The sequence below is a fragment of the Notechis scutatus genome, chromosome 1, assembly GCF_049901735.1.
Source record: "Notechis scutatus isolate UNSWTSFEM ecotype Mainland chromosome 1, rNotScu1.2, whole genome shotgun sequence".
Taxonomy (NCBI): domain Eukaryota; kingdom Metazoa; phylum Chordata; class Lepidosauria; order Squamata; family Elapidae; genus Notechis; species Notechis scutatus.
Window position 1 is genome coordinate 241,869,175 of NC_142009.1, and position 144,179 is coordinate 242,013,353.

General features: G+C 40.2%; 3 protein-coding genes and 1 long non-coding RNA gene across 7 annotated transcripts in view; 3 read left to right on the forward strand and 1 right to left on the reverse strand.

Annotated features, from left to right (window-relative positions):
• The first annotated feature begins 6,158 nt into the window (after window positions 1-6,158).
• IGSF22 (immunoglobulin superfamily member 22) lies at window positions 6,159-62,533 on the forward strand. Of its 2 annotated transcripts, none has more exons than XM_087951012.1 (23): window positions 6,159-6,733; window positions 9,140-9,293; window positions 10,534-10,650; window positions 11,907-12,043; window positions 12,292-12,391; window positions 12,920-12,959; window positions 18,271-18,442; window positions 20,180-20,293; window positions 23,094-23,256; window positions 24,594-24,866; window positions 30,342-30,626; window positions 32,019-32,143; window positions 32,666-32,807; window positions 35,790-36,086; window positions 38,402-38,704; window positions 41,215-41,388; window positions 45,954-46,082; window positions 47,448-47,744; window positions 48,836-48,924; window positions 57,234-57,426; window positions 58,670-58,969; window positions 60,734-61,060; window positions 62,208-62,533. In XM_087951012.1, the coding sequence occupies exons 2-23, from the start codon at window positions 9,182-9,184 to the stop codon at window positions 62,273-62,275; spliced, it is 3,957 nt and encodes a 1,318-aa protein (XP_087807138.1). In that variant the 5' UTR covers window positions 6,159-6,733; window positions 9,140-9,181; the 3' UTR covers window positions 62,276-62,533. The 2 variants fall into 2 exon arrangements, with proteins under 2 accessions (XP_087807138.1, XP_087807146.1); XM_087951020.1 differs by having other exon boundaries at window positions 6,630-6,810.
• Window positions 62,534-75,562: 13,029 nt separating this feature from the next.
• TMEM86A (transmembrane protein 86A) lies at window positions 75,563-113,492 on the reverse strand. 2 transcript variants are annotated; one of them, XR_015746670.1, is made up of 4 exons: window positions 113,296-113,492; window positions 81,397-81,661; window positions 77,979-79,442; window positions 75,563-75,602 (listed from the first exon to the last, which is right to left on the reverse strand). XR_015746670.1 is itself a non-coding variant. In XM_026668304.2 (3 exons), exons 1-3 carry the CDS (start codon window positions 113,314-113,316, stop codon window positions 79,015-79,017), a joined length of 714 nt encoding a protein of 237 aa, XP_026524089.1. In that variant the 5' UTR covers window positions 113,317-113,492; the 3' UTR covers window positions 75,563-79,014. The 2 variants fall into 2 exon arrangements, 1 of the variants encoding a protein (XP_026524089.1); XM_026668304.2 differs by having other exon boundaries at window positions 75,563-79,442.
• Window positions 113,463-120,495, forward strand: LOC148133296 (uncharacterized). The gene is made up of 3 exons (XR_015746672.1): window positions 113,463-113,575; window positions 119,423-119,522; window positions 120,304-120,495. It is a non-coding gene; the product is annotated as an uncharacterized LOC148133296 (long non-coding RNA).
• A 14,572-nt stretch (window positions 120,496-135,067) lies between these two features.
• Window positions 135,068-144,179, forward strand: part of SPTY2D1 (SPT2 chromatin protein domain containing 1) — a 19,886-nt gene continuing 10,774 nt past the window's right edge. For both annotated transcript variants that reach the window (XR_003370947.2, XM_026668305.2), the window contains exons 1-2: window positions 135,068-135,226; window positions 142,146-142,260. Coding sequence is in view for 1 of the 2 variants with exons in the window: in XM_026668305.2 (XP_026524090.2) it covers window positions 135,167-135,226; window positions 142,146-142,260 (175 nt within the window). In the remaining variant the exon portion in view is untranslated. The remainder of the gene's footprint in view (window positions 135,227-142,145; window positions 142,261-144,179) is intronic.

Here is a 144,179-nt window from a genome sequence, read left to right on the forward strand (position 1 = left end):
AAATCGCCGCTTAATCACTTCTGTCAAAACTTTTACAGATTCTTTCTTTTCCTTAGGGTGTCCTTTCAAATCTTAAAGTAAAGAAAAAGTTCTCACCAAACCGGCACACTTTCTTTTTCCATTCTCTTTCGTTTCGGAGCTGTCCCAACTTCAGCAGCTTTAATGGCTGCCTCTTTGCCGCTGGCAAAAAGAGCTTCTCCTGGATCTACCAGGGACTTTGCGGTATCCCTGGGATCGACAGGATGCATTCTTTACATTCACTGTCTCTTCGGGATGGTTTAGATCCGATTGGACTGTCCAGGAGCAAAGATATTGGCAGCAATCTCAGACCTCTAAGATTGCATGCCGTATCATCGCGATACCAGCTCCGCCCGCACCGATAAAACAGAATTATTTTGAACACACGAATAAGCCAGGAAGGTGGCTAGCCTATAGACTTAAGAAAGAAAAAGAAAAAAGAGCAATCCAACAATTGAAGGATGCTGATGGTATGCTACAACATCAAACTGAAAAGAAAAAACATATTGTTAAAGTTTTTTTGAGGAATTATATAGTAGGAAACACGTACTAGAGGGAAAAATTCAACATTACTTAGAAGGAAAAGGGCTACCTGTGATTCCGGAAGAGGATAAAGAAGAGATAAACAGGGAAATAACATTAAGAGAACTGCAAGAGGCAATCCTGAAACAGAAAAACAATAAGACACCGGGACCGGATGGTCTCCCAGGGGAACTGTATAAAACGCTCCAAGAAAAATTAGAAATGCAATTATTAGAACTCTATAATGAGTACTGACGACAGCAAAATTACCTAAGTCATGGGGGGAGACATACATAACATTGATCCCAAAAGAAGATTCGGACCATCAATTAATTCAAAATTATAGGCCCATATCCCTTTTAAATGTTGATTATAAAATATTTATGTTCATAATGACAGAAAGATTGAAAAAAACCCTTAATCAGATCATTCATAGCGACCAAAAGGGATTCTTACCGAATAGACAAATTAAAAATAATACCAGAATGGTATTGAATATAATAGAATATTATGAAGCAAACCCAGGAAAACAATTGGCAATGGTCTTCCTAGATGCGCAAAAGGCATTTGACAATGTTAAATGGGCAGTTCATAATACAATGATTCAAAAGCATGCAATTTGGCAATAAATTGATTAAATTGATTTCGACAATTTATACGACACAGACGGCCAGTGTAATAATGAACGGTGACAGAACGGAAACATTTAAGATCAACAAGGGAATAAGGCAGGGATGCCCACTGTCACCCCTTTTCTTTATTCTTACCTTCGAAAACTTATTGGAAAAGGTTAGGAAAAATGTAGAAATCAAAGGGGCTTTAATTAAAAAGGAGGATTATAAGGTACAGGCATTTGCCGATGATATAGTATTTTTTCTGAAAGATCCAGAGGATACGGGAGTAAAATTAATAAAGGAAATAGAGGAATTTGGCAAGGTCGCAGGCCTTAAGATTAATAAAAACAAAACAAAATTATTGACTAAAAACTTAAAAGATAAGCAAAAAAAGAATTAGATGGAAAATTGGAAATGCAAAGTGTGAAAAAGGTAAAATATTTAGGCATTTGGTTAACAGCAAGATGCTCTTCAATCAAAAAAGATAATTATGACAAATTAATAATACAAATAAAAAAAGAATTGGAAATGTGGAGGAAATTACAGCTATCACTACTGGGGAAAATTGCGGCAATTAAAATGTCTACCCTACCAAAAATACTATATCTTTTTCAAACTGTACCAATAAGATTGGATAAAACCTTTTTTAGAGAATTAGATTGAATAATAAGTAAATTTGTTTGGGATGGGAAAAAAGCCAGGATAAAAATGAAATTGTTACAGGACAAAAGAGAAAGGGGTGGCTTTGGACTCTCTGACTGGGAAATGTATTATCAGGCTGCGGCTATGGTATGGATTAAAGATTGGATCAACCTGAAAAATAGAAGAGTATTGTCGATAGAGGGTCATGACTTGCAGAGAGGGTGGCATAGTTTCCTATGGGATGGGAAATGTAAACAGCATGCATATTTTCAGAGACACATGTAGAGATTCATTTATTCGGACATGAAACAAAATTAAAAAGAATCATTATACTAAAATACCAAACTGGTTGTCAACTATGGAAGCACAAATCTACTCAAATGCAACGGATCTTGGAAAAAAGAGGAATTACAAAGACCTATTAGACACACAAGGAAGATTAAAAACGAGACAAGAATTACAGCAACAAAATATAGATTGGTAGCCATACATGCAAATTCAGGCGAGATATCAGAAGGACAAAGAACAATTTGGTTTCTGCATGGAAAAGCATCAATTAGATAAAATTCTACAAGAAATGGAAAAGAAAATGATTTCAAGAACATATAACTTTCTACTAGATTTTAAAATGGAAGAGGAGGTGGTCAAAGAGACGATGGTGCTATGGGCGAAAAATGTTGGCCACAATATAGACCTGGAAAATTGGAAGAGAATGTGGGGATCAAATTACAAACTAATTACATCCACAGCATACAAGGAAAATCAATACAAAATGTTCTACAGATGGCACCTTCCCCCCGCTAGACTGGCAAAATTGTTTAACTCAGACCCAAATTGTTGGAAATGTGGAAAAGAAAAAGGCACTTATTTTCATACCTGGTGGACATGCCAGGAAGTGAAATAATATTGGAATACAATTAGACAATGGATAGAAGAAATCACAAATCAGAAAATTGAATTTAATCTGGAAACTTTTTTATTAGGTATAATAACACAAAAATGCAATAAAACAGATAGATATTTTATGTTACATATATTAACAGCTGCAAGGATTTCGTACACACAACTCTGGAAGGAAAAAAGGGTTCCACCAGAAAGCATGGTTATAAAAAAAATAATAGATTATATAGAGATGGACAGGCTAATGATGAAAATAAAAGACAGAAAAGATTCAATTTATTACAGGGCTTGGTATGCCTGGTATGAGTGGTTTAGAAATAAAAATAAAATAAAATGGCAATTAGGAAAAGAATGAAGGAATATGTAAATACGTAAATATACCATGGAGAAGATTGAGATGTAAGGATAAAAGATATTGATTTATAGTAAGAGTAAGATGTAATGGTAAAGGAATAAGTAAATACATATACCGAAAAATGTGAGGAGATGCAAAAGATGTCTTGATGTTGATAACAATGTGTTGTGACTCGGAGGTTTGAGCCTGCTCTGTCAGAAGACACAGGCTCGAGTGATGAGGAAGATTTGGCATTGAGGTTTGAGCCTGCTTTATTGGGAGACACAGACGTGAGCCAGGAGGAAGAGGAGGATTTGGCTCTGAGGTTTGAGCCTGCTTTGCTGGAAGTTTCGGAATCATCTTCCTCCCCAGAATCTCCCTCCCTGGTTGTGCCTCAGGTGTCGGCAGATAATCAGGAGAGCGTGCCGGAGTCCTTGGCTGAGGATCAAGCCGAGAAATGCTGGTCTGATGCAAGGCAAAGACGCAGGCAGAAACGTGAAATACAACGTAAAAGGAAATGTCAAATCAGGGACTGAGAAAAGAGACTGACACGCCCCTCAGGGAATATAAGGGGGCATGTTAGCTCTGAATCCCCATTCGGGTCAACTTGTTTATTTGAGTTAGCAGTTTGGACAAATTATCTGTGTGGCGTTTGCCTCTGATTTATGGTTCTGCTCGTTATCGGACTTGGCAGGCAGCTCCTGGAAGACTGCCAAGGACTGCTTCAGCCAAAGGAAGTTAACTCTGTCGTTCCTGGTCCTGTCTGTTTGTGTATTTTCCTTTGGAAATTTGGACTCTCACCTCGTGGCCACAGGTGAGACAGAACAACAATGTATAAAGTTTTATTTTATGTTTTTAAAATTTGGAAACTTAATAAAATTTATTTTTTAAAAAAGATCTCCTTTGCTCATCAGAGTTTGCTGGTCAGAAGGTTGCGAAAGGAACTGTCATAGTAAATATGAGTTAGTTGCCAAGTGTGTGGATTTTGATCATGTGACCATGGGGATACTACAATGGTCATAAATGTGAAAAACAGTCATAAGTCACTTTTTTCAGTGCTGTTGTAATTTCGACTGGTCACTGAACAAATGGTTGTAAATCGAGGACTATGTGTATATTAGCATAGAATAGTATAGCATAGAACAGGGGTGGGCAAACTACGGCCCGCGGGCCACATCCGGCCCATTGGTCTGTCTAATCCGGCCCGCCCCTGAAAAAAAATCGCTGGGTGTGGCATATTGCCCTGCGCCGCGTGGCCCCCAAAGTTGCAAAACAGTGCGGAGCGCTCTCGGGGTAGGAAAGAAAAGAAGAACTTTGCAAAGGCCTCGGCTAGGAGTTCGAAATCACCTTCGAGTGCGACTTCTCCGAAGGTGAGTCCCCGCCGATCCCCCTTTTTTTTCCGGGGCTTCCAGGCTTAAACTTTGCAAAGGCAAAGTTTGCAGGCGGGAGCGTCTTCCGGCCAAGGAGCGGGAAGGGTTCCGCCCGGCGGGCGGGCGGGCTGCTTGGAGCGGGCTGCTTGGAGCCACCTAAAGCTAGGCCGCTGCTGGTGGAGCCTTGCCCTGCCTTGGTGCCCCGTTTCCCGGCTCGGCGATCCTGCTCAGGTGGCACTTTAAAAGCCTGCTCCCAGCACCCGAGCAACTTCCCAGCAACTTGCGGCTTCCTTTTTCCTCGCGGGCGCTCTTCAATTTCCTTCTTCTTTCATCTCTTTCCTTATTTTTCTTTCCTTTCTCTTTTCCCATCTTTCCTTCTTCTTTGTCTTTTCTCTTTCCTTTTCCCCTTTCCCGTCCCTTCTTGCCTTGAGTTTGACATCCCTGTTCTAATCCAACCTTCTGCTCAGACAGGAGATCCTATACCATTGTGGACAAATGGCTGTCCAATCTCCTCTTAAAAACCTCCAGTAATGGAGCATCCACAACTTCTGAAGGCAAGACATTCCTCTGATTGACTGTTCTCACATGCCATTTTCCTGTTCTTGGCACAAAATCTTCCTAGACCGGGGGTCGGCAACACGCGGCTCCAGAGCTGCATGAGGCTCTTTGGGCCCTCTCCTGTGGTTCCCTGTCAGATGATCTCACCATTGTCTGGTTCCTCCCCTCAGCCTCTCGTCCCACTCACTCCTCGCCTGCTGTCAGAGGAGAAGGGCGATGGCAGTGGATGGAGACTCACTCTGTATTCCAGAGTGGGAGCGAAGTGCTCCTCTACTTGCCTCTTCTTCCGGCCCTCCTTGGTGCTGCGTGCACCAGGGAGATGCATGACTTTCTCTCTGCCACTAGACACTGGTCAGGCCACTGCAGCCAATGCTCCACATCATAATGGGCTCCAGGAGGAGGAGGGGGGATGCTGTCTCCATTGTGAAGCGTGCTAAGTTTAAATGTGGTGCGTGAGGCGCTGCAAGCAAGCCATGGAGGCAGCGAGAGCAGCGGCGTCAACTGCAGCCAGCCCAGCTGGTGTCTTGGGGCGGAGAGAAAGTTGCGCATCTCCCCATATTCCTCTCGCTGCCTCCATGGCCTGCTCGCTGCTCTTGCAGTGCCTTGCCTAGAACACTTAAACTTGGCCCGCCCACCCAGGTTTTGTGGCTTCTGGTGTTTTCTTTTCTGTGGGAAATGGGTCCAAATGGCTCTTTGAGTGTTTAAGGTTGCAGACCTCTGTCCTAGACCGTAGTTCTAATTTAAGAACAATGAGAAAAGAGGAAAAGGAACATTGCTTTTTTCATGCATGAATAGTGTGCATGCATGAGGGAAGGAGAGTGTGGCCTGATTCTACCTTTAACATGGCAGAATTTGAGGGAGAGGCAATTCCTGTTACATCATATGCCTTATATAAAAGATTTCTCCTCTGGGAAATTGTAATAGTTGTCTGCGTCAATGTTTTATTATTAAGTTTGAATTAAGCTCAAGTCCCAGTGGCAACTTCAAGACTTCTCCATTACTCTTATAAGGTAACGTCTTTTGATGGTAAGCCATCCCCAGGGATCTGACAGAGAGAAGGCATGAGGAGTTCATCCTGCTTTGCATAGTGATCGAGGCTTCCTGCTAAAATCAGCACGAGGAAAATATGCTCTGGGAGCTAAAAACATCCAGAAGCATAAAGGATGTGCAATAAATATCCACTGAGCAAAGTCAGAAGTAAACATTTGATTTCTTCATGCTAGAGAAGGTAGAGATCATTTAAGGCTTCAACTTTAAAAACAAGGTACTTGACAATAATAATAATTAAACCATGAGAGTTTTAAGTGCTATCAACCAGTCCTTGAGCTGGCAGAAAATGTTACTACAATAGAATTCATTTGCACATTTGTTTTTTATGAACTTTGGAAGCTGCCCAGAGTCACTTGAGTGGCATGTAAATTTAATAAATAAATAAACACACACACACACACACCAAACTTAAACATTAAGACTGCTGTCTAAGAACATGCTGAATGTAATTTTTAATTACTGTCGTGTCCTTGATTTGTGCCTCTGTAATACTGTCTCTAAATAAGTGAAATTGTTGAAGCTGCAAAATGCATGTAACCACATCGCCCACAAGGGGCCAGTGTCTATTTAAAGTTTCAGCTATGCAGAGCCATATTTGAGATATGCTGAAGGATCCAGCTCAGGCTGTGTAAAGGCACTTTAGCCAGAAGAGCTCACGGATGCTTCACAAAGATCTGTTTCACAACAACGTCTGTCAGTGGTCTTTTCAGCCAGAAAAAGGAAAGGTATTATATGCGTATCATTTTATTTGCCTGTTGTATTTGCGATATAATACAGATGTTTCTTCTCTAATTGCTTTCAGGTGTGTTTTTCTTTCTTTCTTTCTTTCTTTCTTTCTTTTGAATATGTAACCTAATCTGATGTAATCTTGGAAATGTCACATTGTCTTAAAGTAAATGGATAGAGACTAAGAATAAATAAGTCACTTACAGCATCTAAACAACAGGTTGCAAAATGTAATTGTTATTGTCAGTTCCAAACAAGACTTAAATATATCCTTGATAGCATCCAGGATCCTGAACTGTCCAGACTGACTTTTATCACAATAAGAGAGGTATTTGTTGAGTTGGATAAGACAGCGCAAGCCATTAGATTCAATCACCTGCACCATCCAAATCCCATATAGATGGCTATCTATTCTCCACTTGAACTAGGGTCACTTCTCAGGGTCATTGGTCCCACTGTTGAACTGCTCTTACTGTAGGAAAATTTTCCTTATCTTCATCCAAAATCTGCCTTCCTGTAGCTGGAATCTATGATTCCACATCCGAAACTCTGAAAATATAGAATACTTTTTTCCTGGGTTTCTTTCAGGTATTTTGAGAATCCATTGTATTTGTCCATGTTCTTCTTAAGGCTAAATATTCCCAATTCCTTCCATCGCTTTACATAGCATTTAGTTTCTAGTCTCATAATAATCCTTATCATTACCGAATCTATTTCAGTCTGGCTGAGCCTTTTGTGGGTTGTATAGTAATTAATACAATATTAGATGTGGGATTTGACGAGGGCAGAGAATAAGGGAACTACTACATTTTGTGATTATGAAATTATATTTATTTTTCTGCAATTAAAATAGCTTTTTAACCTTTTTTTGCAGACATGTGGCATTATTGATTTATTTTACTTGTAATCAAATACCACTACATCATGTTTTTCATTATTATCAAGCCAAGTATTCCTCAGGCTATATTTGAGCATTTAATTTCTGTTTTCTAATGAAGAGCTTTCCTCTGATTGATTTTATACCATTATGTTTGGCTTATTACTCTAATTTATCAAAGTCTGACAGAATTATGTTAAATCCACTGAATGTTATGTCATCTTGAAAATTTTGAGAAACATTTCCTCTACTTCTTCATTCAGGATATAAATTGATACATTGAATAGAATTTTCCAGAATTGAATTTTCTGACATCCTTTCTTCCCGCTTGATAACCCTCAGTATGATTTTCATACCAGTTATGTATCCATGTCACTGTAGTATTACCCAGTCTATAATGAACTTCATACCAGAATGGTATGAATACTTTGCCAAATGATATTTTTTTTAGGTGGGGGGGCGGGGGAGACAATCTATTTTAATGGAATATGCACCATTCCATTAATCTACTAAGGCAGTACAAGAAAACTGTCTTTGTTTCATATCCTGGGGCTAGGGGGAAGATGCCAGTTATGCTACCTGAAAGTTTAACACCAGGACCTCCATGTTGGCATCACAAAGTGGGAGGTGGGGAACTGATGGAAAGTCCTGGGAGCAGAGATTTGAGATCCGTGGCCTATGATACTATGAGCGTTAGCCATTTCTCCACACCGCTTCTTTTATGAATTGCTCTAGAATCTTTATAGATATTAATGCCCTGCATATTGGACTGCATTTCCTTGGATCATCTTTTTCTAAAGACAAAGACCACATTTGCCCATTTGCAGATTTTTGATATTTCACAAGCTCATCAAGATTTCTTAAAATTACACATCCATATTAAGCCAAACGTGTTTTTTTTTCTTTTCCCCTGTGTTCTGGGCAGTCCAATCTTTTTCAGATATGTGTCCCTTCCTTACATGTAGTAATCTGAATTATGATTTTTTTTGGGGGGGGGACTTTGCCTATGTTATTCTGTTAACTGACTAGTATTGTTTTTATTCCTTTGTTATCCATCCCAGGAACATTCAGGCTGAAGGTATGGGATACACTTCCCAATGTCAGTGCCCTCCAGATGCTAGGGTTTCAACTCCCTGAACTTCCTTTCTCAAACTCAATTGCTTGAAGATATATGGACATGAGGGCTGGCTGGGTAATTCTGGGAGTTGAAGTTCACACATTTTCAGGTTGCTGAGGCTGCGAAATATAGGCTTAGGTCAGTGGTTCTCAACCTTTTCTTTACCACTGGCCCCCTTTTTTTTGTGGCCAAGGACCATGGCCATGGACCCCCAAGACTTCACTCAAAATTTACATCATAACATTTCTTCAAGCCTTCACAGATACCCTGTGATGACATTGTGGCCCCCCCCCCCAGGGGTCCACGGACCACAGGTTGAGAACCACTGGTTTGGATCAAGACCAAGTGAAACAGAAACGGTGCTTACTCATTAAATGAGTAAAATGACTTTTTTTTTTCCCCCTTCCACAGCGATTATAAATTCTGTAACCTGTAAAAAATATCAAAGTAATTATGGAAACCTCAACCATGCAGATGAAAACTCAAGTCCAGCAACATTACTCTTCTGAGGTTTCTACCTCCAGCTCAGTGGAGCATATGACTCAGGCAACCAAAATCACAGAAGGCAAGTAGTTGGATAATTATTTCCAGGAAGTCAGAATATTAAAAAAAATGCTATAGCTGTTTTTAAAGAAGGAACTAAATACAGTTATATTAATTAATTCTGAGTTAGCTAATGTCGACAAGTTGGTGATATCAACTTGGAGAATGGGGGTGGAACCTCTTTTTCACAACCACCCATCAATATCACTATAATCAGTACTTTTGCTTGCTTCAGGCTTAGCGCATGGGAACTGTTCAATCATAATTCACAATTATGTTTAACTTGGCCTTCCCTAATCTAATGTTTTCCAAATGCGATGGTCTGTTATTCACAGTGCGGTCCTAACAAACTGGCATTGCAGATTGCTAATTGCAAAAGCCAATTGCCTTTCTTATTTTGCCATCCAAAGCCAAAGGAAAGTCTCTTGGTGTCTTTATCCCTAGATGATACCAATGATATGGATATTTCTTGATTAAAACTTAAAACCCGATTAAAGGTTAAAGAGATACCTAAAATAAAACCTGGAAATGTCTTTCTCCACATTCATCACATGACTGATGTAAAGTTGCTATTGAGTTCATTTGTTTTATGAAAGTTCACTTGAAATGGAAAAAGCTGATTCTTACCCAATTCTTACCTAAGAACTAAACATTCTTCATCTCAATCCATTATTTGCCATGGTGGCAGAGTGGTTAGAATGTAGCATTGTAGGCTAACACTGCCCACTGCTTGGAGTTCGATCCTGACTGGCTCAAGATTGACTCAGCCTTCTATCCTTCCGAGGTCAGTAAAATGAGGACTGAGATTGTTGAGGTGGAGGAGTCAATATGCTGACTCTGTAAACCGCTTACAGAGGACTGTAAAGCACCATGAAGCAGTATATAAGCGCTATTGCAAAGCACGCGCGCTCACTGAACCGGTTGTTAAACCGGTAGAATCCCACCACTGGATGAAGGTTATGGGAAGGTTATGACATAATAATAACTTCAAAGGAAAGGAGGCTGGGGAAGCTGGGATCCTTTTTCACTATTAAACAGAATTTGTGGTGAATATTGAACTGTGAGATCTGTTCTAAAGTTTATTGGAATCATGATACACATATTTCTTTTAGTACTTTGGTATTTAGTCATCCATTGCTGGAAAAAACACAAGCCATTTTTCTTCTAATTATTGCTTTCTAGAGATATTTGTGGACCTAATTCTCAAACAGATTAATGAAAAAATATTATTTTGTATGACACATGCCTGCTTTTACCTGCAGAGAAATCCTCTTCTTCTGTAGAGTCCTTCAGCATGGTTTCTCATTCTGTGGAAATCCCTGCTGGAGAGAGCATTCCTGAATTTATGGTGAAGCCTCAGCCACTGACAACTTCCGAAGGTAACCTCTTATTCACCCTCCATATTAGCCTTCTCCAATATAATATTTTCAGATGTATTACACCATAATTGCCCAGTTCTCTGCCCTGTTTATGTTCAAGAGGAAAGAATAAGTAGTCTTATTTTTAAGTAGAATACCGCCCACATGGCCCGTGGGAGCCCTCCCCGCTCACTCACTCCTTTCCTGGCAACTTGCCTGCTAAGCTGCTATTTTTCCTTTATTTTTCTCAACCATCAGCTGTTCTGTTGTGCTGGGAGATTTAGATTAGCTAGAAAGCAGGAAATTGTTGGATTTCTTGCTTTCTAGCTAATCTAAAAACAGAGCTGAACCTTCCTTAGGACTGAAGCTTATTATTCAGTGCAGACTCAGGTAGCTGATGGCGGATAGATAGATAGTGTATCTGTGATTCTGTAAACAACTCAATCTGCCTGCCTGCTTTGCCTGATTTTGGGTAAAAGTTGCTCTTTTTTAATAAAAAAATTCAATATTTACATAAATATTGATAATATTTACATACAAGCCATGCCCAGCCAGTCATATGACCACCAAGCCATACCCACAAATTAGCTACATCCACAGAACTGGTTGTTAAGAAATTTGAATCCCACCCCTACCTCTGTGTGTTTGTGTGTGTGTGTATGAGAGAGAGAGAGAGAGAGAGAGAGAGAGAGAGAGAGAGAGAGAGAGAGAGAGAAATGGGATAACAAAGGCAAGAGTCTTATAAAGAGGTCTTCTTAATTTAGGAATGTGCATAAAGGATGTACAAGTTGAAGGTATGCAAAGGCCTTCCTGGCCATGGTTTCCACTCCTTCTCAAGCAGGAGCTGAGAGTTCAGGAAGACCCCAGAATGCTCCCCAGTCCTGAGTAAAGATAGAAGGTCCCCAAAACTTGGTCATCCCCAGAACTGGAAGAATCAAGCACCCACAGGCACTTAGTCTTGCTCAGGTTGAACTTGACCCTGTTCTTCCCCATCCAGGCAATTGAGATAAGACCATGCCTGCATCACTTGGACAATCAGAAGTCAAGATGTACTACTGAGTATATAGATCTTTGGGCAGATATTATCATCAATGTGCTGGTGATACTCAAATCCAAACAGATGGCTAATCTGTCTTGTTGATCTCATTTAGTTGTTGAAGAAAGAGGCTCGGAGCATCACGCCTTGAGGCAGCCTGAAAATTGTCCCCAAATGAGCAAATCTAGTACATTCAAACTCATTTGTTATTCAAAACTCATTCTTTGTTGCTTGTCAACAGGAGATAAGGCTATATTCCGAGCCAAGGTGACAGGTAACCCCAAGCCCAATGTTACATGGAAAAGAGAAAGTGGGTTGCCACTCAAAGAGGGATCAAAGGTATTTTTCGACAGCATCAATAAAGAGTACGTCCTCAAGGTAAAAATGTGCAGCTTTTTTAAAGTAGCTTCTCTCTTTTGCTTCCTTCTCTGCCTTGCAAAATAACATTTACTTTTTTAATTTTCAAGGGTGTTTCTATCATCTTATTAAAACTTTCTTTAAATTCTCCTTTGTTGAAGTGAAATACATCTACTCTCCAAGTACTATAGACTATGCCCCATTTGACCTCCAGAGCATTAAGGGTACTTTCATTTTGATCTGTGGTTCTTGTTTTTTTTCTATTGCAGTTAGAAAACCTCACAGGTGGTGACGCTGATCTTTATAAGTGTATCGTTTCCAACAGGCATGCTGACATTATCTATACAGTATCCCTGGTTATAGCTGAAGGTAAACAAGAAGCATAAATTCAAAGCTGGAAAGAAAAATAGCATCCCATTTTCAAAATAGAACAATCCCTGTAGCTTTTCCTCGAATAAAAGAACTGGATGCTCTGGGGCAATGTGTAATAAGGACCACAGATCTCTAGCCCACAATTATGCAACAACTCCTCTTTCTACAATTAAACCAATTCTTGATATGTTGGAATTGATACTCCCTTTAGTTTGGCTGAACATTTTGGAAGTAGTAATCTAAATGTATCTGGGAGGCGTTGGGTAATGAAAGACTGCCATGAGAGATCCAAAGCATCTACATCTTGCTTCCTTTACACCAGAGTTTCTTGGCAACTTTAAGATGTTGTAGACTTTGACTCCCAGAATTCCCCAGCTAGATGATTCACTCAGTTTGCTGGCTGGGGAATTCTGGGAGTTGAGGTCCACATACAATAAAGATGGTAAGATTGAGAAACCCTGCCTTATAATTTTGGCTGCTTGGACTAATCCTCTTCTCTTTTTTTTCATTGTTTTTTTTTTTAAGGTCAAGAAAAGATGGATTTCAAAAAAATGCTGAAAAAAAGGTGAGATGCTTTCCATCTTTTATACTTTGCCCAAAAAACACACCAAAAAACAGTCATACCTGACAAGATCACAGAAACTCTTCAGTCCCAATGGGTGGGTGGGTGGGAAACATGTCTATAAGACTTTACAAAAAGCCGATAAGGTTGGGGCCATCTGCCTCTCTTTCTCTTTCCTATATTCAGCTACTTACTAAACCTGAACATCCAGATTTGTAGCATCCAACATATTCCCTTGCCTCTCCTGGAAAACTCCTGTCAGTTTTCAACAGTTTTCCCATTTCCCCGGGTGTAATGGGATTGAGAGTAACCTTGGGAGAATCATAGCCTTGACAACAGTCAGAAAAGAGATATCTCGGCCCACAGAAGGAATGGGAATAAAGAAAACATATCAGAAGGGACTTTCCCTAGTTCTCTTGGAGAGTAACGACATCAATCCCCTAGATACTACAATCCCCTGGGTCCAGAGGTGGTGTTCAGCCAATTCAGACTGGTTCTGGTGTACCGGTAGCAGAGATTTTGAGTAGCTCAGAGAACCGGCAAATACTACCTCTGGCTGGCTCCGCCCACTTGCCCCACCTTATCCTGTCCTACATTCCGTTGTTTTTTTACCTCAGCTGATTTGCACGGCAGAGCGGATTGCCGTGCCTCAACTGAGCTAAAAAACAGCTCACCTCACCAGCGCTGACAGAAGGCGGTTGCACGAAGCACGCTCTCATAGAACCAGTGGGGGAAAAATTTGGAATCCCACTGCTGCCCGGTTCTCAAAGAGAATGGGCGAAGTTGGGCTGTTCCCCAAAAGCTAATTATGTATTGAGCCTCCTTTCATCCTAAATAGTAAAACATATATAAAATAAAGAGGTAACTAAGGGAAAGAAAGCCAGTTTGGTGTACTGGTTAAGGCTACAGGCTAGAAATCAGCTGGGCCAGTCACTCGCTCTCAGCTCCAGGAAGCAAGCAAGAGAAAATCATTTCCAAAATCTTTTCAAGAAAACAGCAGGAATACCTAACAAACAAACAAACAAACAAACACCTGAACTCTGGTAAAAATGTAAGCAAAGGTAATCAACTCAACTTAGATTGCTTGGGCAATCTAGGTATTCCTTGACTTACAACAGTTCTCGGGAGTAAGGCTGGAAGATGATGGCCCCTCCCATAAGGGATAAAAGCCAGCCTTTGGGGCTGGCTTCTTTACAGGAAGCCAAGGAGTTCTTTCTATTCAGAGTCTTCATTGAAGCCCTGCTTACTCCGGTTTGTTTTTTGCAACTTCTGGCTTTGGATAGTTATCTGCAATTAGTCTTTTGTCCTTGGCAGCCTTTCGCAACCTTGAAAGGGCTTGCTCTTATCTGGGACAATTCATTTTGAATGACTCTTGGTTGTGAATGAACAGAATTCACAGCGCTGCATTAAAAAGGTTTGCTTTTGTGTTTGTTTGATTTGAACAAGGCTTGGGTCAGAACAGTTACTAACTTAACAACTGCATTGATTCACTTATCCACTGTGGCAAGAAATGTTGTAAAATGAGGGGAAAGTCACTTAGTAAATGTCTCACTTAGCAACAGAAACTTTGGACTCAATTGTGGCTGTAAGTCGAGGACCACCTGTAACTAAGCCTTGAAAATGCTATCGGGACCCCATTGAATTTCTTCAGGACAGTTTCCAAAGTCAGAGTAGCAGTGCAGGAAAGGCTTTTTTGCCCAAATTAGTCTGGTGCGGTTCATTCCTATTACTGTCTCACCCGAAGTGGTATTCAGCTGGTTCTGACCAGTTCTGGAGAACCAGTAGCGGAAATTTTGAGTAGTTTGGAGAACTGGCAAATACCACCTCTGACTGGCCACGCCCAGATCTATTCTCTGCCTCCTGAGTCCCAGCTGATCGGCTGGGTCTTCTTTTGTTGCCCTGCACAGGAGAACAGAGCTGGAAAGCAGGTTAGTGGGAAGCGGAGGGAATGGGATTTTGCAGTAACCTTCCCCCAGGAGTGGAGTGGGAATGGAGATTTTACAGTATCCTTCCGCTGCCACGCCCACCAAGCCACGTCCATCAAGCCACACCATGCCCACCAAGCCATGCCCACAGAACCGGTAGTAAATATTTTTGAATCCCACCACCAGATGGAACCCATCTATCTCGTTCTGAATACAGTCAGGGAAAAGGAAACTGACTGGAATTGTGTAAAACGGCAGGAAGAATCTCTTTGCAGTGGAAAATGACTTCTAATGTCATCTATAGTCCTGAGATCTTAGTAATCTCCCATTCAGCTACTAACCCATCCTATCATGTTTTGTTTTTTGAGTCCAGCCAAGTGCTAACACATACCGTGTTTCTCACAAAATAAGGCCGGGCCTTATTTTTTTTTGACCCCCCCAAAAATGGCTAGGCCGTCTTTTTGGGGGTGACTTAATTCCCCCCCCTTGCATCCTCGGGTGGGCGGGCAGCGACAGCTTGGATGTTGACCTTGGCGTTGGTGGGGCACTTCATATCGGGAGACCTTCCGCCACTGTTGCTTTCCCTTCTCCCTTGCTGCCGTGGCATTTAGAGCAACGCCGTGGCGTTTGGCACAGCCACGTGTGGCCAGCCAGGGCTCCTCCCTGCAACCAGAGCCTGGTGGAGACACTCAGCTTCAGGCGCTCCTGTCGCCGCCTTCCCTTTGCCTTCGAAGGTAAAGCCAATTATTTAAAAACGACGCCCTACTACAACAAAGACTCCCCTGCCCAAGAGGGCAGCCCAACCCCATGTGGGGAGGTGAATCTCCCAGGGCTACAGCGCAGGATCGGCCCACCTCAGGAGAAGTGCCCAGCCGCCATCCCTGCCTGGCACCGGGCAGAGTGCGAAGAGCTTCGCCTGGGGCTCCCAGCGCAGCTGACAGGCGGGCCCTCCTTCCTGGCAGCAGAGCTCTCACCAAGGCAAGGAGCGCCTCCCCGCCAGACCCTCCGCTCATCCCACCAGGGCCGCACCAGAGCCGTGCGGGCTGGGCATAGCCAGGAAAGTGAGCTGCGAGTGCACACCCGTGTGCCAAGCAAAAGAGCCGGGCCCACCTGAGCTTGGCTTCCTTCCCAAGTCCCTCCAGCATGAACCCAAAGGGGCCACCGGGAGAGGGAGGGGCCAAAGGGGCCTCCGCGGACAGGGAGGTGAGGTGATGGCAGCGCTGCTTCCCTGGCCAACGGAGACAGCCCGAAGCCGCCCGTCCTTTCCACGCCTCACCCAGCCCGTCCCCGTTCCCACGCATCTCCAAATGCACCGGCAGCTCCAAACGCTGCAGCGGAATGGGCATCAGGCAGAGGCGCTGACTCGGCGGGGCTCAGCTCAGAGGAGGACGCGGCGCAGGCCGTCGCCTTGCCTCCCTGTCCATGGATGGGTGGGCGCTATCACTGCCTTGGGCGGCCTCTCCCAGTGGCCCCTTCGGGTTCGGGCTGGAGGGAAGGAAGCCAAGCTTGGGTCGGCCCGGCTCTTTTGCTTGGCAGGTGGGCGCGCACCCACGGCTTGCTTTCCTGGCTCTGCCCAGCCCACACAGCTCTGGCACGGCCCTGACAGATTGAGCAGAGGGTCCAGCGGGAGGCGCTCACTGCCTTGGCGAGAGCTCCACTGCCGGGCAGGAGGGCTTGCCTGTTAGCTGCGCTGGGCGCCCCAGGCGAAGCTCTTTGCACTCTGCCCGGCACCAGGCAGAGATGGCAACTGGGTGCTTCTCCTGGGGTGGGCCGATCCTGCACTGTGGCCCTGGGAGATTCGCCTCCCCACGTGGGGTTGGGCTGCCCTCTCGGGCAGGGGAGGCTTTGTCGTACCGGTAGTAGGGTGTCGTTTTTAAAAGAATTGGCTTTGCCCTTGAAGGCGAAGGGAAGGCGGCGACAGTAGCACCTGAAGCCAAGTGTCTCCGCCGGGCTCCGGTTGCAGGGAGGAGCCCTGGCTGGCTGTGCATGGCTGCGCCAAACGCCGCGACGTTGCTCTAAACGCCGCAGCAGCAAGAGCGAAGGGAAAGCAACAGTGGAGGAAGGTCTCCTGATACAAAGTGCCCCACCAATGCCAAAGTCAACGCAGGCAGCACCCTATCCGGGTATGCAACAAAAGTTCTTCCTAACGGCAAGCCCCCCCCGCCATCCCCCCCCATTTCGCATGTTTAATATAGGCCTTAATTTGGGGGGAGGGGCTTAATTTGATTTTATGCCGATAAAACATGCTGGGCCTTCCTATTGGTGGAGGCCGTATTGTTGGAGAAACACAGTAGCTGGGTAATACATAAGAGCTTTTCACCTAACTTCATAACCAGGTTGCTTCAAGAGGCTTTTTCATGATATTTTAATGGGTAGTATCAAGATAATATAGAGAATAATATTGCAACTGGGTAGCTGTTTGGGATCAAAATACCTGATGAAATTGTTAATGGCTTTCCATTCTCTCCTCCTATAGTTAAAGATGGAATTGTAACTCTGACTGGGAGTTAAGGGAGAAGGGGTTCCACATAAGAATTTCTGTGGTTTTATAACAAGCTCATAAATGTTGGAATTGTCATCAGACACCTGGCTCATATTACCATATGTGGTGGACTTGTGCAGATGCTAAAAAATATTGGACTAAAATCCACATGTGATTGGAAAAATGACAAAAAACCGTATAGACTTGAAACCAGAGATATTTTTATTGGGAATTTTACCTGAAATATATAGTAAAGACTTGAAATACCTGATTGTAAATGTATTAACAGCGGCTAGGATTGTATTTGCTAAAAACTGGAAAAATGAGAAAATACCATCACAGGAGGAAATCATTAAGAAAATATTGGAATGTGCTGAAATGAGTAGATTGACATTTGAAATTGGAGAACAAGAGGATAAACAATTTTATAAGACTTGGGATCTTTTCTATCAATGGTTAGATAATAAAATACAGTAATGAAATATGTAGACTTTTAGAAAATAATAAATATATAAAGATGTACTTCTTTCTTATTATGTCTACAAAATGATTTTAGGATAGATTTGGGATGATAATATGAACTGTTATAAAATAAACTAAGTAAATTATGATTATCTTGTAAAACATGAATGAATAAAAGTATAGTCAAATGATTGATTAATAATGATACTAAGGTATTTAATTTTTGATTGAAAATATGAGATTATATGCAATGTAATTGTAATTGAAGACTACGAAATGGAAGCACAAAACAATTTGTAAACCAACCGGCATACTGTATGTACACATATGGAAGATGGCTTGATGTTTTTATGTTTTGTTTGTTTGTGTTTTTTTTAAAAAACCAATAAAAAAATTTTTTAAAAAATAACAAGCTCATAAATGGATTTTGTCTGTCTGTATGTAGGGGGCTTCCTACTCCAAAGAAGGAGAAAAAGGTGACTGATGAAAAGGAAATGCTGGAGATCCTCTCTCATGTGCCTAAGAAAGACTTTGAGAAGGTCTGCATGGAGTATGGTTTCACCGATTTTCGAGGACTTCTAAAAAAGCTGAAGCAGATGAAGAAAAAAGAAGTTGAGGTCAGTGATGGATTCACCTAGACCTTGGATTCTTGAGTTGTCTTACATGTGCATTATAATTTAAATATAAGGCAACAATTTTCCTTGAAAATGATATGTATGCTATCTGTCTGCTATGGGAAAATGATTTTTTTTTTTTTGACCCTAGAATCCCTTCATCGAGGTGGAATCAGGGCAACTGAATGGAGCTGAGCATTTACTGGCTGGATGCCCTTCTCGATGCCTAGGGCAAATGGCAAACTGCTCTTAGTATAGTTCTGTTGGATAAAAAGTATAAGTCCAGCCAAGCAATTGGTGGACACACATTCATCTTATCTGAACTAAATTTATTTAAAAATACATAGGAAAGGAAAGCCTGGGTTCCTCCCGCACAAACTTCCTCTTGAAGAGAAAGTCAAGAAACAATGAAAGGAATTTCTGTTTTATTCAGGAATTGTAGGAATAGTTAAAAAAAAAAAGTCAAGAGAGGTGCTGTGACAATGTAATCTTAGCCCTTTTTTAATTTGCAGTTTGAGAAAAAAAAAAAACTTCAATGACACAGTTGTAGCCTCCATATTGACTGTTTAAAACCACTCCCTGTAGACATCCCTGATTTTATCTCTTAAACACAGGGGTGGGATTCTACCCATTTGGACCAGTTCGGGTGAACCCCTTGCTCCGAAGATCAGCCGGCAGAGAATTGGTTCGCTGTGATGAGCATGTGGGCCGGCCCCCCACCCGCCCCTGGTCTTTCCTCTGCTTTATTTCGTTTTTTTAGAGCACAGCTGATTCACGCGGCAGAGGGGTTTGCCGTGCCTCAGCTGTTTTATTCACAGGGACTGCAATAGAAGGTACATATCAGAGCTTTTTAAAACGTGGAGCTCGTGTTTGGCACATGCGATCATCGAACCGGTTGTTGTACCGGTGGAATATCACCCCTGCTTAAATGTAGAGTATTGTTTAAGTAACAGCAGGTTAGGTTGAAAGATCCTTCTCCAACACTCAGCATTTGCCCCAGGGGTCAAAGCTTTATTTTTGACAAAGACTAGCGTTATATAACAAAAATAAAAACCCACCAACAGAGACGCAAGTAAAATAGTGATTCTACAATTAAGCTATCGCTTGTATCCATACGATTTATACTGATTGTTTCCTAGTATGATTTGATTGCTTATTGTACCCTACGACTATGATTAAGTGTTGTACCTTATGATTCTTGACTCTTGACGAATGTATCTTTTCTTATATGTACACTGAGAGCATTTGCACCAAGACAAATTCCTTGTGTGTCCAATCACACTTGGCCAATAAGGAATTCTATTCTATTCTATCACATTAATCTAGTGGGTGTTATAAAGGCAATGGATTAGTAGAACTTGACACTCCAAAACCAGTCTAAAGACTGCTTTGTTGCGCCACAAATAGTGTAACAGTACAAAAGAGATGTATAAAACGTCTACCAGGACATATTTGTTGGCTTGAAGATGCCGAAAGATTATTAGCTACTGATTCTCTCTTATATATTCAACAAAATATAAACATACTAAGTTCAGCTGTCCCTGTTTTGGTCAGAGGCTTAACAATGCAGCATCATTACAAGTAATAGATTAAAAGAAAAATATTGGATTACAGGCTCAAGAGATTTATGGTCAAATTCATGAGCATTACACAAGTTGCAATAAGTAAATGTAACAATAAATAAGGCTAAAAATAAATATTTAAAAAGTATCTAAAGACTGCTCTTTTTTTATATTTCAGGCGATAAAGATTCTAAAACCTTTGGAAGATGTTTCTGCTAAAGCGGACTCTACAGCAATATTTGATTGTATTCTGGAACTCAGGGATGCCAATATGAAGATGATGTGGTTAAAAGTAACTGTATTTTTATTTATTGTAACTGAAATGAAAGTGGGTAGGTGAGAGAGAGCAAAGGGCTCTGTATGTTTTGTCTACAGCAAGATGAGCAATCTCTTCCATTCTGGGAACTGATCTGGTGCTTTGATTGAGGGTTAGAAGTTGCATCTATGTTGATAAGCAGCATAATATTCCAGCCATCATTCATACACGTGCATAAGCACACAATTGTGCCTACTGTCCCTGTCCTATTGTCCCCAATTATTAGTTCCTATTTCTTGTATTTAAACTTATGCTTATTCTTGTTTCTGTTATATTGTAAGCTTTTGACAAAAATAAATAAATAAATAGATAATAAAATAAATAGTTACTGCAGGTCAGAAAGATTTATCCCATTGTATCTCAGCATTTCTTTCCAGGTTTCTGTGAGTCTGTTGGGAAGACCAGTGGACAACAGTCAGCTTAAGCAAATTTGCTAAGATGGAAAAACAAAACCTCATTTTTGAAGATAAGAGATAAAGCTTTCTGGCCTAGCAACAATGCTATCAATCACTGCTTTCTCCACAACTAATTGTTGTTAAGGAGCAACAATACCAGAAGTGGTATTCAGTAGATTCTGACCAGTTCTGGAGAACCAATAGCAGAAATTTTGAGTAGTTCGGAGAACCGGCAAATCCCACCTCTGACTGGCCCCGCCCCCATCTATTCTCTGCCTCCTGAGTCCCAGCTGATCGGCTGGGTCTTCTTTGGTTGTCCTGTACAGGAGAACAGAGCTGGAAAGCAGGTTAGTGAGGTGGTGTTGTGGTTCGCCGGCAGCCGGTGCAGATGGCAGTGGAATCGGACAGTGGGGAAGAAAGGGGACCAGTCAGGGAGTCTGGAGAGGACTTGGACGAGAGTCCTGTATCTGATGCAGGGATGGGGCCAGGACCATCAGGGAGTGGGATGCTACCTTCAGAGCCTTTGGAGTCTGGCAGCAGCGAAGCAGTGCAGAGATGCTAGAAGGCAAGAGCAGCTGAAACAAAGGGGGTGATTCGGGAGTAAGGCTGAGATAATAAGAGATAAAAGTTTGCAGGAAGTTTGCAGACGAAACCTTTGCAGGAAGCCAAGTAGTTCGATCGGTTCCAAGTCATCTTTGAAGCTCTGTATACTTTGGTTCGTTTTTTTTCTTGTACTTTGGTTGGTTTCTTTTATAGTTAATTGGATACTTCTGTTTTTGGCAGCATTCCACAAAACTGAACAGTGTGTGCTTATCTTGGGAGACTGTTTAAGATTAGCTCTGTCTGGGAATGAAAGCTTTGCAATAAAATAGGTTTTGCTTTTAAAACAAGTTTGTGATTAATTACGAGTTACAAAGCCTGGGTCAGAACAAGTGGGGAGGGAATGGGATTTTGCAGTATCCTTCCCCTATCATGCCCACCAAGCCACGCCCACCAAGCCACGCCCACAGAACCAGTAGTAAAAAAAATGAATCCCACCACTGAACAATACTGAGTGAGATCAATGGAGGGAACTGAGTAAAATATCTCCCCCACTACACTTAGTCTCGCCCTACCTTCTGAGTCTGTTAGCCTTTCATAAGGCCCCGAAGACATGGCATTTGACCAAGCAAATCTTGGTGAGGGTGATGTAGTTTTATCCAGGAGGTATTGTTTAATTGGAACATCATGAGTTTGTACTTTAGTGATGTTTTTAATTGTTGTAAACTACCCACAGTCACTGCTATGAGATGGGTGACTCTGGCAATAATTTGTATAAACAAACTTTTAGCCTGATCAGATAAATATGCAGCAAAGAGCTGCATCATAGGTTGTAGGTGATACAACGAAAGGCCAAATATGGGTTTTGGATTGTCCAATTTGTGGCTTAAAGCCACCTTGATGAGGAAATACTTCAGTTAAGGCAGTTAAAGTCAAGAGCAAGAAAATTAATACTCCATGGAAAAAGTGAGGCAGGAGGATTAGTTGCATTGTAATGCATAAGAAAAAAGATAAAGGAGTCCCTGCAGATTTTACTCAGCTAGTCGTTGCCCACTATAAGGGAGCAGTGCTCATCTCCACTTAAAGGCCATTGAGCCAATGCTGTCTGAAGACACTTCTGTGGTCACGTGACCAGCATGACATCACGGAGCACGTTACCTTCCCATCATAGTGGTACCTATTTATCTACTCACATTTGCATGCTTTCGAATTGATAGGAGGAGCTAGGGCGAGCAGGAACTGGAGTGAGGACAGGAGCTGATCCTATCACTTGGTGCTTGGGTCTCGAACCTGGGCTTGAGGCTTTTCAGCCGACAAGTCCAGCATCTTAACCACTGAGCCACCGTACTGCCTTTTCAGTAATGCATGCCAAGAGGAAAATGCTCTGGATTTCATTTCATTTTGTTCGTTTTATCTGCTTTACAGAATGTATTAGCCACAATATACGTCTAAAGTAATGATTGCTTCATGAAATGTCCAGATGAATCCATGCATTAATTTCATAATAAATATTCACTGTTTGGAAATTTGAATTTTACTTACCTTGGAGCCAGTTATTGAATGTGCATTTTTACCTGAAGGTTGTCATTGCTCAATGAGACATGACACCTTAATAAGACAGAACATTCATGATAAGAGCTCCAACAGGTACTGTGCTATGAATTTATTTCATATTTGAGGGTGCCAGTCATAAAAGATGATTAACCAGGCAGGGGAGCGGTTATAGGGATAGATAGAGATAGGTGTGGCTATCTTACAAAGCCCTCTTTCTTATTTTAATAACCCATGTGTGCCATGTGTTTACTCAACCTTTCAAAAACATCACATTTTCTTCTTTCTAGGGTGATGAACCGCTGCGTCTTCAATATTCTTTAGGGAAATATGACGCAAAACAGATGGGCACTAAGTTTATGCTGTACATCGCTAACGTCAACAAAGCTGACTTAGGTGCCTACTCTTTTGTCATTGGTGATAAAGTTCTGTCTGCAAATTTGCATGTAATAGGTAAGTTTGATTTCTTTCATTTACTATGAGGATGATGAAAGGTCATGTCTTCCACTTGTATGAATCATATTATTTACCCTTTCTTTAGAGTCAGGGAGTTGGGAGCTGCATTGAAAGGTTTGGGGTTTGTCATCAAGGACATCACAAATCTACTAGAACTGTGACGGCAAACCTACGGCACGCGTGCCACAGGTTGCACGCAGAGCCATTTATGCTGGCATGTGAGCTGCAGGCAAACTTACCTCACTGCTTATGCGCATGCCTCACAGCTGATTTTTTTTTGGCTGGTTTGAGGCCTTTTTCGGCTTCCCGGAGGCTTGAGGATAGCTTCTGCAGCCTTTGCAGGCTGAAAAATAGGCCTGTTTCGTCACTTCCTGAAATACCAGAAGTGACGAAACGGGCCTATTTTTCGGCCTGCAAAGGCTGCAGAATTTATCCTCAAGCCTCTGGGAGGCCGAAAAAGGCCTCAAACCAACCAAAAAAAACAGCTGTGAGATGCAGTGCAGGTAAGGAGGCGGCGACTGGGGGAATTGCACGTGCATGTGCAGGGGGCGGGGGGCATGCGCATTGCCTTCTGGGTGCTGGCACGTGAGCATGAGTGTGCAAGTGAGCACACCATTTTTGGCACAGGAGCCCAAAAAGGTTAGCCACCATTGTACTAGAAAGTTGATTTTTTTTTTCTTATAAAGAAAACATGTTACACTGAACATCGCAAGCTTCTGAATTTTGACAGTACGGAAACTCTTGAGGAACTCTAGGAGGAGCAAAAAATGTCAGGGTTTTTTGGGGTAGGGGTACATGCAGTTCCCAGGCCAGGCACTTATCCAGTTCTGCTCCAGAAATACAGAAAGTGGTCAACTTACAATAATTCATTTAGTGATCGTTCGAAGTTACGGTGGCACTGAAAAAAGTGACTTATGACCATTTTTCACACTCACAACCATCGCAAGCATCCCCATTCTCATGTGATCAAAATTCGGACACTTAATTCATTTTTATGATGCTTGTAGTGTCTTGGGGTCCTGTGATTGTCTTTTGTGACCTTGTGACAATCAAAGTCGATGGGGAAGCCAGGCTCACTTAACAACCATGCTACTAACTTAGAAACTGCAGTTATTCACTTAACAACTGTGGCAAGAAAGGTTGTAAAATGGGGCAAAATTCACTTAACATCTTTCTTGCTTAGCAACATACATTTGGGGCTCAACTGTGGTCGTACACCGAGGTCTACCTCTATGTAGAACTGAGATGTGGAAACTGTATTTTTGAAAGTTCTCCATCGACCAAATTCAACATAACTAGCGGCATTCATTCTGAGTGTTATCTTCTTTTGACAGACGAGCCTCTGCAGTTTTTGTCAGATCTAACACCCATGAAAGTAAACGAAAGGCAAACTGCTGTACTTGAGGTCCGCCTTTCCAAAAAGGTCTCCAACTTTGTTTGGAAACTGAATGGAAAAGAGTTGAAGCGGGATGAGAAGTACGAGATCATCACCTCCGAAGATGGCTTGACACACACGCTGAAAATTAAAGATGCCCGCCTGAGTGACATGGGGAAGGTCAGCTTTGAAGGTGGAGGCCTGTTGACAGAAACTGAGCTTTTCATTCAGAGTAAGAGATGCTGGGATTAACTGTTGCCTATTGTCCAAGTTTCAGGCAAGCAGCTGGTGATGCTATTTAGTACTGAATTGAAGGTGAAAATAGGATGCTTTGTTTTCTTTTTCCAATAACTCACTTGTTCCTTTTGTTACCTGTTGTTTGGTACTAAATAGCAGATGAATCTTTGGCTTTACCAACTATTATTATTATTATTATTATTATTATTATTATTATTATTATTATTATTATTATTATTATTATTATTATTATTATGACAGTGAGAATGGAATACTGAATATGTGAAATAATTCGTAGTGTAAAACAAAGTATTTAGAATTAGAATTAGAATTTTTTATTGGCCAAGTGTGATTGGACACACAAGGAATTTATCTTAGTGCAAGTGCTCTCCGTATACATAAAAGAAAAGATAAATTTGTCAAGAGTCAAGAATCATAAGGTACAACACTTAATGATAGTCATAGGGTACAATAAGCAATCAAAACATATTAGGAAACAGTCAATATAAATTGTAATGATACAAGCAACCACATTACAGTCCTACAATCACAAGTGGGAGGGGATGGGTGATAAGGAGTGATGAGAAGATTAACAGTAATAGTAATGCAGACTTTGTAAATAGTTAGACAGTGTTGAGGGAATTATTTGTTTAGCAGAGTGATGGCTTCCTGGAAAAAACTGTTCTTGTGTCTAGTTGTTCTGGTGTGCAGTGCTCTATAGAGTTTTGAGGGAAGGAGTTGAAACAGTTCATGTCCGGGATGTGAAGGGTCTGTAAACATTTTCACAGCCCTCTTTTTGACTCGAGCATTATACAGGTCCTCGATTGAAGGCAGGTTGGTAGTAATTTTATTTTCTGCAGTCCTAATTATCCTCTTAAGTCTGTGTCTGTCCTGTTGGGTTGCAGAACCAAACCAGACAGTTATAGAGTTATGGAGGTATGGCTTAACAGAGAAACAAAAACATGGTAGGAGATGTGAAGATAAAATAACTTTTGTAAACCCTATTTTATGAAGTTCAATGGGCGATAGAAGTACTTTTCGCCTGATGCCTCTCCATTTCAATGCTATAAAATGCAGCATTCATCGAAAGGCTGATGTTGAGATGATCCTTTTTTTAAAAAAAAAAGTTTGTTTCATTTCCCACAATTCCACTGAATAAGGGGGTATATGGAGTTCAGAGAAAAACATTATCATTGGAGAACTTTTTGTTTAGCCTTTCCTGGCTCACTCTCTTGGCGGGAAATTTGCCTTTTTCCTTGGATCCAGAGAACGTTTCCACTGGAAAGTTACTTCTATGGCATTTCTTGTTTTATTCTTTGACTAGAAAATGATCAGAGGCTAGATACAACAAGACTGTGGGGCACAGATTGCCATCTTCCTATAGCACAGGATCATGCAAGTTCTACCGTCCCAAGCATGTAGAGCAGGGGTCCCTAACCCGCCTCCCCCGGCCTGGGATACAGTGCTGGGCTGCAGCCCATTTGGAACCAAGCCACAGAAGGACAAGTGTGCATGCACGTGAAGCTGCATTTTTGAAAACGGTGTGCATGTGCGTGCATGTGCATAACCATCCCCTCTACCAACAACGCCACCATCGCTACCTCCACCGATCCACCAGAAGGTTGGGGATCATTGATCTAGAGAAGGGATATGTTGCTCTAATCTACAAGAAAGAGGGAACGATGACATCTTAGCACTTCCCTGATCAACACAGCATCTCACAAACTGGACACTGCTTGAGCTCTGTGTCATAGACATATCTTAGTTATTTAAAAAAAAACTTTCTAGATTTTTTTTTGTTCCATCAGCATTCTCAATATTGCCTCAAATCCCATTCACAATTTGACTGCCTTACCCTTCCATTATCTGCTACCTCAGTGCTGTAAGAAGCCTTGTCGCTGTCCAAGACACCGCAACTGGAGCACGTCTTAGTGGTACCATTGCAAATGTCACTCTATTTTGAGTGCCCTACTGCCATTTTCTCACAAGGTTGCCTCTGGACTGAGAACAAGCCTGACAATTACTAAATCCCTTCCATTCTCTAGTTTTTGGCAACTTCGCAACATTTCTTTCCCTGTTTGGTGTGCTTGACGCAGCCTAGCCATTTGTAGTTCATAAGCATCAGAACTGAGCTGAGGTATTTATTCATCACAGGAAAGATTAGAAGCATCCATTCTGCCTTGGATGGATGATATTCTCTTTCAAATCAGTTCCATTCAGGATTCAGCTCCATCTGAAACACAGTCCTAATTCCATATTGCTAATTCATGTGGATCCAAGCAATATGCCATACAAAGGTGACAGGTTTTATTTTTCACAAAGAAAATTTCTGTTTTCCAAGAGATTCCAGAATTCTTTATTGCTATCCACCAGAGTTTTCAAAGAGACTCCAGGGGCAGTGCTAAACAAATATATGCTCAGCATTCTAGTGCCAGAAATGTTCTAAGGCTTGTCCCAAAGGTGATTTTTTACTTTATTGCTTGTTTGAATTTTTAAGATGTTTCACTTCTCATTCGTAGTGTAAAACAAAGTATTTAGAATTAGAATTAGAATTTTTTGTTGACCAAGTGTGATTGGACACACAAGGAATTTATCTTAGTGCAAGTGCTCTCCGTATACATCAAAGAAAAGATAAATTTGTCAATAGTCAAGAATCATAAGGTACAACACTTAATGATAGTCATAGGGTACAATAAGCAATCAAAACATATTAGGAAACAGTCAATATAAATTGTAATGATACAAGCAACCACGTTACAGTCCTACAATCACAAGTGGGAGGGGATGGGTGATAAGGATTGATGAGAAGATTAACAGTAATAGTAATACAGGCTTTGTAAATAGTTAGACAGTGTTGAGGGAATTATTTGTTTAGCAGAGTGATGGCTTTCTGGAAAAAACTGTTCTTGTGTCTAGTTGTTCTGGTGTGCAGTGCTCTATAGAGTCGTTTTGAGGGAAGGAGTTGAAACAGTTTATGTCCGGGATGTGAAGGGTCTGTAAACATTTTCACAGCCCTCTTTTTGACTCGAGCATTATACAGGTCCTCGATTGAAGGCAGGTTGGTAGTAATGTTATTTTCTGCAGTCCTAATTATCCTCTTAAGTCTGTGTCTGTCCTGTTGGGTTGCAGAACCAAACCAGACAGTTATAGAGTTATGGAGGTATGGCTTAACAGAGAAACAAAAACATGGTAGGAGATGTGAAGATAAAATAACTTTTGTAAACCCTATTTTATGAAGTTCAATGGGCAATAGAAGTACTTTTCGCCTGATGCCTCTCCATTTCAATGCTATAAAATGCAGCATTCATCGAAAGGCTGATGTTGAGATGATCCATTTTTTTTAAAAAAAAAGTTTGTTTCATTTCCCACAATTCCACTGAATAAGGGGGTATATGGAGTTCAGAGAAAAACATTATCACTGGAGAACTTTTTGTTTAGCCTTTCCTGACTCACTCTCTTGGCGGGAAATTTGCCTTTTTCCTTGGATCCAGAGAACATTTCCACTAGAAAGTTACTTCTATGGCATTTCTTGTTTTATTCTTTGACTAGAAAATGATCAGAGGCTAAATACAACAAGACTGTGGGGCACAGATTGCCATCTTCCTATAGCACAGGATCATGCAAGTTCTACCGTCCCAAGCATGTAGAGCAGGGGTCCCTAACCCGCCTCCCCTGGCCTGGGATACAGTGCTGGGCTGCAGCCCATTTGGAACCAAGCCACAGAAGGACAAGTGTGCATGCACGTGAAGCTGCATTTTTGAAAACGGTGTGCATGTGCGTGCATGTGCATAACCATCCCCTCTACCAACAACGCCACCATCGCTACCTCCACCGATCCACCAAAAGGTTGGGGATCATTGATCTAGAGAAGGGATATGTTGCTCTAATTTACAAGAAGAGGGAACTATGACATCTTAGCACTTCCCTGATCAACACAGCATCTCACAAACTGGACACTGCTTGAGCTCTGTGTCATAGACATATCTTAGTTATTTAAAAAAAAAAACTTTCTAGATTTTTTTTTGTTCCATCAGCATTCTCAATATTGCCTCAAATCCCATTCACAATTTGACCGCCTTACCCTTCCATTATCTGCTACCTCAGTGCTGTCCAAGACACTGCAACTGAAGCACGTCTTAGTGGTACCATTGCAAATGTCACTCTATTTTGAGTGCCCTACTGCCATTTTCTCACAAGGTTGCCTCTGGACTGAGAACAAGCCTGACAATTACTAAATCCCTTCCATTCTCTAGTTTTTGGCAACTTCGCAACATTTCTTTCCCTGTTTGGTGTGCTTGACGCAGCCTAGCCATTTGTAGTTCATAAGCATCAGAACTGAGCTGAGGTATTTATTCATCACAGGAAAGATTAGAAGCATCCATTCTGCCTTGGATGGATGATATTCTCTTTCAAATCAGTTCGATTCAGGATTCAGCTCCATCTGAAACACAGTCCTAATTCCATATTGCTAATTCATGTGGATCCAAGCAATATGCCATACAAAGGTGACAGGTTTTATTTTTCACAAAGAAAATTTCTGTTTTCCAAGAGATTCCAGAATTCTTTATTGCTATCCACCAGAGTTTTCAAAGAGACTCCAGGGGCAGTGCTAAACAAATATATGCTCAGCATTCTAGTGCCAGAAATGTTCTAAGGCTTGTCCCAAAGGTGATTTTTTACTTTATTGCTTGTTTGTTTTTTAAGATGTTTCACTTCTCATTCAAGAAGCTTTTTTAGCTCTGACTGGATGGTAGGGAAAGATTTCGGACAACCATGACCTGGATGACTGAAAATCTCCACAGACATTTGTTCTAAAGCTTGTTCTAAGGAGTATTTTCTCACAGCAACACATACACTCTAGACACACACATGCAGCCACAAACGTAGAGTACGGTTAGGGAAACCTTATTAGCTACTACATTGATATATACCTATATATATATATACCTATGATATATATATATATACTATATATATATATATATATACTATATATATATATATATATATATTAATATATATTAATATATATAATTTTATATATAATATATATATATATATATAAATTGTTTCTGAGGTTCCGGTTTGTATGGATCTTGTTTCGGTTTTCCCCGAAGATTCGTTCGCACGTTGTAGTCCATTCATCTCTTCAGCTTCTGTTTCAGCTTTGCTCAAGGAGGAACAAAACCACCAGTGTTTTCTGAATGAATATGGAGGTGCCCTAAGGGGATCTGTTAAAAAAGAGTACAAGTATCCTTTGATTTTATAGCGAAAGCAAAAGTATTTATGGACAATAAGACTATTTTAAGATTCCACATTCATAGTTTTATAAATTGCCTTGGGCACCTTTCCATTTCCTTACTATTCTGTACATCAACATGTTGCTTGTGGCTACCAATCTTTGATTCCCATGGATGATTTGCATAACATTGAACCAAATGCAACCAACACCTGTCTTCTCTCTCTTAAGGAACACCAATTAAGTTTGTTAGAAACCTGAAGAACGTCCGAGTCAAGGAGAAAAGCAAAGCTTGCCTGGAATGTGAGCTGACCAGTAAAGATGTGGTGTTGAAATGGATGAAGAACGGGAAGGTGATTGGGAAATCTCAGAAATTTACCATGACCCGTGAAGGGAAGACGGCAGAATTGATAATAGATGATACCGAGCTAAGTGACTCGGGAGAATATATGGTAGTTGCCACACAAGAAGGTGACCCTACAGAATACTACAGCAGTTGTAATGTAACTGTGGAAGGTAAGAGCTCAAGATGATGCTATGTGTATTGCCTTTGTTTATGAGTGATAACGTTTTGGGTGGGAGAAGAAGGCTGGTAAGGCATTGTGTGACTTCCAATCTCAAATTCCAGATGACTCTAGTTCAGTGGTCACCAACCAGTGGGTGGGTGGTCCATGAGAAAATGTTGGTGGTCCACAGAGAAATTTCACCCCCAGAGCACCCCCCAGTGCCAGCACAACAAGTCTCACAAAGACTCATTTCTGGAGGAGTTTGGAGGAGAGAAAGAAAGACTTCTGCTGCTTTTGCTGCTTTCCTTGCATGAAGCCAAAAGTCTCTCTGTCTCTCTCTCTCCCACTGAGAATGGAGCTGGAGACGGTATCCTGCGATCCCAAATAAAGAATGATCGATTGGTAGGAAAACGGGCTGGGGAATTTTTCTGCAGACTTTTTTTTGGGATTTTCCCAGGGTCTCTGGTCCACGGGATTTAAAATTATGAGTTTGGTGGTCCCTGAGGTCCAAAAGGTTGGCGACCCCTGCTCTACTTGTTTCACAAGTACCCAACTATGTCCCATGTTCTTTTCTGAATAAAAATTGCAACTTTTAGTGGTAAAGGTGAAGGTGAAAGGTACATCCAGTGCATTCTCTTTTTCCAAGTAAACCTGAAAATTTAGCCAATTTGCTCATGGAAGGATACAATGCAGCTTTGGGTAGAGAAACCAAGACAGAAAACTAGTGTCTACTGGTTATATAAACTCATCACTCTATCCACAATAACGGTTGTTCGTGGCATCTCAGCTGTCTGAAATAAAAAAGGAAAGATGTTTTTTTCCAGTCAACAACATCTCTCTTGGTTAGTCAGCTAGAGGCAGTTCTTCTTCTTCAAGGGTTAAGTGGCAGATGTAGTTCTCCTATCCCCACCCTCCCCGTTCATATGCACCAGGTAAAACTGGGACAAGCTTTTTCCCCAGAGAACTTTATGTCTGAATGGGCTTTGAATCTGGCCTCCCTCCCTGGTTCTGACCAAAGGACTTCTGCATCATAATTTCTGGATTCTAGTTGCAGCATCAGTCCTTGATTTGTTGCATGCTTCCTTTTGTCTGGCTTGGGGAGTGACAGCAAAGCTGTTGGTTTTCTTATGGTGATTCCATGTAGACAAAAAGCTGGTGCCAGTAGCAAACCAACTCTGGCTTCTGTAAGCTCATTCACACTGAATTCATTCACACCGAAGCTGCTATGTACTCTAACATCCTGGAAGAAATCAGAAATGGTATGGAGATACACCAAGACCGATAGTGTTCTCTCAATTAATTCGCACTAGCTTAATGAGAGTTATTCTTTCCCATACTTATCTCATTCATAAATGCATCTTTGGCCTTCCCTGTTCTGGTTTCTTTCCTCCTCCATCCTTAGAGAGATTTGCTACAGTCAAGAGTGGCTTATCAGATGTCCAAGCAGCTACAGGAGACCCAGCAGAGCTTTGTGTTGTCCTGAATGATGAGAAAGTGGAAGGTGTGTGGCTGAAGGATGGCAAAGAGGTAAGTGGTGAAGAAACCTGGGCCTCCTAGAATCATAATGGCCATATCTCAGGGCTCAGCTAAGGACTCTCATGGGAAAATTGGCATCATGCTAAATTAGGATACTTGAATAGGTCCCAGGGAGACCTGAGCAGAGACGGTATTCAGCAGGTTCTGACCAGTTCTGGAGAACCAATAGTGGAAATTTTGAGTAGTTCGGAGAACCTGCAAATACCACCTCTAACTGGCCCCGCCTCCATCTATTTTCTGCCTCCCAAGTCCCAGCTGATTGGCTGGGTCTCCTTTTGTTGCCCTGTACACGAGAACGGAGCTGGAAAGCAGGTTAATGGGGTGGGGTGGAAATGGGAATTTTGCAGTATCCTGCCCCTGCCACACCCACCAAACCATGCCATGCCCACCAAAACCTATAGTAAAAATTTTTGAATCTCACCACTGGACCTGAGCTTAATAGTCATGCATAGGCTTCTTGTTTCTGATTAGAACATTTTGAGACATGTATTTAAAAAAAAAAAAATTCTGCAGATCACAGATATGAGAGGAATCCAGATTGTCAAGCAAGGAGCTGTGCACAAATTGATCATTGACAAGATGGGTGAGGAATATGAAGGGAAGTATACTTTCAGAGCAAAAGGAGCAGAAACTGAGGCCACCGTCAGCATCGCAGGTACGGGATTCTCACTGCTCTGGGATTGTAGTTCTGGTTTTACTCTAGACTTCAGCTAGTTCTCTTCTTCAACCACTTCTTTCTCCATGTCTTCCTGGGCTTCCGTTACAAAAGCATGGTAGATATCCACCTGGTATGTAGTAGTTACCAAAATGTTATTCGATGCAGAATGATGCAAAATGGAATTCATGTGTCCTGAGTAGCATGCGTTTTGCTTAGCTTGAAGTATGAAGCCAACTAGCAACTGTAGCTTATTTAACAGACCACAAATAAACAAGTCTTGGCTCACCACTATGCATTAACCAGATTGAGAGAAACTCCACATTGTATGAAGTTTTACTAGGAAATCTTTTGCTAAGAACAGTTATTATGATATGGAATACAGAAAATAATTTGACTGTTAAATATGTAAGTTTAGATTCTCAAAATGGGAGCAATTCAATCAAGCAGAACAATTCTGCTTGAGATGCTGAGTCCGGGCCTAGTTGATCTTCATACAATTTCTGCTTGAACATGGTATCATTCAACAATGAGTCATACAACAGGCTAACCCATGTTTTAAGCATTGTTGAATAAATCAGAACAGTTGGGTTTGTATAAGATGTAAAATGGCAAGCCTTACTGACCTCTAAAATTACAGAACACCAAAGTCAAATAAAGCTGTTATGCTTAATGTAATGTAAAAACTCAGTTGATAAAATATGTAGCTCTTTTGTCACATTAAAACAGTGGTTCCCAAACTTTTTCAGTCCACCGCCCCCTTGGTGCTACAAACTCATCCTCAATGCCACCCACCCACAGGTGGGATTCAAATTTCTGTGGACATGGCCTAATTTGAGGGTGTGGTTTGCTGGTCACCTGGTTGGTGGTGTGGCTTGCTGGTCACGTGACTGGGTGAGTGTGGTTTGGTGGCTGGTAAACCCAATACAAGTGGTCCTCACTTAATGGCCGGTTGCTTAGCAAGTGTTCTAATTTATGACTGGCCTCCCCAGAACTACTTGACCTGTTTTTGGAATTTTGACAGCCATGCACACACATGCACACACACTCCCTTCTAACCCTGCTGGAGCAGGTCATTGGACTGGAATCGGCAAAGCATCTCTGATTAGATTCTAGTAGTGAATAAAATCTAATCAGAGATGCTTTGCCGATTCTTGTTGATTTGTTTTAGTTGCATGTCTTTATTTTATGTTGCTGAATTGCATTGACATGTGTGTCCCTTCTTGTGCACAACCCAGAAGCTTTTGTGATTCTTTGCAGCAAAAATTACCGACCTCTGGCTTTGCTCTACTTTTCAAACTGCCTGCACTGCTGCGTTCTAGGTGCCGGTCCCGCAGGTCCACCCCATTGAGCCCACTGCACTGGAGGGACCTGCCCAAGCAAGTCCGAGAGGAGCGGTGCACCAAGTCAATGGGGTGAGCCTGGGAGAGGGAAGGAGAGAGAGAGAAAAGAGAGAAAGAGAGAAGGAAGAAAAGAAAGAGAAAAGGGAAAGAAAGAAAAAGGGACAAAGAAAGGGGGGATGGAGGGATGAAGGGGAGAGAGAGCGAGAGCGAGAGAGCGCTGATGCATCATATTGAAATGAGGCCTAGTTTAGAGGCCCTTTTCCACATTGAAACATCTTTGCCGGCATCTTTGCCAGCACATTGAAACATCTTTGGCTTCTATTAATTAAAGATTTTGTGGACGAAACATGGCCAAGACTATCAGGAAGCCCTCACATTTTGTTGAGGCTTTAAACAGGATCCATTGGACCAGATCTCCACCCTAAAAAATTACTTTTCCCCAATGTATTACAGTGACAATTCTGAAAAAGGCAAAACCAAAATGTACTGGTAAATTGCAAGGAGAACACACACACACACACACACTCCCTTCTAACCCTGCTGGAGCAGATGATTGGACTAGAATAGATATCTCATTATCTTTCTCCTCCCTCCCTCCTTCTTTATTTCTTTTTCTTTCTGTCCCGTCCTTCCATCCCCCCTCTTTCTTTGTCCCTTTTTCTTTCTTTCCCTTTTCTCTTTCTCTTCTTCCTTCTCTCTTTCTCTCTCTCTTTCTTTCCTCTCTCTTTCCCTCTCTCAGGCTCACTCCATTGACTTTGTGCACCACTCCGTTCGGACTTGCTTGGGCAGGTGCCTCCGGTGCAAGGGGCTCAATGGGGTGGAACACGGCGGCGGCGGTATGTTTGAAAAGGAGAGCAAAGCCACTCTGAATTGTGCCCTGCCGCTCACCTCCAGCACCCCCCTGCTGCCTCTTAGCACCCCCCTGCCAGCCCCCTTGCCTCTCAGCACCCCCCTTGCCTCTCAGCACCCCCAAGGGGCGGTACCAAGTGACTTTGGGAATCACTGCATTAAAAGGTCTTTTAATAAGTGAAAAGATCTCCACAACTCATTTGACGCGCTGTATGTGAAGTATAAAGCAGTTGAAATCACTCAGACCTTTTTTTTGTATGTATTGTAACTTTTTTTCCCAGAAAGATCTTAATTTTACCTCAGGAATTCTATTACAGGTAGTCCTTGACATACAACCATTTGTTTTGTGAGCTTTTAACATTAAAACGGCATTGAAAAAGTGACTTATGACCACTTTTCATAACTTATGACCATTTTTCATAATTTATGACCGTTGCAACATCCCCATGGTCATGTGATCAAAATTTGAACACCTGGCAACTAGCATACTGTATATTTATGCCCCCAGGATCATGTGATCAGCTTTTGAGAGCTCCTGACATGCAAAGTCAATGAGGAAGCCAGATTCACTTAACCAGCATTTTACCAACTTAACAACTGTGGTGATCCACTTAACAACTGCGGCAAGAAAAGTCATAAAATGGGGCAAACTCACTTAACAAACGTCTCATTTACCAACAGAAATTTTGGGCTCAATTATGGTCATAAGTCAAGGACTACCTGTACTGCAAAGTCTATCATTGTCACTGGTGAAGACTGAACCTATTTTCCCATTGTTTCTTCTCTTAAGACCCTCCATTTATTGACCCTTCTTTCCTGGAAGCTTCGGCTGCCCATCCAATAACTGTGAAGGCGGGACAGACGGCTTTAATTAAAGTACCCTTCAAGGCCAAGCCTTTGCCCAAGGTCACCTGGTTTAAAGATGGCGTTGAGGTGACTGAAGAAGAGAGGGTCACTCTGGAGAGGTCCCATGACCAGGCCATGCTCACCATAACAAAATGCGTGAGAGAAGACACTGGAAGCATCATGTTGAGGCTGAAAAGTGATTGTGGATCAGCCACTGCTCAATTATTCCTAAATGTTATTGGTAAGTTCGGGGTGATAATTCTGGGCAGCCCTATATAAAGTAGTGAACGAACTAACTATCTATCTATCTATCTATCTATCTATCTATCTATCTATCTATCTATCTATCTCTGCACACGCTCACTCACACACATGTATATACGTGTGTGTGTGTATGTGTGTGTATATGTATATGTGTGTATATATATATATATAAGAAAACAAATATATATATATATATGGATCTTTGGTTATTCGGGTTTTCTCCTGCGTAAGATTGGAAGTATCTAGGCACGTTTGATGAAGTCTCATTCATCATCTTCAGGCTGAAGACACATGCCTGAAGATGATGAATGAGACTTCATTGAAACGTTGCCTAGATACTTCAATCTAGTGCTGGAGGCTCACAAAGATCACATACAATACTGCAGAGCCTCAGAAAATATATATATATATATTTTCTGAGGCTCTCGCGGGTATTTGTATGTGGATCTTTGGTTATTCGGGTTTTCTCCCGCGTAAGATATATATATATTCTTAAGTTTTCGCGGGTACTTACATGTATGGCATTCAGCTTTGTTCGGGTATTTTCCCACATCATTGTAGTTGTGCTTTTAAAGTTGTAGCAACGTTTCGGCAGAATCTCATCTGCCATCATCAGGCTTCTGTATAGTGTTCATCCGTGAGTCAGACTTTTATAGTGGTTTCAGATTTAAATTTGGGGCAGCCTATTGCTGTGCCAGAATGGTTTTTTCTTCATCCTGATTGGTTGTACCTAGAAGATGAACAGACCTATGGAACAGCTGTCCTGCCCTACATAAGAGGTACTACAGACAAAATCAGTAAGATACTACACAGACATCACATCAAGACTGCCTTCAAAACAGACAGAAAAATAGCAGCCATCCTTAGAAACCCCAAAGATAAAATTGACCTGGAAAACCAAGGCATATACGAAGTCCCCTGTGCATCATGCCCGGCCACATACATAGCTTTGTTCGAGCTAACAATGGGCGCCAGGGGGAGGGGACTGTTGTTGCCGCCACCCGCCATGTGTGGGAGCTGGTTGGTATGTGCACCTCAGGGACCTGACTCTGGGGTCCCTCGAAGAGCTGGGAGGCACGAGAACGGCGCTGCCCAGATTAATTGCTTTCAGGAACCATTTCTTCTGCAGCCCACCAAAAAGTTTCCATGGCCCACCAGTGGGCCGCAGCCCACTGGTTGCCGACTGCTGCTCTAGACTACAGATACCCAATTCCAAAATATATTGCAAATGTAAAAGGGGCAGGACTTGGATGATGGCACTGCTTCTGCCATCTTGCCAGCAGTCACCCCTGCCAGGAAAACCAGGTGGTCTCTATGGGAAAGAAATAGGTGATTCTATGCTATTCTTTTTGGAAGTAATAGTGACTGTGGCTGAGAATTATAGTTGCTGACTATAACGCATTTGAATGCAATTGTTTTGAGGAAAACGGAATGTTGAGAAATAGAAGAGGACCAAACCCAAAAGAACAATGACTTCTTAATGCTGTAAAATTAATTTCAGAAGGAGAATGTTAGCATATGAAATTCAGAGCAAGTATTAGCAGCAGATTCTGGGGGAGATCAAGTGCTCAGTGTTACACTATTAAGCTCTTTGATGTTCTGATGGTCTAGAGCAGGGCTGTCAAATTCCCGTCCCGTGGACAAGATGTGTCACGCACTGGCCATGCCCACGCCTGATTTAGCGAAGGGGGGGAAAAAAAAGTCCTGATACATCACGTGATGTCGCTGTGACAACTCGAGTTTGACACTTCTGGTCTAGGAACTTGCTGATGTGCAATCAAAAGTTTAAGACCAACCTGTGATCAAATGAGGAGCTTCTATATGTTGAAGTTAAGGCAGATTAGGCAAGCCTCATCATCAAGGGGAGTGCCCAAACGCTAGGCTGAGCTATTCCAACAGTGGTAGGATTAAAAAAAAAATTATTACTGGTTCTGTGGATGTGGCTTGGTGGGCGAGTCATGGTTTGGTGGGCGTGGCAGGGGAAGGATACTGCAAAATCTCCGTTCCCACCCCACTCCAGGGGAAAGGTTATTGCAAAATCCCATTCCCTTCCCACCCCACTAATTTTCAGCTCCGTTCTCCTGTGCAGGGCAACAAAAGAAGATCCAGCCTATCAGCTGGGGCTTGGGAGGCAGAGAATAGATGGGGGCAGGGCCAGTCAGAGGTAGTATTTCCGAACTACCCAAAATCTCCGCTACCAGTTCTCCAGAACTGGTCAGAACCTGCTGAATACCACCTCTGTATTCCAAATGATCATTTCATTTCATGACCACCAATGTCCTTGTGCTTCAGACAAACCGAAACCACCCCAAGGAAAAGTGGAATTCTTGGAGACATCAGGGAAGTGTATCAAAATGAAATGGAAGGCCCCAAAAGACAATGGGGGCAAACAAGTGACCCACTTTATTATCGAACGGCGAATAGTTGGGAAAAAATCCTGGATCAAAGTTGGGGAAATTGAAAGCAAGCACACCACATTTGCCACGGATAAGGTGGAAGAAGGGAAAGCCTACCAGTTCCGAATCCTGGCTGTGAATTCGGAAGGTGCAAGTGAACCGCTAGAAACAGAGGAAGTTTTTGCTGGGAATCCAATTGGTAAGCATCTCAATACATTTTTATTTTTTTATTTAGTTTAGTTTGTCAATCATGTATGAGAAAACAAGTGTAAGTATGAAGATAACATATAAACATATAAGTATATACATAATAAATGGGTATGAATAAATGGGAACAGTAGGACAGGGACAGTAGGTGCGCTTGTGCATGCCCCCTTACAGACCTCTTAGGAATGGAGTGAGGTCCACGGTAGACAGTTTAAGGTTGAAGCTGTGAGGGGTTGAGGATGTAACAACGGAGTCTGGTGGGGCATTCCAGGCGTTGACCACTCTGTTGCTGAAGTCATATTTCCTGCAATCGAGTTTTGTGTGATTTACCCTGAGTTTGTATCTATTGTTTGCCCATGTGTTATTGTGGTTGAAGCTGAAGTAGTCATTGACAGGTAGGACGTTGTAGCAGACAATTTTGTGTACTAAGCTTAGGTTAGACTGTAGGCGGCATAGTTCTAAGTTGTCTAGGTCCAAAATTTCAAGCCTGGTGGCATAAGATAATCTATTGCGAGCTGAGGAGTGTATTACTCTTCTCGTGAAATACCTCTGGACTCATTCAACTGTATTAATGTCCGTTATACAGTGTGGATTCCAGGCAGATGGGCTGTATTCGAGAATTGATGTTTTTGATGGAATTGCTGAGCCCAAGCATTCCTAGGAAGTGAAGAATGGCATTTAAATTTCCTCAAAATTTCACTTTAATTAGGGTCATTTATTTGTGATTAGGGCCAGGTGGGGACACTCAAAAAGGAATTCAGTGATACACTTGTCTTTAATAGTCTAATCACCACATTTCTTGAGAAAGAATCTCTAACTCTCCTATGCTGAAAAGCTGGTCCCTGCATCAGTGGGGACACAGCATGATGTGATTACATTTCACTGTATTGCAATATTTACTAGTGTCCACAATGAATTACTAACCTCTTTTCTTAACCCATTTTCAGTTCAGGCTGAAAAATTCTAGATGCATCTTCTTTTGTTAGCTAAAGATCCCAAGATAACATTTGCTGTTGCCAAGCATACCTTGGTAGCCTACAGAATTCTTATGTTGCTGACAGCAAAGTAGACGATGCAGAATATAGGCCTTTTCATCAGGCCTTGTTTGTTGTTCTATGGTGGGCTCCTCTTCACAAGACACCCATCCAGGGGTGGGATTCTACCAATTCACACCTATTCGGTAGAACCGGTTGTTAACATTCTAAGCAGTTCGGAGAACCAGTTGTTAGAATTACTGCCCTAATCCTGTCAGGAAGGCAGGAAGGAAACATTCTGGTGTTGCTTACAGAAACTGCCTCTCTGTTAACCCTTATTACATTCTTGGCAGGAATAGACTTCCTGTCTCAGGAACTTCTTTGGAGTTTTTTTCCCCTCCTTTGCTGGTACTTTGCTTGTGTGGAGTGACCATTCAAAGTTACAATGGCACTGAAAAAAGTGACTTATGACCATTTTTCACACTTACAACTGTTGCAGCATCCCCACAGTCATGAGAGGCCAAGCGACGAGATGCATGCCTCAATGTGAGAGATATTGAGCTGGCCACACCCAGCCAATAACATGACCACCAAGCCACGCCCACCAACTAAGCCACGCCCACAGAACTGGTTGTTAAAAAATTTGAATCCCACCCCTGCACCCATCTGTATGGGATGCTTTAATTTGAGCAGAAGATTGGGATCAGTTGTTCTAATGATCCTTTCTGGATCTGGAATCCTATGATTCTATGGTGCTATAGTTCCTCTAGGGCAGGGGTCAAACTTGCAGCATCATGGCGGCATCACGTGACGTATCAGGACTTTCCCCCCCTTCGCTAAACCAGGCGGGGGCAGGGCCATCATGTGACACATCCGGCCTGCAGGCCACGAGTTTGACACCCCTGCTCTAGGACATTATGGCTATCTCAGGAGGCATTTTTGCAAGTTTCTATTTATATACATTTCTATTTATATACATTTCTATTTAGATACATTTAAAGGGTTATCTAAGTTTATATAAATTATATAAGTTTCTATTTATATACATTTAAGGGACATGGTGGCTCAGTGGCTAAGATGCTGAGCTTGTCAATCAGAAAGGTCAGCAGTTCGGTGGCTCGAATCTCTAGCACCGCATAAAAGAGTGAACTCCCGTTACTTCTCCCAGCTTCTGCCAACCTAACAGTTCAAAAGCATGTAAAAATGCAAGTAGAAAAATAGGGACCACTCTGGTGGGAAGGTAACAGCGTTCCGTGCACTTTCGGCATTTAGTCATGCTGGCCACATGACCACGGAGACGTCTACGGACAGCGCTGGCTCTTCAGCTTTGTAACGGAGATGAGCACCGCCCCCTAGAGTCGGAAATGACTAACATGTATGTGCGAGGGGAACCTTTATCTTTACCATTGGAATGTTGCTTCTATATCAGGCATCTATGTAAAAAGATCTATGTAGAAAAGCAATTAGGAATGGAAGAATCTCCTTCTATTTGTGTTCTGCTTCATCACGCTTAAACTTTTTTTTTCAGATCCTCCAGGACAAGCGTCTCAACCTCAAGTTACTGATGTTTCGAAAGAGGCAATTACCATTACTTGGAATCCTCCAGCTAACGATGGTGGGTCTCCAGTTACAGGTTACATTGTGGAAAGAAGGAAGAAAGGTAGCAACCTCTGGGTGCCTATATCCAAGGAACCAATTCAAGGTCAGCAATTTCCACTGTGTAACATGGGACCTAGTTTGGTTTAGGTTGGTTAAGGCATCAGGCTAGAAACAGGGAGACTGTAAGTTCTAGTACCATTGGCACAAAGCCAGCTGGGTGACTTTGGGCCAGTCCCTTTTTTCTCAATTCTAGGAAGATAACAAGAGCAAGCCACTTCTGAAATCTTGCTCAGAAAACTACAGGGACCAGTCCAGGCACTTGCCAGGAGTCAAAAACTGACTTGAGGACACAGGGTCAGCCTATTGCCCCCAACAATCTGGGTCCTCATTTTACCCACCTAGGAAGGATGGAAGGCTGAGTCAACCTTGAGCTTGGTGGGATTCGATCTGCCAAATTGCAGTTGGAGTAGCTTGCAGTACTGCACTCTAACCACTGCGCCACTGAGGCTCCTAAATGTGTGTTTATGAGGGGTCCTTGGTGTTCTCTGAGCTTCCTTGTTTTCTTGTAGACATTTCATTACCCAAATGAGGTGATGTTACCTATTTAGAAAATGAAATGTCTGTAAGAAAACAAGAAAGCTCAGAGAGCACCACTCATTTCAACTCTGAGCTACAAATATTCTATTTTATGTGTGTTTATGCTCAGCAGGTGGCAGCAAAATGTCACAATGTGATACCATTTAGGGATTCTAGGTAGAAGATAGATGAGAGAGAGGGGGGATATATAGATAAATAGATTAGATAGATAGATAAATAGATGATAGATAGATAGATAGATAGATAGAGATAGATAGATAGATAGATAGATAGATAGATAGATAGATAGATAGATAGATAGATAGATAGATAGATAGATGATAGGTAGATAGATAGATGATAGGTAGATGATAGGTAGATAGATATAGGTAGATAGATAGATAGATGACAGGTAGATAGATGATAGATAGATATGATATAAATAGATGATAGATAGACAGACAGACAGACACAGACAGACAGATATACAAACAGATATAACCAGACCCTCAAAACCATGTCAACTCCCAGGTATATCCCCTCAACCCTGCTACAGCGAAGTAGCAATGTAGGACAATGCTGGAAGTGGGTGATCCCTTGAATGACCATGGCAAAGGGACCATTACATCTTGCATGGGAGAAGGCAAACGAAGGCTATCCCTGTATTTTATTAAGAAAACCACATAGATAGCCAATTTTAGACACCATCTAAATAGAACATGGCAAAACAAACTGGTTCTAGGTCACCCAAGGAGTGAGACGAAGCTGCATGCTCTCGCATTGCTTGTTCCACCTATATGCTGAATATACAATATATTGAGGAAAGCTGGGTTGGAAGAAAGAAGAGGAGCATGGATTTAAAATTGGGGGGAATAAGCCTAAATAATCCACTCTGTGCCAATGACACTACTCTGATAGCTAAAAAGGCAAACAATCTACTAGCAATGAAAATCAAACATCTCAGTATGAAACAGTGATGAAGATTAAGTATAAAGAAGACCAAACTAATTACAGTAGCAAACAACTGTAAAATTAGAATATTAGGTTATTAGATTTAATAATAGAATATTAAAGTGGGGAATAGATATGCTTTATAGCAGGGGTGTAAACTCACGTTATCATGGCTGTGTCACGTAACCTGTCAGAACTTTTTTTTCCCCCTTCGCTAAACCGGGCGTGGGCGTGTCCAGCGTGTGACGCATCTGGCCTGCCGGCCAGGAGTTTTGACAGCCCTGCTTTATAGGATCAACTATCAAACAGTAAAAGAACTAGCAGTTAGGAAATATATTGTAAATATACAGACTAGTCCAGGTAGTTCTCAACTTACAATAGTTTGCTTAGTGACCATTCGAAGTTACAACTGAAAAAAATGACTTATTTATTTATTTATTTATTTTATTTATTTGATTTGCCAATTGTTTACAAGATAATAAGTATAAGTGTATACATAGTTGTGAATACATGAAATGGGTACATATAAGAAAAATAAAAGAAGAATAAGAGAAACAATAGGACAGGGACGGTAGGCACGTTGGTGAGCTTATGCACGCCCCCTACAGACCTCTTAGGAAAGGGGTGAGGTCAATAGTAGACAGTCTAAGGTTAAAGTTTTTGGGGTTTGGGGAAGAAACTACAGAGTCGGGTAGAGTATTCCAGACATTGACCACTCTATTGCTGAAGTCGTATTTCCTGCAATCAAGTTTGGTGCGGTTTACTTTGAGTTTGTATCTACTGTGTGCTCTTGTGTTGTTATGGTTGAAGCTGAAGTATTCATTGACAGGTAGGACATTGCAATGTATGATTTTATATACCATGCTTAAGTCAGACCGAAGACGGCGTAATTCAAGGTTTTCTAGTTCTAGAATTTCAAGTCTGGTGGCATAAGGTATTCTACAACGAGTAGAGGAGTGGAGAACTCTTCTTGTGAAATATTTCTGGACTTTCTCAATTGTGCTAATATCAGATACGTAATGTGGGTTCCAGACTGATGAACTGTATTCGAGTATTGGTCTAGCAAATGTTTTGTATGCTCTGGTTAGTAGTGTGATATTACCAGAGAAAAAGCTACGTAGGATTAGGTTAACAACTCTTAATGCCTTTTTGGCTATTATAGTTGCAGTGGGCTCTAGCACTTAGATCATTAGAGGTGAGTATTCCAAGGTCCTTTACAGAGCTTGGGTCATCAACAAGATCTTGACTATTCAGCTTGTATTTTATTTTCTGATTTTTTTTTGCCAATATGTAAGACAGAGCATTTATTTGTTGAGATTTGAAGTTGCCATTTGTTTGACCATTCTGATACATAGTCAAGGTCTTTTTGTAGGGTAGCAGTATTGTCTGTGGTATTGAACAGCTTTACATCATCAGCGAAGAGAACGCAATTGCTCTTAACATGATCACAGAGGTCGTTTATGTAGAGTATGAAGAGAGTTGGTCCTAGAACACTGCCTTGGGGAACACCACTATTGACAGGTACTGGATTTGATAGGACGCTCCCGATTTTGACCATTAGTTGTCTGTTTGACAGGAATGCTTCTATTAAGTTATTCAGTTGTCCAGAGATACCATAGGATTTTATTTTTAGGAGTAGTTTGTCGTGTACCACTGAATCAAAGGCTTTACAGAAGTCTATGTAGATTGCGTCTATTGCTTTGCCCTGGTCGAGTTGTGTCATCCATATGTTTTTGCAGTGTAAGAGTTGCAGATTATGACCATTTTTCACACTTACGATTGTTGCAGCATCTGCAACGGAAATCATGGTCACACGATTTACATTCAGATGCTTCTTAACTGGCTTGCAGTGTCCTGGGTTCACATGATCACCTTTTGCGACTTTCTGATAAGCAATGTCAATGGGAAAGCCACTTAACAACCGGGTTACTAATTTAACAATTGCAGTGATTCACTTAACTAATGTGGCAAGAAAAGTCGTAAAATGGGACAAAATTAACTTAACACATTTCTCATTTAGCAGCATAAATTTTGGGGTCAATTGTGGTGGTAAATTGAGGACTACCTGTACTTGGTAGAGTAGCAATGAAAGCCATGGAAAAGATATTCAGATGCCTGAACAGGTGAGTGCCAGAAAATATCTCTATTTACAAAGATCAGAAAAGTGCAAGAAATTGTTTTTCCCTATGATGATACGTGAAGGTAAAATCTGGGGGCTTTGCAGAAGCTCAATAGAGAAACTATTGTCTCTTTAGAAGTTTGTGATAATGGCCAGGAAAATAAGAAAAAATGCATCATAAAATAATTCTCAGTTGAGGACACAAATAATATGTCCAAAATATGGTAAACACCTAACTTCTCTTTGGAAGTCTATAATTCTGGGGAAAATGAAAAGGAGATGACCAGCAGCAAATTGAATAGACTTACTTACAGCAGAACTTGGAGTCTTCCAATTGGCAAGAGATCTATTTTGGGGTCATTAAAAGCTGATGGTACATAATCTATATCTTTCTATCATCTATCTATCTATCTATCTATCTATCTATCTATCTATCTATCTATCTATCTATCTATCATCTGTCTATCTATCTATCTATCTATCATCTATCTATCTATCATCTATCTATCTATCATCTATCTATCTAACACTATCATGTCTATCATCTATTGATCGATCAATCAATCTCTATCATGTCTATCATCTATCAATATCTATCTATATCTCTCTATCCTATCTATCATTTCTTTCTTTCTATTTATCTGTCATCTATCTATATCTCTCTATCATCTATCTGTATCATATCTTTCTATCAATATCTATCTATCTATCTATCTATCTATCTATCTATCTATCTATCTCTATCATCTATCTATCTTCCATCATCTCTTTCTGTCTATCATCTATCTGTATCTCTCAATCATCTATCATCTCTTTCTATCTTTCGTCTATCTCTATCTAACTAGTTATCTCTACCTATCACCGTCATTTATCATCCATCTATATTTGCATATAGATACTACTTTGTTATGGCCAGTTTTTTAAGTGGGATGTTTATTTGATTTTTTAAAAAAATTCAGAATCTCTTCTGTTTATTTATTTTGAAAGCTGAATTATTTCAAAAATGTTGTTTTTATTGCCAGATACTAAGTGCACAGTGGATGGTTTACTGGAAGGTGCGGAATATGAGTTCCACGTCATAGCAGTGAACCGAGCAGGGCCAGGAGCTCCCAGCAGTGCTTCCAGCTCAGTTGTAGCAAAAGATCCCATCAGTATGGTTCTACTTTTCATTTATTTCTAGTGTCCAATATGTACCATATATGTATGGTGTGTTTGTGTGAGGGGTGTGTGGGGGAGGGTGCAATTCAGTTTATGAGGTTCATTATACAAGCAAAATATAATGGGATAATCAGGGAACTTGATTGTGGCAGCTTATTGTTACTTGCTGCTGATTGCTTCATTTCCATTTTGTAATGTCACAATCATTTAAATTTCAGCATGTGACTAGGTGATCTTCTTTCAAATAATATTGAGCTGGCCTAAGGGTGGTGTTGGCCCAATTATACAGCAACACCTATCAATCAATCTTTATTACAGTTACTGCAACATCTATGTATTGTGAGTCTGTGATTTTGTAATAACAATAAACTAACAATACAAGCCAAGTGATGGCAAAATATTCCAGGATCCTGAAATAAATATTTCCTAAAGCATTTTACCTGACTTCTGAAGTATCTACCAAGTTCAGACTAATGGTGCCAAGATCATTCTGTCCCCTAATGATAGCAATTATCCTGGTTTAAGGCACAATAGATGACTGAGTTGTTCAGCAATCATTAAAACAGCTGTCATTCATCACTGCAGGCTGCAGGCTGGGGCTGAGGGTTATTGTAGTTCAGCAATACTTGGTGGGCCATCAGAAGTGATGATTGGAACATGACGCAAGAGGTATAGGATATTTGGTTATAAACTAAATTAAGAGGTGAATACTATAGTCCTGATGGTGATTTCCAAGGACACTGTGTGGTTCATGTATGCTAGTTTTCCAAAATTCCTGCTAGGGAGAGCCTGCAGATACTAGCATCTAAGAGTAACGTTTCCATTTTGGAAATTTCCAGGAGACGAAAGATCCTGTCACCTGCTAAAACGTGCCAACTTTCCCATGGAATCTGACTAAAGAATGTCTGTTAATATAGCAACATTGGCATCTATTTTACGTTTCCATCTAAAAATGAAGATGTAGGCCATCATTGATTTATAAGCCATTCTTGGGTTCTTTTCCACTATCTTTTTAAAAGTAATTTTTCAAATAGTTTTTAGATTCACAGAGCTTTATTGGTGTGGGATAATACTGAATTTCTGTCTGATAATATATTCTTTTAACATATCAAGTCAAGAATATGCCTATATAAACTGACCCCCATTTACTAGCATAGCTCAGTAAGTTTTAACTGTAAATTTACCAATTCTTCACACGCTTGGACTGGATGACTCTTATGAATTTGAGAGGAAGAAACCTTGCCAACTCTACTGGATTTGAAAGCTTGAATGGTCCATTCATTCAAATAACATGTTCTTTTTTTCCCAATAAGTTACAACACTGTGTATTAATTACTGAATGTTTGCTGTTGATCCAGAGCCTCCTGGGCAGGTGAAGGGATTGCACGTGGCTGATTCTTCCCAATCCAGCATTTCATTGGCATGGCAAGAACCTGATGAGGGTGATCCACCTTCAGGGTACATACTGGAGATGCGACCTGAGGGCACCAAGGAATGGTCCAAGTGTACCAAGATCCCAATTTCTGGCAAGAGTTACACCGTGGGAGGTCTGCAGGAGAGGCAGAAGTATTTCTTCCGTATCCGAGCTGTCAATGAAGCTGGAGTGGGAGAACCGATTGAGCTGAAAGAAGGGGTTCTGGCCATGCCCCCTCCAGGTAAAACTTACCCAATCCAGCCTTCATACAATCATGCCTTGACTGCTGGTATGTTAACTCTTTTGCAAAAAGTGAGAGATACGGAATTTGATCTAGATCAGGGATCTCCAACCTTGGCAACTTTAAGACTTGTGGACTTCAACTCCCAGAATTGAAGTCCACAATTCTGGGAGTTTGAAGTCCACAAGCCTTAAAGTTGCCAAGGTTGGAGACCCCTGATCTAGAAGATGATATAGCATATGAATGGAATTTACAAATCCAGAAAACATTCTGTCAACAAATCTAAGAGATTGGACAACCATTTGTATGAAATGGTATAGGGTCTCTCCTAGAGCAGGAGATTGAACTAGAAGCCCTCCCAGATCCCTTCTAACCCTGTTATTCTGTTCATTTTTTTCCTTCTCATGTTAGGTTCATCCAAATAAATGATGTTCCAAATCGTAAAGAAACATTCATATTTTTCAAGGAAAATATTCTTTATCAATAAGAAGGATTGCTCATTATTTCTTCTCTCTCTCTCTCAAAGTTGTTCCGGTTTCTCAAATAGAAAATTAAGCTCGGTATAGTTTTGCCTCTCCACATGGAAAGGAAATTTCTATCCTGTCAAACAAGCAAATTCTAATTAAATTCAGGTCAGGCCAGGAATACGTAAAAATACACACAGAAAATCTAGGGGAAAATACTTGTAATGCCTGCAGCAACTTTATTTAGTTTGCCCCTTAGCTACCTGTGCTGCATTGAGGACCAGTTGTGATAACCCTTGAATATATAGTCTAAAGGTTCTTCCTGAATTAATTTGACAATTTTGCCATGGGAACGGAAGGAATATAATAGGTAGTAACAGTACAAATAGACCCTACTGTTTATTCAGGCATCTTTTTGAGGAATATCTCACTACTAGGCTATTTGCTGTGCATACAGAAAGTCCTAAATTTTACTTGGAAGACCAAACTACTATCCAAATACTGGCAATACTGCCCTAAATGAATGAATAATCTTATATATTCTCTCTCTCCCTCCCCCTCCCCTCCCTCCTCCTCTCCCCCTCTCTCCCTCCCCTCCCTCCCTTCCTCCCCCTCTCTGTTGTATAGCTGCTCCAAAGTTTGATCTGAGTGTCAGACTAAAGAGTCATATGGTGGTTCGTGCTGGGACTGCCCTCTGCATTCATGCTTCCTTTATTGTAAGTTGTCTTTTTTTCAACTGGAATATTACATTTAAAAAATTTGCATATACATTATCTTTGGAAATTGTTCAAATTGAGACTAGTGAGGTTTTGAGCCTGGAATGTTGGTCTAGCAAATGTTGGTCTAGCAAATGTTGGTCTAGCAAATAATTTTACATGGAAAAGAGCCAGGATTCAATTTCTGACATCTCTGGTTAGAAGGAGTCCTTGTTTATTGATTGCCCCATTTAGAAACCATTTGCAATTATAGTAGTGATGAAAATTAGGTTTGAGGCCAATCCTTGCATTTACAACCTTCGTAGGCCTGTAAAAAAAAACAACCTGAAATAAGATCATAAGCACAGTCAGTTTCACTTAGTGACCACTTTACCTACTGACCAAGTTGCTGATCCCAATTATAGTTGCTAAATGAGGACTACCTGTGGTAGAAAATGATGGGAGGAGGTACTTGAAGTTATTTGACCTGAGACACTCAAGTGCCATTGTCAGATGTAGATAACTTATATAGATATAGGATATAGATATATCCTATATAGATACATCTATCTATATCTATATATCTATATCTATATATGCATCTACATCTGTATATCTGTATCTATCCTATATCCTATGGCTGTACAACGGCTCAATGGTTAAAGATGCTGAGCTTGTCAACTGGAAAGCTGACAGCCTGTGTTTGAGACCTGAGCATCGCATGATAGAGAGCTCCCATCCTCGCCCCAGCTCCTGCCCATCCAGCAGTTCAAAAGCACGAAAATGCAAGTAGATAAATAGGTACCACTTTGGTGGGAAGGTAACAGTGTTCCATATTTTCATGATGGCAGAAGCACCTCTGGAACAATATAGGCTCCATCAGCTAAAAATCAGAGATGAGCACCAGCTTCGATCAGGACGGGATATCTCTATAATATACATAGATATATCTTAAGATATATCACCTTAAGATGTTGTGATTCCGGCATCTGCTACAGGTTTTTTGAATGACAGCTCCAGCGAGGAGGACTTATATGAATCAGCAAGTTCTAACGATGAGGAGGAGATGAATGCATTTGATTTGCAAGATCGGCTTGAACCTTCAAACTCCTCCACCCTTCAATTAGGTGGTCAGCCGGGAACGGGTGATAATGAGGAACAAATGTTATCTTCAGGTGAAGAAGATGATAATTTGGATGATTGCTGGGTAGATGTCAGGACAAGACGTCTCCTGACAAGGAGGAACCAACGAGGATACAGTAGGAGAGCAGACCAGCAATTAGACTAATTAGTTACTCTATAAAGGGAGAGATATGACTTGCACTTTGTCCGGAACAGAGTGTCTATTTGCAAGAGAGAACTGAAGAGCACAGTTTGGAGGATTTTGATCTGAAATATCTTGTTGGGATTTGGATTTAATTCGTTGGAACTTCTACTTATTGGAATTATTTTGTGAAGGATTTTGATCTGAAGAATCTTGTTGAGTCTTGGATTTAGTTCGTTGGAACTTTTACTGATTGGAGCTATCTGTGAAAATTCCTGTTTGCTGCCTTTCTTTACAAGGACTGCTGCTTTCAGCCTTAACTGTTTATTTTAGAAGGTGGGACATAACATTTTTGTTCGACCTAACAGACCATCTTTGCAACGATGGATTCAACTCAAATGCAACAATTGGTGGAGCAGCAACAGATGCAAATAAATCAATTACTCCAGAGCAACGTATCCCTTCAAAATCAGGTAACACAATTATTATCGCTCGTTGCCAATTCTCAAACTGTTTCAGCTGCAGCTGGAGTTCCCCTGCACCCCCTGTGAGAAAAATTCGATAGCTATGCCAGATAAATTTTCTGGGCAAACGGACATGTTTTCAACATTTTTGGGTCAGTGCCAATTGTATTTTTCTGTGAGGCCGGAGGATTTTCCAACCGATCGAGTTAAAATTGGCTTTATTATTAGTTTGTTAACCGGGCAGGCTGCCAAATGGGCTACTCCCTTATTAGTACAAGATAGTCCATTACTGGACGATTTCCAGGGGTTTATTCAACAGATGAACGTTATGTTTGAGAATCCAATTAAATCTCAAACTGTGGACAGAAAATTGAGGGATATTATTCAAGGTAAACACTCATTGCAAGAATACGTTGCAGAATTTCGCTTGTTGTGTATGGACTCCACCTGGAATGAACCAGCTCACATGGCAGCATTCCAAGAGGGTTTGTCCGACATTATCAAGGATGAACTAATTCATGCAGAGCGTGCTTCAACTTTGGACACATTGATTACTCAATGCTTACGTATTGAAGCTCGCCACAACATCGTGGGTGTAAACGGACCGTTGCAGAGCCACCTGTGTTTCCTCGTTCACGCACCCCGCCTATGAGGGTTTTCCAATCCAGAATTCCAGCAGAGGAGCCGATGGAGATAGGCGCACTCCGCCTCGTTTAACAGTTCAGGAACGATCGAGAAGATTTCAGGAAGGTTTGTGCCTTTATTGCGGGGTTCGGGACATTTTGCAAATTCCTGCACTCGGAAGGGGACTCATGGACCTGTATCAAAACCCATTGCTGGTCCGTCGGGAAACGGGTAGGCCCGACCTCAGGAAACCCTAGGTCGGGCACAGTATTCACTTTCATCTCAAATTGCTGAAGTTAATTCTGGCCCTCCTCGACATTTACTTTTGGACACTCGCATATTCTTGCAATCTCGGAAGGAGGGAATCCTGCCGTGGCACTGGTGGATTCAGGGGCTACGACTAGCTTTATGGATTATGATTTCGTAAAACATTTCAAAGTTCCTTTAGTGCCTGTGAATCCCCCCATGCAGGTGGAAACCGTAGATGGGCGCGAACTCAAGTCGGGACCTATTCGCTTACACCCAACCACTGCGATGCGTATTGGGGATCACGAGGAGGCGATAAGTTTTTATATCACCAACCTCCATCTTCCTTTGGTGCTCGGAGTATCCTGGCTGCGTCCACACGATCCGTTGGTGGCTTGGGCGCAGAACGCTGTTTCTTTTCCAAGCTTGCAATGTGTGGACCACCTGAGACATGTCTGCGCAGGCCAACATATTGTCGCTTCTGCTGCCTCGATTCCTTCAGAGCTGTCGGATTTCCCGATGTTTTCAGTGAACAGGAGGCAGATCAATTACCACCACATCGTGTTTATGACTGTCCCGTGGATTTGATACCGACGCTCCATTACCAAAGGGGAGGTTGTATTCTTTGTCTGAGCCTGAACTAGTTGCACTTCGAGAATTTTTGAATAAAAATCTAGCTCGGGATTTATTCGACCTTCGTCATCCCCTCTTTCAGCACCCGTTCTCTTTGTCAAGAAGAAGTCGGGAGAACTTCGTCTTTGTTGTGACTATAGACGCTAAATGCTATCACTGTGAGAAATAGCTATCCTTTACCGCTCATCTCCGAATTGTTGGAGCGGTTACGGGAAGCTACAATTTTCACGAAACTTGACTTACGTGGAGCTTACAATTTGGTTCGGATGCGTAAGGGAGATGAGTGGAAGACGGCTTTTGGCACTCGTTATGGTCATTTCGAGTACACCGTTATGCCATTTGGTTTGACCAACGCTCCTGCTGTATTTCAACATTTAATGAACGATATCTTTCGAGACATGTTGGATAAGTTTGTTGTCATATATTTGGACGACATTTTGATTTATTCAAAATCTAAAGAGCAACATCTTCAGCAGGTGCGCCAAGTGCTTCAGTGTCTTCGGGAACATAAACTTTATGCTAAATTAGAAAAATGTTTCTTTTTCAGTCGTCTATCGAATTCTTGGGACACATTATTTCTCCTGTGGGCATTGCTATGGACCCCAAAAAGGTTGAGGCGTTGTGTAGTTGGGAAGCTCCTCGTCGGGTTAAAGATGTGCAACGACTTTTAGGATTTGCCAACTATTATCGGACTTTCATTCCAGGTTTTGCGAAGATAATGGATCCCATAACCCAGCTTCTTTGTAAGAAGGTTCCATTTGTGTGGGGGCCTCCACAACAACAGGCTTTTGACACTTTGAAAAAGCATTTATAACTGAACCCATATTGAAGCATCCTGATCCGAATCGCCCATTTGTGGTCGAGACAGATGCTTCTAATGTCGCTATCGGAGCAGTGCTGTTACAAGCTTCGGAGGATGGCGCTCTTTGTTTCCTTGCGTTTATTATTCTAGGAAGCTTACAGCTTCGGAACGCAACTATACCATTTGGGAAAAAGAGTTGTTAGCTATTAAGGTTGCTTTTGAGACTTGGAGACATCATTTGAGGGAGCTCGACACAAGGTGGAGGTTCGGACAGATCATAGGAACCTGGAACATTTGACCACGGCTAGGAAATTGAATCAAAGGCAGATTCGTTGGTCGTTATTTTTGCCAGATTTAATTTCTCGGTTACTTACGTTCCAAGTGGTCAGAACCGGAGGGCGGATGCATTATCTCGAAACCGGAGTATACTTATGCCGAAGATCCTCTTCCTTTACGGACAGTGTTACCACCGAATCTCTAGCCGTACTGCAGGAACCGGTAGATTTACGGGCCCAACTACGAGAGGCGCAACGCTTGGATGTGTGGACGCAGCAGAGACGGGAGGACATTGGCCCAACTTCTCCATGGTCTTTTGAAGACGATCTGCTTCGATATCGGGTTTATTATATGTGCCTACCAGACCGTTGAGGGCTCTCATCATGACACAATGTCATGATAACCCAGCCGCTGGTCATTTTGGATTACACAAGACCTTGCATTTGGTCACTCGGACTTTTGGTGGCCTCGAGTTCGTCATGATGTGTCTTCTTACGTCGCTTCTTGTGTTCAATGTAGGCAAGCGAAAGCAGCATCCGGTGCACCTCCTGGACTTTTGCAACCCTTGCCGACTCCAAGTAGACCATGGGGAGCGATCTCTATGGACTTTCTGACACATTTACCGTCTTCATCGGGGTTCACAACAGTGCTTGTGGTAGTGGATATGTTGACTAAATGGCCCATTTCATTTCCTGTCGGAAATTACCATCGTCCCGCACTCACGGCTCAGTTATTTTTGCAACATATCTTCCGTCTACATGGACTGCCTGATAGAGTGGTTTCTGATCGTGGGGTCCAGTTTATGGCAGAATTTTGGAAACAGTTAATGGCGGCTTTGCAAGTGAAAGTATGTTTAAGGCGTCAGCGCACCATCCGGAAACTGATGGCGGGACGGAGAAGGTGATTGGGATTCTTACTCAATATTTGAGATGTTTTGTTAATTTGCGACAAAACGATTGGGTGAAATACCTCCCGTTAGCAGAATTCGCGCTTAACAACTCGCAGCATACCTCCACCCGTGTCACGCCATTTTTGCAAATATGGGTTATCATCCGCGTTTCTTCCCATTAACTATGATGGATTCCCCGGTTCCTGAGACCCGAGAGTTTTTGGAAGAACTACACGCAGTTCGCCGTCTACTGATACAACAATTGAACAAGGCAAAAGAAGATTATAAGCGGTTTGCAGATCGGTCCCGCCGAGATACACCTCCGTTAGTTGTGGGTGATAAAGTGTGGCTATCTACAAAACATCTGAAGGTCGATCGCCCTATTAGAAAACTTGATCATCGGTTTATTGGTCCGTTCCCGATTGAGGCAGTTATTAATCCCGTGGCATACCGCCTCACTTTGCCACGATCCATGCGTATTCACCCCGTCTTTCATCGATCTCTTTTGATTCCTGATTCTTCTGTTTGTCGATTACGTGATTCTGCTGAACCGGGTCCGTTATCATTGCCTTCTGAGGAGCCTGCTGTTGACGATACGGTGGTCGACGCCCTGATTCCCGTTGGCTCAAAGGTCGCTTCCAGTATTTGGTCAGGAGGAGGGTAGATGACTCGGAGGTTTGTTCCTGGACGGATGCGTCTACACTTCATGCTCGGATCTGCTTCGAGACTTTCATGCACGCTTCCTTCGAAACCGCATCCGGATCGCCAGACCCGGGGAAGGGCCCTGCGGTGAGGGATAGTGTTGTGATTCCGGCATCTGCTACAGGTTTTTGAATGACAGCTCCAGCGAGGAGGACTTATATGAATCAGCAAGTTCTAACGATGAGGAGGAGATGAATGCATTTGATTTGCAAGATCGCTTGAACCTTCAAACTCCTCCACCCTTCAATTAGGTGGTCAGCCGGGAACGGGTGATAATGAGGAACAAATGTTATCTTCAGGTGAAGAAGATGATAATTTGGATGATTGCTGGGTAGATGTCAGGACAAGACGTCTCCTGACAAGGAGGAACCAACGAGGATACAGTAGGAGAGCAGACCAGCAATTAGACTAATTAGTTACTCTATAAAGGGAGAGATATGACTTTGCACTTTGTCCGGAACAAAGTGTCTATTTGCAAGAGAGAACTGAAGAGCACAGTTTGGAGGATTTTGATCTGAAATATCTTGTTGGGATTTGGATTTAATTCGTTGGAACTTCTACTTATTGGAATTATTTTGTGAAGGATTTTGATCTGAAGAATCTTGTTGAGTCTTGGATTTAGTTCGTTGGAACTTTTACTTATTGGAGCTATCTGTGAAAATTCCTGTTTGCTGCCTTTCTTTACAAGGACTGCTGCTTTCAGCCTTAACTGTTTATTTTAGAAGGTGGGACATAACATTAAGATATATCTATGTATACTATAGAGATATAGAAACCAGTTTGATCTAGTAATTAAGGCACCAGGCTAGAAAGCGGGAGCTTCTCAAAAGCAATCAAGCTGGCCATTTCCTTGCTGGCTATTCAGAAAATGTTAAAAACTGGGTTACTTTAGAAATCTTTTTGTAAGTTTCTGTAAGATGGCACCTTCTTCTCATTGCTTTCCCCCCCCCTTTATATTGTTTCTTATGTTTTTGTTTTGTAGTTTTGAGTAGTTATTGTTACTGTTACTGCGATTGGTTCAGGGGTGGGATCCTATCGTCACAACAACCAGTTCGGTGAACGTACGCTTCGTGCGCATGTGCACACTATTTATAAATTACCTGCTCTGGCAAGCCATTCAACTTCTTCTGCTTTCGAGCGGCACTCAGCTGTGCCATGCAAAGCAGCTGAGGAGGAAAAAGCAGGGGATAAAGCACAACCTAGAGCCCGGGCAGGCAGGTGGGCCAAACAGACGACCAGAAATCATCGCAGCAAATCGGTTCGGTATCAGCTGCTCTTCAGAGCTACCAGTTCTATAGAACCGGGCTGAACCAGTAGAATTCCACCCCTGGGTTGGTTTTAATTTGACCGTGAATGTTTTCATTCTTGTTTTAAACAGCATGCCACTCTAGTTGCTACTGAAAAGTAAAAAATCTCAGATATGTGTAATCTCAGATATGTGTGGATGTTAAGTATAATTTCTGAGGTTGACAGGTCATATATGAAACCTATTCAGGCCAGAAAAAGAAGCTTGTCAAGAAGAGGTGGCAGCTTGTATGTATATAACTATTTTAGTGGGAAGCTATGCATATTCAAGCTGCTGCTTTTCCTACTCCTAATCTGTAAGAGAGGCTAATGCCAGTTGGGATATTGGACTAATTAGGGTTTTATGAACCTTGTAATTGCTGCTCAAATCTACACCAGGAGACTCCATTGTTGGGTCAGGCCAAGCTTTCCACCATAGGGATTCCCTACTATTCTCCAATTATAGCCTGAATGATTTTTATGATTCAGGAGTCCTTTGTTACTCTGCTGCTTGTTTCACAGAGTAGTTGACTGGGTGTAACGATTGCTCCAGGTGGTCCTTTTGCCACCACAGCCTCAAAGAGCCTACTTGGTGATTAGGGATGCTAAGCCTCAGCTGAGCGTGTTTCTTCAAAACAGGACTGAAGCACTGGTGGCTTTTAAGTTCTTGGTAAGATTATTTCCAACCAAGCGATAGTAACCTCTGGGAAAAAATATATATATTTTTTTCATGACAGTATGTTGGATGATGGTGGGGGGGGACAGGAAAAAGAGATAAAATCAGTCAGAGGAGGAGGAGGAAGAAGAAGAGGAAGTAGCAGTAACCCATTAATTTGATGGCTTTTCCTCCATCTGCCCTGATTGTTCAGCTTCCCTACGCTAAGATATCGCCTCCTGAGGGAATATTTCGATATGTAAGTTTCAGTATCCTGTATGATGCATTTTTATTAAAAAACAACAACACACAATGTGGAAATAGCAAGATCCAGAGCATTTCCTGCTCATCTTATTCTCCTGCTTTTCCTCCACCTCCCTCCTTATAAGGGAGCAGAATTCTAAATAGAGAAAAGGGTTGATTAAAAGACTGGGGGTGGGGGGACCCTAGCATGAGAAGGATTTCTCTCCTGCTTTCTTTGTCTCCAACAGGGCTCTCCTCCTCCCAATGTTGTGTGGCAAAAAGACGGGGTTCCCACAAAGGGGAGAGAAAGCATTACAAAAGGCAAGCATCACTCCCAGTTCCTCATCCATAGCACCAAACGCATCGATTCTGGACTCTATCGGATCGTGCTGAGTAATGATTACGGAGAGACACACTACGACATCCATGTCAGAGTGACAGGTAAAGGATCATCTGAAGGAGGGATAAGTGGGAGGGTGTATCTTGCCCCATCTATTGATTTCGCCAAAGCGGGAGGTAAGGATGCGCTGTCCGTGCTGAGGAGGTAGGGAAATAGAATTTCTGACTCAGACATTCTCCTCCCAGACCCCCACCCCAAAAGGAACCTGTATAAAATTGTCTATAATTGTGTACACTGACATTGTGTACACTGAGAATTTATGCACTAAAGACAAATTCCTTGTGTGTCCAATTACACTTGGCAATAAAGAACTACAGTATTCTGTTCTATCTTCTGTTTTATTCTATTCTATTCTACTCAAGGCAAAAATAATAATAATATTGCAGATCAATGTGCACTAAATATTAAGTCCAGGCTGCCTCTGATAACATCTCAGCCCAGGAATTTATTAGATCCAAGATCAAAAGTCCTTCTAAGCAAAAACACCCACTCCTGATTTATTTCTCTTTCAAGAGCCACAATGTAGGATGAAAGCAGGGAATGTTTCATTTTTGGATGAGACTATGGAAGCTTAAAAAATCTACACATATTCAAAGAGAAACAACCTGGAATTAAGGAGAAATTTCCTAACAGTGAGAACAATTAACCGGTGGAGCAGCTTGCCTTCAGAGTTTATGGGTGATTCATCACTGGAGGTTTTTAAGAAGAGACTGGACAGCCACTTGTCTCAAATTGCATAGGGTCTCCTGTTTGTACAGGGGGTTGGACTAGAAGACCTCCAAGGTCCCTTCCAGCTCTATTCTGATTGATTGAAAGAATGGCTAGATATTAATTATCAATCCAAGACATATTATTTTGGTTTTTAATTTGTTTTAATTGGTCTCTTTCAGATCTAGTAAGCACTTTACACTCCTCGATTTTTATGATTCTGGGTAGCTAATGCCAAGATCTATATTTCTGTTCATGAACCATGGACCAACAGTATAAAACATTCATAATGTCAGCCAATCGGGGAAGGGCAGTATACATTACAATGCTTGTTTTGGACAATTTGCCACTCTTTACGGCTTAATATCTCAAAGCCAGGTCATCAAAGATATATCTAAAAAAACCAAGGATTTAATGTTGTAAGCTGCCCAGAATCACCTCACAATGAGACAGGCGGCAAATAAATTCAAGAAATAAATAAGAAAAAATGTCTTATAATTATTGCCAGGGACTAACTGATGAATGACTAGAAAGAGAAAAGAAACTCTGGTTCTCCTTTTTGTATTTCTACCTTAGACTTCCCAAGGCCACCTACTAATCTGAACCTCTACGAAGAAGTGCCAAACACTGTAACACTAAAGTGGGATCATTCTCCAGATGTGAAGGAGGATGACGATGCCCATTATGTCATTCTAAAACGTGACACCAGCACTGCCACTTGGTTCACTGCAGAGGAAAAAGTGTACAATAACAAGTATACTGTTACTGGTCTGCTTCCTGGCAGGAAATATTTCTTCCGGGTGATTGCCCGCAATGACATCGGTGACAGTGATCCTTTGGATTCAAAAGATTCCTGGTATATCGATAAAGATATAGGTAAGTATGGATGTCTCCAGGGGTGGGATTCAAATTTCTTAACAACCGGTTCTGTGGGTATGACCTAATTTGTGGGTGTGGCTTGTTGGTCATGTGACTGGGTGGGCATGGCTTGCTGGCTGGGTGTGGCTTGGTGGTCACGTGACTGGCTAGGCATGGCTTGTATGTAAATACTGTAAATATTTATGTAAATATTTAATTTTTTATTTAAAAAGGGGCAACTTTTAGAGTTTCGATCAGTCACTCTCTTTCACCCAAACTACCAAACAGGAACAGTGATTACAACTGTCTAGTCCTTGCTGAGAAGGATGGCTATATAAGAGAGCCAAATCTGATGTAATGGTGAAGCTGCTGGCATAAAAAGCAGAAGGTGGTGAATTCTATGGCTGCCTTAGGCATTGACAGCTGGGTTGTTGCTGTGGGGAAAATGTGACTTGATCAAGTGTGTGTGTGTAGGTCAGGGGTCCACAACCTTAAACACTCAAAGAGCCATTTGGACCCATTTCCCACAGAAAACATTGGGAGCCACAAAACCTGGGTGGGCTTGGCCAACTCAATGTCACTCCCACCCAGTCACATGACCCCCCCCCCCACTCCTCCCAAGGTTTTGTGGCTCTCGGTGTTTTCTGTGGGAAATGGCTCTCTTTCTCTCTTCCTCCCTCCCTCTCATTTCTGTTTTTTTGTGTTTTACCTTCTCTGTCCAGGCGAGGAGTGACTGGGAGGGCAGGGGAGGGCGAGGGGTGGGGCCAGCCATTGATGGGATCACCCAACAGGCAGCCACAGTAGAGGGCCCAAAGAGCTGCATGCGGCTCCAGAGCCACGGGTTGCTGACACCTGGTGGAGGTGTATAAAAATCCATTTTCACACTTTTGACAGAGGTGGTATTCAGTAGGTTCTGACCAGTTCTGGAGAACCGGTAGCAGAAATTTTGAGTAGTTCAGAGAACTGGCAAATACCACCTCTGACTGGAGATTTTACAGTATCCTTCTCCTGCCACACCCACCAAGCCATGCCCACAGAACCGGTAGTAAAAAAAATTGAATCCCACCACTGACTTTTGGGCAGTATGTATCTTCCTCAATCTTGAGTCCTTTGAGAGTTCTGCATAGGGTCTTATCTGTTCTCTACACCACTGGTCCCCAATCCCTGATCTGTGGACCAGCACTGGGCCATAGCTTGCCAGAAACCGGGCTATGCAAACAAGCGAAGCCCCATTCATGGGAAGCAGGCAGCACATGAAGCCACACACCCCTCCAGCCCACCGGAAAAACCTCTCTCCACGGAACCGGTCTCTGGTATGGGGGGCGCTGTTCTACCCTGCACTCTGCTGAACAGAGAATTCTGACGTTGTTCCTGAGATCTGTTGGAACCACTCTCCCAACTTATGAGTCACAGCCCCACCGCCATCAGAACCATTTTGGCCTTTATTTTCTACATCCTCTCTCATTCCTCCTTCATTCCTCCTGTTATTTCTCCAATTATATGAAAACAATCTGTTTAAAATTTTTTAAAAAAAAATCTGCGTCGTTTTGTATACCTGGAAGAAAGGTGGGAAATGAGTTTAACAAATAAAGTAATTCTAAAGCAACCTAAAAATAAAGTCTAGTTTATAAGGGGGAAAAAAATCTTTCAGGAAACTGGAGGATTGATTTTTGTCATAGCGTTCCTGTCAATATATAGCAGAGACGTACACAAACAGGGATAAGGCTGATGAAACGAACTCTCTTTCGGAGCCCATAATCAATCGCATTGTTTTATTGACAGACCTTTTCCATGCCAAGATGAAGGAGTACCATGAGCGGGACTGGAGCCATGCTCCCCATTTTATAACGCGTCTGAAGAACCACCTAGTGTGCCGAGGTCATGACTGTACCATGAGCTGTGCTTTCTTGGGAAACCCCCGCCCAACGGTTACATTGTACAAGGGCGAAGTCAATATCACAGCCCATTCCAAATTCTGGTACAATTCAACAAGTGGTGTCTGTACACTGATGATTCCCACATGCACTGCCAAGGATAGCGGCGAGTACTCCATACTAATTGAGAATGAGCTTGGGGAAGAAAAATGCAGTTGTACCTTGACAGTATATGGTAAGTTCTCTCTCCTCTTTGGCATAGGTTGAAGATATTGGTTCTATCCCATTCAATTTAATACATTCTGCCTCAGAAGGGAGCCAGTTTGCTGCAGTAATTAAGGAATCAGGATAGAAAACGGGAGACTGTGTGTTCTAGTCAGCTGTGTGACTTTAGGCCAATCACATACTCTCAGCCCTAAGAATGAGGCAATGGCAATCTACTTTCCAAAAACCCAGTCAAGAAAACTGCAGGGACCAATGCAGACAACTGCCTAGAATCAAGTCTGACTTGATGCTACAAAAAAGAAAAAAAAGTAACCATAATCAGATATGATATAATTTCTCTCACGAAATTACTTCTACTGAAGCTGATACTATTTGTACTAGTTTAGGGAAAGAACTTGAATATTTTTTTCCCCCTTCTGACAGAGAGATGGCCACAACTAGTCTCAAACTTGGGGAAATTTCAAAATTTTGATGAGGCTGCAGATCATTTAATACAAAAATTGTGACATTTTTATATCATGAATTTAAGGAATGGCATCAAAGGAGTTTTCTTGGAATGGTATAAAGCCCTTGATAAAGGCCTTGAGTCACCTAATATCAGGGGAGAGGTGTCAAAGTTGACATCTTGGGTGTTAGTATACTTAGTTACAGAAGAAGAAAGGGGTTTGAAGGTAGTAACGCACCGGGATCTAAGAGAGAAGCCTATTTCATTCAGTTTCATTGTTGCATGTAGTCACTGCTTCAGCCAGTGCCTATCTAAACCTCCCACCCAATGAGGAAATATGCAGGTTCAGTTCTTCAGGATCCACAAAAGTTCTGGTTTCCCTTATCCCTTTTTGTGGATGGTCCTTTTACTTTTTGTTTTTAGAAAGTTATTGAACACATACAATTCTTGCAAGCCAGGAAGTTAGCTATTACGTGCAATTATTTTTTTAAAATTTCCTCCACCCCCCACCCTATTATCAAGTACTGACCTTAAGAGTAAGAAACAAATGCCTTGAGAATTTGACTATGAACAGGATTTCCCTGCAGTTCAGTAATAAACTTTCTATTTATTTATCAAATTTGTACAGCTGCCCATATCACAAAAAATGATTCAGGGTGGCAACATTCAATAATGCAGCATCTGTTCACATTTTTTATTCTTTCTCTTTTAGAAAAAGATGATAGAAGCCTTTTGGACACAATTATTGGCAGCCTGCAGAAATCAAAACATCTCATGTGAAGTTGAACCACATACTTCACCAAATACAAATTTCAAGTATGGTTCAGCATCATTCAGACTGTTTTGGGTTGTTTGTGGTTTGAGCTCTTTGGGACTGTATAATTATTAGTAGTCTTGTAATGCAAATATGATGCTTGTAGTCAGGCTGTCATAGGGACAGTAGATTTGCCATCAGACGACTAAGAAGATGTAGATTATTTTAGTTATAATTAATAATACATGGTGCATACTTAGAAAAATTAAAATGAGATAAATATATTTTTGTGCCTTCATTCTATTTCTTTTCTCATTTACCTAAATCCTACAACCCACCAGTCTTTTCCTTACTAGAAGCTTGCATCAGGTCATGTTATTATATAATGCTATGGTACACACACACACACACACACACACACACACACCTCAAAAATTAATCACTTTGTTAACAATATTTGGCAATTATCTAATGGAACAGAAGAATGGCCATTTCAACTCCATCTAGAATTTCAATATAAAGTTGGTAAAGTACACATAGCAATAAATGCTAAAGAGCTTATCCAGCTGAAGTAGGACGTTTAGGTTGAAGTACCTTTTGTAATTATCTTCAAAGTATCAACTGCCAGCATGCTTTTATGGGTCTTTTCTTATTATGGAAAGGTGCTATATTTAAGCGTGTGACATAATATACATCTAACCTATAAACCCAATATCTTAAACATGACCTATATAAAATCCTTTAACTGCTATTAAAGCTTACTACAACAATCGGTATAAAAATGTGGCAGCAGTAAACCAGAAAGCCAACATAAAAATAAAGCATTTCAACTTCAAGACTGTAGAAAAGTTAAATTAAAGGAAACTTACTACCATGAGTAAATGGCTGTAGTATCATATTATATTTTTTCCAAGGTTTTAAAGCTACCAATTCAAAAGTAGACGTTAGACAGAAAACCCCTCATAAGTGCCTCCACCACAGAAAAGGAACTGTCCAATTGGTAGGCATATTAGAAGGGTCTATGAAAATTCACTGTGGCCAACTCACCACAGCCAACTTGTCATGGGACAACTCACCAGGGCCAACTTGCCATGGGACAATTAATTTCCCACAGCCAATTCGCTGCAGGACAACTCACTGCAGGGCAAGAGTTACACTGATATCAAAGAAATGGCGGAATAGAATAGTTAAAAGAAAAGATGCAAAAGGAGGACAGAATGAAGTCTGAATGACAAAAATTAGAACAATTTTTATCTATTTTAAATAATTAAACTGAATTGATAAATTGTCCTGTGGTGAACTGTTCTGCAGTGAGTTGGCTATGGTGAGTTGGCCACAGTGAATTTTCACTGTGAGGTGGCCATAGCAAGTTGGCTGTGGCAAGTTGTCGCATTCTGATATCAGAAGAGAGAATCCTCAGAGTATCTGATAAAGATGCAGATAATGCTATATGGAAGATGAAAAATAAAAGGATTCATTTTTTAAAAAGTCATTTTTTAGAAAATCTAGTTAAGGCAGAACTTAAAGGGTTAGCATAACTTAGTATCACTAATTTTGCAGAGAAAGCGTACTTCAATTTAAAGTACTGTATGTTAAGCACTTTTTTAAAATATTGACAATGATTTCAAGCAACTGTAACTATAATTAACAAGTGTTCACCAACTTATGAATAGATTTGCCAATGTTTAATATTGCTATAATAAAAAAACCCAGGACTCAATTTATAACTCCCAAGTCCAATTCAATTCATCATGCATTAAGCTACGGACAAATAATTGATTTTAAAAAAATATTTCCATAGCACTATATAAACTGGAGAATAAGAACAAATTTAACCATATTATATCCATATACATGTATAAAAATAGAAAAGGCCCTAAGGAACTGAACTGTTGCACAGCTGTTGTTATGGGTATCTGACGGATGGTATGCATTGTCTTGGAAGGGATATGCTGTATAATTTATACCTGTGAAAGGCAGAATGGCAATGGCGCTTAGACTTATATATCACTTCACAGTGCTTTACAGCCCTCTATAAGCGGTTTACAGAGTCAGCCTTTTGCCCCCAACAATCTGGGTCCTCATTTTACCAACCTCAGAAGGATGGAAAGCTGAGTCAACCTTGAGCCGGTTGAGAATCGAACTGCTGAACTACTGGCAGCCAGCAGTTAGTAGAAGCAGCCTGCAGAACTGCATTCTAACCACTGCCACCACAGTTCTTCCAATGCTGGTTTTCTCACATTTCCTGGACCGTTGTTACAATGGCTCAGGCAGGACATCGTCATCAATAACTGATGCCAGTCAATTCCTCATTTAAAATACCACAGGTGATGTGCTTTATATTAAATAAGCCTACTTCACGTAATACAAATTCAGAACTTTTTGTGCATTTTAAAACTCTCTTCAAATCACTTCTTACATTTACACAGTAATCCTGATTTGTATGTTCCAGTGATGGGATTCAATTTTTTTTTACTACCAGTTCTGTGGGCGTGGCGTGGTGGGTATGGCTTGGTGGGCATGGCAGGGGAAGGTTACTGCAAAATCCCCATTCCCTCCCCACCCACTAACCTGCTTTCCAGCTCTGTTCTCCTGTGCAGGGCAACAAAAGAAGACCCAGCTGATCAGCTGGGACCCGGGAGGCAGAGAATAGATGGAGGCAGGGGTGGGCCAGTCAGAGGTGGTATTTGCCGGTTCTTCCAATTACTCAAAATTTCCGCTACCGGTTCTCCAGAACTGGTTAGAACCTGCTGAATACCACCTCTGGTATGTCCATACATTTATATGCTGCTTGGAAAAGATGAGGCATGTTATCAAAAGAGAAAGAGATAAGACAGCCATGAGCCAGCTGAGTACCACTATGACTACCTAATCCCATCATTTGGTAATAGAAGAAACTGGCAGATGCAAGACTTTGTTCTCATGCTTCTCCCTTTAATATTGGCAAGTTGAGTGTGGAGGTAGTTCAGGGTGCACAAAAGGAACAACAGGTTGTTGGGTTCAACCGTCACAATTGTGTTCATGGAGGAAAGAGCTGAATATGACCCTCTACATCAGGGGTCCCCAACCACCGGGCCCTGGACCGGTACCAGTCCGTGGATCATTTTGTACCGGGCCGCAAAGAATGAATAATCGTGATTAAAATATATATAAAAATATGTTTTTGCTTCCGGGTGTCTTATTTTGAAAGACAACCACTTCTGCCCTCGCCTAACTTCCGCGCTTGACTCTTTGGCGCATATTTATCCTGCATCAGCAATGCAAGCTAGCCCTTGCAAAATGAGCCAGAAACAGAGTTCACTGGAGAGTTTTTTTGGAAAGGGTAAACGAGACAACGATGAGACAGCAGAAGGGTCACAGACTGCCTGCAAAAAGAAAGCTGCATTTAAAAGAAAATACCAAGATTCCTACCTGAGTTACGGGTTCATCGCAACAGGTGATTAAGGTTTTTGTTATTGGAACCTTCATGCCCCTACCCGGTCCTTGAAAAAGTGTTTCTGCGTGAAACTGGTCCCTGGTACAAAAAAGGTTGGGGACCACTGCTCTACATAACTGGGGAAATGTAACAGCCAAACCTGGAACCTGTGGGTCAGGCATTAGACCTTTCTATCCAGCAGAGATAGTTTATAATTACAGCCTTTCGAATAACTTCCTGTTCTCTGTGAGTAAGACCATTTTTTAATCTGATACAGGAAAATATTTTAATTGGCAACTTAAACCTTGCAACATATTCTATACAGTGCCCAATATGCAAGTAAACTCTTACATTAATTACATCTTAACATAACGAGACACTAATGTAATATTCCCAAAACTTCAACCCACTGGTTTATTAGAACAGGACAAACCACTCCCAGTATTAGGACACCATATGATTTCCTTTAACTTCTCATCCATTCATTCCATACACCTCTCTGAAGCAACAGAATATACTGTAAATACATTTTCTGCCTGGCGTCCTAATAAATTATGCTGTTATTCCTTAATCTACTTTTTACCAGGATAAGTATGGTTAGCTTTCCACACTTCCTCACCAAATGTATGTCTATATGAAAGGTGGACTTCCCTTGCCTTCTGTTTTATCAAGAATTACCGAATAATGCACTACACATTGTCCTTCTGCCTAGTTTTCACTTTATTTATATGATATATACAGTATTTTATACTGAAATTTATATAATATATAATACACACACACACACACACACACACATATATATATATATATACACACACATATATATATATACATACATACATATACATATATATATACATATATATATATATACACACACACACACACACACACACACACACACACACACACACATATATATGTTTTCTGAGGTTCTCATGGTATTTGTATGTGGATCTTTGGTTATTCGGGTTCTCTCCCGCGTAGATTCAAAGTATTGATAGCACGTTGGCGAGGTCCCACTCGCCATCTTCAGGCTGGTGCTGCTTAGTGCCAGTGCAAGCAGTGTGTGACCGAGCTGCCATCTCTATATATACAAGTGGTGGGGATGGTGTGCTGGGCTGGTTGCTGTGCTGCAGCCTCTTGATTGGTTGATGGAGTTGATGTTGGTATAATGGGCTGTGTAATGGCCTTTGTTGTAGAGATATCCTGGATCTTGTGCTGTCATCTCCTGGGTCGTTAGCCTCTTGTGTTTTAACGGCTTGGGTAATGGGTTGTGTGATGGGCTTGTGAGTTCTTTTTGTGGTATCCTGGGTCTTGCGTTGTAATCTCCTGGGTCGTTTGTGTTTTGATCTCTTTTGATTAGCCTCCTGTGTAGTAACAGCTTGGGTAATGGGTTGTGTGATGACCTTGTGAGATTTATTGCTGTGGTATCCTTGGTCTTGTGCTGTGATATCCTGGGTCATTTGCTGTGTTGTGACTTCTTGAGTTCTTGAGGTGTAATTTCTTGAGTTTTCTGATGTGATGTCCTGAGCAGGTGGCTGTGATGTAGCATTTTGGGTTTTTAATATGGCTTTTGAGTTTGGGGTCTGGGTCATGAACAGACGAGTACCCAACATGATAAATGACACCAGACCCACACCCATGAGGGCCACACAAGATGCCACCACCACACTTCCACGTAAAAATCAGACTCACACCCACACAGAAGATGAGACACGACCACAGACCAGAAGCCGCACTGCAGCTGCATCACTACCCACTTCAAACTCCTCTGAACCATACATGAAGCGAACTGACCCCCACCATGAAGATGTGGCACGACCACGAACTCGAAGCCAAACGAACACAGACCCAGACCCCAAACTCAAAGCCATATTAAAAACCCAAAATGCTACATCACAGCCACCTGCTCAGGACATCACATCAGAAAACTCAAGAAATTACACCTCAAGAACTCAAGAAGTCACAACACAGCAAATGACCCAGGATATCACAGCACAAGACCAAGGATACCACAGCAATAAATCTCACAAGGTCATCACACAACCCATTACCCAAGCTGTTACTACACAGGAGGCTAATCAAAAAGAGATCAAAACACAAACGACCCAGGAGATTACAACGCAAGACCCAGGATACCACAACAAAAGAACTCACAAGCCCATCACACAACCCATTACCCAAGCCGTTAAAACACAAGAGGCTAACGACCCAGGAGATGACAGCACAAGATCCAGGATATCTCTACAACAAAAGGCCATTACACAGCCCATTATACCAACATCAACTCCATCAACCAATCAAGAGGCTGCAGCACAGCCAACCAGCCCAGCACACCATCCCCCACCACTTGTATATATAGAGAGATGGCAGCTCCGGTCACACACTGCTTGCACTGGCACTAAGCCAAAGCACCAGCCTGAAGATGGCGAGTGGGACCTCGCCAAACGTTGCCTAGATACTTTGAATCTACGCGGGAGAGAACCCGAATAACCAAAGATCCATATATATATATATATATATATATATATATATATATATATATATATATATATATATATATATATATATATATATATATATATATACACACATACATACATACATATACATATATACGAACACAATACAGAAGCCTGATGATGGCAGATGAGCTTCTGCCAAAACGTTGCTACAACTTTAAAAGCACAACTATAATGACGTGGGAAAATACCCGAACAAAGCTGAATACTATATATATACATATATATACACCCACATATACATTGTACTTACACAAATGTACACACAACCGAACATTCTTGGAACTGAAAATTAAAAGAAATTAAATTAAACACAAAAGAAAAATTTGCATTGTATTTGCTTCTGAGTTTATCCTAACGTAAGTATCTTTGCAGTTATTATCCACAGATCCATTGCCATAGATTTCTAAAGAAATAATTGCTAGAAATCTAACAGGATTTGTCCTGGTTTTGTATAGTGGTGAAATCATTGTTGATTAGTGAGAAAAAGAATACTTTGCAATGCAGTAGACATTATCAGAGTCTGGCTCATATCACATAATATTAAATGGAAGCCAGCATTCAATTTGGAGAGTTGCTGACTGTTAAACACCATAAATAGACCTCCAATAGAAAAGGAAAAAATGGTATGAGCTTGTTTTTGCAAATCTCTAATTATTTACTATGTTTTCCCTCATTATTTCATTTTATTCCAGGACTGCTTTTGTATAGTAACTGAGTTCCCCCCATATTTTCAAACCATTGAAATGTCTAAAAGAAAAAGGCATTATTGAAGGTTCTGCTTGGTATCTCCAGACAGAATTCCCCAAAATTTTGAATATATGAATATATGCCTTAGCTTGTCGGTATTATCCCCCCCATATATTCTTTAAAGTTGTAGCAACGCTTTATATATATATATCAGTCCGCCTGTGAGTTCACTCACAGACGGACACAATACAGAAGCCTGATGATGGCAGAAATATTTCACACCTCAAACCAACAGGAAAAGAAGAGATGTTAAGAAAATCCTCACATCTGCTCCCTTTTTTTCATGATCATAGCTAATATAATTCTGATAACTGCATTAACTATGTTATACAGTAGGGGAAAATGCCTTTTTCAGCATCGTCGGTTTTCCAAAATCACTCTATTCCTTTTTTTTTTTTGTCTTTCATCTCAGGGAATTGAATGGGATGGAGTAGGGGTTTGCCAATAACTGGCAAATTACTAATGTAAGCATAATTCATCTGAAAATATTTTACAGTGGAAGAATACAAATCACTGTCCCTTCTCTGAACTTGATTTGAGGAGTTAAATTCAATGGTATCTAGTTTTTTTTCTACTATGTACCAGAGTATAAACCAGCTCCTAATTTATAATCTTTTCAGAAACATATTGGGAAATATACTGTAGACGGAAGTATTGCAACAGCTAATACACAACAGGTCAAAATACATGGGAATAGAAATCCCAGATGCATTCTTGTCTTTGGCCACTTATTCTTGTCTCGTGACTTGTTCTCAATCCTGCATGTATCATCTTTGGACCCAACTCAGAGAAGTAGTTGTATGTGTTAAGAGCAGGGGTATCAAACTCGTGGGCCAGATGTGCCATGTGCAGGCCACGCCCACCCCTGGTTTAGCGCAGTGGGGAAAAGTTGCGATACACCATGTGACGATGTGACGTCGGGAGCTTGACATGCCTGTATTATAGGCATGAAGGCCTTTTGACAGTCATTTCATTGGATCAATTCTATTTGAGAATATCCACTTTTCTCAAATGAAAATTTTCGCATCTGAGAAAGTGAGCCTGTCTATAGTAGCAGATGCCATAATAAATGTCTTTGATTGTCAACACTTCACTGCTTTTGCTTTTCCATGAGGCAGATCAAAGATATTCTAAATGTACACCTAAAAGCATAAGGTGTGGATAGAAAAAGCACATGCTGGCAAATGTATCTATTCAAAGAGATCCACAAATCACAGAAAGGGGATTGGATATACCTTTGCCAATAACTCTACGTAACATTTCAAACAGCCCAAGTTTAGCTCTACATTTACCATATTTATTGAAAATATTTTATAGCATAGTAGTACCACTGTTGTCCTAAACTGCATCTTCTTTGAAGACTGGCACAAAAATAGGATTTGTTTTTCATCCGCTTTGGGAACGGCCTTATTACTGTTGTTAACACAATCAAAGGATGCCTTATGCAAAGTGGATAAAGGCCTTCACCTGATTGTGTTCTTTCATTATGATGGCGATGCAGAGAAAACTGGGCAATTCAGTTAAATGTTAATTTGATTTAGAAAGGGATTTAGCAAGATTGTGATTCTATTCTATTCTATTCTAATTGACTGCAACAAAATGGAGAGACCAAGTTTTAATATTAATACACACACACACACTTTATGCAAAGTTTGACAATAATGAATCCTTCTCATTTACAAACCAAAATGTCATTTTACAGCATAAGGTAATTATATTAATTGTATAGCAACATTTGCAAACATTTTCAATAAATTGGGATTATTTGAATGATCCCAAATTAAAATCCAAGATCTTTTCTTTCTTTCCTTCATTCCGTTACTTTCAGTACAGATAAATAGTACTTAAAAATGCTGGCCATTGCATTCACATTTTTTAAAACTGTTGCTTGAAAACAACGTGGCATTCTTTAAAACAGTTATGCGAACTCTAGAACATGAGTTGAATGCTGCCTATATGAATACGCATGTGCTTACAGACATGACTTCCATTTTGAAGAAAAATGACCACACATTTCTTATATTACTTCTGCGAGGTAGACAGGCAAGCATTATAATTCAGAAAGGCAAAGATGTTCTTGCAGTGAGACCGTCTCCTCTAAATGAAAACAGAACTCGGGAAGTGTGGCAGGGTTTGGCAGTCTCTGACATCAGAGGCTCCGACAGTCCCTGCACCTTAATGGCCCCATCCAGGAAGAACAGACGTGCAAAAAAAGATGAAGAACATCTTCCCTTTGAAAAGAACGTAAATAAAAGGAGGAAGAACATTTTGGTGACTTCCAGAGCTGGTCTACTTATTACTCTAGGTTGAGGCATGTTGAAAGATGGAAAGGGTATGGTTCCCCCTGAATGGTTTGTATCCACTAATCTGCTCCTACAAGCAACCTGATCTGTCTCAATCTTTCCCGTCTACTCTCTGAGCTCTGACACTATGAAGAAAGCTGGAGGAAGAGACAGGAGAATGGCTTCTACAGGATAGGAAGGGGATGTGAAAATTTCCTTTCTCAGTTCAGGTCCTTTAAAGGAAAAATCTAATATATTCTGTGGACCTTTAGGATCCATACAACTGCAGTTCAGGAATCTTTTATTAAAGCCAAGGATCTTTTCCCAGTTTGACAAGGATTATTTTTATCTGTGCTGCAAATGCCACTACAATTTATCAACATTGCTGTCTTCTCCTAAGTTCCTTTCAAGGAACTGTATCCAGTGATGTGTATTGCCATTCCCACAAGCAAATCTGAAATGTTTCTGCAAGGAGGGAAGGATCAAACATTCCAGACTGAAACATCATATCTGATATTCAAAGCTCCAGGTTTTTCTCTCCCTCATCGGAGTTTATCATAGTAATCTCAAAATGTGTTTGTGCTCTGGTTTTTTTCTTCTTCTTTTGGTTCAGAAGAAATAATGGGGTGTTTTCCCCCCCAAAGAAAATCTTCTTAACATTCTACACAATTTCTTTATCTACCTGTACCGTCAGATGTGCTCCTTCCATTTATTTTATTCACTTTTCTTAATCTTTCTAAATTTTAAAAGATCCCTTCCATGTATCCAGAAGCAAATCTATTTCTGAGCAGACACACTTTTAGGTAGTTAAGATAATCTAATGAGGAGAAAGGAAGAGAGATGCTGACCTTGCAAAGGTGGTGTCTACAGAAGATCCTTATAGCAAGATGTGGCAAATAATTCATAGTTCATTTGCATAAAACACCAACCTTAGTATGAACTTTAGTCAGGCTTTTTGTGGCTTATTATGTCTTGAGAACCCACCCCCTTTAGGATTTAATGCAACAGAGCCCAGAAAATTGGTTAATTCAGTAGCACAATAAAAGACATCCGCGTGAATGCAGTGCATTTTTCCTACATTAGATTGATGGCTTTTTTCTCTCATTCAGTTCCTTTCTTTCTCAGACATATGCATATACAGTGGAGTCTCAGGTCACAACCAGAATCCGTTCCCGGACTCTGGTCGCGACCTGATTTGGTCGTGTCCGGAAGCACGACTGACTGTGCATCCGCGCAGTAAAACAATATGGCACCAGAGGGGAAATTGGCGCGGAAAGGGAATCTTTTTGTGCCGATTTGGTTCGCCACCCGATTTTTGAATCGTAACCCGATTCAAAAATCGGATAGATTTTTTGTTCGCCACCCGATTCAATCGCTAACAGGAGCGTTCGTGACCCGAGTTTCCATTGTATTCTAAGAAGGGGAGCATCTTTCCAATAACTTGAAGGAACACAGGAACTATACAGGTAGTCCTCGACTTACAACAGTTCATTTAGTGACCATTCAAAGTTACAACGGCATTGAAAAAAGTGACTCACCACCATTTTTCACACTTATTATGATTGTTGTGGTCACGTGATCAAAATTCAGATACTTGGGAACCGGTTCATATTTATGCCCGTTGCAGTGCCCCTGAAATATATGGGATCACATTTGGTGACCTTCCAACAAGCAAAGTCCAAATGGGCAAGCCGGATTCACTTAACAATCATGTTACTAACTCAACAACTGCAATGATTCACTTCACAACTATGGTAAGAAAGGTCATAAAATGGGGAAAGTCTCACTTAATGAATGTCTCACTTAGTAACATAAATCTTGGGCTCTGTTGTGGTCATAAGTTGAGGACTAACTGTTGTAATCATCCCCTGCTTTCTGAGTCCTAGAGCATAGAAAATATGAATGAAATGTGAAAGAACATTCTACATTCTCCTTTTTGAAATAGTCCCATTCCATTCCTTCATCCCCAGAAGAAACACCAACAAAAAGATACGCTGATTTATGTTAAACATATTTTGCAAAATTGGGATAATTTCGAGAAACTTCAGATGCGTAGGGTTTCTGTGACGGTCAGAACAGAATTCATACTGAGAGTGGATGAGTTGAGATAACAGTTTGCTAAATTAGGGGTCGCCAACCTTTTGGACCTCAGGGACCACCAAACTCATAATTTTAAATCATGTGGACCACTAATATGAATTTTGACTGATAGTGGCTTGCTGACGTTGGTGGGAAAGTCAGTCCCAATGTTCCAGAGCTGCTGTAGTCACAAGTCTGGCCCTTTGGCATCCTGGAGCTCTGCAGAAAAAGCAGAAGCAGCAGACCCTGGGAAAATCCCAAAAAGACTGCAGGAAAATTCCCCACCCTGTTTTCCTACCCATCGATCATTCTTTATTTGGTATCGCAGGATACCATCACCAGCATCATTTTTTTTTTTTGGGGGAGATACTTTTGGCTTCATGCAATGAAAGCAGTTCTCGTAGCAGTTCTTAGAAAACAACCAACCAAACTAATAGAAAAATTAAAAAGTATCATCAAAAAATAAATCTATTTTTTTCCAACTCAACACTACTACTTAACTGATTGTTACATATATTTAATAGTTTTAAATATAAAAAATGTGTTTTTAAAAAATAGAATTACATATTTTATGCCTGTTCATATTTCTGGCAGATTATCCCAAGAACAACTTTTCCATATCACAGTTGAATTTTATATATTATACCTTAAAGCAGAAGACCTTAACAGCTACTTATAATTTCCATTTTGAGCCAACAATTCCTTTATGATGAATCTTTGAAGAACAGCAGAACAATCCTAGAGAACATGTTAAGCCAACATATCCAATGTTTTAAGAAAAACCCTCTCAATCATATTTACACACACATATCATATTTTATAGGATATGTAGAAGTCTTGGGAAGTACTGCTGGTAAACTATATAGCATTTAAAGTGTATTACGAGCACTGTATTTCATAAATATTTTCAGATGAAAAAATGTGACAGATTGAAATTAAAAAAACTCATATGGTCATTGCAGAAGGAGCTTTCTCTAAAACAAATGGTACTTACTAAAATTAGTTAAGGATCTCCAGCAACTCTAAAAAATTTGCCTGCCAAAGATGGTTTGGAAAAAAAACAACACATCTGGGTAAGGAAGTTAGGGACAATAAAAAAATGTTTTTGTCATTTACTACATAGGTAAATGGTCTATAGGTAGATGGTCTGAAAAATTCTCTACTGCACGAGATTAAGCTGATAAATTTTAAGCCGTCTCTTGTTTTTAAAAAAACCCTAAATATTTCAACCTCTATATAAACAGAAGTGACTTTTTTTATTCCGCAACTTTAATGCAGTTCTGAAATCAATACTTGTCTTGAACACTACTAATTAAGTCTGGGCTGTATGATAGCAATCAACAAACTAGACCAGAGAAGGATAACAAAGATAATTAAGGGCTGGCAGCCAAACCTGGCAAAGAAAGGTTGGTGAATATGATAGCTATCTTTAAACATTCAAAGGATTGGCACAGGGTTGATGCAGCAAACATGTTCTCTGCTGTTCAGGAGCAAAATTACTATGCTTAAATTACAGGGGAAGATGACTTTAATTCAGTATTAGGAAGAACATTCTGATAGCATGAGGTGTTTGACAATATGAAAAACTATCTCCAAAAGAGATGGTTACTATTATTATGTTTGGTCACAGTCATTCAGATTAGACTGGATATGCATTTTTGTTCTCCTATTGAGTCCTTCCCCCAAACCTGGGCTATGCAGATATTATTGTTTAATGATATTAAAAGTATTGTCACAGGATGTAAGCTATTTCAAGTAAAGCTGCCTTTTGTAATTAACTGGTGGTGGTTCAGATTTGGGGGGGATTGTACCCAAGGCACCCATCACTATTGGTATTATCTTTGCTTTCTTTTGCCACAATAGTTCTTATATTTACATTATTATTTTCATTTGTGGGGAGCGTAAATGTTGAAACCAATTAGCCATTTTGTCAAGGCTACGGTGGCAAATGAGATGTCAGGTCCCTACCAGCTTTGGAATGCATTTACCATTACACCCATTAGTTTCTCTTAAAATTCTGGAATTCTATAGATCAAAATAAATAGACTTGACAACTTAACTAAACACAGTGTTAGACTTAAGAGAGTAGATGGGACTACAGAAGAACAGATGGAGAAGACAATTTCATAAACATTGAAAGACTATGGAAGGGCATGCTACAAGAAAATCACCTATAGACAAACACGATGCAAAATGCTTCCATTAGAAAATTTATATCCATGTTTTGCTCATGTATATCCATATTCACTCACATCTTTCCTTCTTCTTCTTCTTCTTTTTCACATTAACAAGAGTGTATCTAAATTGTACCAAAGAGATTCAAAGGCAAAGTCACATATGAATCAGTTTGTTTTATGAGCAGCTGCCTAAGCAGTCCCAGGTCAAATATCCTAATTCAGAAGAGATCATAATCAGGTACATTAAAAAAAAAGTTGTACAATCAGGGAACTCTTTTAAGAAAAAAAAAAAAACAAATCAGTCATGAAATACAAATACATGTTAAGCAGCCTTTTGTTCCCCTGTGGTTGGTTCATTGAAGAGCTCTGCAGTGGGAGCTCTGTACTTTTAAAGAAGCAGTTAGAAAATTTGGATATCGTCATGTCCCTTATTGATGTGTTGATTTAAAATCTGGCCAGATATCTACCCCAATATAAAATCAAAGAAGGTTTTCCTCAGAGAGAGGTATCAGCAAGCAATGGCCACTAAAAATCACTCTGTGGTTCATTCAAGTGTAAACTGAATGTCACTTTTACTTCTTGTTCCCTCTTCTCTGAATACGAGATAAAGGAACAAAATAATTTCAGAATGGTTTGACTTTGAATTGTTCCTTGAATAATTCCTTCTGCAAATTAAACATCCTTCTGTTTTGGCAGCTATCTGCAAACCATGCTGCTATAATGAAACAATAAGTAAAGATAATGTCTGTTTACAGCATGGCAAAAATTCCCAGTTTCCTGAACTGACAGTAATGTATTGCTGGAATAATTACGGAAAGTCTTAAAATGCATTCTTCCATTTTCATGGTTAAAGTCTGGGGTATACTTGCATCTCTGGGAAACATGGGATCACTTAGATTATGGGCTGGATGTCTAGGATTACTTCAGGACACAGCTGTGTAAAGGGGGATGGACGATACAAGCAAGCTGAAATATTTTCAATACTGATAGTTCTCGGTTAACAACAACAATTTGGACGGGAATTCCCATCGCTAAGTGAAGCAGTTGTAAAGAGCAATGTCACCTAACTGTGCTGCTGACTGACAGAAGTTCTGGCTCTTGTTACTATTAAGCAAATATCATAATGCTGTTAACTGAGTGATGAGGCTGCCATTCATGACCTCCAGTTAGCTGCCCCATTGACTTGGCTTGTCAGAAGCCTGAAGTGACTGTCACAAATGGCAATCAAGGGACTGTGGGATGCTGCGACATTGTCATTGCAAGCTGATTGCCAAGTACTTGGATCGCAATCAGATAACTATGGGGATTGCTGCAAGAGCTGCAGCTTCAAGAACTGATTATATCTATATATCTATATCTATATATCTATATATCTATATTACTCATTCTGCTGAACAAGTGATTGTTGAATGAGAACCAGCCTTCAGATATCGATCGTTTAAAATTCCCAACAATATTTACTAGGAACATTTTGCACAGAAATTATACAAAACATAACTCCCATGACTACATTTCTACACAATTACTTTTGCAAGCAGAAAGAGAATCCTCCTGAAATAATACGATGGGGGAAATCTAACGAGATGCTCTACATCAGTGGTCCCTCATCTTTCCAGCTTTGTGGACTGGTGGCGGTGGCCAGAGGAGGGGGAGAGAGAGGTTGGTTCCACAGAAATGGAGCTTTGCGCACAAGCGAATGCGCCTGCCTCACGCACAAGTGGAGCTTTGCCCGTGGGCAGGCTCGCCCACCGCTTGCGCAGCCCGGTTCTGAATGGGCCGCAACCCGGTATGGAGCCGCGGCCCAAGGGTTGGGGGCCCCTGCTCTACTTTCTACATCAATCTTCCCCAACCTAGTGTCTTCCAGGGAGTGTTACAACTCCTCTGATCCTACAGCTGTTAATGCTGACAAAGAATTCTGAGTGTTGCAGACGTTCTAGCAAATCTGAATGGCATCAAGCGACCAAAATGTTAAGAAATAAACACTGACGTGATCATATATAACAGATGGTGAAGAAGAAAAAAAATGTAACAAGAAAAATATATAGGGGGAATCATGTCCCCCAAAATGCCACTGAGCAAAACCAGAAGCGGGTGGACCCAAGGGATTTCACACTGATGGTTGCAGTATGAGTCAATAGAACCCATTTTGTATAGGCTGGATGCCACAAAACCAGGGAATGTGCCACCATGCAACTGGACTTCCCATCCAGGTTGATCGATGGTAGTTCATTGTTGCCAGAAGAAAATGAGCAAATGAATGGCTCTGGAGCATGGTGAAGCGATAAGTTTCTCAGCACTTGGGTGACGGGCTGTGCCTGTCAGCATGATCCATGCTGCAGCTGTAGTGAGACACGAAGGCACCTGCAAAGTCTACAGCTTGCTGGACGGGATGGGGAAATATTGATGTGCACATCTACAGAAAAAAGAAGAGCAACTGCCTGGAAGCCACTGGCCTCACTTTAAATAATCCACAGGTGAAGGATGAATTGCAAATGTACCTTAGAAATCCATTTCACAGTCATTCTTCACAACATCATGCTCAGATTCTTGCGTATCAGCGTATGCATTCTCTTCCAAGACATACTGGCACTGATTGTAGAGAGGAAAACAGGCTGAGAATCTTGTACAACGAGGTGATTTTCTTGGCCAATCAATTATGTCTACAAAGCAGCTGGTGTCTTAAAAATGCCCAAGTGTCCTTTGTAGTGTTTCAGTACTAATAACATTGGACGCTTTCCCTTGGAAGAGCTGATGCACTGAAAAGCATGACTTGTTTTATTGTTAAAACCCTTTTTTCCCACCGACATTTTTCCCTGCCTCCAACCTCTACCAGCCTGAGAAAGTTCATTGCATTTTGTTGTTGCTTTTAAAATCTGCAGAAAAACAGATGCTCTGCAGGATTCACATTCACCAAAAAAAAAAAAAAAAAAGGCTATGCATGGCCTATAAATACATGATTTCATGAATCTGGAATTTAAACTGATTTCTCCCAAGGACAGCATAAATTTCATTACCCATAGTGATTGACATGAGAGCTCCTACATCCTGTGATTATTTTTCAGGTCCCAAAGATTTCTTGTGTAGACTCACAATGGCTCACAGTTCTAATGCAGTGTATGCAATACAGGGACTTAGGCAGTATGGAGACTCTTTTTTGTGTGATTTTTGCACATTCCGTGTCGAAGGCAAAGCTCCTAAATTCCAGTGTATTGCCTACCCTATTTAATAGTAATTTTGTTCTGAAATGAGCTTTGTCCCACTGGAATGTTCAGCACCAGTTTCTGTGTTATACAAATATACTAATGTGTTAAGAGAGAGGTTTCCAAGGGTCAGGAAGTAAATTCTCTAAAACCATCTAAACCTCCACTGTGAGTTCCATACTCCAATCAACAGGACTAGACAAGACCGTCCAAATACTATAAAGAAAAGCTTCAAAGAAGCAAGATTTGCAGTCACAGATTCTGGAACATCCTCCAGGATGCGTGCAGCTGTAGCATCCCCAACAGAACTGGTGGATGTGCAGACATCAGTCTCTTATTTTCTCTTTCTGAAAACTTCTTCATCCTTGCTCTCCACAGCAGAAAGTGCAATGAGCATTTGAGCCGCATAGTAAGTGACCATGATAATGACCCTTGAGTAGGGGACAGGAAAGCAGAATTTGTTGACCGCAATAGTCAGGTCAGATACCATGAAAAGCACAGAACCGATGCAAGCAGAAAGCTTGGTCCAAGTCCAAAGGTCGTTGCAGAGCTGCACACCAGCCATAGCCCGCCAGCCCATGAAGCCAATTAAGGCAACGTAGACAGCTACCAAATAGGTAAATGGGCCTGAAAGGTAGAAATACAGGAAGGTGTAGCAGAAGCTGGACACCAAGCCAATCCCAAGGCCAACTTTCAGATCCCAAGGTTTAATCCCAAATGCTGAGGAATACAGTATGTGTGTAATACCGAACATCAACAAGCCTGGGGAAGGAAAACAAATGCTCTGAATTAGTAGAGAATAAAATACTTAACATAGCTTTACAATTATAATTTCAGAACATTGCTCAGCAAAAATTACAAGTGAAAAATCATGTGTGCTGTGTGCTAACTATGGGAATAAGTTTTAGCTTTTCTAAAAAAAAAAAAAAAAAACCTGTCTGGAGTTACCAGGTGTCAGCTTAAAAAAATCCAGGGTAACTCCTAGAGATACAGAAAAATTGTAACGCTGCTGCCTTTTAGTAACTATTGGATCTTTTGAAACCCAGATATGGCCTTCCTAAAATCATAGACTCATGGGGGCTGGAAGGGACTTTGAAAGCCTTTTAATCTAATCTCCAGCCCAGTGCCATTCTGGACAAAAGGCTGTCCAACATTTTCTTGAAAATCTAATTGCATCAGTGTGGATGAAAAAATGTGGAATAGAAAATGTCAGCTTCAACTCTGCAGTAAGTAAAAAGAATGTAAAAATGACTATGCCATTTCAGACTGACAGAGAAATTCTCACACAGTCAAAAGAAAATACCTTATATTTATTCTGTTCTGCTTTTTTTAAAAAACAAGAAATAGATAGAAATTGTCTCTCCCACTCCAAGAAGAATGGCCTCTAGCCCTTTGCATCACATGGGTAGGAAAATAGGTACAAGAATCTGAATCGTGATTTTATTAGAAACAGAGCTTAGGTTTAATACCCAGCAGTTGGCAGAATTGTTTGTGTCTTTGGAAAACTGTTCCACCTGGCTAGCCAAGGAGAGCCTGACCCAGACCCAGATGTCCTCATCTATACAACCACTAGTGCACCATGGTAAAACTATTTGGAGATGGGATGACTGGCTTAATTCCAATACTGAAAGAATACCTGGGATTACAACAAAAATCTACAAAATTTATTGTAAGGGGTGAAAACTAGAGAACGTATATTGTAGGAAATGTATATTGTAACTGTAACTCTTAAAAAAAGAGTCGATGTCTCCTGCCAGAAAAGATGTCACAAAAAGTAACATCTTCGTTGCTTCAAGGGTAATCGGGATGTATGCATGACAAACTAAAAATACTACAGATCCCTGACACCTATTGTGATTATGAATTTGTTTCTTGATTTATTAATTCAACATTTGGGCAGGAGTGATTTAGAAAAATTACTTCAGGATGCAAAGGGATGACAAAGACTACAATGAAACTATGAATTTCATCATGGGACCAAGAAAATAAAAGGAACAGACAACAGAAAAGAAAGATCCCTCACTATCCAATAGATCTATTCCTGTAAGAGCCACTTAATCCACTTTCTCCCCATTCTGCAACTCAAATCAGGGTAAAATTGGACTGAAGGTAAAAAGAAGTTAGGGCATGCAGTGACATCCCTCCATGTAGCAACATGACATTTTCTTGTCTCAGTCGCTTGTTAAAAGGTAAAGGTAAAGGTTCCTCTCACACATACATGCTAATCATTTCCGGCTCTAGGGGGCAGTGCTCATCTCCATTACAAAGTCGAAGAGCCAGCGCTGTCCGAAGACGTCTCTGTGGTCATGTGGCCGGCATGACTAAATGCCGAAGGTGCATAGAACGCTATTATCTTCTCACCAAAGTGGTCCCTATTTTTTCTAATTGCATTTTTATATGCTTTTGAACTGCTAGGTTGGCAGAAGCTGGGACAAGTAATGGGAGCTCACTACATTACGTGGTGCTAGGGGTTCGAACCGCCGAACTGCTGACTTTTCTGATCAACAAGCTGAGCATCTTAGCTACCGCATCCTTCATTCGCTTGTTACTGCTCCCCATATCTCTAGTTGTATACTAACGCTTCACACAGAAACAGACTAATTCCAGTTCTGGTACCAAAACTGGGTGTTGATTCCCACTCATTTATCCTTGACAGCAACCGGGCATCTTTCCCAAAAGGTTCTGTGTCTCCTTCATAGCAGACAAACTCACTAACCGTGAATAAAGTAACCCTGCTCTTGCCAGATGAGGAAAGCATCTCCCAAGGCAGAGAATATCAAACCAGCGAAGATCCTACAGGCATTGTGATGGGCTGTCAGGAAATTGATCCCATGGGCCAGCAAGAAGACCCATAAGCAGAAGATTGGCAAACACTTGATCAGGGCACTGAACCAGGAAGGGCTGGAGGTTGGCAACCAGAGGACAAAGTAGACACAGGTGGCTTTGAAAAAGGGCACGAGTTTAGGACCTTCACTCTTCACCTAGAAGAAACAAGAAGTGGATGTTAAGGTCTATTCAATAGGCATTGAGCCCCAAATAATAGCGGTAAACAACAGGATCAAATCCTTCCTCTGAGTCTAGACAGCCTACTTCCCCTATTGTTCACAAATCTTGTTGTTCAGCAGCATTTTCAAAAACAAAAGTATCTTGAACTTTACCATACTTTCACCCTCTCCATACGCCATTAGCTGTTTAGCCACAGAATTTTTCCATGCCAAGAACAGACGTTTACTTCCTGCAAAGGATCTGCATCTTGGAAATCCATCTGTCTGATTACGATTAGGGTTTTTAAATGTACTGTAATAGCGTTTGTATACAGGAGTGAAATTTATTCTAAATGAGTTCCGAAGTTTAGTTCTCTCTCACACAGATATGCACTCATACATAGCACATGTATAGTCTACTCTGCACATACTGTACATGCGCAAACAAATATAATTTTCCAAAACCATAGCAGCAGCAGGACATATGCTGCTTTGTAAGTTTCTGGAATCATTCATTTATTTATATGCATATATAGGAAGACAGAACCTTGGAAAGTCTCGTGATGTAAGGAGTCCTTCGAGATGTGTGGGCCTTTACCCTTTGAGAGTCTCTGGTCACCGTGAAGGATTAGGGAATATTAGACTGGATCAAGAGCAGACAATGGTTTTTAGCCAAGATCAGAATGACTTTTAAAAAATTACTTTGGCTTACAAGGTGAGCAAGAGGGTATGTCCAGTGATGTGGCAATGCCATTGAATGCATGAAAATGAAATTTATTTCTGTATAAAGTTTGCTTGAAAATAGAGGCGGGGCAGCCAAACTAGCAATAGTCAGCCATTTTGCAGCCAGATGGTATAAAATGGGTAGGGAGCAGCATATAATTGCAGCCCTGGATTGCTTGGCCTTTCCTAAGAAGTTAACAAAAGGCTTCAACATGCCATTACCACCATCAGGATCCTCACACAGCTATAACCACACATCCACTGTCATTCAATAAACATTTCTCAACATAATACTAGGTAGAATCAAATTTCCGGATAGTTGTTAATTATGTGCATTCCCTTAATTGTGTGAATTTACCTTCCCTACAATCTCTTTTTAATTGCTTTAGAAATATGGATAGTCCTAGCACTTTTCTGACAGAGAATGTTAATTTGTGATTCAACCTCATTTTTCATCAATTTGCAAGATTAAGGCTGCAAACGATTAGGAATTTAAATTCAGAGTGACCCAAATAAACATTGGCCTTAATTATGGCTATAATACATCCATGATTCCATGACAGGAATGATCCCATTTCTGAGCTGATTCTATGCAAACCCACCGCTATGATTTGTTTGGCAAATTATGTCCCAAACCTTCTACATTTTCGATGAATAACACTGCATTTTGCATTACCTCATCATATTCAATTTGTTTGCTATCATCCTTATGACAATTTTAAATTTATACTCAAACACTGACATTATAGATGGGGTAGAATTTGTTTTACAATAAGCACACAAAAGATCAGCCTTAGTAAATCTGCACCAAAGAACCTGTGTTGTTGTTTTTTAACATGAGCTGGATATGTGTAAATATTTAGAAATAGCACAAGGTGTTCCTTCAAAAGGCTTTTCCAAAGCAATTCACTTTTATTGGCACTTTAAAATATATCATTTCACACTGATCTCTACAAGAGCAATAACATCTACTACAATTGCTGTAGGATAAGAAAAAAACTAGAAAAAACTAGAAAAAACATTTACTAAACATTTACTAAACATTTACTAAACATTTACTAAACAACTAAGTTGTTTTATTCTTGTTTGGTCTCCCCCTGAAAAACATGTATTGCTGATCTGAGAAATTTTTCAGTATTTTACCCAAGACATGATTCACAAATTCAAACTGGCATTGTCCATCAACACACATTCTAATTCAGTGACAATAAATCTTATTCCCATTTATAAAAGCTCTGGAAAACATTCAAATCAATATGTATAAATAACGCATTGACCAACTTGTTTAAAAAAGAGCAATGAAAACTTTTTTTCCCCATGCAAGTTACTCAGAAGAAATTATATAACCTGAAAATAGGGGGTAGCTTCTCTGAAAATGGGTATTTTCTATGGATGGGGGCCCTGTGACAGAGAGATTTATTCTATTAATATTGATATAGAGAAACAGCTTAACAGAGGCATAATAGGTAATAATAGAATAGAGACATGCAGATGGAAGATGCAAGATTGACTTGCCATCTTTCCTTCAACCAAATGGAATGCTCCCCTTTTAGGTAAAACTCCTGCCAAACAGATTATTCCATTCTTCCTATACAGGTAGTCCTCGACTTACGACCACAATTGAGCCCAAAATTTATATTGCTAAGTGAGAAATTTGTTAAGTGAATATTGCCCCATTTTACAACTTTCCTTGCCACATTTGTTAAGTGAATCACTGCAGCTGTTAAATTAGCAACACCGTTGTTAAGTGAATCTGGCTTCCGCATTGACTTTGCTTGTCAGAAAGTCACAGAAAGTGATCACATGAGCCTGGGACACTGCAATTGTCATAAATGTGAGTCAGTTGTCAAGCATCCAAAGGTAAATCCCATGACCTCGGAGATGCTGCAAGGGTCATAGTGACCATTCTGAAAGAAAAACGGTCATAAGTCTCTTTTTCCAGTGCTGCTGTAACTTCGAATGGTCACTAAATGAACTGTTGTAAGTTGAGGACTATCTGCACTTTATTTTAGTTTTCCAATGCATAACCTACACTTTAAAGCAGGGGTGTCAAACTCAATTTCATTGAGGGTTGTGTTTGACCTTGGGAAGCCAGGGTGGGTGTGGCCAGCTCGATGTCACTCATTGACGTTCTGTTTTCAGCTGCGATGGCCTCCTGGAGCCCTCTGCCAGCAAAAATGGAGCAGCCACCCCAGGTTCTGTTTTCACTGGCAGAGAGTTGCAGGAGGCCATTAGGGCCGAAAATGGAGTCTTGGAGGGCCTTCACTGTTTCCAGGGCGGACCCACAGGCCAGATCTAAGCACCCCGTGGGCTGGGCCTTGAGTTTTAAAGTATAAAGCATGAGTGGTAATAACTGGACTGTGTTGAGTGGATTTTATCTTTCTGAGTGTTTTTAAAATAATTTTTTTGTATCTTTGCAAATCTGGGATTTTTTCCAAGTAAACTCTCTTCATTTGTTTCTTATTGTTCTGAGTTTAATTTCTGCCCTGTTGATTGGTCACTTCCTTCATTACAGAGCAAGCTTTAATCCAAACTGTGATTTACCTCTTCACTTCTGACTGTTCTCTCAGTACAGTATTACAATAAGGCTATTAGATCTGAGCTAATTTAAAAAAAAATATTGGATAGGATATAAGAAATTTAAATATTTTTAAATTTCAGGACACTAATTGGAATGTCCTGCCTTACAAAATCAATGATTCCATTTTTCATGAATACCAAATATATTCCTAACGAGTTAAAAGGCTAAACCAATTCAATAAAAATTGGGTAGGCTTATTGTTAATGTAATAAATTTGAAGGCACTTTAATATGCATGATTTGGCCATGCTCCTTTCTGATTTGACATTAACACTTTGGTGGAACAGGTGTTTTGGGATGAAATAAAATCATTTACTATATCATATACTATATATTGGTAAATTATATCCAGAACTTTGAAATTTATCTATGTATGAGAAACATTGGTTATATTGCACTTCAACAATGCTCCTGAGAAAAAATGTGATTATGTACTACTTCAAGAATATTTGTTCCCCTGAGTCTAAAGGGTAATTTAATAAAATTTGTCAACTCTCAGCTTTTAAATTGGCTCTATGGCAACAAGGGAAAAATAAGAAAATATGATTCTGTGTGGCCTAATATTCTTGTATTGTAGAAAATTAGATAAATGTCATTGCTTATGTCTTTCCTTTAATCTTCTTCCCTGTATTTATTTCTTTTGTACCAATGCTATCTTGTAGCTTGTAATATTCAGAGTTTGAGAGAAAGAGAGACTGGTCAAATGGTTAAATGGCACTTGCAGGCTCTGCTTTTTGTTTCATTTTTATATTTGTGAAGAAATTCATTAAAATTGTGCGTTACAAAATCTGGGCTACAAAAATCTAGTTAGCTACTAGAATGCAGCACAGATACAGAAATTTCTTAACACTGTATTGCAGTACAGTATATGTTAACCTCAGATTATGCAGTCTATACCAGGTAATTGTAACGAGGAACTGCTGCAATTTCTTCACATAATCAATTGTGGAAAGAAATATCCATCTGGTTCAGTTCCAAGCTGGGAGAAAGACACTGGAAACATGGAAGCTGACTGGAAAGAAGGTTTAATATTGAACAGAACCACCAAGCACATGGTTCTGGTGCAGCTGACTAAATGGAGTTGGGGGGGGGGTATACCTTATTTGAGCTTTGCACTTGAGCTTTCTGTTCCTGTGCAAGAACATGTGTTCTATTGGCTGATTCCTATGGAGTCATGTAGGAATTATGTAGGGGTCATAGCTGGCTCCATAGGCAAAAGAGGAAATGCAAATCCTAGGTGCTTGTCTGAATTACATTTGTTTGAAGTTTGGACTGCTCTCAGGGTGATGCAATGAAGGCTTGTGTTCTGAAAGGGTGTTGGGCAATTCCTATTGTGGCTTAATGGCTTTCGTCCTGTTTTGGCTCTTGGGTGAGGCCTAATCCTATCACTGCCTTTGTTCAGACTTTGCTTCAGGAAATTTCAAAATATCCTGTCTTGAATGGATTTCTGCCTGCAGTATTTGCTTTGCCTATGAGTAGAGCTATCTAGTTTTCAATAAGTTCTTTATCTCTTAAATGCTGACATCTGCTGTGGGGTATTAAGGAAAGTGGGAGTTGCTTTCTGCCTCTAAAAAACATGTTTCTCCAGTTCCCCCTTTGGGAAATATAATATTCTGCCCTTTTTAAAATATTCCTCAAAGTATTTCATTCTTCTAGGAGGGGTGTGGCTTCCCACACAATATTATCTGAGAGAAGGCACTGGATCACATGCAAATTGCTATCTTATAAAATTTCCCGGTAATAAGGTCATGAGGTTTTCTTAAATCAAATATATGTCCAGGTTTGTCTCAAAGATGACATTTCGGATTGCTGATTGTCACTAAAACGAGCCTTTTGCATCACTTCAGACAGAGCCTCTCTCCTCAGCTGAGGGAAATTACAGAGTTGATATCCAGCAAAGTCTGAATTTTTGAAAGAGCAAACAGGGAACATTTGACAGAAAAATATAATTAAACCCTTGGCAACAGGCCCTTAAAACACTTCATATTGAACTTGTCTCTGCTTTAATTTGGCATTAAAAAACAAAACAAAAAATTCCTGGCACAATAATAAAAGGTTCAGAGAATGAATGAGTCAATGAAAATTAATCAAGTCAGCATTAAAAAAAGAATTGGTCTATCAAAGGAGGTACAAATTCCTTAGAGTTATATATTAGCATGTGCCCTTATCCCCAGAAACTTGAGAGTTTTGCAGCCCAGATATGCTACTGGGATAAACTACATCCTGCTATTAATAGCACATAAACTCTTGCCCCTCCCAGGGAACATTTTAATTATTATAAATGTGTTATAAAAATTTAAGTGAAGAGGAATATGAAAGAAACATGAAAAAATTATGGAAATATTATAAGTGTTCCTAGAAGTATGATATCCTATTGAAAAGAAATGTTAAAGATGTCAAAGATTATAACTAATATTAATGATAGAGCTGAATTGGAATAGAATAAGTATTTTATTTATTATTGTTATATATATATTTTCTCTTTAAGAACTTAGTGTGTATTTTAAGAATGTACCAAGCAGAATTCGACTGGAAGTTATGTGTTATATTGAATGTTATAATTGTAAAGGCATAAATTGAAGTTTAAATAAGAGCTGAATGGATTAAAATTAAAAGATACAAAGGTGTCATACTCCAATTAGTAACTACGGGGGGAAATTTTGTTTAATGAGAAAAGAAAATATGAAATTGAAACAGGACAGACAAAAGTATAAATATGATGACTAGAAAGGTATTGAACCTTAGAAAAAGATATATAATTGAATTTAGAAAGGAATGAGATAATTAAAAGTAAGATTGAGAAAACTAGGGGAAGGGAAAAATTATTGAGAAAATGTTAAAATAGTAATAAGATACGGAATAGAACACAAAGATGAATATGAAATTGAATTGGTGTCTGTATGGAGAAATGATAACCCGGGACCATGCTATTCTCAAAAAAAAGAAATTTTACTTGTATTATGTTTCGTGAAAACCCAAATAAATTTTTTATAAAAAAAAACTCTTTCCCCTCCCTTCCAAATGTATGCATAATTTAGACATACAGATTATAACTTATTAGAGCTGTGTACACTTTGATTTGAGGGGGGGGGAAACTAATTTGGATCTTGTGCAAGCAGGGTATCAATCTGCTACTCATTAAATTAGCCTGACATTTTTCAAACCTCTACTGCTTCAGAAAAGTCTACTTATTAAAGTTAATGAGACTCTTAAAGTAGCTCCCATACATAGAAGCTTGAAAAAAAGGCATAAGGGAAATGAAAAATAGTGTTATGGAAAGTGTCTATGAAGGGGAAGGTGATATGATAGACTGCAATAAGGTGGCAGGTTCCCAGGAAGCAAGGATCACATTGGGAGCGGGTGGGAGATAAGATAAAGGATAGTCTGGAGCTGGATTTGGGAAGAAAAAGAGATTAAGGAGAGCCATTCCCTAGAATTTCTCAGGGTACATTTAATCAGACTATTTACTGCATAATTCCAATGCAGACAGGGACCAGACAACTCTGAAGATGTTTATAATGACCCAGCAACCCAACCTCCTTGTTGATGAGGCATATATTGTAACAGGATCTCCAATGAAAAACACAGATCACCAGCAAGCTCATATGAAAATGGGTGGTCTTTCAGATAGCCTAGCACCTAAGTTATTGAGAGTTAAAAACCAAGCCCTGGGCTGATCTCAGAAACAGATTGGAAGCCCTTACAAGGTACCTAAAGGGTTAATCCCTACAATATATGCCAGATCACAATTTGTGTTTGGCATTTTTTTACTATTTGAAATTTCACAAGAATTTTCAAGGCAGCTTCTTGAAAGAAGGACCAGGGGAGACGTGATAGCAGTCTTCCAATATTTGAGGGGCTGCCACAGAGAAGAGAGGATTTTCTAAAGCGCCTGTAGGCCAGACAAGGAACAATGGATGGAAACTGAACAAGGTGAGATTGAACCTGGAAATAAGGAGAAACTTTCTGACAGTGAGAACAATCAATCAATGGAACAGTTTGCCCTCAGAAGTTGTGGAAGCATCATCACTTGAGATTTTCAAGAAGAGATTGGACTGCCATTTGTCAGAAATGGTGTAGGGTCTCCCGCTTGGATGGGGGGTTGGACTAGATAACCTACAAGGTCCCTTCCAACTCTGATTATCTGTTAAAATAAGTAGCCTAAGTGAGAAATAATGAAAACAAGGATTCCCCCTATGGTCAGGTCAAGGAGGATTACAAAAGTAGTCAGAACCATCAAGAAGCAAATTTGAAACTAGGAAAGAAATAGGTAAATTTCCTATCAATGAAATCACCCAGACAAAAAACAGAACTTATAGCTTCACTGCACCAGAGTTGATTTGGAAGAAATATTCCATATGCCATGTGCTGCAGGCACTATGCCTTAAAAATAGTTTTAAGCACAAATTAAGCACAAATTGTGTGTAAAATAATGCTGAGAGGAAATCATTAGCAGTAGGGTAGAGTTCAGGAAAAGGATACAGACAACATGGCCATTCAACTCTGTCATACTCCCTTGTAAACAGAATATAGTGAATGTGCACACCCATCACAAATGCTAGATCCCTGAAGTAGATATAGGCAATTGGAATTCTGATTTAAATAACTGAGGAGGAGTAACTAGCAATACCATGAACCTCCTGCTTGGAATGTAGTAGGTAGTCAAGGCTAAAATACTCATTCGGGAAACCACCGGGGATCTAAAAAGTCCACCTCTACTTCCTTTGTAAGTGGGTCGTATTGATCGACATGAAGTACAAACTGACAAGTAGTTCCCATTTCTCTTTCCAAATTAATACACTTATGACCAGTGACCTGGCAACCCAGGATTGAGAAGGACATTCCGGTGGAGGGGTGGCGAAGAAGGGAGCTTTCTTCGGCCCAATGGCCCCCTAATTATTTACAGTAAGGGGTGACAAAAACAGCAAAATTATCCTGCTCCTACTGACCTAAATGATGTCCCTTTCCAAAACAGAAGGTTCAATGACACTCATTTTCCAGTTGCAGGATTCTATCCTAAACCTGCAATCTTATCAACAGTAACCTCAGAGCAAGTTTCACTGTAATGAAACATCTTCAAAAAACAACCAAGTATAGAGAGCGCTGTTATTTGAATAAATATGTTAAGTCCAAAGAGCATTCCTTCTGATTGCGGGCCCTGTCCCCTAACCCCAAAGTTCCTCTCAATAGCATCAGCAGTTTTCTAAAGAGACCAGTCATTTCCTGACCTAATATTCATGCCCTTTATTAAAGCTCTGCTACCCTTGAATGAAAAATGAGAACAAAGAAATGCGGGTTTTGCCTAAGAAGCATACCACTCATTGATTTCCACAGTGAGGGGAGAATAAGTGAGGGCACTTATTGACACATTCACACTTCGTGCTGTTCCCGGATTAGCCTGAGTCCTAATGACCCAGGAGGCTGATTCATTTTAAGGACTGAGGCAGACTGGCTGGCTGCCAATTTATCCGAAACTGGAGCAAATATGACCTCCTCCTCCTCCTCCATCATCAATCATCATCATCGGGTTTATGGATACTCTGATCTTTTTATTGCCTTTACTTCTACTACAACATAATGCCACCCAGTTCATGGATGCAGCAAATTCAGTAGCCCTGAAATTTAATCATGAAAAGAAAGGAATTTAGGCAAGCCTCCACTTCATGATGTTTCTTGAGCCCTGCACAATCATCACTTGGTTTTTCCTGCCTGCATAAGCAACCTTTATCAGAAATTTGGATCTCAATTCCTCTACTAACTAGCTGGTTTTTGGGCAGTTTCACAGTGCATAGAACTGGTGTCGCTTCTTTCCAGAGATCAAGGAGTCCCACAGACAACCAGAGGCTCCAAATTACCATTCTACAACAACCATAGTTAGAGCCGTTGTGAAGAGTGCATGCAGCAGACTGCTGCCATCCTGCCCTGCCATTATTGCAGGAGCAGATAGAGGTCTTTTGAACAGAAAGCAGGGTTCCTTCCTGCAGTGCTACGGGGATGGCCACCAATATATTTAATCTTGTTTTCTAAGGAGCAATAGATGAGAAGGTGCTCATGATGTTCAAAAGTCAACCCTGTTGGGTTTCATTTCTGAACTCTTTTATCTGTCAGGTGAAGGAGAAGGGATTGGGTCATGGTTTCTCCTGTCCCTTGTCATCATTTTATCATTCATTCATTCATTAATTTAATTAATGTGCACCCATCTCTCCTAGCAGAAGACAATTAAAAATCTGCTTCTCACTGGTTTCAGGGATAAGGAAGGTAGAAACGGAGAAAAAGTTGTGTCTTATATAAAAGTCCCTAATAGTAAATTCTATGCATGAGATGGCTTTATAAACATACGTTGATAAATGATGGACAGAAACAACAGTATATACAGTATATACAGTATGCATCTACCTACTTTCCTACACCCTCATATGCATACGTATTATCATGGAATGGCCACTAAGAGTCAACACCAACTTGAAGGCACAAAATGTAACTACAAAATGTTCTTATCTATTCCGTTATCGCTGACTTTTGTCTTTCAGATCCAGCTGTACTTAAAGCTTATTTCTATTCCTAGTAGCAGGACATAGTTAAAAATTGAAAATGGTTTATTATTTACCGTATTTTTCGCACTATAGGACCAGTGAATGTTTTTACTGCTGGTTCTGTGGGCGTGGCTTGGTGGGCGTGGCAGGGAAAGGATGCTGTAAAATCTCCAGTCAGAGGTGGCATTTGCCAGTTCTTCGAACTACTCAAAATTTCCGCTACCGGTTCTCCAGAACTGGTCAGAACCTGCTGAATACCACCTCTGTATAGGAACGCTCCAGACTATAAGACGCACATTAGCTTTAGAGGAAAGCTAAACAAGAAAAAAAATCTGCCTCTGCCTCCCAGCATCCATCCGATATTCATCTGGCTAGCCTCCTTGCAGCAAACAGCCTGGTCAGCTTCAGCACGTTATCGCAGTCCCAGCACGTGGCCCATCTCAGCGAATAGGCGGCGGCGAACAGGCGGCAGCAATTGGGTGGTGATAGGCAGTGATCCTCACCGCCTACAACAGCTGATCAGTGGTGTTCCGGGAGACCAATCCAACCACCAATCAGCTGCTTGGCAGCGAAGGCTTCAGTGTTCACCACCGGCGGCAGCACACCAACTTCCCTCCCCCCCGCTGCAATATTCGCTCTATAAGTCACACAGACATTTCTATCTACTTTGGGGGGCGGGGGGAGTACATCTTATAGTGCGAAAAATATGGTATTTTACTTTCTATATTTTTTCAATATTTTGGATTTTCTACCTCAGGCAGCAAAGCATCTGCAAGAGCATGAAAAAAGTGACTGGTGGCCTGCACTGATCACACTTGTAGTCACAGTCTTCATTTTTTAACACCACCCTCCCCCTTTCGCTTCATCATGGCATAGCTCTGACAGAGTTAATCAAACAAAGCTGACCCAAAACTTCTGCAATGAAAAAGGGGCTCTGGGTGAACTTAATGAATCTTTCTATGCTTCAAATAACACCTTCTCTAGAGGCTACTTAATCATTCATTCTACAACCTTCTATGGAAAGAACATGGATTGTCCATTATACCAGCAAAGGAAAAAGGTGTTTTTTTCCCTCACATTTTATAGCATTTATATTTTTGCCTGAGAAGGATTCGCAAGATGAAAGAATTGGTAATGAGATACTGAGATGAGAGCTTCTAGGTGACAGCTTTATTGGTGATTGAATTATGTCACGGAGGGGGCAGCAGATGAAGGACAAGGGTGATGTGTGCACCCTTACAGATTACCCATAATCTGCATAGAGTAATCAATTTGTGGTTTCCACAAAACTACCATATAATATGCAGCAAATATGGGCCTCCTGAGAAAATCAGAGTCAGAATTAAATATCAGCTTAAGTAAAATTCAAGAGAAATTTATAGGAAAGATCTTGCTTTAGCAAAACCAGAGAGTTAACATGGTTCATGCAAAGAGCTCTAAGATTTAAGTAAACTGGTAAGAGTCTCACTCCTAAAATATAACAGTAAACCATCAATGAACTTAAAAGTATATAGTTTGGTACCCTCAAGCTGAGATTAGGTCCAATACTTCATTATGAAATGAATGTAGATTTCTTTTTTGGTACAGGAGTAAAAATGTTTTGACCTGATCCATTATTTACATAGCTGCATGCAGTACGATATCTCTCCAAATGTAGCCTCCCTCTGAACGTCTGGCCGAACAATTCAGGAACATTTTGTAAGCCTGGGAAATTGAGTTGGAAAACTTGTTATCATTTTTGATATCAGAATGTACTGTCTCTGTGTGATTATCCTTACAACTTATCAGCTACTGCCAACTTAGTTTCTGGGAATATGAAGGGAATACAACTACCAGTATTTCTAGGCAGATTCTGAATGCTGGGGCTTTTAATTAAATAATGCCGATTATTGTACAGCAGCACATGCAGAAATGCTGGTTTTTATATCCTTAAATTTCTAGGCTGGAAAAAGCTGCTGTATATTACCAAACTGGGAAAAGCTGCTGTATATTACCAAACCTTTTAGGAAATGTTTTTTGCCAGCCAAAATGGGGTGTGGGGGGGACGACCATATGTGGCCGCCACGCACCCCATTTTCATCCTGGACAGCCTCCTGCACCACTTTGCCGGACAAAACGGGACACAGGTGGGCCTCATGCCGTTTTGGCCAGCAAAATGCTGCAGGAGGCCATCCAAGCTGAAAACAGGGCTTGCGGGGGCCACACGCTCCCCCATCCCCCATTTTGGCTGGCAGGGTGCTGCAGAAGAAATCCAGTTTAACATCCTTGGAGTAGGTAAGTCACTAAAGTCCCCTGCTCCATATTTTCCTTATCTAATTCCACACAGACTTCCACACTCAATATCTGGGCAAAGAAATTATAGTGGGGAAAGACTTATTCTACTGTACTTAAAAATGGTACTTTAGATCAGGAGTGTCAAACTCAAGGCCCACAGGCTGGATCCAGCCTGTGGGGTGCTTAGATCTGGCCCAGGGGGCTGCCCTAGAAACAGTGAAGGACTGGCCTGCGGTGCCTCTGCCAGCAAAAATGGAGCTTGGGAGGGCCGCTCGTTTTTATTGATTGGAAGAAAACTGTACTAAACTGTTGGGATAGAAATGGTTCAAAAGAAATTAAAATGGAGACCAACAAAACTTGATTCATACTTAAAAAACACCAAAATTCAACATAGGTGGAATAAAGTTGACATTACACCTGTCATAGGTGTAATAGATGAGCCACTTTTTACAGTACAATAAATTATTAATTTGTATTGATTGATTCAAGAACTAATGCCTTAACATAAGGATTCAGAGGAACTTCCCAGCTGTTTTTGCTGGTCTGTTTTTCTATCTTCTTCTGCTAGCTGACATCTTCTGCAGGTAAAATATTCAGAGCACTGTAACAAATTAAAAAGAGTAGCTGTGTTATACTCTTAATGGGAAATTATGGTTTATTTAAGACTGCAGCAAGCTCCCTTTCCCGTAGAGAGGATAAAAGACTCTATTTCTTTGAATTGTCTTCAGAAATTCTGTAATACAATTTTAGAGATGCATTAGACTGACTCATAGCATTTATGCAGTTAGTTCCTGAGATGAAAATTGTTGGTTCTTAAAGCATTAACAAAAAGACAAAAATAGGCATAGTAAGGACATTTCTATTAAGACTAAATGTTGGGTCTTGGCTATATTTCAGGTAGAGTACCAATCTCATTTCTAAAACAAATGTTCCAAGAATCCCAGAAGCATGTTCTGATTATGATTTGTCTAGTTCAAGTGAAGGAAACATCTCAAGGACAAACAGAAAATAGCAGCAAGTTTCTAGACAATCAATGCCATTCAATGCCAATCAATGCCATTCTTCCTGAATCAGATTACAAAATATTGACCTGACCTTGTAATGCAACTGAGCAGAAAATCACCAGGGCCCTAGATTTAAGAAAAAAAGATGATCAAACCCAGCTTAAATTGTGGTCCAAAGTTAAAACAATGTCCAGAGGTGGTATTCAGCAGGTTCTGACCAGTTCTGGAGAACCGGTAGTGGAAATTTTGAGTAGTTCGGAGAACCGAGAAATACTATCTCTGACTGGAGATTTTACAGTATCCTTCCCCTGCCACGCCCACCAAGCCATGGCCACAGAACCGGTAGTAAAAAAAATTGAATCCCACCGCTACACGTAAGCTAAAGTTAGGGAAGGAAATCCAGCAGTTTACATCAATGGATCTGACTCTTATAATCATGGCATATGGATCTGACTCTTATAATCATGGCATATGATGTGACCAAAAGTCTTCTCCAAGATTCTGCCTTTCCCCTAGTTATTTTCAAAATAAAAGCCACTTCTAGATATTTTTTAAAAATCAAGCTTTAAAAAATATCTGCATGTAAAATGTAGCAAGGACGTTATACCATTGTCAAGGACAATGTGATAATGTTGTCCTTTGAAATGAATTCAACCACATTCAGAACAAATCATTTGGAATAGTTGGCTTCTCTAATCCCTAGGCCAGGTGGCAGCAAGGCTAAATTACTCGTTTCATGTTAATCTGGAATGATAAACTCCCTTTTTAGCTGGGTGCAGGAAGCAGCTGGAGCAGGGAAGAGGCTGCCAATGTGTGATAGATGCAGCAGATTTTACGTCTTATGGGTGCAGCCCATAAGATGCATAATAATATGGGGATTTTCAGCAGTGGTGGGATTCAATATTTTTTACTACCAGTTCTGTGGGCATGGCTTGGTGGGCGTGGCAGGGGAAGGGTACTGCAAAATCTCCATTCCCTCCCCACCCCACTAACCTGCTTTCCAGCTCCGTTCTCCTGTGCAGGGCAACCAAAGAAGACCCAGCCGATCAGCTGGGACTCGGGAGGCAGAGAATAGATGGGGTTGGGGCCAATCAGAGGTGGTATTTGCCAGTTCTCCAAACTACCCAAAAATTTCCGCTACCAGTTCTCTAGAACTGGTCAGAATCTGCTGAATACCACCTCTGATTTCCAGATGGGAGGCTGATCAGATTATGAACTATGAGATGCAGATAAAAAATGTACAACCTCCTAATGTTATGGGATGGATTCAACATATTGTTATCTATTTTCAGAATGATTTTGTATTTTAAAAAAGAGAAGATGGTACAATATGGTCTGGCTTAACAATATGTTTAAAGATGGGATTAATTTTATATTGCATCATATGTAACTAAGGTTTTTTCCCCCCTTTATTTGCCTAGATTCTGTTTTCTTGCAAGACATTTAGTTTTTATTTTAATTGCTGCAATGTATATATTTCTTATTGGATTATTGCTGATGCATCACTTTTTTTTACTGTTATACTTCATCAATACGACTATTAAAAGAAGGAACTGCAATGAGACACCACCGCTACAATCTCCACCATCACCAATCAGATGCTGCCACAACAGGAAGCTCGCGGGAAGGAGAAATTCTGATAATCTTTTGTGCTTTTGTTTCTCAGGAATGGGTCATTTTGGTTGCAGTGAATGTCACTGCCCAAATGTTTTACATCCTTTGTGCTTCCTTTGGAGGACAGCCGCAGTTACAGGCTTGAGCAAAAACAACCCAAATGCACTATTCCTGGCAGGATATCACTCACCTCTACGGGCACAGAAGCACACCATGCATACAGAGCAAAAGGATGGATGGGTGGCAGACATTTATTTGTCTTCTCTTATTTCGCTGAGGAAGGAGGAGAGAAGCAAGCAGGAACTTGAGCTGGTGTGAAACCGTGATATTAGTTGCTGGCTCTGTTGGTCAAGCAGAGCAGTGGTGGGGTTCAAAAACTTTTACCACCGGTTCGGTGGGCGTGGCTTGGTGGGCGTGCTTTGCGTGCGTGCACACATTTTGCATGCACGCGTGTGCCAAACACACACTATGAGCAGGCGCAGAGGTGTTTGCGCAGGCGCAGAGGTGGTTTGCGCAGGCGCAGAGGTGTTTGAGCAGGAGCAGAGGTGGTTTGCGCAGGCGCAGAGGTGTTCCAACTCACCTCCTGCAAGCCTGCACTCTTCCGGTCGTTTCAACAGCTGCTGCGCAGCACTCTCCTGTGTCGCGCAAAGCAGCTGCGCTTCAAAAGCAGAAGATAAAGGTGAGTATGGGAGCCTGGGCGGGCGGATGAGCCCAACAGCAGAGCGGTGGAGAGAACCGGTTCAGTCTCTGCTGCTGATCGCCGCTACCAGCTTGGCAGAACCGGGCCGAACCGATTAGCATACCGCCACTGAAGCAGAGTTGAACGTAAGCATGCCGTGATAGGATCAGGAAGTTGGAGGAAGAATATGACTGGAGAATTGAAGGGGGTGGGGGGGCAGAGTGAATAATGTCCTGAGAAAGAAAGGCAAAACAGCCAGCATAATGAAAGAAAAAATAATCAAAAGGCAACAAGGTTCAGAGAAGGCTTTTGTATTATTAGTAGGAAGGAACAGAACCTATGCATGGCGTAAAATTCATAGTAGAGAGAAGAGTTGGGCCACGAGCGCAGGATGGTGGATGGGGATTGCATCTCCTATACTGAATTTAGATTATGCAATAAAATCTTTAATCAAAACCCCTTGTTAGTACAGAATCCAGTACTGTTTCCTTCTCATTTCTGGCTCCCGGGAAAACTTACTCCTACCGTTACACTGAATAGCTTAGGGATAGCTTCAATATCTTAGGGGCTGCCCAAAGGAAAAGGGGCTCAGCCTATTCTCCAAAGCACCTGAATTGCAAGAAGCAATGGATGGAAACTAATCAAAGAGAGAACCAACCTAGAAGTAAGGGAGAAATTTCCTGACAGTTAGAAGAACAATTAATCAGTGGAACAACTTGCCTCCAGAAGTTGTAAATGCTCCAACATTGGAGGTTTTTAAGAAGAGGTTGGACAACCATTTGTCTGAAATGGTATAGGGTCTCTTGCTTGGGCAGAGGCTTGGACTAGATCCCTCCAGTTCTCTTATTCTACCGTGTTTCTCATATAATAAGGCCGGGTCTTTTTTTTTTTTTAAGCCCCCGAAAAAATGGCTAGGCCGTCTTTTCGGGGGGGGGTGACTTAATTTCCCCCCCTTGCATTTTCGGGCGAGCGGGCGGCGATGGCTTGGATGTTGACCTCGGCGTTGGTGGGGCACTTCGTATCGGGGTCAACGCAGGCAGCACCATATCCGGGTGTGCAACAAAAGTACTTCCTAACGGCAAGCCCCCCCATTTCACATGTTTCAATATAGGCCTTAATTTGGGGGGAGGGGCTTAATTTCATTTCATGCCTATAAAACATGCTGGGACTTCCTATTGGGGGAGGCCATATTGTTGGAGAAACAGGGTATTATCTCCACGCCAAGTCACCACTGTTGAGTGACTGCTGTCTGCTCTTTATTTCTCAGGATTTTATTGAAAAAAGCTAGCCCACAATCACCAAAGCAATGGAAACTAAGCTAGGAAAGGGTGGGTCTTATTCCCCCCACCCCTTGGTTGGAAAGGGGATCTAGAAAGACAAGATGGCGGCTTTGATGGTGCAACTGAAGCTCTCCCTATTTACAGATTACTATCTCCTACGAATGTAACCTAATATACCAAAGCTATCATTCCCTGCCGTTCTTCCATAAAATGATATGGCTGCCTGCTTGGCCCTTTTTTTTTTTTTTAACCATAACCCATGGACTCTAGAAGTGAACATAGATCAACTTTTGAGGGATTGAGAAGATACAAAAATGCCTTATATATTCATTTGATTACCAATACATTGCCTTTTAGCCAGCATCTTTTGATGGACAAAGCACAGGGTTTGGAGACAAGGAAGTTTAACAATCCCTTTTGCTTTGTCCCATTGGTGGGTGAGGCTGATGGGTTACATGTTATATAACAACAGGACAGATATGCTGCTATTGATGTGGGTAACCGATCCATCTATTTAATTCCAAACCTGCTGCAATTATATGAATTGGAGGAAGCAATTCTAAAATCAAAAGAGGCACGTAGTAGAGGATCAGCATTTTAAGCAGATCTTAGGTTTTCTGTGAACGTGAAAGGAGATGGGAACACTGCACAAGGCCAGTCACAAGCAACAGGAAGATTAGGGTTTAGTGACATGGTGAAGGTGCTGATCTAGAAACTACGAGGCAGTGATTCCTAAGCCTGCCTCAGACATGAAAACTTGGTTGGGTAACTTTGGATCAGTCATTCTCTCTCAGCCCAACTTACCTCACATGTTTGTTGTTATGGAAAAATAGGAGGCAGGAGGATATTAGGAATGTTTGCCACCTTGAGTTATTTATAAACATAATCAAGGCGGGATATAAATAAATCAATAAATAAAACCTGCTTTCCTGATCACAGACCATGAAATGTTCAACCCTTAGCCTCTAACAAAAACATTATTATAGCACTGCCTTTTGAACGATTAAGCCTGAGCTGTGCCGCAGGATTACTGGAAAGATGAATGAAATACAGCAATGTTAAGGGCAGGATAGATTCTTAAATTGATTAAACAATCACTTAACTGCTTTTGCTTACAAATGTCATTTTATACCAGATTTGACTCTGACTCTATTCATTTTAAACAGGAGGGGGAGGTTTAGTTACAAAGCATATCAGGCAGAGGTGGTATTCAGCAGGTTCTGATAATGGTAGTGGAAAGTTTGAGTAGTTAGGAGAACTGGCAAATACCACCTCTGACTGGAGATTTTACAGTATCCTTCCCCTGCCATGCCCACTAAGCCAAGCTCACAGAACCAGCAGTAAAAAATTTTTTTGAATCCCACCACTGATATCAGGCAATACATGCCACATAATAAATTTAAAAGAAAAATCTTGCCCTCAGATTTATAAAAAAAAATCTGGAGGAGGCATTTGAATTCATGTAGCTAAGAGAAAACAATTTGAAAATGCAATCAACCACAATTATGGTCTAAGACTCTAAGTGAATGGATTTAGTTTGCCCATGCACGGATGAACCACTGAACCTCTTGGGTATACAGGCACTCCTTGATTTACGACCAGTTACCTAACAATCATTTAAAGTTACAACAGACCTACCTGGGGCTACTTATGACCTGGATTCAAATGTTCAGACAGTCACCATGATTGAATTGTAGGCACTCGGCAACCAGGCCACATTTACAGCCATGTGACCATGTTTTATAATGGTTTTGCCAGAAACCCACATTTACTTTTGTTTTTCAGCAAAACTGCATACATAACGATCCATTGATTTGCTTAACAACCACAATGGCCACTGTACACTTGTAGCATGCACTTAACAACTACTGCAAACAATGATCACAAAATTGGGTTGGACATGTAACCACGATGGGCATGCTCCATTACGGTCATAAGTCAAAGACTAGCTATAAGCTGTTTAAGAAAAGTTCCCTTTGTTTTACCAGCTCCCACAGTTGATGAAAAATATTTATATGATCTAAACAGGTACAAAGATAACATGGCTGAAATGTGTGTGTGTGTGTGGGGGAATCAAACAAGAATACCAATGACCACTGTAACATGATAAACTTCCTTAATGAGGGTGCAAGGTTAAAAGGGTCTCAACTGAGAAATCAGAAGTAGAAGGGAAAGCCAAAGTTTGAAACAGTTAAAATTATTGATTTTGAATGAATGAATGAATCAAGACAAATACTCAAATAAAATAGCATAAGAATATTTAGCTGAGGAACTATAATTAGCAAGGGAAAGGGGAAAAAGGCATTTTAGGCAACAGATGACTGAATTTAAGGCTCCCATTGCAATAAATTTGGCAATGGCTATAGATGTAGTTTTATGCCCGTTTATCTTTAAACAATGAAAGCATTCAAGCTTTCTTATTCACAGAAAGTTGTAAAGGAGATTTCAAATTACCCAGATTTAAAACTGTCCTGTATTTTCTCAAGTTTATTTCATACACAAAATCCATTTAGGGGAGAAGGAAGAAGAATTCTATAATGTATTTGGATTGACAGGACTTCGAGCCATCTATCCAGAAGCACCTTGGAGGAAAGTCACACTATCACCACTGGGAGCGTTTCTTTTAAAAAAAATTAAACGTGAGTGTTCCATGTAAAAGAATATGATCTGTCACAACTTTTTTTCTACTGATGTCAATGGAACCTTACCATGAAAAGTTCTACTAGGTAAGAGCATTTCAATGTAGACAGGGGTGGGATTCAAATTTTTGAACAACCAGTTCTGTGGGTGTGGCTTAGGTGGTGGGTGTGGCTTGGTGGTCATGTGACTGGGTGGACATGGCTTGGTGGTCATGTTATTAGCTGAGTGTGGCCAACTCAATATCACTCATATCAAGGCACGCATCTCCTCGCCTGGCCTCTCTTGACTGTGGAGATGCTGCAACAGTCGTAAGTGTGAAAAATGGTCATAAGTCACTTTTTTCAGTGCCATTGAAAAGCAAGCAAAGTACCAGCAAAGGAGGGGGGAAAAACTCCGGAGAAGTTCCAGAGACAGGAAGTCTAGTCCTGCCAAGACTGTAATAAGGGTTAACGGAGAGGCAGTTTCTGTAAGCAACACCAGAATGTTTCCTTCCTGCCTTCCTTACAGGATTAAGCCAGTAATTTCTTCTAACAACCGGTTCTCCGAATTGCTTAGAATGTTAACAACCAGTTCTAGCGAATAGGTGCGAACTGGTAGAATCCCCACCCCTGAATGTAGATATGCAAACAGTAAACAATATGGGTGCTTTTTTCATTGTTTGTGACACTAGATACTAAATTCTTTGCTTCCTTTTCCCATTTAAGCTGACTCTTCTGGTGATATCACAGTGTCACAAATACCTTGCTGCAGCATAGTAAAAGATCAAAATATTGAATTGCAGACCCCAATCCCTCAAATATTACCCTCTCTGTCCTACAATATAAAGAACCTTTTCTTATTCGTTGTTCATGGGATTTGTGGAAACTGCATATAGTACATGCTCAGTTTTTCTTTGCCACGCAGGGAGGCACAACGTTATTAATTTCCTAAAGTCAGATTTGCAGTGAGTATCCATCGTCATTCAGATCACACGCTGAGGATGGCTTCCACCCCATAAAACAGGAATAGCAAAGTGATTACTCCTTAACAGCAAAATTATCATAATGAATGAATGAGCACATTAAGATTCCAATCCGTCTCTATTCACTTCTAAGAATACTATAAAAAGAAGGAGATGCTTTTGGTGATGATAGCATTTGAAAAATAGTCCCATACAGTATAGTACAGAAATACAGGACCGAAAAAGGATGGTCTCTTTCAGGAACAGTTGCACTGGGAAAAAGGGTGTTTGCTTTTAATTCAAAAGCAAGTTAAGCTCCTAATTGCTACACAAGGCACAGCCCAACTAGATGCCTTTCAGTCTGGAAGCTCCACAATTAATCTACATATCTGAGGACTGATTCCAGATGTTTTTTTGGGGAGGAAGAAGCACCACATTTTTAAAACATAAATTCTATCAAGCATAAGTGGCGAGATGGAAGATAAATAAATTTAATTAATAAATAAATAACAAAAGATATATTTGTACTATATGTAACATATAAACTGAAATAGTAAGTTTGCCATAGTATACTCAGTTTTAAAATAACAATTCATTTTGTGCAAATATAGAATATGGTTTAATACGGTATATCAACCCAAGTTTTAATATATTAATTATATTTTTATTTCATATCAACCCAAAAGCTTTAACAAGCAGCTTCTATAATCAGTTTTTCTGTTTAGCTCTGAAACTGTAACCTGCAATATTTAACAGCATAAGATTCGAGACTAAGAATGACTAATCAAAAGGGGGACTCTTAGGGTGATAAGTAGAACACTCAGGGAAAGCACTAGCAACTATGCATGGGAAAGGGATAAAAAAATTCCAAGATGCTTGTAAATACTAATGTTTGCTTATTCAACTATCAAAAAAAAAAACACCATATAAAAAGATGCAATCAAAAACTAGCCTTCCCCATTAAGAAGTTCTATTTAGGATAGTTTACAAAACTTAACAACCAACCACTCAAATGGGAATAGAGTCAACATGTATAATATAATCCTATGGATATTAGCTCATACATAAACTTGATAGTAAGTATATTTAAGACCGTAATCATCAGGGATGGGAAAAAAGCGAAATAAAATGTTCTCTCTCTGCCCCTCTCAGAATATTCAAAGTTATTCAAGATTATCCAAAATTAAATAAGCACTTGATTTGTAAACAGTAAAAAGATACTTAGTTAAATTAAAATAGTTGATTTACCCAATCTATCATATTCATTATAAAATGTTAAAATAATTATTATATTGAATTATAGCTGAAAATAAAGAATTTAACTCAATGTTCAATGGATTGAGGGTAAAATAATTAAAATGTAAATAATCATTTCCAAGACCTGACAATTAATGGTAACTTGGATAACTTTAAAATGGTATTCAGTAAATTTTTGGTCATATCCTCCAGATATGAACGGTTCCAGGAATTGGGAATGGCTAGTCTAGAGAAAAGAAAGACTAGCGGGGTGATAGCACAGTATCTCAGTATTTGAGGGACTGCCACAAATAAGAGGAGGTCAACTTATTTTCCAAAGCACCAGAGGCCAGGACAAGAAACAATGGATGAAAACTAAACAGAGAAGCAAACTGGAATTAAGGAGAAACTTCCTAACAGTGAGAATAATTAACCATTAGAACAGCTTGCCTCTAGAAGTTGTAGGTGTTTCATCACTGGAAGTTTTTAAGAAAAGACTGGACAGCCACCTATCTGATACAGTATATGGTCTCCTGCTTGAGCAGGAGATTGGACTAGAAGAGCTTCAAGATCCCTTCCATCTCTGTTCTGATTCAATATGTTGGAGCAAGGGTCTTCAAACTTGGCAGCTTTAAGACTTGTGGACTTCAACTCCCAGAATTCCTGAGCTAACATGACTGGAGGAAGAATTCTGGGAGCTGAAGTCCACAAGTCTTAAGGCTGTCAAGTTTGAAGACTCCTGTGTTAGAATAGAATAGAATACTTTATTGGCCAAGTGTGATTGGACACACAAGGAATTTGTCTTGGTGCAGATGCTCTCTGCACATACAGTATACATCAAAGAAAAGATACATTCGTCAAGAGTCAAGAATCATAAGGTACGACACTTAATGATAGTCATAGGGTACAATAAGCAATCAAAACATATTAGGAAACAGTCAATATAAATCGTAAGGATACAAGCGACAAAGTTACAGTCCTACGGTCACAAGTGGGAGGGGATGGGTGATAAGGAGTGATGAGAAGATTAACAGTAATAATAGTGCAGACTTTGTAATAATTGAACAGTGTTGAGGGAATTATTTGTTTAGCAGAGTGATGGCTTTCGGGAAAAAACTGTTCTTGTGTCTACTTGTTCTGGTGTGCAGTGCTCTATTAGAGGCTACAATATCCAGCATTTCCATTCAAAACAACCAAACATACTCTCTACCCAGAGCTTATATAAGCCAACACTGTTACTGTGGCTAGTCAATATATTGAGTCCTCTCTGCTGAATACTTTCTACGTACATTGAACTATTATTCCTATTATATAACAATTATATTATTCCTAAGCAGCAGACAGTTGGGCATGATGGGAATTTCGTTTGACACTGTCCCTAATAGTCTTTTTTTTTTTTTTTTTTTTTTGCCTTTTTAAGATGAGGAATTAAGACACTAGGGATTTGATAAACTTGTCCAGGAAAGTAGAAGCAACATTTTTTGCAGTCTTTGTAGACAAAGCACCACTAAGAGGGAAATGGGACACACAGCTGTCTTGTAAAGCTAAACAAGAGGGATTCTTTTTCCTTTTTTACTCACAAGGAAGTAAACAAGAGCATTTCATTAAGCTGCTTGGTAATATTTTTCAACGAAAATTTTGTTTCCTGACACTTGGCCATATGGAAGGCTGAATGAAAAGGAAAACACTGTGCTACATGGGGTAGTATTTCTCAGAACAGGACAGAAGATCCTTGTTAATTTCTCCTTACTACCGGTAAGCAGTTTTTCAGTCCGTTTTTCCCCCAGGTTCTGCATCTTTAACAAAGTCAAGAACAAACAGAACATTTCAAATGAAAAGTGACCTCTTTTCCTATGATCTAATAAGGATATTCCCATTAAAGATTTACAAGACACTTTCAAGAGGTCTGAGGATAATTGGCACTTGATGCTGCTAACCCCAAAAAACAATTGCAGTAGGGAAAATGGAATTTAAAAGTTATCAATATAACATTTCAATCTATGTGCAATGACAGCCCCCTCAACTTCTCCTATCTTCTATTGACTTGTTTCATATATCATACTGATCCAAAGGTGGTTTAATTTTGGCTTGACATGTAATCCCAGACACTGCAGCTTGTAATCCATGATTGATAACACAATGTAGCATGTAAACCAGGCCAATATTATTTCACCTCCAAAAGCACTATCAGCCATTTACCACCACCAGTGATCAATAGTGAAGCTTGGCACAAGAAGCAGACAAAAGTATTGATTCCCTTGGGATTCTCCTACCGGCAGGTTAGTACTCTTTAAGATTTTTAAACTACTTTCTTCAGGTTAACACTTCAAATATGAAGTATGTTTGTCACTTCCATTAATTATGACAGACTCTTGAACAGAGCTTTACAAATGCTCCCAGAGTATCTATAATTTATCACATTGGTGAAAAAATTATTCCCGTAGGTAGCCTTTTGTTAGCCTTTTTCTCACATTAACCCATCTAGTCAGAATTAAGGAGTCCTTTTATAATGTAAACTCAGACTCACCAAAAAGACAGTATCAGATTGGCTATCTCTAGCCCATTTCATCGGAGAGGAAGCTTCTTACACAATTTCATCAGAGATTAAGCTTCTTATACAATTAATCCAAACAGCAACGATTTTTAACAACTGTACAGGCCTGTACATCGTTTTAATCTATTGTTGCTCTGTGGGTAGTTTTAATTTCTCTCTAAGAGTTTATACCCCTAAGCTTTATATAAGCAGATATAAAACAACCCAAATTTCTCACATTGATGTACAAATGAAATTATCCCTGCTTCAGTCACATTCTACAAAGACCTAGCTCTCTCTCCAAATGCTGGAAAAATGGAAAGGAAGAGGAAAAAGGATGATCAGTAGCAAGGCACATAGATCCAGTTATGGCGACCACTGATGCACCATGAAGGACCAGGTCAGGGATAGATCATCATGAAGAAAATCTATTAGGTGACAACTAAGAATGGACAATGACTTGATGGCACATAAACAATAAACTATTTAACAGAGAACAATATCATCCATATATAATTAATCCTGGGTTTAAGAATAGGCTTTTCTTGTAACTGACATTAGAAATCTTCTCAGCAGCCTTTCCACTGGGTTTTAGGCTAGAAGTGGTTGTGAATAGACTATTGTCATTTTTTTCCCTGGGAAATTCTCTTATCCACAAAGGAATTACCACTAGGAACAGTTTATGCCCAACCACACTAGCTAGCATAATACAACTCTTTAAAAGCACACAGTACAAAATGTATTAAATATTACACAGCAAAATCCTTCCTAGCCTAGCTTTATTATTAACTGCTACTGCTGGTTTTAAATATTTCCCATGGAAATTAATGGAATTTAACACTCCTCTTTCATATGAGACTGGGGATAGAATCAATAAAGAACACAAGTATGTTACCCAAATATTTCTGAGAGCTTTTGTAGTAGTTCTAATAGCAGAAATTGAAATCTGCAGAAATCTCGTATTAACATCATTCAAATATATACTGACTGCGTTTATCCTACACAGAATGCCCATTATTCTGTTGTTGCAGTACAAATTTGCGAAACCAGATAAAACAGGCCATTTCATTTGCAGGTTCAAAGAACAGGAAAAAATAGAAATAAATGGAAACATCTAGAGACAGAATGATGAAAATGGTTGAATATGTCCATTCTTACTTTTCAAATCATTCTCTCACAGTTAAGATACATTGTGCTTAGAGTTTTTAAAAACAATGTTAATAGATGCTGTGATTTGGCAAGAGTACAGTATATTCTACACAGCTAACTATATAAAGGGAAGGTCAAGTCTATAGGTAGGGTAAGATAAATCCCTATTTAGGATTTTTTTTCCAAGCAAGCTTTTTAACTCGATGTAAGAAAAGTTCTGAAATTTTCTTTGGAAATTAAAGTAAAGCAGGATTGCTCATCAATGCTTTGTATTTAAACAATACAGCGACAAAATAACAAACAATAGTTATCGTATATTGTATATTATTGTATGTGCTGTACTATTCATCATCAGAAGGGAAAAAAAGCCAAAACCAAAAAGGTTGGAACATTGAACTTAATCATTCTTCTTCTCCTGTAGTATCAATGAAAATATATTACAACTCCACATACAGTCTCTGGGATTGTCACATTTCTGTAACCAAGATAGAAAAAGATTTCATCTTTTTTTGTTAGGGTTCTAACAAAAACCCTAGCCCTGAAATGAGGGGTTGACTCTTAATGAAGTATGATCTTTTACTCCTATTCAGACCCTTACCTGAGTCTCTTCCACTATAAACAAGACAGGAGGGGATTACTCACTTATGAAGATTGATTGAGGTAGGGTAAAATAATGATTAAGAGTGATGGAAACACCTTGATTTAAAGTGGTTAATTTAAAAGTGGTGCACAGCCAGTAAAGTGGTGCACAGCCAGTAGTTCAACTATTAATAAGGCAAACTGATGAAATTACTGCCCAATATCTCATCTAACCCTCAACCCTAGGATGCTGTCAACCATCTCAAACTTATGTTTCCTGTTTTCTTTCTGTTCCAGAGGTGAACAGGTGGAGCACACTTCCAGACAAAGACCAAGGCTGCACCCATTCACAACTGCTATTTTTTAAGAACCTTCCCATTCCTGAAAATCAATTAGCATGGGGAGCTTGTTATTGTGTTTGCACTATGTAAGCTTCTTATGGTGTGTTTCTAATTAAAACAGTTAATTTTAATGTTATTGCTAAAATTAATTACTTTGGATTTTATTGTTATAATTAAGTAGAGCAAGGAGGTTAGTAAGCAGTACATTGCCCAATGCCAACTTCAGCCATAAGCATAAAATGGATGAGAGCTTCTGTAGTTCCATTATTTCTTGGCTTCAACCTCAACCTATTCTATCTATCTTACAGGACTGTGTTAATGGTTGTGAGATATGCCTGGAATACTAAGGAGCAATGTTGTTAAGCACAGTAGTTAAATATAACAGAAATAAATCATCCGCAGCATATGGTAGAGAGGTTTAGGAATGAGACTACCCCAATCCCCTGGGATGGAATACTGTATATGAGAAATACTTCAATGTCTCTTCAGTTTTTATTTGAAATATCTCAGTTGAGGATATTCTAATTGTGCCTACAAAGCATGATTCCTCATTAACCTTTTTTCATATGAATAAAGTGTGGTATTTGCGATATTTCTAACAGGTTTGTTTGAAATATGATTTTTCTGAGTTTCTAAGCATTTTTTTTTAAATGGCATGTTATAGTAATGTTATCATAATTATATGCCTGTGTGACATGTCAATCCTGATGTCTCATGATTACCTGGATAGGACATGGGACTTTCATGAAATTTGCTTGGCAACATTTTTGAAACATGGCTTTGTTATTATTAGATTCTTCCTAAAACTGAGATATCACTTCTCATCCACTTGATTTCTCTGCCTAAGCTAGACTAGACTCCTATGCCTGCACATTAAGCACAAGACCAAACTAGCAGTTAATGTACTTGTTGCAAAAAGTAGGATGGTGATGGGGAGACTCTAAATGTTTTCCCACTGTGCAAAAACAGTAGTATGTTCATTTGAACGAGGAGAAGAGGATGCATGACTTTCATGGGGGGTTCCTATGTAGCTTCTTCACATATTGCTTTTTTAATTAAAAAAAACACCTAAATGTACTATATGGAAGATTTACTATAATCATAATGCCATACATTAAAGATTTGAGGAAATGCCCTATATAAAAGCATAGTGTTAAGTAGGACCCCAGGTATTTCTTTCTTTTACCTTCTGAATCAAAGTCTTTTTTTCCTAGAGCAGCCACTGGTAATAAGACAACTTGGCAGGTAGCTACTCAGAACTAGTGTCCGAGTATCTGAAGAATTCTGTTGTGACTTTTTTATCTTGAAAACAGAGCTTAGAGGTGGGTTGCCAGATGCATTAAGCAACATTACATAATCGAAGGAAGCCAAGACAAGTCTTTGTTTATTTGAGACCGAGTGGAACAAGTGGCCAGTTTTAAGTTTCTGGGTGTTACCCTAAAAGAGGACCTGACCTGGGGTGCCCACATTGCAGCCCTGATCAAAAGGACCCAGCAGAGATTATACTACCTGAGATTTCTCAGAAAACAACAACTGAATGAAAAACTGCTGGTGACCTTCTACCGCTGCACCAGAGAGCATTTTAACATACTGCACCTCTGTATGGTTTGCCAATTGCACAGTGGCAGATAGGAAAGCACTCCAGAGGTTTAATGTCATTGCCCAGAAGATCATTGGTTACCCTCTCCCCTCTTTGGAAGAGCTTTATAACTCCCGCTGCCTTAAGAAAGTTCAAAATGTTCTCAAAGATCCATCTCATCCTGGGAACCTTTTTTTTTTTTAACTATTACCATCTGGCAGACGGTATAGAATAATAAAAACAAGGACAAATAGGCTGAAAAACAACTTCTATCCCAGGGCAGTAGCTCTTTTGAATTCTGCTGTATAGTGCAGTGTTGATGTGGTGTCGGGGGTTTCCGGTTCAATGTGTGAAGGGTGAAGGATGTGTGTTTGTGTTTATTTTCATGGTCATGGTCATGATGTGCACTGAAGATGGTGTTTGATTTCGTTATACGAGGTGCAATGACAGTAAACTAAACTAAACTAAATTTGATGTGACAGAGACCTTTGTAGACTAAGAGATAGGACATTGACTAGCTGATAACTGAAAGCAAACAACTAATTCTGCTTCACATAGATTTATAGCTCTCTCCTTTCCATTAAATTGTCAGTCTACCTCTTGAGTAAACAGAACACATCTGTCTAATCTGGATTAAGCATACATTTACTTTTCCTTCTTTAGTTCTTTAGTTTTATTAGGAGAACCCGTTTGGAAAAGTGTCTAAGGTACCAGACTAAAAACTGTGGGACAGTGAGTTCTAGTCCCACCTCTGTCAGGAAGCTAGCTTGATAACTTTAAGTCAATCTCTCCCTCTCTCTCTCTAAGAAGTGGGCAATGGCAAATCACTTCCGAAAAACCTTGCCAAGAAAACGGCAGAGACTAGTCCAGCAACTTGTCACCAGGTGTCAAAAACTGACTTGATGGCCTATTTAACAATTTCACACTATTTAACAACTTCCTTGCGGCTTTTAACCAAGACAAAAAGATTTAGTCTTGTCTACTTTAGTTTTCCCACTGAAAAATAATGTTCTTAGTGTAAATAATACAGACATTGTATTACACTGACTGATGAAAAATAAATCAATCAGTACTGTGAAAATAAAACAGTGTACAATATCCTTGTACAATAAATATCCAGTGTACAATAAATACATTTATTTCCCCAGTTCCCAATATAAATGGGGAAGCAAGTTTCACTACTACATGAGGATCATAAATATTTCCCAGATGAAGTAAAGGGATGTAAATCAACAGAGATTTGCTTTGATGTCAATATTTCTAGGTTTCATTCTGAGTCTCTCTATAGTCTCTCCAGGTAAATCTGAAAAAGATTTTGGTTGGGGAACTGGAAATCTGTTGCCAGTCAATGTAGACAATAATCAATCAGACAAATCAAGACATAACAATATAATTCCTATTCTACACAATGGAACCCTTTCCCTGACAAATAATAAAAGCAAAATGTACAGTAATGTTGTACACTCAGATTGCAATAACACAGTCTTCAGGGAGAAATTCTCCATGAGAGAAAACTAACTTTTGTTCTTTTGCAGTTCTTATCAGTACTCAAAAACAAATAGCTAGAAGTTTATAGGAGGCAAAACAATGCATAATTTGCAGGATAGCTCCAAGCACATTCACATCTCATGCCCATAGCCTACTTGCTACCCCAAAGATCAACCTTATAATGTGTTGAAAAGAGAATTTGTCACATTTTTCTTTCTATTTTCCAGTCTCCTCAACTGCAGTTAACTGTTACAATTAGAAAAATGAATGCAGGAATTGAGCTTCAGTTTGTTTTAGATGGAATTACACTCTCCTTGAAAACAGCAGATTCTCAGTTTTGGAAAGCTAATTCATCACTGAATTCCCAAGCAGTATCTCTACTGTTGCATAATTTACAATATGTGGTACCTGGGGTTGTACTTGAAAAGCAGCCAGAAACTACGGTTGATGTAATACGACGCAGCTTCATTGCTAACAGGCATAAGGACCAATGGTGCTTTTACAACACTGAAAAATCTGTTCTGGCTGCCAATTGTATCCCAGGCGTATTTTATTTGCTGATATTAAACTTTAATGTCCTAAATCACTTAGAGACTAAGAATTTCTCTCTTGTTACCAGCCCTGTCCAGCTGATGGATCTGCAGAAGTGTCTCTTCTGAAGATACCTCTGCTATCACAGGTCTGTTTTTCTAGCATGAGGGCTTCTCATTTGCTGCTTCCAAACTATGGAATGGAGGGATTTTTGGCTTTTAGATCCCATATCTCAGCATTCTGTGGATAAATTAATTTATATAAGAACACCTTTCTTTCACCAAGCGTTTAATTATTAAATGGCATCAGTATTAATTACAGTATTATTATTTTTTAACTTTTTAGATTCTGAGTTTTTTTTCAGTTCTGTTAGCTAATATGAACAAAGCAGAAAAACAAGATATAAATAAGTTAATCCAAATCAAAGGAACTTTTTAAAACTTTACAAATATTATTATTGCTCTTAGTTCATTCAGAATTCTCCACCCCATTTGGCGATAAAAGTGAACAAACTGTGCATTGCATATTCAAATTGACAGAAAATGGCACACATTTATTATTCTGCTCTTGCAGGAAGTCTGGAAAAGATTTCCTAAGGAAAGCCTACATTATCCTTCTAATAGTCCTACAAAATAGAATCCAAGATGCTTCATAGTTGACCAGAGAACAAGATTTCAAGTCTCCTTCCCAAACTTGTCATAAGTCTGAAATCTCCTGTCTTTCTAAATCCATATTACTTATACCAGCTGACCAGTGTTTTCCTTTAGTACATGCATCTATTACAGAGGACACATTAGATTTTTATCTCCCTCTTTTATTACTTTATAAGAAATTCAAGACAGTGAACATACCTAACACTCCTTCCTCCTCTTATTTTTCCCACAACAACCCTGTGAGGTGGGTAGCACTGAGGGAGAGTGGTCCAAAGTCACCTTATGAGCTGGCTTTCATGCCTAGAACTCACAGCCTCCTGGTTCCTGGGCTAGTACCTTAATCAGTAGGCCAAACTGGCTCATCCTGGATTTAAATCCTCATTTTAAATCTATTTAATTTACATTACTCTGTCCACATAAGAGCAATTGTTGACTTCCGTCGCTCTCCCGTTTTTGTTTTATTATTGCCAATCTAACGGTTGGTGTTTTGGGAGGAGAGGGGACAAAGGAAAGTAAGAAAAAGAACTTTAGGGTGAGACCGATTTTCCCCCACAGGAATTCCCCGACCTTCCTTCGGCAAGGCAGCAACATCAACTCGTGATCGAGAATCTATGTGTAGACCGGCTCACGTTCTACTATAGGCCAGCCTCAGGGCAGACCCAAGCAAAAGCGCCAAATATCGCTGCATTTTATTCTCTTCCGAAGCCAGACATTAAAGGGGGGAGATTGAACTCTGGAACCTCTTTCTCCCTCCGTTCCGCCCTCCTCCTTAAACATCTTCCCTGTTGCCTACCCCACCAACCGACGAGATCCAAGGAATGAAATCAACAAAGTCACGCTTTCTTGTCACATGTTTAATGTTTTCATCCAATCCAGCTTTCACAGGCTTTGGGTAAGTGGTGGTGGTGGAGGGGCGATAAGAAAAGCAACACTTGGCACGCCACATTTTCTTTCTAACAAAGCCGGGGGGGGGCGGGGGAGGGAGGAAAGAAAGGAAGAAGGAAGAAGGAAAAGGGCTGCAAACAGAGCGAGTAACGCACTAGGAAGAGAAACCCCGGAGTCTAATTCACAGCAAACATACGGGAGGAGGCAGTCTTACTGCCGCACAGCGACTCTTATCTATTGTTATCGAAAGACTCCTGCGGGGATCATAAAAGTCGCCTTGCAGATCTCGCATCTCCTTCCCGTCTGGTGATACTATCTGAATATCTTTTGGTCCTGACTTTTTTTTTACTCTGGCCAAAACAAAACAAAAACAACCGTCACCGAACTCACCACGGTCACCGGGGACACCATGTTTGCCGAGGAGGCTTCTATGGGCAGTTCTTCGCGTTTGCTTTATACAGCTCGCTCTACCTGCGGGTCGCCGCTACCGCTTTTAATCAAGATCGGAGGGCATTTATTTTTCTCAATGCCGAGTGTTTTCTCTGCTGCTTTTTAAAGAACGCCGTGACGTCATAATGCTCGGAGCGAATGTGCAGAGGGAAGGGGGGGGCGGTCCTGCAGCGACTACGTCTCCACCCCGCTCTCCTCCTATGAAGGGCTGCGCTTGCTGGTGAGTAGACCCGTCCCAATGCGTATTGTTTGGGGAGCAGGCAGTTGTCCGATTGTAAGAAATGCTTTCCCCTAAAAGATGTTGACCTCTTCTCAACATATACACTGCTCCAAAAAATAAAGGGAACACAAAAATAAGACATCCTAGATCTGAATGAATGAAATATTCTTATTAAATACTTTGTTCATTACATAGTTGAATGTGCTGACAACAAAATCACACAAAAATTATCAATAGAAATCAAATTTAGCAACCCATGGAGGTCTGGATTTGGAGTTACACTCAAAATTAAAGTGGAAAAAAAAACACTACAGGCTGATCCAACTTTGATGTAATGTCCTTAAAACAAGTCAAAATGAGGCTCAGTGTGTGTGGCCTCTACGTGCCTGTATGACCCCCCTACAATGCCTGGGCATGCTCCTGATGAGGTGGCGGATGGTCTCCTGAGGGATCTCCTCCCATACCTGGACTAAAGATCCCCCAACTCCTGGACAGTCTGGTGCAACATGGTGTTGGTGGATGGAGCGAGACATGATGTCCCAGATGTGCTCAATTGGATTCAGGTCTGGGGAATGGGCGGGCCAGTCCATAGCATCAATGCCTTCGTCTTGCAGGAACCACTGATACACTCCAGCCACATGAGGTCTAGCATTGTCTTGCATTAGGAGGAACCCAGGGCCAACCGCACCAGCATATAGTCTCACAAGGGGTCTGAGGATCTCATCTCGGTACCTAATGGCAGTCAGGCTACCTCTGGCGAGCACATGGAGGGCTGTGCGGCCCCCTAAAGAAATGCCACCCACACCATTACTGACCCACTGCCAAACCGGTCATGCTGGAGGATGTTACAGGCAGCAGAATGTTCTCCACGGCATCTCCAGACCTTGTCACGTCTGTCACATGTGCTCAGTGTGAACCTGCTTTCATCTGTGAAGAGCACAGGGTGCCAGTCTTGGTGTTCTCTGGCAAATGCCAAACGTCCTGCACGGTGTTGGGCTGTAAGCACAACCCCCACCTGTGGATGTCGGGCCCTCATGCCACCCTCATGGAGTCTATTTCTGACCGTTTGAGCAGCCACATGCACATTTGTGGTCCGCTGGAGGTCATTTTGCAGGGCCCTGGCAGTGCTCCTCCTGTCCCTCCTTGCACAAAGGCAAAGGTAGCGGTCCTGATGCTGGGTTGTTGCCCTCCTATGGCCTCCTCCACGTCTCCTGATGTACTGGCCTGTCTCCTGGTAGCACCTCCATGCTCTGGACACTGACAAGACACAGCAAACCTTCTTGCCACAGCTCGCATTGATGTGCCATCCTAGATGAGCTGCATTACCTGAGCCACTTGTGTGGGTTGTAGACTCTGTCTCATGCTACCACTAGAGTGAAAGCACCGCCAGCATTCAAAAGTCACCAAACCATCAGCCAGAAAGCACAGGAACTGAGAAGTGGTCTGTGGTCACCACCTGCAGAACCATTCCTTTATTGGGGATGTCTTGCTAACTGCCTATGCTTTCCACCTGTTGTTTATTCCATTTGCACAACAGCATGTGAAATTGATTGTAGTGTTGCTACCTAAGTGGACAGTCTACCCTTCAACTAGTGATTTCTGGCACTTCTTCCTCCCCGATGATCATGAAGCTGCAAGCTCCAGGTATTGAGAAAGCCAGAAGGTTGCTACAGGCATAGCCAAATCTTCCATTACTTTACTATCATTTATTTATTAGTCTATCCATTCTTTATCAGTCAGCTAGTCTGCCACTGAAAAAGTCACAAATCCACTACAAACAGGATCCAATTTGTAATCCAATCAACCAATAAATAATGAAGCAATTTCTGCTATCCAATGGAAAAGTACTCGACTAGAGAGTGAACTGAGTTCCCCTGGATGCTTTTTTTTTTCTTTCTTTCTTTCTTTCTTTCTTTCTTTCTTTCTTTCTTTCTTTCTTTCTTTCTTTCTTTCTTTCTTTCTTTCTTTCTTTCTTTCTTCTTTTTCTTTCTCTTTCTCTCTCTCTCTCTCTCTCTCTCTGAAATACACATTCCCTGCCCCCCCCTCCAAAGAAACATTTTCAGGTTAACTGAAAAAAGGTAGAGTGCTCACATAGAAATGAAAAAAAAAAAAAGATACAAGACAGATCAAGGAAAAAGCAAAAAAGGTAATATGAAGCTCAGGCACGATGAAGGGAGTGGCTGGAACAGAAAGGAAATGGGAACAGCTTATGGGATGGGAAATAGGACACAGAAGCAGGACGTGCTATTGAGGATAATAATGGAAAACCACAACTAAATTTGAGACTTGACAGGTGGAGCATTTGCACAGCCCTGTAGCATCTGAAGTTGGGAGTGGAAGAGTTGAGCATAGATGGGGGGTGCGGGGTGGAATTGTGGACAAATTTGAAAATCTCTAAGGCCACATTTGCCCCTTCAGATTGCCCACAAGCACAGCCAGTTTTCACCCCTCTGATTTATAGGACCAAACTGTAAATGCTGATGTATGGGAGCCCATCTGCATTATTGATTCTGTTTGTACAACAGTCTGAACTGTGTAATCGGGAAGGTATGAACTCCATAATCTAGCTACTCCAGACAATTAACCCTAGGGAGTTAACCTGAGCCCTAAACAACTCTGAGTTCATTTGGAACTAAAGTCACTCTATCAGCCGTGTTATCTGAATATTTAATTGGGGTGTTAACCTCCCTATTAATTATGTACTGATTGAGACATCCGAGAGAGATGCTGCTAAAATGGGGCCTCTTACGGAAAAACAACCAGTCACTAGCAAAGGAAATCCTATTATAAGCTCAGCAACATAAGAAAAAGTAACAGGTTGGCCCAGTATGTTTACATCTCCATTTACTCAAATATATGCAAGGTGCAGTAGTGGCTTTACTCCTAATTCATAGGACTATTAGACCAAGGGCCCTGAACCTCTTGGGCAAAATAACCCCCCTTCTATTAAAGCATCACCAATATAGCAATAGAAAACTATACAGTAGTTTGACCTTTATTCTTATTGTGGATGGAAACTGGAAGAAAACAAAGATGTTTACATCTCCATTTACTCATTCCTTTATGTTGCATGGAACTTTAAGAAAAGTTTCTCCCACTTGGTGCCTTTCAGGCGTGTTAAGACTCCCATCTTGCTCAGTGGCAATCTTAATGGGAGTCGGAAATCTTTTGAAAGAGGGAGGCTGAAGTTAATCTGATGTGGCAAAAGCTGATGTGGGCAAGGTAATGATGCAAAGTGAGTGATGCCACATCATACACATCGGCACACCTGAGATTTTCTTGTCATTATTGAGTTGATGGGGTGTTTTAAGGTTACCTCGCCATTTTGAATGCATGTTCTGGCACAAATTTTCAAGAGTTGATGGCACAAATTTTCAAGAGTTGTTATTGGGGGAGCTTTTGGGAGTCATAAGGAGGAGGGTTTAAGCTACCTCAACGTTGCATGACATGAACAGTAAAGCTCAACCAGCAAGCCCCATCAGTGAATGGGAATGGAGTTTTGGGTTGAGAGAGGTAATTGAAGTATGACCTACATAATGCTTGCAAAAACTTTACTCGTTGCATGGGTATACTTGTACCAATCTTTCCATCAGGGAGAGAGGATTCAGTAGGGAGCATTCCTGTCTATCCTAGAATCAAAAATAAATGGGTCTTTTGATTATCTCAAACCTGTCTGTATATGAACTGGTGCTTTTATATTCATTCAGGGGTACATGAAAAAGCTTCCAGTTATAATTCAATGATGATTACTAAATCTAATTCACTCCAAACCTTTGGGCCTATCCGTTGGCCTTCATTTATAGCATCATCAAGAATTCTGCAGAGTGAACTACTGATCTTCCAGTTCACTTGGTCTTCCTTTTAACTTGGCGGCTATGTTCAAGTCACACAATTCAGTTGTGTGAACATTCAGTAAAATCCTAGCAATTATATTTGTAATTTACATAGAAGGATAAACTTGATTCCTTTTGAAAGCTTAATGTCTTGCACAAATGCAACTGATTGGATTAGTTTATTGCACAAACCTTTAAAATGGGTTAATTTAATAGCAACATTAAGCATGTTTTGGGAACTCAATCACTTCAGTCCAGGAACGCCCTAGGAACCTTCTATAAATGTGCTGAGATTATGTGGTTTTTCTGCCTGACAGTAACTGATGCAAGAACAAAGAGCATCATGATTAACTAGATTTAGCAACTGCCACATGATCCTTGAGAGCCAGTTCAGTGTAGTGTTTCAGGCATAAGGTTAGAAACTGGGAAACTGAATTCTAGTTCTACCTTAGGTACAAAACTAGCTGGGTGATCTTGGGCTTGTCACTTTCTGTCAGCCCTAGGAAAAAGGCAATGCCAAACCACTTCTGAAAAACCTTGCCAAGAAAACTGCAGGGACTTGTCCAGCAGTCTCTGAGAAGTAGACACAGCCGAATGGAAGAATAGACACACAGAAAAACAGAGAGACACATACACACATGTAATATATTATATTTGTATTGTATTGCATTGCATTGTATTGTATTTTAATCTCCTTATTAAGATGGAGCTACCTTAATGGTTTTTAATGACAAATTTGTCTTCATTTTTATCAAAGGCTATTGCTGATTGTTTGGCTGTAGTAGGAACAAAGAAATTTCATCAAGTTTGTTTTTAAATGGAGTCTTGGTAGACTTTTTCCTCAGAGTTATACCCAGAAGACATTCCTCTATCTCCATGGGTACTTTACACAAAAAGAGCAAAAAAGAGAGATAAAAGAGTAAGGAAATTCATGCTTGGGGTCCCAGTTTAACGTTTTATTTTGTATTCATGTGTTTTCACAGATTAGTCTCCATAGTAACCAAGAACTGTGGCACCATTCTAGAACTTGGCTCTAAACACACTGCATGTTAATACTGCAGACTTGGCCAGTTAGCTACTTCCATTGTGTCAACCCATTGAGAGAAATTCTGAATTGTAGAATGGGAAACAGCTAATTTCCAACTCTTCTGCTGATCAGGAATTATAAAACCTGTAGTTCAGTATTCATGGAGGACACCTGTTTGGAAAAGACTGGCAGTTCCACATCCTGCATAAGCTTAGCTAAGAATAAACTGAGCACCATAAAACCCAAAATCATATTTTACCTGAAATCAGTAAAGAAGACAATCAAGACCCATCTATCTCAAAAACAGAGGTACTAAAGAATCGTAACCTAGTTTAGAAACACAATTCAGAAGAAAATTCTGATGTTACTGAAGATGCAGTAAAGCAATTATCTGGGAGTGGCAAAATGATTACACATTAGATACTTTCCCCACAATGACTTGCATAGGAAGTGTCTGTAGAGCTATTAACGTATTTGCTAATGTACTGTTAGGAACATTACCTCTTCACTGTTACCCATGAACTTGAATAACTATAGGATGCATGATTAAAATAGTAAGATCTGGATTAGAACTTAATTTTTATCCTGCTTACCTAAAGCTGAAAACATCAAGTGCTAAACAATGCGAGCTGTTGTGAATTCAGTATGTGTTACATTTGCATACAATTCATTTCATGCTATGGATATCATCTCCACACAAAGAAATCCTTCCCTTGATCTAACCTTATATTTTAACAAAAAGCATTTCCATTGGAAGATTCTGTACAAATTCAAAAGCCACTTTGGACCTTGGCAATCCCACATAAGCTTTGTTGGGCAGACAACCAAATTTACTTCTGAATTTCTAAGTTCCATTTTAGGATAGTGTATATATGTGGATTGAGTGTGGATAGAGAAGGAAAATCGTAGCCACCTGAAAATGTGACCAGTTACTGAATCCTAAAAAATAATACATTTTATGGAGAACTTTCCTCTCCCCCATTTTAGCCTCCACTGCTGCAGCCAGAGGCACATGATTATTAAATCAATGACACAATATCACATCAACTATACAGCTCTTTGAGATTTTTTAATAGAGGAGATTTGGGTGAGTAGCCTGGCAGTTTCATCCTATTATTGTACGGATGTTCAGATCCTTATTTCAGCTTTTGAAACTTCAGCTTCAACCATAACAACACAAGAGCACACAATAGATACAAACTCAAAGTAAACCGCACCAAACTTGATTGCAGGAAATACGACTTCAGCAATAGAGTGGTCAATGTCTGGAATACTCTACCCGACTCTGTAGTTTCTTCCCCAAACCCCAAAAACTTTAACCTTAGACTGTCTACTATTGACCTCACCCCTTTCCTAAGAGGTCTGTAGGGGGCGTGCATAAGCGCACCAACGTGCCTACCGTCCCTGTCCTATTGTTTCTCCTATTCTTTTATTTTTCTTATATGTACCCATTTCATGTATTCACAACTATGTATACATTTATACTTATTATCTTGTAAACAATTGGCAAATCAAATAAATAAATAAACAAATTTGCAAACAATCAAGCACACACATTATATACTGAAAATGTAGATGGGAAGCAAGCATTAACATTATTATTTCCTGTTTGTTTTGGGTGGAGATGAAAGGACTTTTTCTTTCTCCACGATTAGCAGTAGCGTGAACAATGGAATGGTTTTTTTGCACACTCCCATTTGTCAACTTGAGTGGAAACACTGATTGGCTCATTCTTTTCTCAAGTTTTTCAAATTCAGCAACAATTAAGATGATGGGCAGATAAACCTCAAAAGTGCTTTGGTGGACTGGGTAGTGGAGTCAATGCCACGTTCAAGTGAATAAGCTTATTTCTTTGCTTTTGTTTTCAGGGGCATTTGACAATCTGGTTTCAATTTTCTATTAGTCCACTGAAATTGCCCTGGAGAAGAATTTTGTCATGGCACCTTGCTCTTTGGAATAACATTCCGTCTCCAGAGATTGGACCACCTGAACTCTGGTCATTTTAAAACAAATGTGGTATATTTTCCAAGCTTTAAGATAAAATGGTGCTGTGCCCATCAGTGTGTAGCTTGCCTTGGTTTTATTTGTTCCACCTTCTGTGTTCTGCTCTATGGTGTTATTTGCTTGTTTTTAGGCATTATATCAGTTTTAATTTTATGCCATCTAGTCTGAGTTGGGCCACCTTTATAAATCTATATGATAAATAGCTTTTTGCACCAAATTCAAGTATTTTTTGTATTCTTGAATGTTCCCTTATTTATAATAAGCACAATAAAAAAAAACCAACCACAATAACACACGGGCAAACAACCAATACAAACTCAAGATAAACCGCTCCAAACTCGATTGCAGAAAATACGACTTCAACAACAGAGTGGTCAACGCCTGGAACGTCCTACCTGACTCCGTTGTTAACAGCCTCAACCCCTCACAACTTCAATCTCAAATTGTCTACTGTGGACCTCACTCCATTCCTAAAAGGTCTGTAAGGGGGCATGCATAAGTGCATCAGAGTGCCTACCGTCCCTGTCCTACTGTTCCCTTTTATTCATACTCATTTATTATGTATATACTTATACCTGTTTATACTTATATGTTAATATGTTCATACTTATACTTGTTTTCTCATACATGCTTGACAAACTAAACTAACTAACTAAATAATTGATCATCCTCTTCTGTTTTGGAATTCTGCCATGGCTTAGTATTTCCAAACAGTTAACTCATTCATAAATGCTTGTTTTCTCTTTTGTTCCTCAAGGGTCTCCTCTGTGTTCCCAGCATCTTCCCCTCTCTCCGCAACTTTCCTGGGAGAGCTCTTCAAATCCTGTAATTCTCACTACCCTTACTCTAATGGCATCCAATTTATTTTTCTTTCTGTTGATCTCATACCCTCATCTGCTTGCTGTTCTCATATTGAACACTCACAACCATCTCAAATGATACCTATTCAATGCCAACCTATCAGTGGTGGGATTCAACTTTTTTACTACCGGTTCTATGAGTGTGGCTTGGTGGACGTGGTAGGGGAAGGATACTGTAAAATCTCCAGTCAGAGGTGGGATTTGCCAGTTCTCCGAACTACTCAAAATTTCCACTACCGGTTCTCCAGAACTAGTCAGAACCTGCTGAATACCACTTCTGCAACCTACTTATTTTGCCTCCAAGCCTTCCTATCGTTGAACTCCGTCCTTATTCATCAGCATCACAATATCTTTGAATGGTTCCAAGTCTTCATCATTAAGGTTAATCATCCAAAAAGGGATTTTCTCCAGATATCTTCCTATGGATTACTTGCTGTCTCCGATCTATCATAATATTCTGCCTTGCTTTTAGTCAGCCAAGAAATCCACCTTGACATTATTCCAAAAACAGAAGCAGCCAAAGAGAGAGAAAAATAAATAATCTGCTACATCATGGTATTTTATGTAAAATTACGTTATTTTGAGATTTCTGGCTTACTCCTTTAATTCCCATCTTTTCTACTAACTTTTCAGCACAAATTGAATTTTCAAAAATCTCTCTACACCCTATTCTTATCTGCTTCTTCCACTGTCTGATCCTGACTGTAAACTCTTCATAATAACAATCTCACTGCTTCAATCTATGGAGATTCTCAGTCATCCAGGTCATGGTTGTCCAAAAGGTGCTTTTTCAGGAGGCAACTGGACTTTCTTGTTTTTTTTTTTCTTTGATGACAGACATTTCACTTGTCATTCAAGAAGCTTCCTCACCTCTCACTAGATGGAGAGCCATAAAAAATCACCTTTGGGACTTACTGATTTAGTCAAATCTATAAATGGCTTTATGTACGTACTTCACATATGACTTAGAGGCTATCCAATTCAACAATTCTGGGCAGCTTAAACTTTAAAAAAGGAAGAAATAATGAAATCAAATAACAGATTATATATTTCTAGAAGGGAGTGAAGCATATAGAATGTAGCAAGAAAAAAGTTTCCAACCACCTTAACCCCAGGACTAGGAAATGAGCCAAGTTTTGAAAAAAAATTGGAACATTATACGGATGGGAGCTATGATGTAAACATAAATAAATTATACCAACAATAACAAATGCAGGTATACATTGATTTAAAAAAGTAAAAGTTGTCAAAGGTAAGCAGAAAAAAGTTTTCTCTCGTTAAATAAACATTGTTAAAATTATGCATAACATACACAATAGCTGGTAGGAGAAATTCCTAATGCACATATTGTGTGAGAATCTCTCATTTAAATTAATGTACTTGTGGAATAATTTTAATTGATTAATTACTTCCATGTAATTATCCCTGTTTTACAATAAAAGAGAATAATGCTTTTTTCTTTTGCCAACTTTAAAGCAGATTCAGCCAAGCCACAGAAAGCTTTTCAAAAGAATTTGTTGCATAAATTCTTATCTTACACAAAACGCCTTTGTCAGCTTTGGTCTCTGATGTGTATAAATCTGTATATCTATGGATATTTTTGGATGTATCGCTGATTCAGATTTCCATTTTCCATTGTCTTTGCTTTAGCTAATGTTTTTACTAAATCTCGCGCATAAACTTTCATTGATAGTTCAACTGCAAGAGACAAATGCTTCATTGTAAGCCATGAATGGACCGTCTCATTTAGCTGAATGGAGGTTTTAAATATTCTTACTGCGCCCAGTTTGAGGTGACTTGCCATACTATGATAAGAGGCCTGGAGAAAAATTGGACACAATGCTTCTCTGCTCCCAGTGTCCTTGTGTTATTGGCAGTTACATATAAAAAAGATGAAAGAAATATATGCTCTTAGAAGATGGACAGTGCAGTTCTACTAACAGCTACTTAGAAGATCAAGATCAGGGCAAACTTTCTTTTTACGAAGTCCACAGTTATCCCCAATTTACTTGCCTAGGGAAATACAACTACTATGAAAAAACGTAATCTTTCTACCACTGATTCCTTTATTGGCTCGCCTGGACATCTACTGAAAACATTTAAATAGAGCAAGTGCAACAAGGCTCAGGGAGATTACGTGGGCTGGGGATACTTACCCAGGTAATTTCAAATCTTCTCTGCCAGTTTCCCCATTGACTTCACTTGTGGGAAGCAAACAGGGAAGGTTACGAATCATGATCATTTGACAGTGGGATGCTGCCACTGTTGTAAATGGGAGCTGGTTGCCAAGCACCCAGATTGCACTCAAATCATCATGGGGTGCTGGGATGGCTGGAACTTTTGAGGAGTGGACAAAAGTACCATTCAGTTAATCCTGTCGTAACCGGCAAGTGGTTGTTAACCAAGGACTACCTATATGTTATTGCTGGAGGGAAGAGCCACTTTTCCCTGGGGAAATGGGTGTCAGATTTTTAAAGCATTGCTAGCTACTGCTTTTAAAGCATCGCTAGCTATTGAAATTACTATTTTTCTGTTTGGGGGGAGAAAAGCAGAAGATGCTAGTTAGGTAACTGCACAAGGAAACTGTGGCTGTGAACAAAACATTTCTATAACCAAGACTGGACACTTTGCAAAATAAGCATAACTCTTTCATCTTGCAATCTGTATTATGCTGTTATTATGACTATTGCAGATCTCTTAAACGCTTGGGCAAAGATAGTTTTAAAAAAGAATTTTCATCTGATTTTCCTACTAAGAAGGAGATTGTGATATGTTCTGCTTCAGGAGGGAAAATTATATTCTACCAAGGATACTTTTCTGTGCCATCAAATTTCCACCCAGCAAGGTGTGTAAAATAATTTATAGTAGATCTGCCAGTTTTCTCCATTGTCTTCCTTGTACTAATTGAGAACACTACATGGCTGAACAATATTGGAACACAAAACTCCTGCCCCTATCAATTGTTATCTTTGGTGTTTTTCTTACAAAGCATGTTGTATGCAGCTTCAGAGCTGCTACAATAAAGGACTCCTATAACAGACTGGGACCTTGAGGTTTTCAGTTCCTGTCTCAAGGAAAAAAGCAATAAATGGTCTTGTCTGTTAGTACTAGCTATACATTCATGAAAGACAAGTGTTGATTTGTTTATATATTCCAAATAGTGCCACGTGAATGTTATAGTCTGCATTCTTCAGCTTTTATCTTTGTCCTTTCAGCCACTCAGAGAACATCTAGAGATACAGAATAAAAATATTTCATAACTCAACATATATAAATGGTGAACTGATTAGTGATGTTCACCTTAAAATCAGCAGGCAGAAGCAGAAAAATAAGATGGGATAAGAATTCCTGCAAATAAGCGGTCCATTCCCTAGGCTGCAGCATCTCAAAAAATAAACTGTGGTCTACTGTGCACCACAGATCCATCAAAAGTAAATCAATTCACCTGTCTGATATTGGTACTAACTGTGAACAGAATCATGTGATGTGATAACCTATTTCTTCCGATTGTGCAACAAACTTCCTGGTTTGCAATATAGGTTCACTGCTTGACAAATTTCTGTAGCTTGTTAGAATCCTGGTAAGTTTGTTACTACAGGGCCAATTCCCATAGTTGCTTTATTTGTTAATTTGACTGAATAATAAATATATCTGATATGCATTCAGATTTCTACACACAGAGCATTAATTAATGGATTTTTTTAAAAAACTAGACACCTTGCTTGTAGCAGGTGAGGAGGAAATAAGACCCACACCATCTCCATTAATTCTCTTCAATCTCCTTCCTCTGAACCAAAAGATAGTTGCAGTTCAGGTGTTTCAGCATTGGCTGAGGTAGCATGATAGGAAAACATTTACCCCTCAAAACGTGTTCATCACTGAAGCAGATGCCTCCCATGCCTGCTCTGGAATTTAAGAAAATAGAGCTTCCATATTTCTACACTTAGCAACTTAGTGCAATTTATAATTGTACTTATAACTTCTGTAAATAGGTGAAGGTAAAGATTTCCCCTATCCAGTTGTATCTTACTCTGGGAGTGGGTGGGTGCTCATCTTGTTTCTTAGCCAAGGGGCCCGAAGTTGTCCGAAGACATTTCCATGGTCATGTGGCCAGCATGACTGTATGCCAAGGCACATGGAACGCTATAAAAAATCATTGAAAGCCATTTCTTTGTATTTTCCCTTTCTTTTATATTCTTCTTTTTCTTTTTTTCTGTCTTGCACTTTTAGCCTTCTCTTTGATTTCCTTTGTCTTCTTCCTTACTCTATACTAGCTTGGGTTATTTCTTACCATTTTAAAAACTTTACATAAAATGGTATTTAAAAAACCATAACAACCTAATACAATTACACTATTATAGTATGCCTAAACCCTCTATTATTGTATGAAACATAAAGTGGTAGAGGAATTAAAACACACATAAGTTTGAGACTATCATGTTTCCGACTTGCAGGGGTGAAGGAAGTTAGAAATGTTTATGATTGTGTACAGCTTGGCTCAGCATCTCCAAAAAGTCACGAGTAAAAACTGAGCTGTAGCATATCCTGCACTTCTATTGTAGTACACTGCATCATATGTGAGACTTCCAACAGTGAATATACAGTCCTCCACCTTCCAGGCCTATGACCGTCATCATTTGCATCACTAAAGGAGACAAGAAACTTCTTAATTGATACATCTAATGCCCAGCTACTGTAGTCAATTTAGGAGCACAGGACTAACAGCATAAAGAAGAACAAAAGCTGTTCCAGAATTTCTCTACATGACTCCCCTTTGGGATGCTTTACAACAGCTCAGCTGTAACTTTCCAGTACATTATTGGCTGAAGCAGTAACATGATTATCTAGTGTGACAAAAAACAACAGTATTCCCAGCTTCTAGAACTATGGATTTTGCCTGCAGCCACTTTTCTCACCTTTATGCGTTTTCACAAGGATGATTTGTTCGTACATTTCTTTCCTAACAAATAGGCCAGTTAAAATATCTTTCAATTGACATTGAAAGTTCATTCAGCAATGGGAGTATCCTATAGCTTCATGGATTAAAAACTTGTGTCTCTAACAAATCACAAATACACACAGCCCAGTGATGGGATTAAAAAAACTTTACTACCGGTAGCTTGGTGGGTGTGGAAGGGGAAGGATACTGTAAAATCTCCATTCCCTCCCCACTCCTGGGGCATGACAGTGGGCTTAGAAAAAACTTAGGAGAAACTTCTTTTTTTCCACATCAAAACTGTGCATGAAAGGAGAGAGGACTTGGTTCTATAAAAGGTTTTCTTCCAAGAAATGCTCAAAAACAGAAATTTGTTGGACTACTGATGCTATGAACCCTAATGTTATGTTTACCTGAAATATATGAATCAATAGAAGCCTAACCACTGTAAATCTCCAATCAAGGAAATTAAATACTAAAGAAATGCTGGCAGGCCTGAAAGTTTTTATTGCTTGGAAATAGAGCAGATACATGTAGCAACATACAAGTAAAACAAAGCTGTCTGAGCTGAACTCAGATCCTGGTGATTTACATGGCCCTATCAATGTATTTATTTGTTTGTTTGTTAAAATTTGCAAAGTTGGCTATCTATCTGATAAAACTTTAGGCAGCGAACACATCATTTAAAAACAGGCCTTTTGTTTTGGATTTACAGGATTATTAAAATAAATTAGATCTTCTCCCCTGACCTTATTTTATAATAGCCCAACCTTCCTCACAGGATTTGGGGAGAAGGGGGGAAAACAGGAAGATGTGTTGGATATGTTCTTCGCCTTGAGTTATTTGTAAAAATAATAAAGATGAGATACAAATAAATGTAAAAAAAAAATATTTCAGAGGATGCTACCAAGTCACATTTCAAGAAGAAAAAAATAGTAATTTTCTAGACTTCTGGATTTTTTTACATTTCTACAAGAATATAGCAATATTTTTACTGGATCATGCCCAGACTCCCTTTAAGAGCCAATCAGGCAGGAGATACCATGTTTTCCCCAAAATAAGATCCAACCAGAAAATAAGTCCTAGCATGATTTTTCAGGATGCTTGTAATATAAGCCCTACCCCCCAAATAAGCCCCAGTTAAGATCATCAGCCACATTTAGCACTGTATTCTCCCAGAAATAAGCCCTAACTGGAAAATAAGCCATAATGCTTATTTTGGAGCAACTTATGCATCTTATTTTTCATAGTATACAGTACTTCCCTCCTGCCACGGTTCCTTTGCAACAGTAGTTACAGACAAGCTACTCTCAGTCAATGGAAATATTGAGTCTTCAAGGCTAATAGACACGATAGACCTTACTTTCACAAACAAGCCCAATCCCCTTTCAAAGTAATCCATGTTAGTAGCCATCACCATATATTACACTAATTTATTCCAGAGGTTCATTATTTCCTATGTGGTAAATTATTTTGTCTGCTTTGAATCTTTTTTTCCTGCCAGTTTCATTGACAGGCCTAGTGCTTGCAAGATAGGAAAAAACTTTTCTTTGTCACTTTCTTAATTCAGTACATGATTTCATTCCCCTCAATCATTTCTCCCCTAAATTGTCTTCAAGCAAAAGAATCACAATCTAATTTCTTCCGTACAAGAAAGATGTTCAAATCTCCAGTCTTTGACTCTACTGCTTAGTAATTTTTCCAAGCCTATTATGTCTTTTTTTCAAGGACTGTAGTTTTAAGTGATACAAGAAATTTGATTCATTCTTATTCTAATGGGGTGACAGGTAGTCCTCAACTTACAACGGTTCACTTTGTGAACGTTCAAAATTCCATCACTGAGAAAAGGTGACTTATGACCATTTTTTCAAACTTACAAGACTTATTGCAGCATCCCCATAGTCATATGATCAAAATCCAGATGCTTGGCAACTGGTTCATGTTTATGATGCGTGCAGTGTCTAGGGGTCATGTGATCACCTTTTGCGACCTTCTGACAAGCAAAGTCAATGGGGGAAACCAGTTTCACTTAACACCCGGGTTACTAACTTTATCAACTGCAGTGATTCACTTAACCACTGTGGCAAGAAAAGTCATAAAATGGGGTAAACCTCATTTAACCAAGTTTCACTCAGTAACAGAAACGTTGGTCTCAATTGTGGTCATAAGTTGAGGACCACCTGTATATCTCATCCTGAATTTAATTGGAGGAACTATTGCAGTACAGATAGACCCGTCAAGCACCTTAATTTTCATCCGGTGATCCTGCAACTGCTGTGACAGTCATAACTCACTTTTTTCAACTCTTTTGTAACTTCAGATGATCGTTAAATGAACGATTGTCAGTCAAGGCATACCTATATTTTGATATACAGCAAATCTTAAGCTTAAGTGTTATTTAGATTCACATTTGGCAAGCCATCAATGATCTAGGATTTCATAGTATTTTTTTTAAAAGAATGATCATGATGTGATAGTCACAGAACACATAGTTTGCTGGCATTTAGTGCCTCAGATCAGGACTAAGAGGAAAGAGTGCCATCTACTGATTCACCAATTATTAGAGTCATCTTCTGGTTTTCATAAAAGTAAAATAACTGACAGTTGATGTAACAAAAACATGTTTTAGATGAGGATAAATGATCGAGAAAAAATTACAATTTTGTAAACAACAAACTAAAAGACTCAAGGTCCATCCCACCCCTGATAGGACCTAATGGTAAAGACTGCGACGACACCATTAAAGCCAACAACTTTAACACATTCTTTGGCTCAGTATTTATAAACAGTAAAACTACAATGATCTAATACATATCAATTTTACAGAAGACAATGTTGAAAAAGCACTATGCAATCTAAAACCATCTCTATCTATTGGACCGGACGGAATATGTGCCTACTTCTTAAAAAAGATATCCACTGCCATAGCAGAACCTCTAAGCATAATCTTTGAAAAATCTTTCAGGACCAACTCCTTGCCTAACCTATGGTCACAAGCCACGGTCATCCCCATCTTCAAAAAGGGAGACCCAAGGCTAGTTGAAAATTACAGACCAATCTTCTTATGTTGCGTCACCTGTAAAGTCGTGGAATCAATTATTAACCAATCCATTATCCTCCACTTAGAGACAAACAACCTACTTTCTAATAAACAATTTGGTTTCCGAAAAAAAAACCTATCCTGTAATCTGCAACTCTTACACTGCAAAAACGTATGGATTATACAACTTGATCAGGGCAAAACAATAGACACAATCTACATAGACTTCTGTAAAGTCTTTGATTCAGTGGTACACGGCAAACTACTCCTAAAACTAAAATCTTATGGTATCTCTGGACAACTGCATAACTGGATAGAAGCATTCCTGTCAAACAGACAACAAATGGTCAAAATTGGGAGTGTGCTATCAAATTCTGTACCTGTCAATAGTGGTGTCCCCCAGGGCAGTGTTCTATGACCAACTCTTTTCATACTCTACATAAATGACCTCTGTGATCACATTAAGAGCAACTGCGTTCTCTTCGCTGATTATGTAAAGCTGTTCAATACCACAGACAATACTGCTACCCTTCAAAAAGATCTTGACAATGTATCAGAATGGTCAAAGAAATGGAAATTTCAAATCTCAACTAATAAATACTCTGTCTTACATATTGGCAAAAAAAATCAGAAAATAAAATACAAGCTGAATAGTCAAGACCTTGTTGATGATCCAAGCTCTGTAAAGGACCTTGGAATACTCATCTCTAATGATCTAAGTGCTAGAGCCCACTGCAACTACATAGCCAAAAAGGCATTAACAGTTGTTAACCTAATCCTATGTAGCTTTTTCTCTGGTAATATCACACTACTAACTAGAGCATACAAAACATTTGCTAGACCAATACTCGAATACAGCACATCAGTCTGGAACCCACATTACGTAGCTGATATTAGCACAGTTGAGAAAGTCCAGAAATATTTCACAAGAAGAGCTCTCCACTCCTCTACTTGTTGCAGAATACCTTATGCCACCAGATTTGAAATCCTAGACCTAGAAAACCTAGAACTAGGCCACCTTCGGTCCGATCTAAGTGTAGCATATAAAATCATATATTGCAATGTCCTACCTGTCAATGAATACTTCAGCTTCAACCATAACAACAGAAGAGCAAACAATAGATACAAACTCAAGGTTAACTGCACCAAACTTGATTGCAGGAAATACAACTTCAGCAACAGAGTGGTCAATGTCTGGAATACTCTGACTGTGGTTTCTTCCCCAAACCCCAAAAACTTTAACCTTAGACTGTCTACTATTGACCTCACCCCTTTTCTAAGAGGTCTGTAGGGGGCATGCATAAGCGCACCAACGTGCCTACCGTCCCTGTCCTATTGTTTCTTTTATTTTTCTTATATGTACCCATTTCATGTATTCATAACTATGTATATACTTACACCTATTATCTTGTAAGCAATTGACAAATCAAAATAAAAAATAAAATAATTGACATTTGATATAACAAAAACATGTTTTAGATGAGGATAAATGAGTGAGAAAAATTACTTGCCACTAAAAACCCACATTCAAAATCTATTGATTTGTATCTATAATAAAGATAGCAGCACCTCATGGAAGTTTTGAAGTAAAAAACATCCATGTACTTAATTGAACATTTGGCTTGTTTGCTTTTTAAACTAATAAGATACACAGAATCATATGGCTGAAAAGGACTTTGGAGGTCTTCTTGGCCTGTTTCACAGGCAGAGTGTCATGGATCATCCCCTGGGCCCCTCAAGATGTGGGTTTGTTCTAACCCAGCTCCCCAAACACGACAAACCCTCTGAAGTTAAGTCAAAGATTCCTTTATTAGGAGCCCCAGCAAAAAGTTTCTTTCTCACTGCAGGCTAACTACAGTCTGCTACAGCTATTCATCTCCGCCCCCTGCCTTTTATCCCCAGAGATAGAGTGGGGCTTTGCTAGCAGAGGTGGTTCTTCCTTCTAGCCCATGAATTTCCACTGCTCACCTCTCCTCTGCCTTCTCTGCATCAGGCACTGGACATAGTTGTTCCTCCTCTTCAGTGGTGGGATTCAATTTAACTACCGGTTCTGCGGGTGTGGCATGGCTTGGTGGACATGGCTTGATGGGCATGGCAGGGAAAGGATACTGCAAAATCTCCATTCCCACCCCACTCCAGGGGAAGGATACTGTAAACTCTGCATTCTCTCCCCATCCCCATAACCTACTTTCCAGCTCAGTTTTCCTGTGCAGGGGAACAAAACAAGACCCAGCTAATCAGCTGGGACTCGGGAGGCAGAGAATAGATGGGTCGGGACCAGTCAGAGGTAGAATTCCAAACTACTTAAAATTTCTGCTACTGGTTCTCCGAACTACTCAAAATTTCTGCTACCGGTTCTCCAGAACTGGTCAGAACCTGCTGAATACCACCTCTGCTCCTCTTCCTCATAAGCCGCTTCCAGACCTGGGGGCTGTTGACTCTCCATCTGAGGGCTGACGGATGGCCCAGGCTCCCGTCTCTTTGCCAGCTCCACTCCCTCTTTCCCCTAAAGTGTAGAGAGGTGTATTGGTCAGGATTGGGGCTCAGAAAATGCTAGCCTTCTGGAGCAGCTTCAGCTGGGTGAATAGGAGCCGCCACAGGCTGAAGCTGAAGGAGGAGAGCCACAGCGGTAGCAAATTGGCCAGGAGGCTCCAGGCTAGGAGCAGGAGCAGCTGCCACCCATTAGCAATGAGGAGGAGATGGAGTCCAATTCTGTGGCTATTCTGTCTCAGTATTTTTCCATAAGAGAAATCCTGCTTAGCACGTATACCTCTCAGAGCAAAGTTCACTAAACTGACAGGAAAATAACTGACAGGAAGAAGCTAAATTGATAAGATTAACACAGAGGTCTGTGTCAGATAAAGTAAAGACATATTTCACAAAAGCCTGTGAAAGGATGTATATTCAATTTCACAAAAGTCTGTCAGATAAGATGTGTATTCTGTAAAGACATGTTTACCGGAAAACTATTAATCAATAAGTTCGTTACTTGTATCAAGTAAGCCTGTTTTAAAAGATAAAGTTTGTAACCTTCTTTGTCTTTCTGTAAACCCCCCTCACCCCCCTCTTTTCAGCATAATAAAAGAGCACAGCGTAGAGCAAGCAGCAGCCTAAACATTCCATCTGTCTTAGGCTCAAATGGGGCAATTCCATCTGCCTCAAGCAATGCGCTGTCTCACCTAAAGAAATCTTCGTCTTGTGTTCTTTTTTCTTTTAGCTTTGCAATCACTCTTGCGAGAGTTCCTCAATCACCCTGGCTAGGGTTACGCTGACTCACCCTGGATAGGGTCCTGCTTTTGCCAAACTTCTCCCTTACGAGGGCTTCTCTGTATCTCACCCTTGCGAGGGTCCCTTTCTGAGAGGAATTCAGCAATCAACCTGAAGATCTAAACAACAGACCGGTCGCTCAACGCGACACAATTCTCCTCCAGATCGAAGGACACGTAGAGCAGAAAGGAGACAGGTAACCAGTCAGCTAGACTACTCATGAGGAGGCAACCTCACCTCTCATGAAGAGCTGCAATGGTGTTGCCTACTTAACTCTGCCCTAAGGACTTCAGTGTTGCTTGGAGCAACGTGCCCAGTTCTATGCCTTGTGTGCTTGAGCGGTGCATCCTGGCCTGCTTTCCTGGACTTTGTGGGTGTTTTCTGAGGACCTGTTTGGGGAGGGTTGAATACACATCTGTAGAACTCTTGTCGTGTGGTGGAGGGAGTGGGGTAGCACACAGGGTACATGGAATTTTTCTGTAGCAATATTTTAAATCTGTAAAAGATCTAGATCTCATTCAGCAGATTTGCATCTTTTTTCCTTCTATACCATTCATACATAACACCAAAAACTTTTTCAACAAAGATTACACCAGAGTCAGTGAAATGGAATATCTGCTTACTCAAATACTGATGGTAAGCTACTGAGAAATTACTAGTAACTAACTGTTGTAATGACGAGGCAGTCGAGTTGTTTGATCATGAACTGAATCATGATGATCTTTATTGGAGTCTAGTCTTGTATTTATACACATTTTTAGTTATCCTCCATCACTGGTTAACTTTGGTTACTGCTTAACTTTGGTTACTGTTTAGCACAGTAATCCATACAATTAATTATCTCTAGTTAAAGTCTAACATATGTTTACTTCCTCTCTCTAATCCTCCTTTAGATTAGTGACTTTGTTTACCTGAGTTGTATTTGCTTGGAAACATTCTTTATCTGAGGTTTGCCATCCGAGATTGGAACATTCCTGCAATTATAACTCTACAACTAACAATGTGAAAATGTACTAATTCCACAATTTGGAGCATGTTACAAATAAAAATAAGGTCAATTACTCTTATCAAGATGTTTGAAGAGTTCCAGTTTGGTGTGGCAATGAAGGTGCTGACCCAGATATCAGGAGATTTGAGGCATGAAAGATGGTTGGGGATTTTGGGTCAGTCCCTCTCTCTTAGCCAAAGCCACTCACAGGATGGAGGGGAAAATAAGAGGAGTGTTAGGCACTTACTACACCTTCAGTTATTTATAGCAAAGGCAGGATAAAAATATAACAGAAATTTCTACTTCAACATATATGCATGATAAAAAGAATTCATGGTGACTTAAACGTAAAAAGCCAGACAAAATTGAAACCCTCGAGTTTCGACCTTCAGTGACTACCTGGACACACTCATGCAACTACAGGTAGTCCTCGGCTTACCACAGTTCATTTAGTGACCATTCAAAGAATGACTTATGACCATTTTTCAGTTACAACCTTTGTAGCATCCCCATGATCATGTAATCAAAATTCAGACGCTTGGCAACTGGTTCATACTTATGACCGTAGCTGTGTCCCAAGGTCCTGTGATTACCTTTTGCAACCTTTTGACAAGGAAAGTCAATGGGGAAACCAGATTCAATTAACAACCGGGTTGCTAACTTATCAATTGCAGTGAACCACTTAACAAAACTGTGGTAGGAAAGGTTGTAAAAGATGGGGGGGAAACTCACTTAACAAATGTATCACTTAACAGAAATTTGGGGCTCCATTGTAGTCATAAGTTGAGGTACTTTCAACATCTTTATAGCAAAGCCAGAATAAAAATATTATAGCAGAAATTTCTACTTCAACATACACGTGTGATAAAAAGTGAATTAATTCAAGGTGAATTCAACACAAAAAGTAATACAGAAGTAAAACCCTCGAGTTTCGACCTCCAGCGACTACCCCGACACACCCACATAACTACATGCAATTGCAGTAGAAGGGGAATAGCTCCTTATTCCTTCCTTCGCGGGGTGGATCGTGATTCCCAGTACAGCGAACGTAACAGTCGGCCCTAACGCCGACCCGACCCGACCCTGCTTAGCTTCCGAGTCCAGAGAAGCCCGCAGCAAAAGCAACCGACACCCACCCATATAAGCAACAGCCCGGCCCTCCGCCTCATTCCATAAGAGAGGAACAGAACGAATCGATCCCTCGGTGAGCTCTCTCACCCAAACACTACACGTGGAACCTTCCGCCCCGACCGCCTTTCCGAAAAAGCCCGATCACATGACGTACAGGCACATTTTTTTTTAAAAAAAAAATTAATTATAATTCGGAAAGGGGAGGGCGCGTGCGTGCTCGCTTATGGCGCGAGTGACGGAAGTGACGTTTGTTTAAAAAAAAAAAACAACACACCACCAACTCGGTCGAAAACTCCGAGGCGATATTTAAAAAGAGAAGGCAAGAGAGGTCCGCGGGCCGGAAGTAAGGGAAGGGGGAGGAGCGTCGCGAGCAACTTTTTCGTCAGCTGGGCGAGGGGACTGAAGCGAGAGAGAGGAGAGGAGAGGAGAGCGGAGGGGCGCTCCTCGCCGCCTGAGCGCCTTTCGCAGGTGTTGAGGGGGGGAAAGAACCGTTGGAGAGCCCGCCATGGATTTCCGCGAAGTCCTGATGAAGGCCTCGGAACATCAAGGATCGAGCGCCATGCCGGTGAGAAGGAAAAAAGGGGGAAGGGAGGTGGGGCGGGGGGAAAGGAGTGAGGAGGACGCGGCGGGCTGGGATTGACGTGGATGCCAGCTGTTGCCCAACTCTTCCTTTCCGGACGCTTCGTCCGAGTAAGCTAGCCCTGGATCCGGAGTATTTGAAAAAAGGGATTCGCCATCCCCCCCCAAATCTCTCTCTCACTGTGGAAACATCCGCCCAGGTTTTGCAGCGGGATCGCAGACCCAGACCGCGATCCATCTCCTCCTACTTAGCAGCCTGTTTGGCGAGGGCTCGGCCAGAAATAATAGCCGGAAGATTCATTTTGTCGTCGTCTTCTTCGTCCCCCTCGGATCTCGAGATTCCTACCACCAGCCGAGGGCTGTTTTCAACCCCCGGAAAGGTGGTTCAAGGGTGTCAGTTTGAAGGGAAAACTTCCACTTCCACAACAAACCTGGTTTTATGTACATATTCGACTCTTTTTACTTCGGAAGTCTTCTCCTTCCCCCCACCATTTTACAAACAAAAAATGACTCATGAAAAAGGATTGCTTTCTCAACTAAAGATTTATGAGTTGGATTTATTTTTTTGGGGGGGGGGGGGAATTGACTTCAGAAATACATCTGGAAGGGAAGAGAGGAGAGAGAAAGAGAGAGAGAGAAAGGATAGCAAAGAGCCTTAGTCACAAGAGAGCTGTTCCTTGCATTTATTTTTCTGCCTTTGGTGCGTTTGAGCTAAGAGTAATATCTAGTGCAAGTTGTTTCGGTTTTTTACTCTTTGAGTTAAATATAAGTTAAATAGTCCAGTTGTACTAAACCGAGCCCAGAATGAGTTGTAATCAAGCAGGCATTCTTCCAAACTTTACCTGCCTTTGTATGGATGTACATGTGTACTATTTCACATAAACTGAATTACAGCCCTAGAATTCCAGAAATTCTAGCAATGCTAATCAAGTTGTGATGCTTTTTATTATTTGGCTTACGGATGTATGGTTATGCTGTGGAATTTGATAGTATTCAGAGTACAAACCCGTAGTAGAATATGATGAGTACTTTCCTTAAAAAACAAACAGGATACAATGGATAGAACCAAGTAGCCTTCTGCCAAAACAAGGAACAATGAATGCCATATTCATCTTCAGCTAAAACTCTTCAGAGGTTTTGTTGAGGTGTTCTGAGAAAGGCTGTGTCTGGAGTTGAGACTGCCTATTTTATGACTAAAATTCTGTTGTTTTAAGTTCAGGTTAATCAGATGCATGTGAAGGTAGTCCTCGACATGTCCTCAACTTATGACCACATTTCAGCCCCAAATTTCTGTTGCTAAGTGAGACATTTGTTAAATGAATTTTGCCCCATTTTATGCCCTTTTTGCCGTTGTTCAGTGAATCACTACAGTTAATAGCAATAGCATTTAGACACCACAGTGCTTTACAGCCCCCTCTTCTAAGTGGTTTAGATTTAACCTCTTGCCTCCAACCATCTGCGTCCTCATTTTACCCACCTCGGAAGGATGCAAGGCTGAGTCAATCTTCAGCAGGTAAGATTCGAACTGCTGGCAGTCAGCAGAATTAGCCTGCAATACTGCATTCTAACCACTGCTCCACCATGGCTCAGTAATACAGTTAAGTGAATATGGTTTCCCATTGTTCTTTTTTAGAAGGTTGCAATCTCATGGCCCTGGGACACTGCAATCGTCATAAATATGAGTTGCTTGCCAGGTGTCTGAATTTTGATCATGTCATCATGGGGATGCAGCAAGAATCATGTGAAAAATGGTCATAAGTCGTTTTTTTCAGTGCCATTGTAACTTCAAATGGTCTCTAAGCAAACTGTTTTAAGTCGAGGACTACCTGTATTAAAATGTTTTATGGGGAAAGCATTGAATGAGATGAAGAACGCACTTCATTTAAAAATAAATTATTCCTTTGATTTTTCCAAAGCTCACTTTTTCATTAAAGCACTGCTTGTAACTCCTCCATTTCAATAACTTTAATGATATTTAAACAATGCTGTTATTGTTCATTCCTTATTTTCTAAGCTTTGCCTTTGCTGTTTTTCTTCCTTGTTTCTCAAGACACTTGGCCAAATTTGAATACTTCTTACAAAGTGGTATAACTGCAGTTATTACATAAACAGAATAAAAGATGAATTACTAAGATAGCATCATGGTTTCTTGTATAAAGTGTGTGTGAGTATATAATATATCCTGTTAAACCGTAAATCAAGCAGTCATAAATTTGCATATTGTTGGAATCTAGCCTTATTAAACTTACTATACTTAGGACCACCAAGAGGTTTGATAATAGGGCACCTTGAAGAATATATTGTAATATCCTCCAAGAGCAGAAGGAGAGGCCCATTTTCAGAGAAGCTGAATTTACCTCAGAAGCCCTGTCCCCAGTCTCCTTGTAAATATCTGAGATTCCTATCTTTCCAGTATCAGAGCTCTTTTGGTAGAAGCAAGATTAGAAAAGGAGTTGGGCCTGTGTGGCATAGGGCCAGGATACTTGAGGGACCATCTGTCTCCCATGACTTCTGCACAGCTGGTAAGTGCCCACACAGCTAGCATGCTCTCTGGTATCTTTCTGTTAAAGAATATCATCTTCCTGTCATCTAGGGAGACTCTTTCCCAATTGCCCACATGAGTCCAGTAAGCCTTTGGATACAGCAGTTGGTCAAAAGATTTATTCATAGAAGCCAGCATAATCTGCTAATGTTTTAAATTGTTTCAATGCAAGATAATGTGTTATGGGCACAAGTCATAAAGTTTAAAGTTATACTGGACACCAAATACGATTCTAGTTTTGAAGATCCATGGTCCATTTCCCCCGCGCCAACACCCCATGGTCATATAACCACATTTGGGCAACTGGTGTTTGCAAACGTTGCAGTATTTGTGGTGTCCCACGGTGACATGACCACAATTTATGGCATTTTTTTTTTTTTTGCAGGAAACTGGTGTTTGCTTCCAGTTTTCTGCAAAAAAAAAAAAAAAGCCCATTGTGAAGAATGTTTTAACTTAACCACCATTTTAGGACAAAAGTCGTAAAATCAGGTGCAGTTATGATGATCCACTTAATGACCAGCATAACATATGACTATAATTCCTGGCTCAATTACAGTCGGAAATTAAGGTCTATCTGTAAATATGCTTGTCCATTCCTATATTTAAAATATGTATTGTATTTTGCTCCAGTGCTTTTTTTCTTTGAATGCTAATTATTTGGGATTAAGGAAGTAAAATTAAGTTAATGGAAAGATTTTCTGTTGGAGGGTTTGAAAAATGGAGCATAATCCTGGCAACGAGCCAACAAATAGAAGTGAGAATGGAGATAAGTTTGTTGCCTTCCTTTCCTACCTAGATTAGAAAGCTATTCATTTAGCTGAAGTGTTAGTCTAAAATGTTTTACAAGTCAAGAGCATATTACAGGGCTTTGGAGCCTGATTTTTTTTGCTTCCCATATGATTTCTGACCCTCTGTTAATTTTATAGCTCTAGCAGTTGGGGTATAGAAAGATTGTGTTTCTGCAGAAGTGTCCTGGTAATACAAGAGATTGATGAGATCTTTTCCCTGGTGGAGACACAATTTTTTAATCCTGGGATACTATCCTGGAGAAAATTATTGCAACATAAAATATTTCAAATACTACTGGTATACAAACGAAGCAATATAATAGTAAATTAAAAGTCATAGTATAATCCGATTCATTTCAACTAGATTGACTTGAAATTTGTGAAAATGTGATCTAGCATTGTAAAGTTTTTGTTGAAGCTGTTGTGGAGAACAAATTTAGGCTCAAACCAATGAATGCAGGGATTCTGTAAAACAGCAGGAGACCGTTGGTGATCTTTCAAAAAAAATTTGAAGTATGAAGCATTTGTATGTCTGCCATTGATCACACAATTCAAAACGTTTGGAGGTAAATGTTATTTTCTACTTGTAATTCTACAGCAACAAAGTTGCTGAATGTTGCTATATAGAAAATATAACTTTCTCAGTTTGATCAGTTGCTTTCATGTTGGATTTTTGTTGACAACGAAGTTACCTATTTTCTCCAAAATTCAGTGAATGGCTTTAAGTAAATAACAAACTTAGTAAATATTGTGTGTTATAAAAATAAGCAAATGTACATTTCAGTTTTTTACAATTCCTGTCATACTTAGCTGTTGGCCATTTGGGCCAAGAGGTAATAAAATAAATGTATGTAGTTAGACTATTTATGTATTACTTTTCAGCAAAAGCTCCAAACATCTGAACAGTACCAGATTGCCTACCTTTACTATCTTAGCATCATAAATACAATGTACTTAAATACATTCATTTTATTCAAATTTTTAAATAATCTCAGAACTATCCCATATACCCAACAAAACCACTAATATATGTGATCATTATGTGGGATAGTATAGGAGAGAGTTCCCATAGAGACCATCAAGTAATATATTTTTCACATTTTGAACAATTCATTTGTAACTCTATTAATAAAATGCCCTTAGAAGGATTGAGAATTTAGCCTCTCCTGTAAGTTTAAAATAGAGCACAGTGTCTTTCTGTCTTGGAATTTCAGCATATGCTAAAATAAATAATATGGGTTAATGGGGAAAAATAAATACAATAAAATATAATTAAATCATTCCAAAATTACTCATAAAGAAGGTTCCACATCAAATATAATGTGAAACTTTCACTAAAATGTGAGCTTTAATGTTGATTTTGGATGTTGAACTTTTCTTACAGGATAGCTATGCTGGTGGATATTTTCTTTTCAAATACCAGACAGCATTGGGCAGGTTCTTCAGCTGAAGGAAAACTCCTTTCATAGCTGTGGGAACCATCTCATTAATTTTATAATCATGAATAGAGTTTTATAAAATGCATGTGTTGTAGGCCAATTTGAAACACTGTTAAGAGATAAGAAAAAGAGTTTGAAATTGTTCAGCTTTCTAAGAAAGATGTGTTAGATGTCATTTGTATTTGACAATTTATATAAACAAAACCAATTATAGTATTGCATCATGTGTCACTAAAATTGTTGGCCTATTAGTTCATTTCCCTTGGCAAAAACCTTCTAACAATTAATTAGCTGTTTTTAAACTGAAACAGGCTGCTTCTGCTTGACTGCTATAATAATAGTTCAACTATTACTGTAGATAGCTCAGGATGTAATATACATGGTTGTATTAAGTATATTTAAAATTACTTCTTGTTATTATATAGTAATCATACACAACTTAAGTGAATTACCGGTACAAATCCTGAAATAAGGGCATATTATATTCATGCACAAACTCATTGTAGTTTAATATGTTCTGATTATTTTGAATATGAAGTTCACTCAGCCAGGATTGAGAGCTTTCTTCATTGTATTGTTGAATGACTTATGATAGATCTGAAACCAGGTGCTATTTTCACTCTTAGTATAGGGAGGATGAGATTTTAAAATAGTTTTGTGATGCTTATAAGAAAGGGCATTAATGCTAATTTTACATTGTTAAATTATTTCTGAATCTATATTTAGGGCATGTATGTCATTCAGCTCTTTAAATGATTTCTAAGGGCATTTGGAAAATTTGCTCATTTTATCTCTGTATTGGTACTTTTTAATAAGAGCAATATATGATTTGCACTTTGTTGCAACATTTAGCTATATAGATATCGTCCAGTGCTATTGGAAAAGCAAGAATCAGTGTTTCCACTTGTAGAAACTTATCAAGAAAACCCAATCAGTTTTCCATTAAAGGTGGATTTCTGAATATCCCTTCTGAAGTTGCAAATTAGATAATGCAATGCTGGTACTTTATGCTGGTTATTGATTGCTTAGTTTCTGCAAACAACTGTTATGCAGATTTATATGAGCCTGATTCCGTTTAGATTTTTTAGATGTATCATAAACCTCACCTTCCATCAGTTTTCAGGTCTTGGTTTGTGAACAAACTTAAACTACCCATGGCTTTCTTAGTTCTTTCAAAATATCAGATGATAATTGATCCCCCCAAAAATAGTGAGTTATTTTTTCATTCATTTCTTTCTATATGAGCAAAAGGTGATAAGGTTACATAATCTATGGGTTATGACTGCTCATAGTGCCAAACTAACCTAAACTTAATCGACCCAATATTAAGAGGTGATTTGATCAATCAATATACCTAAGATTTTATTCTAAAACAATAGGTGTTCAAAGTATAGGGCTAAGTACATCTGGAAATAATATTGTGAAAATGATTCTCTTAATGTTTTATATAATCTTCAATTGTTCTACGTTAATATTAGTAAAACATTATTTAGCACCATAATATTTTGTAAATCAGAAGCAGTTGTTTCCCCCCCCAAAAAAAAAATATTTTCAACTGGAGCATACAAAAGCTTACATTTTATAACATTTCACTAGCAGAAATTGTACCTGTGCAAATATTTTTCTTATTTGATTTGATATTTTATCCCAAATATCTCATTCTTTTATTTGAACATTTAGAGGAATCTCTTTGAAAGAGTTATGAGTAGTGATTCTTTTCTCAATGTGTTTAATCTTTTTAAGGGAACCTTTTCTTGTTAAGATCCCAAACGCTGTAGAAAGGAACTCAGTCACTTGTATTAATTACAGTCCAATAGAAACAATGTCCCTATTTATTTGTAATTTTATGTTACGTGTCTTTTTGGTTTACCTTAGTACTTTGTCTTTGAAAATCTCTTACATTCCATATAAAAAAGATGAGATACAGAGCTGAATTTAAATTTTCTTCTTTTAGTCTATACATTGCATTTGTTTGTGTTTTTTTGTTTTGTTTGTTTTTAGTTAAGAAAGAAATTCTTCCTCTAATGCATGAGGAAATTTTTGCATACTAATAATCCTCTTGGACATAGCTGAAAACAGTTGCACAATAAGTTCATATTTGTTTCTCATCTTTGTGAAACTTTGGTTTCTTTGCAGAAGAGGTACAGTTTGGCGGTTGGCCCTCCCAAAAAGGATCCAAAAGTTAAAGGTGTTCAGTCAGCAGCTGTGCAAGCCTTTCTCAGAAGGCAAGAAGAAGAACAGAAGAAAAAGGGTATCGTTCAGTATTTTTCTTTCTATAAAGACTATTAGTTATTCTTGGGACAAAAATCCTGCCTTTCTTTTGAAAATCATTGTCATGCTTTCCTTACTTTTACATATTCCGTGTCATCTTGACACAGACAAAAACAGTAACAAAACTGACTTTTTAAAATTGTTTTGAAGAAAAGGGCAGAAGATCCCTCCTTCTAAACATTTGGTGTCTGTAAGGAATTCTTATTTAGTCAGTTGCTAGAATATAAGGGGTAATGAAAACAGCTTGATCAGTAAAACCTTCAGGAATAGTTGCTGTGATGAAACCCCAAATGTACTCTGGGAAGATGACCGCATAGAAAAAAAGGAACTTGAGGGTAGCAATTGCTGGGAATTGTGTAAATGATTATGATTATGCTAAAGCATATACACAATTTGCTGAATATAGGGAATGAAGGTGGGTTGGTCTTTTGGGTGGTCCTAGGGTATGATTTATGGGGCTTAAGAGCAAGTAAAGTTATAAACATATATTGTTTAAGGTGGGGGCCTTTGCACAGGCCTAGTGGGAGTGATCCCTCTGCGTCCTTCTATGCAGAATAAAGTCTTTCCCAATCTCCACCTGGGTGTATGGGCATTGCACACCAGGCAGGACCAGTTTTCTGGGATAACAATTTTAGTTTTATATATCTATATACAAGTAATTAGAAGTAAATTATACAGTTAAAAGCAAAAGCAAATAGTTTTTTTTAAAAAAATAATAGTGTACTGATTTTCTTTTGCCATCTTAACAAAAAGCTATATAGGTAGTCCTTAACTTACAATCACTATTGGGACTGGAATTTTGGTTGTTGAGCAGAGCAAGATAACCTGTCACCACTTTGCTCAGCAACCACAGTCTCCTAGTTATGGTCATTAAGCAGGTGGACTAGCTAAGGAGTGGGGGAGCTGTCTGGCCCCCAAAACCAAAACTCATGGTGATTCGTCCAAATATGTTTTATTATTGTTCCACGCGTCCTGACAGAATCTTGAAAAATGAAAGCACTCTTCTATCTACACAAGGCTATACTCAGAGAACTATTAGGGAGGGGCTGTTTTCACCCTCTTTCTCTCACACCAACTATATGAACTGAACTGTTTCTTGTTCTTGGAACATACTTCCACTCTCCTGGGAATCCCGACCAGTACAATCCACCACGGTGGGGGAGGCCCTGGGTGACCACGTGTCAGTTAAGGGGGGTACCCCACTGCGATGCAAAGGTTACGTTTGCCTGTCATGCAGCACTTGGCGGCAGTGCCAGAGCTGGGCCTGAAATAGAGGCACGGGGTTTTCAGCCGTCTCAGACCCACCTGCCACCATCACCCCAGAGCCCTTTGTGAGGTAAGTAACACAAAGCATTGGAGAATGTACAAGGTGGCTTTGGGATGGAAGGCCTGGTGCTGCCTTGAATAGGCCACACGCACCTCTCAGCAGCTGGTGAGCTGTGCCCTGCAGATCATAGGGAATGCTGGGCTTCAGGGGAATCACACTATTTTCTAAGACTTGTACACCTTAGAGAAGCACTTCAGCGGAAGCAAAAGTGCTAAGCTTAATGTCAAGGCCTGGAGGCAGTGGCTGGCTAAGACTCCTGAAGAGCCAGGCCTCTACCTCAGGCTCAGCCTTGGCACTACTGCCGACTACAGTGCAGGTTGGCCTAAACCCACAAGGGAGATGGGTGAGGAGAGTGGCAGCACCACACACGGTCATAAGTGTATAGCAGGTGGGCTGCCGAGCATCTGAATTTTGATCATGTGACTGCAGAAGCACTGCAATGGCAGTAACTTCGGGCACGAGTCATAAGTCCTTTTGTTCAGTGCCACTGCAGTTTTGAACAGGTGCTGAAGTAATGGTTGTAAGTCAAGAACTGCTTACGCTTGCTCAGAGCAGCAGGTCTTCCCCTATCT

Excerpts from the sequence above, each read along its gene's own strand:
- TMEM86A (XM_026668304.2), bottom strand. The coding sequence starts at position 113,316 with ATGGTGTCCCCGGTGACCGTG. Across the intron at positions 81,662-113,295 it reads TGGTGTCCCCGGTGACCGTG|GTGAAGAGTGAAGGTCCTAA; the intron begins GTGAGTTCGGTG and ends TGTTTCTTCTAG. Across the intron at positions 79,443-81,396 it reads GCAGGGTTACTTTATTCACG|GCTTGTTGATGTTCGGTATT; the intron begins GTTAGTGAGTTT and ends TTCCTTCCCCAG.
- IGSF22 (XM_087951012.1), top strand. The coding sequence starts at position 9,182 with ATGGAAACCTCAACCATGCAGATGAAAACTCAAGTCCAGCAACATTAC. Across the intron at positions 12,044-12,291 it reads ATAAAGAGTACGTCCTCAAG|TTAGAAAACCTCACAGGTGG; the intron begins GTAAAAATGTGC and ends TTTCTATTGCAG. Across the intron at positions 12,392-12,919 it reads ATCCCTGGTTATAGCTGAAG|GTCAAGAAAAGATGGATTTC; the intron begins GTAAACAAGAAG and ends TTTTTTTTTAAG.